The sequence below is a fragment of the Thunnus thynnus genome, chromosome 7 (genome assembly GCF_963924715.1).
Source record: "Thunnus thynnus chromosome 7, fThuThy2.1, whole genome shotgun sequence".
Classification (NCBI taxonomy): domain Eukaryota; kingdom Metazoa; phylum Chordata; class Actinopteri; order Scombriformes; family Scombridae; genus Thunnus; species Thunnus thynnus.
The window spans coordinates 16,950,935-17,062,688 of NC_089523.1; the positions used below are offsets into that span (position 1 = coordinate 16,950,935).

Below are 111,754 nucleotides of genomic sequence, written 5' to 3' on the forward strand. Positions count from 1 at the left end.
GTGAGACCACGTGATCTGCACTTTCTCTGATAACATGTTCCTTGCACATTTTGGCGAGGATCAGCAAAGGACAGGAAGCTCGTGGGATTTTAACATATAAACATATTTTAGAGGTCTGACAAGGTTTGGAATGATCACAAAAAATGAAAAGTTCACTTAAATGTTGATAGGGCTAGCATGACTGTAATTAATCTACAAACTTTTGTTCTTGCTTATATAACTTAATCTTAACAGTTTTCAGTCCTCTTTAGATAGGATGAACTAAGTAAGATGCTGAGGCGCTTGCCTAAGGGCACAAATTGTGAAACCGGTCTGAGTAACCAAAGAATAAAGGAAAGCTTTGTGTGACTTGAGCACATTACATGAGTCCTCAAGGGTTGAGATGTGTTATCCTCTTTACCCGCCTGATAGTGGAACCTTTATATTTCTGTCAAATAACACAAGGTAAAGTAGTCAATGCATTTTTTTTCTCACATTAATTGCACATATAGTCAGCATACTTTTACTATATTTTTTGAAGTACCAACAAAACATTCGATACACAAGACACTGATGTTCTTCAGATGCAACCAACCTTGAAATCTCGTCATGCAGAACATTTTGGATTGGATGTTGAGGGAAATTTGGTTCAGCTTACATTTTTGACAGTTCTCTTCTTCTCTTCCAACAGTAGTTAAACCCCTGGACCACACTGCTGCTGCATCTACTTTGTAAATCTTCAGTTTCCAATTGCAAAATTATGCCAGAAGCAGCTGATTTTGGGAGCGAGTTATTCAACACAGCCTTCATGTTTGGAGGCGATGGTGAGTGGTGATACATGCAACTGCTCTGAGGTCAGATTCTCATATGACTGCTTGACATTTTTACCACACACCCACTATAGTTACATGCATGCAGCTTCCCATGTAGTTGTGTTGAAATGATCTTTTGTGGTCATGTGTGAATGTCCAGTGACACTTGTATTTAAAACAGCTTCATGTTCAGTTTTCAGCCTCAGAAAATAACCTTGACATAGAGGTACATACGGATACTCTCCTGTTCAGAACTTTGAAACAGCTGCTCTCATAAGTGCTCTAAATCTTGACCTCTTCACGACCCTGAAAGACATCATGTCTATTGCCACAAATAAGTCCAAGACCTTGTGATGACTTTATCCTGACATGCACTAATTTCATTTGCCTTTCCTTTCCTCTCCAGAGACTAAAGTATGCTTTGCTTTGCTGAACTGCTTTTGCTTGATCTGAAGTCTCTTGTTTCTTGAGTGCCGCTCAGCCACCAGGAAAGAAAAAAAGCTGTTAGTGACAACAGTTCGGCATAGTCAACTCAGGCATTAGGAGTAAATGGCTTTCCACAGGCTATCAAAAACCGTCTGGCTAATTAAGTAGCATCTTGACTGTGGTTATCTACCCATTCTGTCTACACAGCTTTTTCCAATCTGACTCTAAATGTGTTTGCACCAGTACTCAAGTACAGTACTTCACTCATTTTACTTTACTTGAGTGTTTCAATTTTTTACAACTTAATATCTATACATTTCAGAGAGAAATGTTGTGCTTCACTCCACTGCATTTATCTGACTGCTAGTTACTCTGCAGATTAAGATTTTACATAAAAACATATACATTACAACATATTGTTAATTATTAAACCAATGGTTTCCAACCCTCTTAGCTTGTAACCCCTTGCGAAAAAATATCTTGCAGGTCCATAGAGTTTTCACCTCTAAATGACTCAGATGGTTTCATTTAAATAACTGTTCAAGGCCCAATGGGGTGAAGCAAAAAAGAGAGAGACAGAGAAAAGTTACAAAAAAAAAGCACATGCGTGACAGAACGTTTCTTTCTTTCTTTTTCGTCCATCCCATAAATCATCTCACGCTCAGATTTATTTTGTGACCTTTTCGAGGGGGCCAGATCCCTCGGTTGAGAACATTCTACTCAATAGTGTGTAAGGAAGTTAAAAATAACTCCACCTTGACCAGGCACAACAGTAAAATGCATTAGTGCATCAGTATTAACAATAACTAGAATGTGCATTTCCTGAAGAAAACGCATATGATTGCTGCTAGCTGATTAGACTTCCAGCTGCAGCTAGTGTTGCGTCGTTTGTGAACAATTCATTCAAAAGAACAAATCTTTTGGGTGAGCAAACTGAACTGAATCACTTCCTGAAATGATCCGTTCATTTCTCAGTTCAGTTGAGCTCTCAGTCAATGCAAGCAAACATGCAGGGAAACACTCACTCTTTCACACATAGTTCCCAGTAAATTACTGGGATAACCTTCCAAGCACTGCTTGTGATTTTCACTGTTCATATATGCAGCTACATTCAGGAACATTTCCGTCTTGCACCTTTTCACACATGCCATGGCCATGCCAGAATAGATGGGGCAAGGGACAGTCCAGCAGATGGCAGTCATGCAACACTCATGGATGCAAACAGAAAAAGAAGCTAGAGTAAGGCTGGATGTTCGTGTACGTGGCAGAAGGTGTCTCTTATTATTTTCAGGAATATGGTGGGCAAGGAGCTGTTTTTGTCCAGTGCCACTGTTCTTGTAATGTATTTAATATTCAACAATTTGCAAGACAAATCACCTGCGAATGCATCAGCAAGGCAACTGTAAAAAAGTTCCAGATTCAAATACGTCATGTGAAGTCTTGTGATTGGTTTGCTCACTCAACATAAAAACATCTTTCATCAGATGGACGTAACGCTTTACGTGCCCTTCCCTCCAATGTTACTGCTTTTATTCACAACACAGACGTACCAGCATTTTCCCTGAAATGTTACTAGGTCTTGAGGTGGGAAATTGGCAGTACAGATTTCTGAATTTCTGAATATTGCTCCCTGCTCCCATTCACACATGACCCCATGAGTTAAATGTTCCTGAACATTTCAGGGATGGACTGCATATGTGAAAGGGTCCTGATTGAGAGATGGAAGTCATTTGTTCGCAGGAGGAAGTCAGCTAAATAGTTTGGTTTTGGATATATATAGCTTGACTGAACCAGTAAATATTGAGCTGTGTTACTATTGTATGGTAAGTGCTTCACATATTTTAATTGAACTTATATCTGTTGTCATTCATCTTTCCTCTGCAGCTCAACTGGAATGAGCCTAACTGAGGTTCCCTGAGCTTCAAAGAAATATTGGCATGATGTATGCTGAAATAGTGTTGGTGCTTGAATGTTTAATTTTATTAGCCATGTACCTAAGGGTTCACCCAGCAGTACAACTCCAGTAATTGGTTACCTCATCTGAAGTGGCTACTGGCATTTAACTTGAAACTTTTTCATAGGGATTTCAGTTGTTGCAGGCAAACATTTTCAGAGAGCGCAACAGTGGTCGAGTGAGCTAGAGATAGAATGAGAAAGAGAGCGAGCAGTGGGAGTGAGAAAGCCAGTGAATGAGAGAAATAAAACGTTACTTTCTGATTGTTTCATGGCAGTTACAAATAAACACGCACACACCAACACCCTGCACCTCGGCACCGCATTGCCTGATTTGGTTTAAATACAGCCTTAGTCTTGTGTTGCTAAGCAGAGAGCTGCGCTAAAGTAATCATTTAGTGCTTCTCCTCAATTTTAGAATGTATGTTTTACACTGAACAAAGACTGTGAATTGTGTCCTTCAATCCAGGGAGACCCCACACATAAAGATAGCAAAGCAGGCATATCTCACATACCTGATGGAGACAAACACACCAGCTAGTATGGCAGCGGATCACCTCCGGCAGCCGCAACGTAGCTAAAACGCAACACCGGATGCTGTGGATATGGACAGAAGAATGATTACAGCCACCAGTAACTCTCAACATACATATTAGCATGCAATTATCAAGACAGACAGGAAAAAATACAAGCCTATCCTTTAAGTGTGTGGGGAGCACAGATAAGTGTATGACTTGCAACCTTGCTTCTGGAACTATCCTTATAATTGTATTGTTTGTATTTTGTAGCGGGAAGGCAAGCCAGATATGGCTGACAATCCTGTTGCTCTACTCACTGTGCCCACTAAGCAATTTGACGTTGAAAAGACGTTTAATAGATGTCTATTCTACGTCTATTTATCTGTAGATGTTTAGTTTAGATTAAGGTTATTCAAGGCTGAAAATCGAAAGTTTAGTAGACATCTAGTCTTAGCCTAAATGTTGTTTCAAAATCTTTTCAATGACTACATAACGATGTTTATCAGATGACTAACAAATGTCTATTTAATGAATTTAAACATTTACTAAACTTTTTTCAACTTATTTTCACCAGGGTTTAGCATAGCTGTTTAATCTACATCTTTTAGACATTGACTATATAACTATAAATGTAAAGCTTATAGTTAAGGCCGGCCAGGCTTGCTTGCAGGCCTACATGACTGGCCACAGCTGACCACAGCCGTCTGTATGAAATTTCTGCAATATATTGCAAGATTATGAGTGACGACACTGAGAGAGGAGTTACGGGAAAGGCTCCACAATAGGAGGAGTTGAATGGAGGGTATAAGTAAGTGTTCATGAGTTCATCACTTAGTGTCTGTGTCCATGGATTCAGCCTCGGTTTGCTGTATTCTGCTGAATAAATCTATGAAGTAAATCTGTTTTCACTTTGAACTCTGCTAGATTCAGTGTGTTTTTTTGCACTGTCGATTTTACTCTTCAGTTCTAATAATGTAACGCTGTGAAGACCTGAAGACTTTATTGGCCCAGCTGCAGGATTTTCCACCACACTGTGTGGAAATCTGTCATCTGTCAAAGAAAATGGTGCATTTACTCTTCAACATTCTCATTCAAGTGAATCAGGAAGTTTGACAGTGAGTTGGCAATTACACCAAGAATTTACTACCACCCACAATACATTTATTTTTTTAATTTTATGCAAAGCAACAAAAAGTATTAGTGCTTTTTCACTCACTTTTGTCTATGACTATTTAAAAACCACAATAACACAAACCAATATAAACTACACATAATGACTCCTCAGATCAAAATGAATATTGATCCAAAAGTCCATTACAGTGGAACACACTAGAAGATTTTGACCAAGGCTTAGTTACAACATTTCAAACAAAAGAACTAGCATGCTGAACTCAAATGTCTTCAGGGTATAATAGGTGCCGACCCAAAAATCACAAAAATAGCAAATGAAGTCGTCAGCACTCACAAATGAGTATGTACCATTTTTAATAACGCACAGCAGCAGAAGGAAACGGATGTGTTTCAGCCCTAGGCTTTCCTCAGCATTTCTGAGGCATTTGTGGGTGTGACCTCTATTAAACAACAGCTAGGGACCTACCGATGATTAACAAGCTGATACAAATCATCGGAAAAAAAAATCAAAAACCAAATACTAGTAAGAAAAATAGTGGAAGAAAAGTTACGTCATAAGAAGAAATATCACATTCTGTTATTGCAACAACCAGATACCAATTACTTTACACACTAACAATAAATAAATGCATGTATGTAGATACTGTATGTAAACTCATCATGTGCAGAACCTCCATAGAAAATACAAATACATATACATCAATAATACCCATCTGTATTCATAAAAAACAAGATAACAACAATTAATCATTTAAGCCCCCAGGATACTCAGTCTGTAAGTAGTGTATCCAATCCCTTCTCTTTGGAAGAATCACATGTAGGACCATATATGTAGTCTACCTAATGAAATGTCCTTGTGGGTTTTGCTATGTGGGCAAGACGAAAAGGGAATTGAGAATGAGGATTTGGGAGCATAGTAGAAGTATCAGAAATATGGATGAGAGGTCTCCTGAAGCCAGACACTTTAATTCTGCTGGCCATGGAGTTTGTAGGCTATGGTTCATGAGTACTGAGGCTGTTGAGGGGAGGAGATAGGGAGAGGAAACTTCTCCAAAGAGAGGCCTATTGGATACACTACTTACAGACTGAGTATCCTGGATGCTTAAATAATTAATTGTTGTGTTGTTTTTTAATTAATAGAGATGGATATTATTGATGTATATGTATTTTCTATGGAGATTATGCACATGATGAGTTTACATCAGTTGTAAATCAGTTGGTCACTCATCTGGTTGTTGCAGTAACAGAATGTGATGTATTTCTTCTTATGACATTATTTTTCATACTACTGTTTTTCTTACTAGTATTTGGTTTTGGATGATTTGTATCAGCTGGTTGTTAACCACTGGCAGGTCCCTGGCTGCTGTTTAATAGGGTTCACACCCACAAATGTCTCACGCTGAGGAAAGCCTAGGGCTGAAACACATTTGCGTCCTGCTGCTGCTGTGTTTTATCAAAAGTGTTACATACCTATTTCCGAGTGCTGACGACTTCATTTGCTATTTCATTTAGAACATTTCCCATGCAATGCATTCACCTTGAAAATTTGTTTTGAATGCCAACTTTCGTGCTTCAACAAATGTAGTAATAACTGGTTGTAGACTGTCTATTTCTCTAAGTGAAGGGGAATAACATACCGTTTTGCAATAAGGTAATCTATCTGTCAGCAATAAGCCATATGCTTGCCTTGAATAAAAATGTTTTGAGCTGATGATGTACGGCCAAATATCTATATTTTTTAAATACAATTTACAGTTTTCCTCATTGGGCGTTATGTAATAACATGTTGAACATCACAATAACATTCTTGGACATTTCTTGAGTCTTAGAGGATGTTCACTGCCATAAAGCTTATGTGCCACCTGCTTGTTATTGCAAACTGCAGCTCGTGTAACTGGTGGGATGACCAAATTACAAATAAATGGACAGACAATTATAAATTGTTCTTTCAGGTTTTGTGTAGACTAATGTTATTTTCTCTATAGGTGGTTTGAAAAATCACTTAGGCAACCCACCTGCGACATTCAATGCAGAAAAAACCCAGTGTACCCCAATTAACTTTCCCATGATGAACAACTGCGGTTGTCATTAGCTAACTTAGCTAGCTAGCCAGGCGACATGAGTAAGCATTCCAAACACCAAAAGAGCACATTGAAAATGCAACTTCATAATTGTCCAATAAAATGTATGTACTTACCAATTAAAATAAATTGCTCCTAGCCAAATTGTCACCGTCGGTACACTGCGATGTGTGGCGTGGCAGAGGCAGACAGAAAAAGGAAAATGGTGTGTCTCCACCAGCTCTAATACTCAATATTTCACACATGCACAATAACTTCCTTTGAGGAATTGATGTCAGCACAAATTCTCAATTCATTTGAATATATTTTCCAATTGTTACATACATCTTTCCAAACTATCCCAAAATTTTAAGTGTAAAACATTTTGTTTAAGATAAAATTTGTGTAAACACCTAATCCTATTAGAGATACAGTATATTAAACATGCATTCAACACAACATTGCATTGTGGGATATGAGTAAACAGAATCTGTGTATATGACAGTGCTTCTGTTAAACATCTACATGTTTTTATGCATTTTTAAAATATGTAATGATGTTTTTAAATTTTGGTCTAAAAATAAGGCTATATGAAGCCAAAAAATTCTGCTCTATATCAAAGCTAAAGCATAGAGGCAATGTTGAAATGATGACTATTGCTCAGTGGCTGGTAACTGACAACACTACTGGTGCAGTCAACTTCAGCCCTGAGAGCATCTGTTGTAGTCAAAGATGAAATTGTTGTGAGTGGTCTCCCTAGGCTGGTTGATGCATTTGTACTGTTGTTTGGCTTAATGTATGCATTGCATTTAGAATATCCTAAGAAACTCATTCACATGTTCACCTTTATCCAGAACTGATGTGTCTTGATTATAGTAAACCACTGGAACAGTTCCTACTGAAAATTACTTGTTGAAAGAGTGAACCAAGCGACAAGTTTAAATACACATGTACTAAAACGGTAGATGTATGGATCTGCTTCTATGAGTCTGTTATAATTTAGTTGGCAAAGAGACATTACAACAATTTAAAGGAATACTCTGGTGAAAACCTATGTTTTTGTATCCAAGACCTTGTAAGCTTGAAGGGTAATGGAAATGTTTGAAATTTGTTCCTATATAATGGATTTTTCTGTTACAGTGGATGTCAGTGGTTATCCAATTTCCATAGAAACTTTGAAAAGCATGATCCACCTCTGAATTGTCCATCATATGCGCAGTAGGTTTCCTACAAGTTTACACGGGTATTCAAAACATGGGATTTTGCTGAGTATCCCTTTTTATATTGTTTCATTGCCTCATTGACCTCACCTAACAATTGGCACAGTTTGTGGCTGTTTATTTCAACAATCAAATTATGCTTGGGAATTTTTATGTACTTTCAATTCCTTAAACTTTTCTTTTATTTCTTTATTTTTTCTTTATTGATTTTTTTCTCTTGTATTTGTTGCTTTTAAGGCACTTCGAGACTCTGAAAGTAATTGTGCTGCTAATGGAAATTCATGATTACTTTTTCCATAAACATACAGTGGTGGTAGTAAGGGCAAATAAGGGCGAGTAGTAAGTGTTGTCGTTCAGTTTTACAGGCGTTGCTGTTAACTAGAAGTTTAAGAAGTGTTTGGGGTTCTTTAATAATTGTTGCCTATGAAATAAATCAGGCCATTTCATTTTAGTTTTAATTTCTCATTTTAATGGCACTGCTCATGTGAGATTAGGGCTGCAACCAACAATTGTTTTGCGGTATTGATTAATCTGCAGGTGCAGCAATCACACAATAATAATCTAAAATATGCAGAACGAGTACTTTTTACCTTACTTTTATTCTTACATGGTTTTATTAGTAGTTTTACTTTAATAAATTATCTTACTTCTTCTGCCACTAGTTTAAACAGTTGGATATGCTGGCCGAACAGGGTGTTTGCATCAGAAACGTTTAAGTTATGCTTTTCAGTCATCTGTTTGTCAAACAGATATGCTTCCATTTTACATAACCATTGCAGCTGCCTACACAGCTGGCTTGTGCAGCCATTTTTTGTTGTAGCAAGGCCTATCAAATGCACTACCATCTTGACTTGATTTTACATCCCACTGTAATATCACAATGTGTTGTAACATTCCTACCGTGCACATACACACTGCTTGTCTGCGGTATAAGTTGTGACCCCAGAAGTGTCATGCAACATGATGTGTTTCCTCTGTGGGAGTGATTTATATCTGCCGCCTGACTGCTGCTCTGTCCTGCACTATAACACAATACGCTACAGCCACTCTTCAGTCTTCCTGCGCTCTTCCTCTCATAGCATTTTTCTCACCCCTTCTGTTTTCCACTCTCATCTTCCTTTACTCCTCCTTTACATTGCTGCACATTTCTACATCTATTAACGCAAGAAATTTCATCAAAAGCTTTTGAAACTTTGTCCTATGAGTCATGAATTCAATCATTTTCTTGCTCTCTCAATTATTAGTCTTTGCTTTCACTTAAAAATAAACCATTACAAAGACTCTTTAAGCCCAGAGGTACAATTAGGACTTCTTACACCTGATCACCTCATGTCTTGTTTTCCTTTTTCTTCTTCTGTTGATTTTCATCCCGAAAATAATATCCAGTCCTTTCTTTTCTCTCCTTATTTCTCCACTCCTAAACCCCCTCCTCGTTCGTTGATACTGTTATCATCTGTCATCTTCCCTCATTTTTCTCTTATGTCGCCATCCTTCATCTGTTCTTCTATGTAGTTCTTTCAACACTGTACTTCAAGCTATCTTATGAGTTCATTTCTCATTGGAAAAAAATCATAGCATTGTAATGCTTTAAAAACTAGGGATTATTGGAGCATGTGTGTGTGTGTTTGTGTGTTGCTCCTTATTCTTACAGTAGGGGGCACTGCTGCTCCTTAAATGGCAATGGGTGCTATAGCTCACTCAACCATGTTACTGTAATAGGAGGCCAGTTTATTGATACAGTAGATGTGATAAGATATAAAACTGTCACTGCTGAAAGGAGCAGGCATATTGTCAGTGGAAGCATGTTAAATGTCAGGACCAGACCCGGCCCGTGGCATAGGTGGTACAGGCGAATGCTAGGGGTGCCGTTCATTCATGGGGTGCCCCAAATGATGGAAGAAACTTTAAACTTTTACTACTTTTATTAATACTATTTTAATGCTATTTTTTCTAAATATTACAAAAAAGCCCACATAACTACATAGCATAGAGGTGAGACAGGTAATGTGTGATGAATGAATGGTCAATCTATTGCATAGTAGTTAGAGACCTTTGGCAGGCAGAGAGGGATCGTCACAGACCATGTGCATAGTGAGTTTCATCTTCTGTCTCATTTCTGATTGGTGCAATTTGAGATGTTACAGTTGGCCCTGGTCTACTCTTGCTGTTTGTGTTTAGAATGTTGTAGGCTATAATGGGGCTAATGTACTATTATAGGCTGGGTTTCACCATCAACAGCTTTTTTATTATATAATTTTATTTATATAATGTAATGCCCAGTGGTCACATATACTCCTCTCTTCAGATTCACTTTTGAAATATTTTAATCCCAACGCTGCAAATCCTGGGCCACCTTTTTCACCTCAGTACCTTCCAGAAATTCAGCATCAAGCGATCCTGTTCCCTCCACCTCAGACAAGCCCAGCAATGCAACATCAGGTTCTTTAATACTGTTTTTATTTTGTGAAGTTTTTTTGTTTCTAACTAAAGACATACAGCTATGCAGTTTCTTTGTGGGTTTATGAACATTGGTGGTGGAATTGGCTGCGATGCAAGGGGCACCAGCTAAAATCATGCCTTGGGCACCAAATTGGTCAGGGCCAGCTCTGGTCAGGACAGACCGTGAAGTATTAAGATGAGGATTGGCTAAGGGCCAAACAGAGCTATGCAGAGATTTAAAGACTTGTGGAAGGCATACAATGTGGGAAGAAGTTTTAAGACTGTGTAATTCTGAGAGGGGATTTTCATCACCTCATCTCATGCAGGTCTTCAGGGGTTAGAGGTGGAATGAAAAGTTAAAAGCGCATGTTTTGTAAGTGCACTTTAACTATCTATCTATCTATTATCTATCTATCTATCGACCCATATTTGATAGAATTTTCCTGAGTAATGCATGTATTTGTGTTTATGATTGTTTTTTAATAAAACACATAGACCTACTATCTACCTACAATCCAATATAAGAATAAGGCCAATCTAACATATTAGTTCTGTTCTGTTCTAATAATAGGGAGAAAGAATCTGACTCAGAGATTAAATTTGCATACACAGCGAAGGGGAAAAGACAGGATGAGTGTGAATTTAAACAATTAGTTAAATGCAGTTATGATTTTTGTTGTTTTTTTTTAAACCACTTTATTGAAACAAGTAGCCCATACAAGTGTACAGCACCTTGTATATACAATTTGAGTCTACAATCACAAACATGCCATGGGGCCTAAATGTTGTAAAAATAATTTTAAAAAAAGTTAAATAAATATCTTGTAACGCTTACAGTGGTTATACATTTTAACAGCTTTTTTTTTCTTTGTACATTCAGATATTGAAGAAATGTATTGTTTGATATGGACAGTCAGCTCTGAAAAGCTTTTTGCTTAAGAATATGGATTTGTGAATATAAAATTTGGTCAAAATAGTAAAAGCAAATTAATTAAATTGAACTTTCCTGTTATATTCAGTGAATCCAAACAATGCATTTTTCCAAAATAATGTAAATTGAGGGTAGATATGATCAGCAATAACTTGTGACAATTTACTCCACAGTTGTTTTGTATGTGGGAAAGACCAAACTAAATGTACCAGCATTTCTCTGAGCTCCTCACGAAAACTAAAATTACCCTTGAGTTTCTGCAAATAATGATTAGTTGAATAAAACCTGTGAAGCATTTTAAAAGATATCTCTTTGACTTTGTTAGTAAAAAGAAAAAAAAAAAAGCCAAACCCAACAAATGTGGACCAGTATGATAAGGCAGAGGGTGTACTTATGATCTGTCTTCTGTCTTGTTGAAAATGTTGACGGGTTGCCTTATTTTTATTCTTAGTTTGCCATGAAAAACTTCTTCCCAACAGTTGTTTCAGTTGCATCTAACAGTATAGGGTGATTGCCATTTCCCTTAAAACCTTTAAAAAGCAAAATTCCAGTTATGATGTCCATCAGGCAGTCGGGTAGGAGACGGAGGAAGTGGTGTTGATCAAGCAGGATTTTTGGTGGTTTTGGCATAATCTGGATTGTGACTGGATCAGAATGGCAAGTAGTAGTTTTGGATTTTCTGAGGATGAAGATATGGATCTTGAAAGGACAAGAACTTTGAGTAATAGGCAAGGAGGAGGAAGGAAGGAAAAAAACAGTAGTGACGCTGTCAGGCAAACAGGCACTCAAAGATGTTGAGGAAAGATGTGACGTTTGTAAAAAACTAATGATGGAAGAGTTTAAGATCATTCTTATATTTAAAGCAGGACATGAAATTTTGTCTGTAAACCAGATTGCCTTAACAAATGGATTGAGCAAAGCACCATATTGAAATGCCTGAGGTGTTAAGAGATGGCAGTTTGTTGGTGAAGTGCAAAAATGCTGTACAGAGAAATAAACTGCAAACAGTATGTAAGAAAGAAATAGCAGAAAGAAGAACAATTGGTGAGAGAAGCGGAGTAAAGGGAGTGATATCAGAAATTCCCTGAGGAGAAAACTTGGAAGAACTGAAAAAAATGTTAAAAGGAGGAACGATAACAGGAATTAAATGGCTGCAGGCATTTAGGAACAGAGAAAAAGTTCATTAGTATTGCTGGAATTCAAAGATGAAGAGTTCTTCCTGGAAAGATGATGGTTGGATATATGAGCTTTAATGTAAGAGCATATGTTCCTCCTCCCCTCAGATGCTATAAATGTCAATGGAAAGCAGAGATGTGGAAGATGTGGAGGAAAACATGCTCATGAAGAATGTGGGAGTAATAGTACAGTAAAATGTTGCAGCTGCGGAGGAAATCACACAGCAGCCTATGGAGGATGCATGATGAGAAAACAGGCGGTTGAAATTCAACAAGAACAGAGCAGAGAGAAGCGTATGCAGAGGCAGTGAAGATCGCGGATAATGGAATAAGAAATGAAAGTACTTCCAAAGGAAGGAAGAAAGCACAGTGCTACAATTGTTACATAACTACCAAACAGGACTCAAAATAGACAGATTAGTCCGGTTTCTAGCTTGTTATCAATTGCTCAGAGCAAGCAAAGACTAAAATAGAATAAATCAAAATTATAGTGAAAGCAGCAACAAAGTTCTTGAACATAAAAGACTTATGGTGGGAAAAAATACATGCAGATCTTAATCAAAGAGAGGGGACCTCAGAGGGAAGCCCTCAAATTATAACATATTGTTTATACTTCATTGAATTACTAGAAGTCTGATTGCAAATGGGCACAGGTTTAAAGGATATATCAATACATTAAAAACAAAACCAGATGTTATATGCATGCAGGAAACATGGCTAAAACCAGCTCTAGATTTTATTATTGAAGGTATTCTCGCATATGGAAAGATAGAACCAGTGGAAATGGCAGAGGGTGTGCAATATTTATCAGAGAAGGAGTAAAATATAGACAACCATGACGGTGTAAGAGTTAGATTTAATAGTTATTGAAGTATGGACCAAAGAACGAAGTATGAAAATAATACATTTCTATAACCCATGCAAACAATTAAGAGACAGAAAAATTTGAATCAATTTTGCAGCATTGGAGAGGGAAAGTAATCTGGTGTGGAGACTTCAATGCACACATTACAGTATGGGGGAACCAAGAAGATTCAAACTGAGATTATAGAAGACATAAAAGATGAAAAAGAGTTGGTGTGTTTAAATGATGGTTCAGGCACAAGGGAGAATTTGGTGAGGGGTACATAATCAGCACTTGATCTCACACTGGTATCACAATCTTTGGCTGGCATAAGTAGTTGGAAGGTACTGAGAGGAAGCACTGTAAGTAGTGATCACTATCCAATATCTGTTAATATAGGAATAGAAAGTGATATAGAACAGGATGGAGGAGAAGGGAGATGGAAACTTGAGGAAGCAGATTGAAGCAAGTTTGAAATATTAAATGGGGGGAAACTGAAAGTTGCCAATATAAATATAAAGTTAATGACTTGAATTCTGAAATCAGTAGAATTATATTAGGTGTGATGACCCCTGTCTTGTGGTTGCTGTGTGAGTCACCTGTCTATCTGCTCTCTGCAGGTGCTCAATAGCTTACCTGAAACTCCTGAGGGCCCTGGTGTGTTCTTGGGTTATTTAAGTCCTGACTGCAAGAACAGCTCACTCTCTCTGGCTGACTCTCCGCTGCTCCTGCTCCTCTCTGCTCCTCTCTGCTCCGGTTTGCTTAGTTATGCTGTTTTAGTTTATTCTAATGCTTTGCCTTGCACCTTACAACACACACACACACACACACACACACACACACACACACACACACACACACACACACACACACACACACACACACACACACATACATCTTCCAATCATGCACTTCACACTACTGACTTTGCTGGCATCCACACACTCCATACTTTAATTACTTAAGTTACTTTTAATTTGGCTTTCATTTGGTTAATTGGTTTAATAAACTTCTCTTTTGTTAAAGTTCAGCATGGTGTGTCTCCCTTTTGTTGTGGCCACTTGAGCCAGATCATGACATAGTAGCAGCAATAAAGTCTATCCCAAAAAGAACACTGTGTTTTCAAAATGTGATTAATTATAAGAGAAAGCAGGCAGCAGTGAGGATCATAATAAAGAGGACTAAAAGAGTATTGGAGGAAATATTGTGTTTCATTAGGTAGAAATACACCATTAGAGAGAGTATGGGGTATGATTAAAAGAATGTCTGGTAATAGGAAAGAATATCTATCCGATAATGAAAGATGATGGAAATGTGATAATAGATAATAAGAATAAAGCAGAATTATTGGCACGGACCTTTGTTAAAGTATGTAGTATATGAAATTCGAGTAATAAAGAAAAAAGAGGGAGAGAAGGAACAATAGCAAGAATCACAGAAGCACTGCATGATGACAAGGAGTACGGAAATACAATTCATATGATGTTTTCACTGACAGAATTGAATAATGTGTTTAAGAAATCTGGAACGACAACTCCAGGGAAAGATCAAATAAGCTATTGTATGTTAAATTATGATATGAGTATGAGTGATATGAGTAAAGAGGGGAGGTCGGATCCTCTCCTACTCAGTGGAAAGAATCCATAATTGTTCCTCTCTGTAAACCAGGTAAAGATCCAAGCTTGGCAGAGAGTTATAGATAGATAGCTCTCACATCTCATGTAGGCAAAATTATGGAAAAAATAATTAATGAAAGGTTAGTTTATTATTTAGAAATCAGGAGAATTAAAATGTTATCAAAGTTGAGTTAGGATAGGATCCTGCGATGTTGAAAAGGCATATGACATGATGTGGAAAGAGAGATTAATAGTCAAGTGGCATCAAATGGGAATAAGAGAAAAAATAGTACAAGTATAGATGAATTAAGAAATCAAAAAAATTTTGTAGAAATTATTCAAAAGAAAATGAAAGCCCTCAGGGTAGTATAGTAAGTCCAATATTGTTTTCAGTTATGATTAATGAAATATTTAGCAATGTAGATAGGTCTATTGGGGTCTCATTATTTGCAGACGATTGGGTTATGTGGAAAAGTAGGCTAAATATAGTGTTCATAGTTAAAGAGTTACAACAAGCAATAGATAAAGTAGAGGCATGGGCACAAGAATAGGGTTTTAGATTTTCAGATGTAAAGACAAGGAAGCTTTTCATGAAAAATAAAATAGATAATCAAATCAGTCTTAAACTATGGAGAAAACTTAGAAAGAGTAGATTGTTTCAAGTATTTGGGGATTTGGTTTGACAAGAAGCTCACTTGGAAAACGTTTGAGGGGCAGAGAGTGGGGAGAAAATAGGTCTGCTTTGAAAACTACATATTGGTCTAATCAGGTCAGTTCTTGATTATGGATGTATAATCTATGAATCAGCATCAAAGACATTATTAAAAAAAGTTGGACAATCCAGTATCAAGTTGAGACTGTGCTGTGGGGCCATAAAGACTAGTCCAGAGTTTTGGTTGGACAATAGAGAATGAGGTCAATGAGACAGGAATAGTTGATATAATGTTCAGCCCCACTGTGCCATTCTCTGTTGTCCCACATGGTATTCTAGAAGAAGAGTCGATTTAAACCTGTTAAAGAAGGAAATTACTCCAAATATGTTAAAGTAGATGCATCTAAAACATTGGACCAATAGAGTAGTGATAGCGTTTATCATTCCAGAATTAAGAGGAAGTCAAACAAATCAAAGTACAATCAAATCAGAGATGAAAAAGAAATGGCAAGAAGAGTGGGATAGAGGAAATAAGGGCTAAATAAGGATACTACTACAGCATTCAAAGAAAAGTAGGAGAAATGAGAGGAAGCAATAGAAATAGAGAGGAGGAGGACATTATATCAAGGATGAGGTTTGGTCAGACTGGTCTGAAAAGTACATTAAACATAATACATAAGCATGCTACAGGTAGATGTGAACATTACAGACTGCAGGAAATGGTGGAGCATGTATTGTTTTTGTTGTTTTATACTATCCTAGATATCAACAAGAGAGACAGACACTTAAAATTACACTCCAAAGGAAACACATGACACTAAGTATTAGAGAATTAGAGAGTTCATGTGATGTAGGGTACAACAACTGTAACTGTTCTGATCCACACTCCACTTCAGAAGGTGGCGATAATAAAAGCTGTTTGCCAACTGCCATTAATCAACAAAAGAAGAAGTACGAAGAAGAATATGTTCAAGTTGAGCCAGGCCTGCGCAGAATTGATCATCAGCAATCACTGCACAATGCATGCCGGTTAGATTTGTGTCCAACTTCATCCCAACCATTGACTGTATACAAAGATGGACATCATGACAGCTCCCCAAAAGTGAAGCCAAAATATCTCGATCGCCTTCCGGTGGCTGACTGCAGTATAGGTTATAAGTCCTGCCCCCACAATGTTAGCAGATGGGACAAGAGCCAAACTAAAAAAATCAAAGTACATGTCAAATAAATTTTTCCCACAGATGCTTTCTGTCGTTTTAGGTAATTCTTATAACACTGATGCTTGTTCAGGTTCTCATTTTTCTGATACGTGTCCCACAGGCTGTCATCTGTCATACTGCGCAGATGCTCCAGTAGGTCTGTCTGCGGACTCGCAGTATCTGCATGAGGTGAGTGTAGTAAAGTGGGTGTCATGTAGGTCTACAAGACTGCAGGTAGCCCCTCCAGATGCTGGCTCCAAATGACGTCACACAAGCAAGATGGCAGCTCCCGGAAAGGAGATATTTTGGCTTCACTTTCGCATAGTGGTAAGAAGTCGAGACGCATCATTCGTAATTATATACAATCAATGATCCCGACTTGCGAATCCGACGTCATGCATGCGCAGGCAACCATAAGTTCACAAGACCAAGGCGGCTGCAGTTTTTAGAGCCAGGCGCCGCAGCTGCTCTCCATCAACTGCAAGACCCAGGGCGTGATGGGAAACGTCTGGCTGTTGCCTGATCAAAGAGCTGATTGGCTCAGGTGTTGGATCAACAGCATGATGTGTTATAGAAACTCTTCATTTTTATTTCGATTGCAAAGATTTTGATTTTATTAGTCTGGTAGTGTAATAAGAATTCAGATGTGTTGATGACAACTTTCATCGGCCAAAGAGACAGAAAACATTCAGTATCCAAATATTACAGATAGCAACAATATAAACATTAGGTAATCATGTAATTCTTGTCAACACTCTGACTGAAATAACATAAAACTTTTGGTAACAGATGTGAAGCCCTGACAGTCTAAATATTTGATCGATAAATTATGTAATGTCTATTTCTGTCCCCTTGCATTTTGAGTATTGATTGGTGTTTTACTTTATTCCTTTATTTGTTTGCACATTATCAAGCACATTTTATTAAAATATTTAAAGATTTGGTACGTACACAGTAACAGTATGTTACAAAAACACACCTGCACCTGCATATACTCAGCTATACACTAATTTAAAGTAAATTAACATCTAAAAACTGTACCAAGACCTCTCCCAAATACTCAAGACAAGATAACTACATTGAATAAAAAGAATTTAATTTCATTTGAATTTCTTTATCTCTGGAATGAGATGTGAATGAGTTTGACAAGTCAGCTGATTTATGGTCATGATTTATGGGCATGTTGCCCACCAGGTAGTGGTCCACCTGGTTGGTTGAATTTCTATGTAAGATAATTTAACAATATTGTGTAGTGATTTCTTTATCTTTCCCTATAGGTATCGCCCTGTGTTCATAAACTTAATTCCCTAGTTTGATTTAGTTAACCCCTTATTCCTGTTTTTAGACTGTATTTTAATATTAATAACTAATAACTATTTCCTCCCTTATTTTTGTGGCTTCCCTGTGGTAACATTTATACCTAACAGAAATCACAGAACAACTATGTCCCCACAAATTAACTTAAAAATTATTAACTTAAAAATTATTAACTAAAGAGGAAAATAGTAATATCTGGAAAAAAAATAAAAGGTTCGCACTAAATAGAAATAACAGTAGACCAAGAAAAGAGCAGTCTACTGACCTTTCACGAAAACCAATTTGCACTCACCAAATTAATCACATCTGCGTCCCTTTAACCTTCTTGTGTTATAATATTTTATCTTTTAATGTACTTTTTGGTTATCCTTAAATACCATGAAGCAATGATAAAAAGTGAATTCTTATGGTACACTTTAACTGACACTTAATAACCTGGTGGGCCCGCACACACACACACACACACACACACACACACACACACATGCACTCACAGAAACCCACAACCTGAAAAAAAAGGAAATTAAATAAAACAACCCCCCATTGCAGGCCTGGTCGTTGCTGGAGAATGTGGTGGCTGAAGAAAGTTAAAGCCTTTTCACTCTAACTGAGCAGAAAATAAAATTTGAGTACTCACAATAGCAGTCTTTGAGTCACAGAGTCCTGATGTTACACAGCCAAGTGTGGTGGTGGAATAAACTGGTGGGCTAATGGTTAATTGTGGTGGACTGACAGAAGAAATCTTCTTTCTCTCTTGTCACCAGAGAAGTCACCAGGCTTTATCTTGAGCTACCTGGAGCGCTATCCAGGCAGCTCAAAGAGCAAGCTGGGCAGTTCAGAAGGTTCCTCGTTGGCAGCTAGCTAGGCTAACTAGCTAGGAAGGCTAACCACACAATATCGGCTACTGTGTCGACACGTTACTTCACTACTCACAGCACACACATTTGGTGTTCACTGGTTTGCCGTCTAATGCTCTAATTTCTACAGAGCTATAACTTGCAAACACACTTTGCACCATAAATCTTATTACATATCTCCCAGTCTTTTTCTTTCCTTCGCTTTCCCTCCAAGTTCCCTCGCCACTGCCACTCACTCACTCTGTTTTCTTTTTCCAAACCCTGCTCCTTGCTAGCTCCTGCCTCACAGCCAATCACAATACACGAAACGATATATATATAAAAAAAACTAAATTGTAGGTTGTACTCTATTTATGCCACAGGCTCACCCAGTATGCTGCAGACAATCTACCCAAAGTGGCAAAATATATTGTTTATATTGAAATTAACATGTAACTACTAATCAAAACAAATTTTCCCCAAATAGAACATATAGGAAACTAGTGGAGAAAATCAGTGATAATGATATTTAAGGGCAGATTAAATTGCCCTCGAATACAATTGGAGATTACAGAATAAATGCTGTTTTGATTATCACAAAGTTCCAGGTCATTTTAATTGGTTATAGGCCTACCCTATCATAGAGAACATCGTTAAAACTGTTAAAAAGCTTGAGTAGATTGATCTGATAATATTTTATTAAATCAGGATCAGATCTCACAGGATGTAACTATTTCTGTGACTTCCTGTATTCTTTGAAGGCTACTGGAAACTGTCCGACTTGACTGCAGCTTTTTGTAACCGCCTTCTGCTGCTGCTGCCACCCATGGATCCCGTCCACTTTCCAGGCGAGTCGCAGCTCATCTCGAGTGAGAACGCTGATTTCCGACAGCCTTGAAAGCAGCGTTTGTCACGTCACCGGCTATCCCAGAAGCCTTCTCATCAGGAAGTGGTATGCTCGACAGCTCCTAGGGTTTGTTTTGACAATGATGGAGGAAGAAGAATTTGAATTTGCGGAGGATTTGGAGGCTATTTTGCATCTCACCCCAGAGGTGCAACTAGCCATTGAACAGGTAGCTGATTGAGCTCGTTACTATTGTAGTTTTAGGAATATTGCTGCTGGTCTCGCTAACGTACACAGCCAGCTGTTAGCATTGAATGTGACGCTGCCCTGTTAGTTATCATTAACGCGAGCTCTACGCTTTTTTTAATCGAATTTCTCACGATATTATCAAGGCTGACTAACAGAAAAGCTTGTCGTTGAATTTAAAGTTGAGTCAACATGTTTAACGTTAGTTACAAAGCTTTTGTCTTGTTAGCTGTGACACACGACTCGTTTAACATGTATGTGTGCAGGTTGTCAGTAATGGTTAGCGACTTTAAAGGACGGGTTCACAATTTTTAAGTCTGTCTTAAAACAACAGTCAGGTGCCCAAATTGACACTGCAACAGGTTTTTCTTGCTATAATCATTCCTCCTGTTTATACTGGCCATTAGAAGATCCCTTCATAATGCACTAACAATGTAAGTCATGGGGGCCAAAATCCACAAGCCTCCTTCTGTGTAAAAATGTGTGTAAAAGTCTATCTGAAGCATATATGAAGTTTCAAGTTAGTCAAATCAAGTAGATATCTTTCAAAGTCACAGTCCTTTTAGAGCCAAAGTCCCTCTTTTTGTTACTACAGTTTCACCGCAGCTCAACAGGGAAACACTGTCCGAGGAAACACAAAGAGGGAATTTTATGCTAAAAAGACTGTAAATGTGGCAGATATCAACTTGATATGACTGACAGACTGTGCTGAAGCCTCATCAGTTATCTCTTAAATGCATTTTTTAAAAACAAAATGACTGTGTGGACACACTGTGGATTTTGGCCCCCATCACTTACATTGAAAGCACTTTGAAGAGGATCTTTTAATAGCTTGTATGAACTGGGGGTATGATTACAGCGAGGAAAACATCTTTCAGTGTCCAAGTGGACACCTCACTGTTGTTACAAGAAAGACTTGAAAAATTGTGAGCCTGTCCTGTAAGCTTTATTTTAGTGAAATGCCGACAGCCATGACTTTCTCACTAAACACCATTTGTCTGTTGTATTCAAGGTTTTCCCCAGCCAAGACCCACTGGACAGAGCAGACTTCAATGCAGTGGAATACATCAACACACTGTTCCCCACTGAGCAGGTACAGTGGAGTGTGAAACAGAAGCATCTAGATGTATACCTCTGACATGCATACTAAATATCTATTAAAGTGTAATTGTAGGAAAAGCACAGGTGTCACTAATAACATTAACGATGGCTATGTTCTATTTAAGTGTCACCGTGAGCCAGTATGCACAATACCAGGACACTAAAACCAAAACAGTTTAATGGCATTCAGCCACCATTAATTTTATTATTTACACCTGTGCTTTTCCCTCTGTGACATGTTGAAGTGTCTTCTGTGAAAAGGCAGATTGATCTTTAGTTCATGAAATACTTACTCTGGGTTTCCACTGGTCCTCGAAATTCTTGAAAGTTTGTGAATTTGAGAGAAAAAAATCAAGGTTTTGAAAGTTTTTGAAAGAATATTGTTTTGGCTGTGCTGTATCAATTAACCTTGATCCGTGTCTCAAACTATGCTGTGTTGGATCCTTGAATTTTAAGGAATTGGGCCTGTAAAGTCCTTGAAAAGTCCTTGAATTTAATGCTTAAGAAGGTGTGGGAACCCTCCTTACTGTACTTTGTAAACCAAAGAGGTCACATAAATTAGGCATTAATATCTGTGTGTGGGTTAACAGTTTTAGGGTACAATACAGGTAAACATTGCTACACAGGTAAAAGAAATGCAATAGATGTAATGTGTATATAGGGTGTCATGCTGGAGTTAATTTGTAAATCCTGACCCTGGATACATTTTTAAATTCAGGGTAAAACCACCCTGAAACACTATGGAACAGAAAAACAGACAGGCATGTGTATGCATTTGCCTTTTTATGCTCTATGTAAAGCACTTTGAATTGCCTTGTTGTTGAAATGTGCTATACAAATAAACTTGCCTTCCCTTGCCTTTGTGTGTATGTACATGTACACATACATGTGTATAGCCATGTGTGTGTGTGTTGTAAATGTGACTGTGTTGCACTTTATCTTAAAATATTAAGTATACTCCAATCATACATTGTACAACTGCATGTATACTCCATCTCCATGAGGGGTCACTGTAACCCAATAGTTATTGCTTATATATTGGAGAATGGCTTTTAATAGTGTGCATGCACTTTCACCCAATTGGGTTTTGTGTGTAATAATTTAATAGGTGAGGTTTTACACATGTCCTGCACGTGAAGTGTAAATGCAATGTAACTGATTTTCTATAATTTGAACTGCTTGTTTAAGCACAAACCCATTAAACACTGCATCATATGTATTGCTGTTCAGAGCAAAAAATGGGGTTAACAGTACAATCATGAAAATGCAGCATAATAAAGTACCGAAATTATGTACTGAAGGGTAGTACTACATCATAAAAAATTGCTTCATGTTTTCCTGATTTTCCTTTTTGTTGTTTCCCCTCAGTCTTTGGCTAATATTGATGATGTGGTAAACAAGATTCGTCTGAAGATTCGGTGAGTATATCAATGATGTAATTATATATATTTATTTGTTATTTCACATGCAATGTGACCAAGTGCCGTTTTGTCTGTCATTTGACAGGCGTCTGGATGACAATATCAGGACTGTGGTGAGAGGCCAGACCAATGTGGGCCAGGATGGCAGACAAGTGAGTATTTACACTGAACTGTGGAATTGCCCTCAAAGGTTCATTGATATGATTTCTGGTGTAAGAAAGAAAAACAAGTGTTTACAATTGTATTATTTCTCACACATCATTGTAGAAACACAGCGTGTAATGCATGCACTAATGAACTGAGATAAACAGTCCCATTTGCATGTTGTACCTATTCAGCTGTTGTAGTGTTCACAACAGCATCCTTCTCCTATAGTTACAATGAAGCCAGCAATTGCTCCCGACCCAGAAAAACACGTTCCTTCCCCTCGCCTGCTCTTTCCTCTCTCCACACTGCTTCCATGGAAAAGGACAGGATGACTCAGATCCATCCCTGCTGCTCAAACTGCCCCTCTTTACGGAAAACATGTCTGGGAAATAGATTCCCGTATGTAAATACTTTCTTTTAAACCGGTGCTTTTGCGTTTTTGCCGTTTTTCTTGTAGGAACACAACGGAAAAGAACAGCCCCTGCTGATTTAATCCAGGTCCTTGCTCTGTCAAGGAGTTGTGGTTTAAAGGGAACATGACACCTGATGGGTGAGCCGCGTATGTTCTGACCAGTTGACATGATTAGGTGTGCGTTGTCGTCAGGGTGTCTGGCCTGGTGGCCCCCGTCTTTCCTAGTTAGCTACCGTTTGGTAGCGGAAACCCTCTAAATCCCCTCCAGACCTATAACATTATACAGTCACACACAATAATTTTAGTTTGTTTTTCCAGCCCCACAGAGCCATTCCAACATTTCCAGAGGGAAAATCCTTTCTACAGACGGAAAGATGGAGAGGTGTTCATTTCAAGATGGCGAATGAGACATAAAGAAAGCAATAGAATAAAACAAGATCAGCAGCTTAGTCATTTCTGCTGTTGACTGAACTCATTCACTGAGCTAAATGCAACCTGCAGGTTGAAACTGAGGATGGTAACACTTGTGTAGAAGGATGGAGAGAGGAAGATAGGAGGAGAGAGAAAGTGGAGGAGTTCTGGGGATTGATTTCGCTTCTGTTATGACTGTAGGGAATCAGGAGTACACCAGTAATATGCTGCAGGAGTCAAACCCCAGTGGCTAGTGGAAGTGATACTTGGCGTATTGATGGCTGTCCTATAGTTGACATTCTATTGTTTTTCTCTCCCATGTTGTATTGAATTGATCCCATACACAGCACCAGTTTCAGTACCTGTTGTTAAAAATGGAAACAAAACAAATCTTTATATTTGTTTCGTTTGTAAACAAGAAGGCAAGGTAGCACATTTTCATAATGAATAAGTAATGTCAGTATTTGGCCAATTCAAATAACTAGGGCTGCAACTATTGATTATTGTCATTATCGATTAATCTGTCTTATCATTGTTTATTATCATAGAAGACTAAAGAAACCAGTAAATATTCATATTTAAGAAGCCACAATCAGAGCATTGTGGCATTTCTGTCTTAAAGAATGACCCAAAACTATTAATCGATTATTGATTAATCATCTAATCATTGCAGCTCTACAAATAACCTGAAGCTGCCATGAGTCTGTATAGCTTTTGAATGGGTGGTTCCTGTTAATGAATACCTACAAACACTGAATGGTTATTTCAACACATTAGGACATATGCATACACACGCACACATATCCCCACAAGCCAAATGGCTGACAGAATGGCTGTATTACATGTTGTCCAGTGGCACAGAGAGACGGACTCGATTATAATGATATGAACTCTGTAATTTACTCCTGGCCAATAAAGGTTATTATTATCTGGTTGTGTTGGCAAACACACACACACACACACACAGACAGTTACTTTATCTGGTTGTGGTCTGCCAGCCGAAAGTTTCCTACCACACACAGCTGCCATTGCACAATGATCTCGTCTGCCCACTGTCATAGCGATGTGAATACTGCATGCACACCTGCTCCGCAGTCAGCTGAGCTCGATATCATACTGCTAATGAAGAGGTTATTTTGCATTTATTTGGGTTTTTTTTTTTTTTTTGTAATCAAAAATTAAGGCCATAAAAACATTTTGTTTGGAATCCATTCAGGGAAGTCTTAAGTTGGAAAAGCTCATTAATGAGACCAAACATTTGTTATCAATTACTGCCTGCCATAAACATTCCTGTTATTTGATTGCTGTTCAGCTTTTTGCTATAGGGAGCTGCTGTGCGCAGGGGTACACACACACACACACACACACACACACACACACACACACACACACACACACACTCACACTACCTCTCGCAGGCTGTGCTTACTCCTTGCATGGTTGGCAACCTGGCATTTGCATCTTTTTTTTCTATCTTTTTGTACTTGTGTACACACTTTATATGTCCACTGTGGTATCAAAAGGACTCCATTAGAAAATACAATGTGGGGTGGTCTTCCTATAGAATCGTCTTAATGTAAATATTTTAGGTTAACTCAGAAAAGGCAGTTCAAAGCTTACTTTAGTTTCCATGCTTTCATCTTCTCAGCACTCTATCTTTGTCTGATCTGTTTCTTTTGTCTCTTCTGTTGTCTGATGTGCTTTTTGTAGTGTTTATAACATTCTGCTTCCTGCATTTGTATTTCTTTTTAAAAATCTGGGTCACACTCTGCATATACAATTATACACTTATGTGTAGCGACCTTTTCTGTACAGCCTATTAAATTTAAAAATTCCATCACCTGCAAACACCATTTGTGCTAAACACTGTATTGTTTTTTAGGAGTGAATATGAAGGGGAAGTTAAGCAATCAAGGGAAAGCGTAGCAGTGGCATAGCAGCATATATCTATTTTTAACAGAATGCATTAGAAAGCAGGGCTTTGAATTGCATTTGAACTTGAGGAGTGATTCTATACAAAGCATTTCTGCAGCTATTCTTCTTTCTGATGAGTGAAACACTCTACATTGTCTCCCTGAAAAAAAGTTGTTTAGATGAAGCGTAGTGCTGGGGCAATGTTCCAACTTTTAAAATAACGCCGCTGATTTATCTGATTTATTGTGTTTGGCTCTAGGCTCAGAAGTACCATTTTATATACCCTCCACTTTAGAAATCCAAATTGATGTCTGTGAGAAGGGGAGTGATATGCATCCCCCAGGCCTGTTCAAGCTTTGCAAAGAAGCTCCCCACTCCTTTTTTAAACTCCTCGATACAGAATATGAGTGCCATGGAACATGTGCTGCTTATTGCATGTTATAGGAGTACACTGGTGTGCGTGTGTACATGTGCGTGTTTGTGTGAGAGCAGATAACATCTCGGGCGTGGAGGCGCCTGCTGGGCAGTGGTCTCTCTCTACTTTTCTCAAGGCTAAATACAGGAAATGAGCACTAGGAAGCAAGCCAGATTGACTCAGCTGAGTCTGCATGAGCGACAATTGCAGCCTTGGAGGTTCTGGCCTCCTCTGGATGCACTTGGTTTGCTCAAGAAGATTCAGTGGCGCTCCCTTCCCCCTAACTCTCAGATAAAAGAGTAGCCACATATCCTGCCTTAATTTTTCCAAATCATTTATCCAATCACCTGACAACCAAAGGGTTGTGTAAAGCATAAAAGGAAAGAAGGATACATGCAAGCTAGAGACAGCTTGATTGAAGACTAGTCAGAACTTTACCCAAGAAGTTCCTCCGTGTTGCACATCCAGTACAGACAGCACCCATACTTTTAGCTTAAAATATGGAAGTTAAAGCTCCATTTGGTTTTGCTATGATTTTATGACTTGGTCATATAGTGCCTTCTTAACTTTGAGTGTAGCCAGGACACTGTCAATATGCATTGCTTTTTGACACTACCCACGCAGGAAAAATTAATCCTTTGCTGTCAGTGCAAGCTTTATTTATGTTTGTGTGTGTGCGCGTGCACAGTTATTTTGTATGTGTGTGTGTGTGTTTGCTCACTCGCTGTCCACTTGTTTCTTAGAGGTGCCTGTAAAAGTGGTAAATTCCTTGCACAGCTGGTGCCGGCTGTTAGCATTCCGTGTGTGTGTGTGTGTGTGTGTGTGTGTTTATGTGTGTGTGTGAGAGAGAGAGTCTGAGGAGAGTCAGAGTTGTGTCTGCAGTGCCGCCACAGCATCAGGCCAAGTGAAGCCAATTACCTTGGCATCAGATGTCAGAGCGAAATCTCTGCTTAGGACCATCAAAGAACAGCTGCCATGTTAGATGATGTGGAAATATTAGAATAGCACTTCAGCTATCTTACAATTGTAACTATCTGTTATCTAATCTGGTCTGTCTTTATAGGCTGTTAAAACTGCTAATGATCTCTTTAGCCTTTATAGTGACAGTCTTTATGCGGAACTTAGCCTTGTGGCCCTTGTGTCAACGTAAGACCTATCAATGTCAGATATCTAGATAGCTTGTCAATTAGATGGCCAATTAGTCTGAGTCTGACATTGCTCCCATTCTAGAGCTGGGAACAGGCATTAGCAGGATAATTTTTCACACGGACCTAAAGCCAGTTGTGAGACTGAATACAAAATATCCCTGGAAATTTGACCCAGACTGGCACACCACAACTCACAAAGATAGTCCACCCACTGCCCAGCTTCTAACAACAAAGTATTATTAGAAGTTAGGCCTTTTTTTTTTTTTTTTTTTCTTGGAAATCTTAAATGAAGTTGAAATTTTATATGTGGGATGATATAGTTTCATTCAAAGCACAATAAGAAATAAATCAATTTTACCACCAGCTGCTGACAGGGTTTCAAAATTCTCTTTTTTTGTGGATAAAAGAAAATCCAGACTTATCCCCTATTTTCCCCTGTCCCTCTCTTTTTTGTTTTTGATATTTTCAACAGACACCAAAAGACAGTTGTAATGTGTATTTTTTTAGGTTGACATGTATGAAGGTAGAATGTAAGCAAAGTAAACATACGTAAGTTTGGCACATCAAGGGCTGCTGTCTGCATTTCAGGTGTTACTTTTACATGATTTGGGCTGGCCTGTGCTAGGCTTTGGCCTTTTTTGGCCTGTTTTGTTTGTACCCAAATTTTCAGTCTGGCTCATTCCCCTGAATGGTAATTTTTCTCACTCCAAACAGACAGACAAATGCACACACTCACATTCTAAGTGGATTGAAAATGTGTTTTCTCTGTATATTTGATTTGTGCAGGCATTGGAAGAGGCCCAGATAGCAATCCAGCAGCTTTTTGGCAAAATCAAAGACATCAAGGACAAGGCAGAGAAGTCTGAACAAATGGTATGTACACACATGCACGCACACAAACGTGGCTTGAGGCTTATCAGGGATATGACCCTAGCACAGGGGAGATACAGTCTATATCATCCTCCTGTTACAATAGAAGACAGTGGAGAGAGTTATTTAAAGTCGGGGTAATGCACCTTCCATGTGTCTATCTGTTCTGAGCAGCAGTGTGTGTGTGTGTGTGAGTGAGTGAGAGTGTGTGAGTGAGAGTCAAAGGAAGGCCAGTAGGTTGAGTGAGTAAAGAAAGGATGAAGGGGGGAGATTGGCAAGCAGACCCTCCCTCAAGAGGCATGTCAGAGCAATTAGTTCTCAAGCCAGTGGGTGTGTCGCTCATCTTGCTCTATTTCTCTTTGTCCCATTGCTCCATCCAGTGAACCACTTTTCTTACTCTATTACATTTGTTTACCTTTTCTCGCTTCTTCCTCTCCCAGCTCAGTATGTTTACCTGCTCCTTTCTTCCATGCTTTCTCCTCCTTTGTCTTTTCTTCCATTGTCTGACTTATTCCTCTTCCTGCTCAGGTCAAGGAGATTACAAGGGACATAAAGCAGCTGGACCATGCCAAGCGCCACCTCACTACATCCATCACCACCCTAAATCACCTGCATATGTTGGCGGGAGGCGTGGACTCTTTAGAGTGGGTACAGTTACATACTGTATAACACATTATGACTATCCCATTTGACCCTTAAGCTTATTTGTTCAAAATAAAATGTTGGCAGTTGTGTGTAGACAAGGGCTGGACAATATGGTTGAAATCAGTATCATGGTATTAATTAGGAAATTTCCAATATTGATATACATAATAGATATATACAGCACTGTGCAAACGTTTTAGACGCTTTAGAGGCATCAGGGAGGACTCTGATCAGTCCCAATTCATGCTGCAGCATGACGGTGATCCCAAACATACAGCCAGAGTCATGACGAACTATCTCCATCGACAAAAAGAACAAGGAGCCCTGCAACAGATTGTATGGCCCCCACACGGAGCCCTGATCTTTACATCATGGAGTCAGTCTGAGATTAAATGAAGAGACAGAAGCAACTGAGACAGCCTAAATCCACAGAAGAACCATGGGAAGCTCTGCATCATGCTGGGAGCAGCCTACCTGCCAAGTACCTTAAAAAAACTGTGTACAGGTATACCAAGGAGAACTGGTGCTGTTTAAAAGGCAAAGCATGGTCACACCACATACTGATTTCATTTAGGTTTCTTCTGTTTACTGCACTTTGTCTAAAGTTAATGACACATAGTTTTTATTTATCAATTATTTTCAAAAGCATCCTCACTTTACCTTTAGTGCCAAAAACTTTTGCACAGTACTGTATATCGCGATATGGTAAAGGTATGTTAAGTCCCACGTAAAATAAATCAATATTTTCAAACATGAAAATATATAAACATTCTTTAGTTCTTTTGATTTACTTTTCGTTTTTATATACTCACCAAGCACTTTAGTAGGAACACCTGTGCAATTCAATGTAACAGCTTTGCCATAAATTCTACTTTTAGCTTATACATTGTCTTTTTTTTTTTTTTTTTTTTTTTTTTTTGGACAATGTCAAAATGATGATGATTCTAATGTTTTGTCAGGGGGACAAAATATTAGGAACACTTTTCAATACAATGCACTCCATTACAGCACCACCCACTACGACCTCAATAATAAACATAAGTAGAATCATCACCATTCTGAAAATGTCAACAAAAACTGAAAATGAATAAGCTGTAAAAGTAGAATTTATGGCAGTTTAGCTCATAGGACTTGATTTTGCAATCTGCTATTGTAATTGACAATCATTCCTTGAGTGGGGGTAGGGGATAAACACTCCATTGGGGTCTTCAGGTGGGCACCCTCTTTCCTTGGTGGTAAGTTGATAGGCCCACACAGCAACAGAGCTTCAAGAGGATCAGTCGAGTCCATGTTTCTTCTGTCAATCATTCAGTCCTGTTTATGGGGACTGTAAATCATAACTAGCCATGGGGGTAGGGGTAGAAGCTTCAATGGGGTCATCAGGTGGGCACCCTCCTTCCTTGGTGTTTCATTGATTGGGCCACAACATCTCCAGAGAGCTCAATGGTGACACCTGGCATCCCATGTGCATCCCCATCCGCTTCTATCCCTCCGGCTGGCTGATGGTCATTTTGCCGGCCAGTACTTGTCGTTTCTTTTCAGCCAGAGCCAGTTGCTGCTTTGCTCGGCAGCCTCTGCCAATGACTTGATATCCTGTTGGAGGGCCTGTCCACAGATTCCCATCTCTTTCAGCAGCCTGGTGGTTGACATAAACACAAAACCCCTGCAGCCGAACTCCCCAGGGAGCACCTGTGTTTTCCAGCCCTTTTGTTTCGCTTCAGTTGCTAAATCAGAGTACTTCAGCTTTTTGCGTTCATACACTTCGCCAACTGCATCCACCTCTTCCATGTTGCACTTGGCCCACAGTATCTTCATGCCTGATTGCAGAGTTTGCCTGCTGCACCTCGAATGGGTTCCATTTCCTGCCTGCTGTCACTCCGGGCACTGCCGGCCGTTATTGTGGCATCCAGAGTTTCTGTCAGGGTCATGTCCAGCCTTACCTTGGAGCATTTGTATTCTTTAGTAAGGTTAGTGATAGGCAGTTCCAGAGCCCCATCCCATTTTTTCAGATGCTTACTCTGGTCTGAGTCCTTAAGGCTTGCATTGTACTACTGCCCTAAGTTCCTTACTGGCATCTCTGATACTGTTGGTATGGGTGTTCCGTCAATGTGGAATCTCTGGTCTTTGTGCTTTCCTTAGATAGTGGAGATGACCCTGGACTTGCTGGGCTTAAACTTCATCCGTGCCCATGTTATGTTTGAATGGAAGTTTTTCCAGTTGCTTTGTACATGCGTAAACAGACTGGGCTAGATGTGGAGAGTTGAAATAGTGAATTGAGTTAATTTAAATTAATGCAGACCTGCCAGCCTTGGGAAAAAAATTAACTTTAATAACATTAGCCTAATGTTACGTAATATGCAAGCTAGCTTGCTTGTTCACCATGCACTTAAGTTGATAAAGTAACGTTAAGTTATATTGTCTGTGTGTCACAGGTTGTTTAACGTGGCTGTTGATAGTACTGTATTCATAATTATTATTGCAGCCAAACCCTTAACTGTAATGAGAAGAGCAGATCATGGCTTGATGAAAAAAGCGAGTGCACATGCTGCAGAAATAACGTTACTTAGAGAGTTACCGGGTGTGTGTGTTGGCACCGAAGTCCATAACTTTGCCTACTCTAGGAACATTTCAAGGAAAGGAAACACCCCTTATTGCAAAATAAGTACTATGTACTTACATGTATGTAATATGTAAGGAGGGATATGAATGCTTCTGCAGTTTCAACAGCCATGTTCATATTCAGCCTGTATTGTTATTAGGTCATCATACCATTAAGTAATAGCCTACCTATAATGGGAACAGTTGCATTAACCAGTTCTAAAATATTTATTTCACCATAGCCACAAACTATTATGTTTATCTTTTCAAATTAGCTGAAAATCATATTTTCAAAAATAGGTGTAAACAATAGAAACTATATAAATGAAGCAGTAGTAGTAGGTTAGTGTGTAGCCTAAGTGAAATTGTGTTCCTTGGTAAGACAAGGCAAGTTTATTTGTATAGCACATTTCAACAACAAGGCAATTCAAAGTGCTTTACATAGAGCATAAAATGCATCAAGACAGAATATAAAAGCAACACAAGGCAATGTAAAAAGACATTTAAAAACAATTTAAAAGTGTTAGATAGGAAATTAAAAGAAGCTAAAATAGAATAAGACAGATAAAACAGGAGAATAAAAGTTGAGTAAGATACTGTTATAAAAGGCAGTGGCAAACAGAAAAGTTTTCAGCTGTGAACTGAGAGTTGCAGCAGGCCTGCAGTTTCCTGGGAGTTTGTTCCAGATATGTGGCGCATAAAAGCTGAACGCTGCTTCTCTATGTTTAGTTTTTACTCTGGGGACAGAAAGCAGACCTGTCCTAGACGACATGAGAGGTCTGGATGGTTCATCACGTAGCAGCAGATCAGAAACGTGTTTTGGCCCTAAACCATTCAATACTTTATAAACCAACAGCAATATTTTAAAATCAATTCTTTGACAGACAGGAAGCCAGTGTGAAGATCTGAGAACTGGAGTCATGTGATCCACTCTCCTGGTCTTAGTGAGAACTCCAGCAGCGGCGTTCTGAATCAGCTGCAGCTGTCTGATTGATTTTTTTTATTTTTTTTATTGAGACCTGTGAAGAGAGTGTTACAGCCAAGCCTACTGAAGATAAATGCATGGACAAGTTTTTCCAAATCCTGCTGAGACATAAATCCTTTAATACTTGATATATTATTTAGGGGATAGTAGGCTGACTTTGTAATTGCTTAATGTGGAAAATGCAAGCAGAGGCGAGAGCAAGCAGCAAAGCCTTTGCACTGTAAGAAAGCAGCAGGTTAGCTATGTTTAGGCAGGTGAAAGACAAATGGAAAAACATAGGCATAAATTGCCAACTAACAGTATTGGCATATGCAGATAGTTTTGTAAACAATCTATTAATGGTATCAAGACTTTTCATATCAGTGCATCCCTGACTTTTTTGTCTGTTTGACTGCTGCATGTATGCAAATGATGTACAATAATTCATCGTGTAAACAGCAGTGATTTTCATCTGACACATCTAGGTCACCGGAGTAGTATTCAGAAAATTCGTCCAGGGTTGGCAGGTTGTCACCCATATAGGCGCAAATGGGAGGTAGTCGTTGTCTGGACTGCAGGCCGGACAACCCATTTGGATCCTCTGATGATCAGTTCCATGGCCATGGTAAAAGATAGTGGGGAGACAGTGCATCCTGCCATTATTCCTATTTCCAGGGATTGCCAAGATGTGGTGAACTCTGATACTGTGAGGCAAAACTACAGATTTCGAAATAGTTTCTGACCAGTCACAGTGAAGATGAGGGCACAGCAGTTTGTCATTTCTCTCCGGGAGGTCAGAAGCAGTCTTGGGTAGTCTAGTTTATTGTCGATGGAGCGGACATTGGTGAGGAAGATTGACGGGAGAACCGGTCGACTGGGCTTAGCCTTTAGCCTAGTTTGGATGCCGGGTCACTTGCTGTGTTTCTGCTTCCTTGCACACTGCTTTCAGTGCCTCCCTGGGCGGTCGTTCTCATGGTGCAATGCCGAGGTCTTGCGGCCTGAGGCTAGAAGTAAACCAAGACAACACAGATTCTCCAACATGTCACGTAGCCTCCTACAGCATATGTGCAAGCACATTAGACTACCGTATATGACAGTTGTGGTTGATTTTTTTTTTTTAATGTGGTGATGACGGTAATGAGCTCAACCCTATGGTAGGCATCACATGATCGTGGTAATGTGGTTATCATCACAGCCCAATGGTTAAATGTTCAAAGAATCCTGAGAAACCTGCTATGCCGGCTTTCTGTACCGAGGTGTCAATCAAGTTGTTGTATTTCAGGTAGGTTGCCAGCCTTTGTGCAAAAATGCTGAAGGAAATTTTCCCTTCATCAGAATTTTCCATTCAGAAGGTTTATTTGCCTAAATCGATTGATTTTCGAGGCATTCTTCTCTTTGGGAACTAATACTCCCCCTGCTCTTCACCATGCTTTTGGGATGTTTTTCCTCTTGCACACCACCTTCATTAGTCTCCACAGAAACCTCAGGACATCTGGGGCTTTCTTATACAGCCACTAGGGAACTCCACTTGGTCCTCGAGCTGACGCTGTCCTTACCTTCCTCAGTTTTCTCAACTTTGCTCCATTTTGGAGGGCTGTTGTCACACTGTTGTTCTGGTTGAGTAATGAGTGGCATGTAAGAGCTGATCTATTGGGTTGCATTAGATTGCACAGATGTTCCTATTAAAGTGCTTGTTGAGTGTATATGATTGTAAACTGAATATCTATGGATCTTGGACTGTTGAAGACATCACCTTGTGCTCTAGGAAATTGCAACTTGCAATTTGTTTTTCTATTTTGTGACATTGCATAGACTAAGCAATTCATTAATTGAAAAAATATCTTCAGATTAATCGAAATTCCTAAATTTTTTAAGTGGGAGGTTAACTCACCTGCAGTGTGTTTGGATTTTATTTACATTTGTGAGGGAGGTACGGCCAGATTGATGCCAGTCCAATGTGGGTGTCTTAACTACTTGACTCTTACAGTGATAGAAAATATGAAAATCAATAATTCATGTGTGTGTTTGTTTCCCAGGGCCATGACCAGAAAGAGGCAGTATGGTGAGGTAGCCAACCTACTGCAGGGAGTGGTCAACGTGCTTGAACATTTCCACAAATACATGGGCATACCCCAGATCAGACAGCTTTCAGAGAGGTAACTAATATGCACATAGTTACACACACATACTCACTCACCAATAATGTATGTGTTTATATAAGGTCATTTCTTTACATAGTTCCTTCAAGTACACTATCTTTGAGTATATCTGCTATAGTGCAGCAACCCTTGAATGCTTAAGGGACTTGCTCTAGCTCACTTGGGCTATTTTTTGAGCAACAGATTTATAAGAACAACTCATTTCCAGTAGCCAGTTCAAAGCTGGATCTCTCCCTACAGCTGAAATATTCCACAGCTCATCAGCTGAAATGCTGAAAAGTGGTAACAGTATTTGGCTGGAGGTATTTTGCGTATTACATCCTGTTTATGCACATATTTGCACACATACACGCACAATCCCACACATACAGGAACACACAGGAAGGAAACACAATGAATAGGGTCCTATTATGCCTGCATTTCTTCCATTGTGAGAGCTTCAGGGCATACTTTTCTAAGGGTGTGTTTGTATCTCCATGTATATGCTTTTACTCTTGTGTTTCATAGATGCATTTATTACAGTATGCACTTGAAATTCTTGTTCTTGCTTGCAACATGTCCATCAGTTTACCACAAGTATTGATCACAAATGAAATTTGATATGAGAGCTAAGAATGTTTGTTTTCTCCAGTGAGTCTCAAATATATTTAAATGTAATCTTTTGTTTCTTAGACACACTCACAAAGAACAAAGTGAATTGTTATGCTCGTTTCCCACAGTTCTGACTGATTATATTTCCATTTTTACAAATATTTTCCAAGAACACCAGACTCAACTTTAGGACCCACTGGCCAACTTGATGTTCAGGTTCGAAGTGGTGGTAATCCCCCAAAACAAGAAAGAATGACCTTCTATTCTGTTTTGATTGAGGTGCGGCAGACGTTGTTCATACCAAATAACAGCTGCATGGAAGAAGTGACTCTGCTGGAGAAACAGATGATAGGAGAGAGAGAGAGAGAGAGGGAGGATGGGAAGGGAAGGGAAAGATAAAGACAGGGTAGACAGCTGGACACAAACAGTTATAGAAATTGAATCAAGACTACATATAGCAGAAACAGACAAGAGACAGATCCATCAGCAAAATATAGGTGACAATGGACATACAGACAGGATAAAAGAAAGTAGCCAATGGATGTTTGCAGTGGCCAGGCAGAATGTTCACTTGCCATTAATACCTATTCAATTAAACTATTGTTTCTGAAGAATAGTAATACAGTTAAAACAGAGAATACACATTTTTATTGGGTTTGGATGAATTCAGACTTCTTTAACAGTAAGCTATAAACAAACTCATTTAAAATAAAAACAGAAGAAGGGAGAAGGGTTTAGGTAAAATTATCTCAGTCAATTTGAGAGTAAGAATAAGAATTAAATCTAGATTTTTGGTGGCATTTTATGTTAGCGTGACCATTAAAACATCAAATTAATCTGAATGCGGAGCCTATATCTTAAAAAAAGAAAAGGTAAACTTGAGGTAGTGCAATATATAACAGTATCATTTGGTAGGCTAACACAAAAGTGTTAACCTCTGTTTTCCCCATTGTTTCCCCATAAAGTTGTTACAAAATGTCCTGTCACAGTGAGACAATATCATATATATCCTTTATCAGCTTTTTCCAGCTCTTCGTTGAAGCTATATGACACTGAGTGAAATATTCAAACCCATGTTTTAATGGCTGCACCATCCATCAAATGGAAATAATGCATCATTTTAGACACATGTTCCCATATTCACCTGACATATTCAATATGTTTGGAAAGTGTGTGATCTTGAAATAATATTCTTAGGGTTTGAGTAATGTTTCACTGCGCAGCATGAATTCAGGATGACTGACCCAACATTGGGCTACTGTTTGATAAAGGTTTTAAAGCAAACCATTTCTCATTCTGAAATATAAAAGCTAAGTGCATGTTTTAGTCCTGTATTGACAATAATAAAGCACAGTGTGGTTAAAACTAATCTGAAAATTCGACAGGGTCATGGGCTAAATTTTATCACAATCCCGCCTCGACATTTCTCTATTCCTGCCTTTAATTCTCCAGTTCAGTGAGAGAAATTAACCTTTTTTGAACCGTGGCTGAATGGGGTCAGTGCAGCTGTCACATTTGAACAGGATCAGCTTTGATTATTTTTTAATAAGCCTTTTCCTCTTCATCACTTAATGCATTTCCCGCTGTTTCATCTATGCCGCGACTGTCACAACTCAACAAGATACAATGACTGGTTTTGTTGAGCTACGCCATGTACAGTATAAACAAAACACAACTGGACTAGATGTAGCAAAAGACTGACTTCAGTAGCTTGCTGCTGACAGCTTGGTCTCTGTCAGATAAAACATCTGTAGATTGTGTTTCAGAATCTGAAATTTTAATAAAACATTCTGGCATCAGCTTATTAGTGTGAGAAACAGAGCTGAAACAGGAGCTGCAAGAGTCTAAGTGTTAAGATTTGAGTCCACAGTCAGTCTCATGTTCATCAGCTTACCAGACCTAGGTGGATAGCTTAGTGTTAAGCTGGCAGCGGGTGCTTGAAATGAAGGCTGCAAGTTCAATTGGCATCCATCTATGATACTGTCTCTCCACCCTCTCCTGTTTATTCTAGACGATTGTCATAGCTTTGGGTGCTGTCCATGGTCAATCCAGCATGGATGCCATCGGGGTGAACACAGGCTCTTCAAGGACATGTCGGCCTTAGATAGTCTTAAGCAGGCCTCATTATATAAACGCTTCTCTGTCACGTCTTTGTGGTTGCTTCACTGACCAGGAGCCAGTTCATTCACATTCATGGAGACACATTTGTGCGCATAAAGACACAAACTTGTGTATTGTCATGAACTGGATTTGAAAAGCACCAAATTTGGGAAATAATTGACTGTGACAGGATAGAAAATTCCAAAAACTTGATAGAAAAAAATGTGCTTTTTGCAAAAAGAAAACAATCAAAAATATGGTGCACAAGTGCTACAGGAATTTGAACAGTGTGTTTAATAGTGAGCCAAAACATTCAAGCATTGGAGGATGCTGAAGACTTGTGTGTATTGGAGGCTTCCAGAAGAAAATGCCATTATTCCAGTATAATTCTTGACTGAGAAAACAATGAAGCATTCACTGTGTCATTGGTCTTTTTCTTATCCAGAGTAAAAGCAGCACAGAGTGAGTTGGGGACTCAGATTCTGGCAGATTTTGAAGAAGCCTTCCCCTCTCAGGGCTCCAAGGTAAATATGTATAAGAATCTGGTTTGGTTGTCATTTTCCTGGACAAACTTATCATATCTATTTCTATTAACACATTATTTTTTCTCTTAATCATCCCCTCTAAAAAACATCAACTTTTATGTCCCAATCCATTGATACAGAGACCAGGTGGTCCCAGTAACGTGCTAAGAGATGCCTGTCTGGTGGCAAATGTGCTGGACCCACGCATCAAACAGGAGATTATCAAAAAGTTCATCAGGCAGCACCTCTCCGAGTACCTGGTACTCTTCCAGGAAAACCAAGATGTGAGTAAAAATTGGATGGAAAAAAATGGCTCTAAATGTGTGTTCCATAGTGGAGAGTGTATTCATGAAAAATATACCCTGCCCTGTCATTTAGGTCGCATGGCTGGATAAGATCGATCGCCGCTATGCCTGGATCAAGCGGCAACTGGTCGACTACGAAGAGAAATATGGGCGCATGTTTCCTGAAGAGTGGTGCATGACAGAGCGGATTGCCGTGGAGTTCTGCCACATCACCAGGTAAACACACATACAACATATAATAGGAAACCCATCTAGGTAGGTAGGTAGGTAGAGATTGTAGGTGGCTGAGCTACACAAGAGGCAAAAGGAGTGGGCACTATTTGTGTGTCGTTCCCGGCTGCAGCTGTCAATAAAATAACATCTGTTATTGGTCAGCGAAGACTACAAATATGTCCTGAGGTAATGTGCTCATGATACTTTATCTATTTTTTGTGTATGTGCATGTGTATTCCTAAGGGTGGAGCTTGCCAAAGTCATGCGAACACGAGCTAAGGAGATTGAGGTGAAGCTGCTTCTGTTCGCCATTCAGAGGACCACAAACTTCGAAAGTCTGCTGGCCAAACGGTTCACCGGATGCACCTTGACTGACGTACCTGGAGTGAGAAACACACACACAGACACACACTGAAACACACATAACAATACACATGACATCTATAAAAAGAGATCAAGGCTTGCGTAATTACTACTTCAGAAATTAAGTGTAATAATAGAAAATTAGATCACATATTGCAATTGCTCTGCTCACTTTTACCGACAACTTCATTGTATACCCGAATGTTATCAAATTATGGTATTATTTCCCATCTAATCACTATTCTTTATCATTTACTTTACGTTATATTTTTTCTCAATCTAAGCAAAATGTCAGCATGCAAATTTGTCCTGTTGTAAGAATTTCCCATTGCAAATTTTTTTTCTGTTTTTCTATTGTTTACACTACAATAGTACTTACATTAAACTGCTGATTTGCAACTTGTGTTCTCCACTCTCTCTTACACACACACACACACACTGTACTCTTGGAGTCACAGCCTGAAGAAACATTTTTAATCCAGGTCATGTTGTCATGTGGAGGTGGAAGCGACACAGAAATGGACATATTACGAAGATCTCGATTAGTTTTGTTGTGCCACAACTAGGTCGAGCTTGTGCAGGACTGATAATATTTAGACAGAGGCCCTTTTGTCTTCAGTTCAGTTTACACCCGAGTGTTGGGTTCTGTAATTCACTCAGTGATTTGGCAGAGTGGAATTTTTTAATTGGAGGTCCAGTTTCATCCAAGTCTTCCAAGAAATGATCAATACAGACGTGGAAAAAAGTGACGAAACCTGGATTTTATTTTAAAGAATATGTGAGTCAAGAGTATTGTTAGCATGGATTTAGCAGAAAAAAAATACTAAAGTCATATCTGTGTTTGTACAGCAGAAGAGGCCAGAGAGCCCTCTAGAACCCAGTAACCCCTTCCTAGAGGATGAGCCAGGCGAGGATGTGGGCACAGAGAAGGATGAGGATCTGGCCAAGGTGAGTTGACCAGGTTTGACTCCCATCTGAGTTTTTCAGCAACATAAAGGTACCATCAGATATTTCTTCCTCTGGCTTAATTTTCCGTAAATAAACATGAAGTGCTCTTTCTAAAGGGAAAATTTGCTAATTTGCTCGTGACATTCCAATGGCAGACTGAAGATAGGACAGCCTCATTTTGAATAGTCTCCAATTTACTGCCCCAGCTTTAAAAACATCACAATCTTTCCTGATACACTCGCCTAAAGTAGTCAACAGATTGGTTAAGAACTGGGCAGCTTATTGCTGGAACAATGAAGAATAAGACCATCAATTTTGGACAAATTATTATTGGACAAAAATACTGTATAGATATTTTCTGGTTTTATTTGTTTGTTTGTTTAAATTTTTTTTTATCAAATATAGAATCTTCCTACATCACCTTATCTTTGGAAACTGTTTGTATGTTCATTGTTATGGCATTTACCTTTTGCCTACTGAATTGGAGGCAAAATAAACTCACTGATTGGAATTTGTAAGAGCTGCTACTAAAACCTGTTATTTCATTCATTCCTGCTTTTTCTTCCACTCTCGTAGCCCAGGAAACCCAAAGCTCCGGACAACCCTTTCCACGGCATTGTCTCCAAGTGTTTTGAACCTCATCTATATGTCTACATAGAATCCCAGGACAAGTGAGCAACACACTCGTACACACACACACAGACCAAATTGGGTCGTGGTACACAGACCCAGAATCAGGAGCAGGTTGCATGTAAAGTTGGCACAAGCATCTTTTTTCCATTGCACGTTCATCAATCAGATCCCCCACCTCCCATTCTACTTCACTGCCTCTTCTGTCTTTCCATCTCTTGTTCCTGTACATGTCTCTGTCTCCACTGTGGCAGAAATGTTTCCCATTAGCTGCACGACCACAGACGCTGTGAGAGAGAGAGGGGTTGAATAAGTGCTGCCGCAGCAGATCTGCCTATTTTCATTCCCACCTCTTTATTTTTTTCTTTTGGTGCCCCTTCTCCAGTCTTTCTCTTTCTCTGTATTTTACTTTTATATCATTCTTTCTTGTTCTCAATCTCTTGTTCTTTATTTTTTTATTTCTCTCCCCTTTTCCTCCAGCCTGCTTTTCTTTTTCTGTTTTCCTCCTGCCTGATTTTTTTTTTTCACCTCCCTTCCTCTGTCTCTCCACCATCCTTCAGTTCTCCCCCATCACTTTCTCCCCTCCCCCAGTAAATGTGCAAACACTCCAGAAACTAAACACAGTTTTGGGAGTGCTGTTCTTGCATGCAGCCCCCTGGCTTTTGGCTCTCTGGGGTGTTAAATGCTATTTGTCTGTTCAAAGGAACTGGGTTGACCTATTCTGCAGCTACAACCTCATTTCAGTTCAGTCCAAAGGCCTTGAGCATGCAATGGCCAGATCAGCTTGTCCCCAGTGGGACATAACAGGAGAGAACAGTGGCCTGCTTGTTTTGTCCTTGGCTGTAGTTCAGAGAGTCAGTAGGATTGGGCCACACCAACTGACTGTGGACCTGTTGACTGTAGCACTGAGGATTTTGATATGCTTGGGATATTTTTCTCCTTTTTATCCATCTGGCCTTTTGTCTGTCTGCCTGTTATTTTATCCTTTTATTTATTTACTGGGGTCAGGGACAAATCATTCATTCAATCATGTTTTCTTAATGTTTAGTTTTATTCATTTAATTCCTTTCATGTGCCCTTAATCCAACCACCAAATGCGTGTGTACATACGTGTGTGTGAACCTGTGTGGGTTTGGCTGAACATACTTGGTTATCTGCAGGAACCTGGGTGAACTGATTGACCGGTTTGTGGCTGACTTCCGAGCACAGGGCCCACCCAAGGCGGGCACGGAGGAGGGCGGAGCAGTACTGCCAAGCTGTGCTGACCTCTTTGTTTATTACAAGAAGTGCATGGTGCAGTGCTCCCAACTAAGCACTGGAGAGCCCATGATTGCCCTCACAACCATCTTCCAGAAGTTCCTGAGAGAGTACGCCTGGAAGATCCTCTCTGGCAACCTGCCTAAGTAAGACTGGTTCAGTTCTGGTCATTTTAAGGGTATTTTCCCCCATGTCACAAAAAAATAGATATATATTTTTTCTCATTTATCTTGAGTGATATCTAGCCATGCAGGTAGCTTTGGTTTTATTAGCCCAGGTTTTAGATATTGGATTGTAAGATTTCTGCCACACCAATACAGTGGAGGTGAATGGAATTTCAATTGTGCAATTCACAACATGGAAAAATTATATTTTTAAAAAGTCACCAGTAAAGTGTATTTCTGCAAACTAAGTCTCAGGTTATTATAGATAATCCAAAGACCTACTGTGGACAAAGTTGTGTTGACTTTCCTCTTCCAGGTAGAATTGTATTGCTAGCTGTAAACTGGCATCCTCAGTTTTCAGTGAATCATTTGAACATTAACTTGCTCAAATTTGGACCTGATTTTCTGGCTCCAGTAACTCACAAAGATGGCAGCGAGTGAATAACAAGCGAGTAAATCCAAAGTTCAACACGTCTCTCCAAATATTTACTGTTGACTCTACCTACACCCATGTTTTCTTACAGACTAAAACTTTGTAGATTGAAACTGGTATAAGAGGGATAATGGCAAGAGAATAAATAAGGCTTCTAGTTCCACAGAGCTCTCTCAAGAAAAAAAAGAATAAATAATCATTTGATAACAGCAGTAAATTTATATCAGAAACAATTGTGCATTACAAGTCTAAAGCAGTAGTATAGTATTTCAACAATTTCCATCCATGAGAATAATTACATTTTTTGGGCAGTAACACAAACACAGATTTATTTCGGATTAACTTTCACAAACAAGCATGTCACGCCCATATTTGTTCATTCTTCTGGCATGGTGATGGGGCTGTTTAGGAGTTTAGTTTAGAACTTAATGTCTTCAGTCCTCGCTGTGTTTGATGGATTGGGATGGCATGCTATGTGGGATCTGGAGTTGGTTATGTTGTGGCAAAGCCTAATACACTACCAGAAAAAACATCTCTGGCTCATTGGCCACATTAAAACTCATCACTGGCTGTGGTAGACACACACACACACAGGCGTGTTCTGTTTCTGTCTCAGATATGCATGCATGCTAATTACACACTTGCACTCGCTGACTAATGTGTACCATATTCTCAGCCGTATACAAACACTTAGTAAAAGATGCACTCAGACGCTTTGCAAGTGCGCACACTTACAGACACACGCAGTCACGCTCGTCCAGTGTGGTGTGCTGCGAATTGGTTTTGCAAGGTTTTGAAAGGGGCCCCTGAAAGGAGCTTGAACTATGTTGTGGTTTTGCCCACGTCTCTGTTATGACGTTTATTAATGACTGGGTCGCCGTTGCAGCATCCCCTTCCCGTCTGCTTGCAGTTATTCCCGTTGTCTCAGTTACTAAAATTTACTTTTTACCTGTGGTTTAAAAAGATATGTTCCACATGAGTACAAAGGGGGTACACGTCAGCGAATCTTAGGAAAAAGAATACACAACATCTTGGGCCTCATCTCAACCTTCTCCCCCTAATTCACCCCATATCTTAAAGGCATACACTAACCCCTAACCCAAATGTAAACAAAGAGAAGTTCCACCACAGACATTTAAAACACACAAGACCGAAAACAGCTCTCACTCCAAAATTGACAGATGTATTAATACAAGCACTATCAACATTATACAACAGCTAAATTTATCAGTTATAAGTAGGGTCATTAGTTATGATCGGTTGAAAAACACAAAGTGCTGATTTTATATCAACAATCAATGACTGATTGGGCCTTTTTAATCCTATTTTTTCCCTCTTTACGGGAACCACTCTTTCTCTGTTGATCTCTCCCACTCTGTTTTTTTCTCTCTGTTCTGTTTCTTCTATTTCCGTCTGTCTCTGTCTTTCTCTCTCTCTCCCCCTCTCCAGATCCAGCAGTAACAGTGGGGGTCTTACTATCAGCAGTCTGCTGAAGGAGAAAGAAGGTTCAGAAGCAGCAAAGTTCACCGTGGACGAGCTCTGCCTGATCTGTAGCATCCTCAGCACTGCCGAGTACTGCCTGGCTACCACACAACAGGCATGCGCACATACGCTCGCACACACACACACACGCACATCCATAGACCCAAAGTATCTGTTGATTCATGCCTTAAATTGATTTAACCTAGAAGTTTATATGCAGTGACAGCACACACACCAAAGATTTATCTGCAATACAATATATGCAAGGGAACATTTAGTTAGGTGTCATTGCACATAGAGAGATGCCAGTCATAGCAGCAGCTGCTTATCTGTGTTTCATTAGTGTTTTAAGGAACTGGCAGTGGCAGTTATGATTGCAACACACCCAGAAAGGTTTCATGCATGCTGTTTTTCTGCAACACACTCACCAGCTTCAGCAACATTTCAACATTTTTAAAAAGGCCTGACACATATTCGATGGATGTACCCCTGAATAACTCTGTAGTACCCCTACCTTTTGATGACAGTCAACCTGTGTTGCAGTATATATGCCTGAAATACAGTAATATAGGTTTTTTGTATGTTTAGGTGTGTGCATTCAGGTTTTTATTTGTATGTGTTGCAGCTGGAAGAGAAGCTGAAGGAGAAAGTAGATAAAGTCCTGGTGGAGAGAATTAATTTGACTGGGGAGATGGATACATTCAGCACGTAAGTGGCAAATGCAAACCAGAAATGCTATTTATTTTTCCTTTAAATGATATATGAATATATGAAGAGTATGTTTTAATGGTGTCCATTATTTACTTTCATGTTTTCCCAGTGTAATCTCAAACAGTATCCAGCTACTTGTTCAAGATCTTGATGCTGCGTGTGACCCTGCTCTCACTGCTATGAGCAAGGTTGGACAGACGCACACGTTCTTACATGTGCAGCCCACAATATTGAAGTCAATACCATTGCCATTCATTTAAAAAGTCAAATGCACATTATCAAGATGCCATAAAACAACATTTCTGGTGGCTTTGTGAAAGTGTCATCACCGCCATCATCAATCTTCCACCTTTTCTCTCTCTCCCTCTCTCTCCCTGTCAGATGCCGTGGCAGAGTGTGGAGCATGTAGGTGACCAGAGTCCATATGTGACTTCAATCATCATGCACATTAAGCAGAATGTGCCGATCATCAGAGACAATCTAGCCTCCACACGCAAATACTTCACACAATTCTGCATCAAATTTACAAAGTACAGTACACACACACACACTTGTACTTTGCTTTATCCATAATCCATAATCCAAGGTTCATATAATTAATATGTTTGTCACTTCTCTCTTTCCTTAGCTCCTTCATCCCCAAATTTATCAACCACTTATTCAGATGTAAGCCTATCAGCATGGTGGGAGCTGAACAAGTAAGTGCAATTTATGCTAATCTTTCCTAAAGCTTCTGTTGAGCTGCATTGTGAGTCATCATCTTCAGCATACATTAAGCCCCACATGTCTGTGCTCTGTTACATTGATATTGCATCACAAAATCTATAAATGACACATGCACTGGTTAAATCTTGAATAATGGTTCTGTATTGTGTATTCCATCCCACCAGCTCCTCCTGGACACCCACTCCCTGAAGACCGTCTTGCTGGATCTGCCCTCCATAGGCTCCCAGGTGCTCCGCAAGGCACCTGCCAGCTACACCAAGATCGTGGTGAAGGGCATGACCCGTGCAGAGATGATACTTAAGGTAAGGAGGATGGGCACTGCAATAGTACAAACCCAAGCTCTAGTGCAGCTGATGCTCTGTGTAGTGCAGCTTCAAGTTGTGAAGGGGCATCACAAGTATGCTCAGCCTACGTTCCAATGTTGGAAAAACACTCAACTTTGCTCTTAAGACCAGTAAAGATTAATTTAAACAATTTACTTTTCACATGTAAACTCAGAGTGAGTTTGCATCTTTAAGTGATAGAATTTAATAAAAACTTTAAGTAGAAAATAGTTGAACTTAAACATCTTATCAGAGCAGCTCAGTCTTTATGGGATACTTCAGATTTCATGACATTTAACATGTGTGTCTAGATTCATGCTGGCCATTTTAACAACCAAAGCTTCAGTTTCTGACCTTTAAAGGCTCGGAACTTTAGACCCTTTTGTGTAAGTGTGGTCTGAATGAGATCCATTTATCTCTTGTTTGCCATTTAACAGATTTAATGTTGAAACTCTGACATATCCAGTTAAACATGAAGCATGGTGTTGACGCTAACGCTTGACCAAGAATAGCCTGGCCCAACCTGCAGCTAACTGCTTTTTCCAGTGATTGAGGTTCCATCGTAAGAAGAAACAATAGACTGAACAAACATTTCTTCTTTGAGTGTTTGTGGTTTGACTGGCGAGCCGGTATTAAAATGTTTGTCTAGAGTCACTCGCGCAGATTATCTACTCAAAGTTTATTCTGAGCAGAATAGCCCTTTAATTGTGTCTTTAACCCCTCTCACAATAGCACTTTATGAGCATTTTTCCATAAAATAACCCACTTCACATAGGAGGTAGGGAGGGAATAGGAATGGATCTCATGCACCACTGGTTTAATGAGTGAGACGGGCCAACTCAAACCACGCACACACGTATTGTTTCACGCTGTATGTGGTTGACTTTGGGCCAGAGAAAAGGTGTGAGTGAGTAAATAAGTAAATGCATGCAACCATGCGTCTACTCACGAAAACACTCATCACGACAAACCCACAGATTGCAGTATAGCATGTTGTGTGTGTGTGTGTGTTAAATGTTGTTTTCACTGCACAGAGCAAACGCAGGAGTCAAACAGTTAGCCTTGCCTCACAATTACCTTATGAGACCCTAGAGGACACTGGTATGTGACTGCCATAGATTAACCCCACCCAAATTAACTGTCCCAGGAGTGTAGAGAAATGCACACACACACACACACATACACACACACACACACACACACACACACACACACACACACAGAGTGCATGCCTGCCTGTTCCTTGATTTCTCTTGGACTCCCGGGAGGCCTTCTTTCCTTCCTGAAGTTATCATAGTTGGGCTGCCTTGATGTTAATAGCAGTCAGTGTGACCTGCTCTAATCCTGCTATGCACAGTAGATCGATAGCAGTCAAGAAAATATTTTTGATTCATGGTATTCTATTTTAACCACGTTTACATTCTGCCTTAGACTTGAGCCTTCAGGCACATTAACTTTGTTTTGTCTCAGACATCAACTTGTCGAGCAAACCCTTCTCAGCACTTCATATTTGATTGTCTCTGTTTTCTACTGGGATGCACTCTGTTCCATATGGCCTGTGTAAGGCCTCCTTTTGTTCCCTGGAAAAATGCCTTGAATGTAAATACATGAATTTCCACTCATCTGCCACACATTAAAATGGGCTTTCACATTACAGAATTATAGAATGCATTCAGATCAGCCCACTACTGTCTAGTTTTTCTGAATTTGACTGCCAGCGGGCCCCTTCAGCTGGAATGTGATCTGTTTGGCTTCTGAAGGACTCTCACAGACGTAGCTGACACTGCATGAAGGCCTTCGATTGGTTCATACACACATTATTGTGACAGCAGAAGACAGCTTAATCATTATTGAGGATAGAAATCTGAAATATGAAAAGAAAAACACAGATAACAAACATCCTATAGAAGAAAATTTTTAGGAATACTAATTGCTAAATTATCTAGTCATAACAATTTTTAAGAGTTATAATGCTGCAAGAGATAGTACAGATAACATGCAATCAAGCATTACATTTTGGTCCTGGTAGCAAGAAGGAATAAAAAAGGTGGGGGTGGATCTCAGAGATTGCATCCTTCTAAAAAAAAAAAGTTAAAGGAACTGTACAATGATTTCTTATGTGAAGGCTTTTGACCTTGGAAAGAGAAATAGAGGCTTTTGTAGTGTGGCCAGCATTTTAGCCATCGACTTAATGCAACATCAAGGTTCTTCACAGGTAATTGCTTCCATCTTGGGCTGAGACTGAAGCTTCTGAAAGACAAACCCATAGAAAGAAGGTCAATGCAAGAATTCCTCTACATTGCCTCAACAATAGTTTTAAATTACATTCTGTGATGCCGTGACTTGAAATTAAATCTGGTTTACCCCCGCCAAGAAAATGCAGTTCAATGGGACAATTGACAGAGCACTTTAAGTTTTCAAAGGTCTCTTTGAGATTTAAGCAGATAACCCACTGCAGGATTCATTTTACATTTCCAAGCAGCAGAACAAGCTGTAAACACAACATTGGCATATTATAGCTTTTGTAAAGTTGTTATGGCTAACATGTCAGCAAACAGCTGCCTGCTTACACATCTAGCACACATGGACCAACGTAAGCATTTATTTGGAGTCATGTTTCTGTCGACGTGGCTAATATACGTCCAGTATTCAATTCTGGGTTTTGTCTCCACTGACTCCTGAGGGATATATCTGTTTCTGAAGCTGCCATATGTTCCATAGTGTTCACCAGCTAGTTGCTAACTTTGTCTCTCTCTGCTATTTGGTGTTGGACAGGTAGTGTCTGAGTTTGTTTGCTGAAAACAGCTGCTTGCCTGTGTCTGGAAATTGACGCAGAGGAAAGCGGTAAAACTGAGCCAAGACAGTAAAGTTGCGAGCCGTAAAAAACAAAATAATGAGCTGAAAGACGCTAAAACGCTCCGTAGAGCTGAGGGGAACTGCAGAGTCGGGTGGTAATTCTCTGTGGGTTTGTCACTACAAGTGATCCCTTTCACATTACACAGTCATTTGATCCGTTGTTGATATAAAAAATATTAATAAGTGCAGCTTTAAACTGATGCAATATTCCCTCCTCTTCAGTTCACAGAAAAGAATAATCAACTTCATTTTTTAAAATGTCTTCTTCAGTAAAAACCCATCCCATTAAATCTTTATGTAGTTGTCAAAGTATCCTCTTTTGAGTGTTGAAGTGAATGATGGTGATGAATAAATTTAGGCTGTTATGTGAGCCAGCGCACAGTTGTGTTCAAAGTACATAGGATTCTTTCTGTCTGTCTGAGACGGCCTCTCCTGGCCGGTACGATGCCTGTGAGACGTGGCTGTTTTCCATGCTCTTCCAGCCCAGCCCACCATACTGTAGCTCCAGCTCACTCTCTCCCACCTCTGAAGTTCTCTCCTGGGGAGTATTTAAAAGGCAACCCCCCTTCCCACCCTTGTTCAGCTTGAATGTCCCCCCTTCCTCCTCGCTCTGTTGCTCTCTCTCTCTCTCCCTTTTTATGCCCATTTCATTCTTAAACTCCCTCTCCCCCTTTCTCCCCCTTTTTTTACAAGGTCCCTACAGGCCTTTCCCTTGGCCTGGCTCCAGGACAGTTGCTAAGTAAATCACTCAGTCAGCAGGGCTAGTAAGAAAGCAAAGAATTCCACACGATCCTGAGCCTTTCATGCCTGCTCTCTCTCTCTCTCTCACACTCTCTCTCTTTCAGTCCTGCTTCTGATTCCTGCACACTCTCCCTCCCTGTGCAGCTCACCTTCTCATGCATTTCTGTACCTTGAGCAAAAATAAAGCAAAGCTTTAAAAGACAGACTGGACTTTTTTGAAGTGAAGGATAGAAGAAATATTTCAAGAGATTGCCCGTGTGTATGTGTGTGCATGAGATGGGAGATGGGGGTCTGTCAGCCATGTGTGGTTCTGCCTATTTTGTAGTGGCTGGAAGAAATACTACCCCATCCACGTTTTCCACACAGTTTCTATTGTTTGAAAAAACAACCAGGAGAATCCAATCCACAAGACTTGTGCCCCATTAAGCTTCTTTTGCCTGCTTTTGACTAATGCTGATTTTGCCCAGACTCATTATACCCCCAAAATAATTACCGGTGAAGCTAATTCTTGCCCACTCATGCATAGAGTAATTGGTGTGTAAAAGGAAAAAAAACGTGAGGAGTAGGCTACTAAATATAGAAACATAGTCTCAACTGCAGCTAGCAGCTACAACTATTGGTTCTGTCAGATGGAGCCCCCCCCTCCCCTCCCCTTTGCCTCATTTGGGCTATAGCTACTCCATGTGGGATCATTTAAAGATCTCTTGGGTCGTCCCATGATGGTTCACAGGAAAGAAGGGGGGGGGGGGGGGGGGTTGAAACCACATTAAACTCCACTTTTCCGCAGGTGGTGATGGCCCCACATGAACCACCAGTGGTGTTTGTTGATAACTACATCAAGCTCCTGGCTGATGGCAACCCTGAGACCTTCCAGAAGATTCTAGACATGAAGGTCAGTTGGTTTTACTCTACCAGTGATTAAAAGGAATAGTTTTGGGAAATTTGTTTTCTTGCTTGTATTTTCAATAGGAAGTTAGAGCTAGCAGGCAATTAGCTTAGCTTAGCATAAAGACTTGAAACAGGTTGAAACATCTATAACCTGGCTCAGTCTGAAGGTAACAAGATTTACCTGCCAGCACATCTACAACTCACTCATTGACATGTCATCTTGTTTGTTTACAGGGAGTTATCAGCAAAGAAATGGAAAATTTCTTTCTTAATGGGTTGTTCACACAAATGGACTCAAAAATTGGGTCCTTCAAAAATTTTGCACATTATTGTTTATACAACAAACAAGATAACTATGTTGTTTTTAGCAGAACAAGCAGAGTTTTTTACCTTTGGACAGAGCCAGGCTAGCTGTTTCCCCCCATTACAAGTCTTAATGTTAAGCTAAGCTAACAGCTGCTGACTCTAACTTGACATTGAACATACAGATATGAGTGTTGTCAATCTTGTGTTACTTCTGTGATCCCATCTGTTTTCATGTTTTCCTATAAACCTGTTTTTACATTTGTTTAACTTGTTGTTGTTCTTCCCCTTTTTCCCCTAGTTTAGCATACTAATATAGACTACTCTAACAGAATATTTTACATATTCAGTGAGACATTTATTGATGCGTTGTGATTATTCCTGCGTGTTTGTGCGTATTTCTGTGTGGATGTGTCTGTGTAGGGTTTGAAGCGCAGTGAACAGAGCAGCATGCTGGAGCTCTTCAGACAGAGGTTACCCACTCCACCCTCCGGGGCCGACGGTGGCCCCTCTCTGTCCTTCAGTGCCCCCACCCCTGAACAGGAGTCATCCCGCATACGCAAACTAGAGAAACTCATCAAGAAGAGACTGTGAACAAACACACGCTGAACTCACACAATAAAACTTAAAAATGCTGCATGCTGTGATGGTCTTAACCTCTGTTGCAGCTATTCATCTCAAAGACATCATTCAGTTATTGTGGAGAGTTACAGAAAGAACAAAAAGTTTACTGCATTTTCTGACTGACAGTAATATGAACCCAAGCTGACACTGGATTATGAAGAAACTTCCTCAACTGCTACTTGCTGTTGGTACATATGCCATTTATTTCTGTAATTTCCCACCTTTCTGTACATGACACTAATGTCTGAGTTTTGAAACATTAGTACATTGTTGCACAGTGTATTTGCACTCAGAGGGCCGAATGTAGTGCTGTTAACTAAATTCTGCTCAGAGGGCCACTGGCTGCCTCTCTGGGAGATGTCTAATCCAGGATGATTACAGGCAGGCCAATCTTAATTAAAGCTGATGTTTTCTGAATATAATGTGTTTCAAGGATAACCATGGCTTTCCGCAGCTATTTTAATTTCAAGTGGGGGATACCGGACTGAAATTTGTGTGATTCTCTGCCTTCCATTAAAGTTGACATGAGGCATAGGTGTTAGGTATTTGTGTAAACAGTAGCCTAAAATACAGCATTGACTTCATATTTAGAATCCCCAAGTCTGGGTTGGCTTTGTATTGGCAGTCTTTTAACTCGGGCCTTTGCTTAGGAGGGATGGAAAGACTGAGTATATCCCGTGTGTACATGCAGTACGTGCAGGTTAATGATCTGTCTTATCTTACAGGCCAAAATACTCTGTACAAGCTGTAATGACTAAATTATCTATATTATCTCATTTGTATTGACATGAACTCAAGGTTTTGTTTTGTTGGGTGTCAATTTACAGTATTCATCCATTCAACAGCACTATTGTAGCTACAGTATGTTATGTGTTCTGTCTGAACTCAAACATGTAATTTAGAAAACCAAATCTTTTCATCACAAAAATGTACCAAGACACGGATGGGTTTGTCTCAGCACTTAACCAATAATTTTCTGGGTCTCTCTGAAGCTGTTCCCTCACATATCCCTATGTATCTAATGCAGAATATGACAGTCATGGAAGAAAAAGAAAACTGGATATTTGTTCAAATTCTGTTCCCTGGTTAAGGTCATTGATATTGATGCCAGTGCCTCTCGGTTTAAAAGTCATTGCAGATCAAAAATAAATGCTTTCAGTAACACATTCCTGCCTTCAGGTACAAAATGTTACTTGTCTATTGTCTGAATTGTATACACAGGCAATTGTTGAACACTATTAAAACATTGCCACAGATTATCCCTTGTGTTTCAGTAAGTGAGTGTGTACTGCGTCAATTTGCTCATTTTGCACAATAGCAGGAAAAAATATCAATAAGTTCCAATGTTGAATGAGGAAAATGCTGGAAAAGTTCCTATGTGTGGATTAGTCTCTGGTTGCCGCTTATCCTCCATCCAATCAGCAGCGAGTAAATGCTTCAAAAGGCGTTTCCTTTCCTGTTTGTGGATCTGAAGGCCCCTTTGAGGGAAGAGAAGTTTTGAAGACGAGCCGCGGGCAGTGGGGGTCCTTCACATCCTTTCTCGTCTCTGCACAGCTCAGTAGTGAACAAACTTAGTCACATGTGCAACCTGGTGCTGGGTAATGCTCTGATATTTCTGGACGTCACAGTAAAGAACAGTTTTTAGTTTAATTGTTTTTAAGGTGGTTTGAGGCACCAGGGTTGGCAGTTTAATTACCGCCCGGTTGATGATATTCACCGCGGGCAGCTGTGCATGCTGTCCGGGAAGAGGTTAGCAGTATCACCGGAGGACGCAAAGAAGAAAAAAAATCCAACAGAGGAACTACAATCTGGAAGTATTTCTCATTTCGTAATCGGCGTCTTACTCGCTGGAGTTTTGCAACTTTTAACTAGAAATGGTTGGCAGGTTAAACTTGCCAAATGTATGTGAAGGGGATCCATTGGATATGAGCTGCAGGGCTGATAGAGGACTTGACAGCCCGGACTCTGGGTTACCCCCGAGCCCGAGCCCCAGCGCCTGGCTGCTGCCTGTGTGTGCGGATAAAGCCGGGGGCGTGAGCCCGGTGTCTGAAGACGAAGGAAGGGGCTCCCTGGTAGGTAACTCTGCTTAATGACTACATAATTTGACGAAGGCTAATTTAAGCAAAATATGATCTCTTTGGTGCAATAAGGTATGTCAGAGCATTGCTCAGTGCAATTTGATATGCAAGGCTGGGTATAGGAGTGGGAATGTAATATATGAGTAAATGCCTGATAGTTTTCACAAATGTATAAGAAAAGGTTGCACTGCATTGGAATAAATGTTGCTACTGCACGTAGGAGCTTCTCTTTAATCACAATGTGGTGCCCATTGTTTTCTCCATGAGCCAATTTTTGGTTAAATGAATCAAATGTCTGTCAGTATTCTTTGACAGTATGACTCTAGACATCCCTGCAAGAGCTTGGTGCATGTTCTGGCCAACTGGGGAAAGTGGGTCACTTCAGCCCTGAAATGGGCCAATGACATGTTGCTGAATTGCCTCCTAATGTATTGACTGTGGGGCTGATTTTTTTTTTTTTTTTTTCCCTCCGTCATTGCAGGTTCCAGTTTTGCCCACTGGATCTTTCCCACAGCTGCACCCATTGTCCTATGGAGAGGGTATAGCACTTGATCCATTACCGCCGAAAGAAATAAGGTGGGTAAACTATGATATGGCCAAGTTCTGTGACGAAATAGATGTATTGAAGACTAGGGATATTCATGCCTGTCAAAAAAACACCACAAGAATATGAATGTTGTGGCCAATACCTGGACAGTGGTCAGATACAGACCTTGGTTGGTTATAGTGTAAAGGGATAATGGGTGCAGTTGGGACACAGACTAGTTTCATTTTATCTCATGTTATTGTTTTGCACCAAATAACGTCATAATCCCTTCCCTCCTCCACAGATACACCTCATCTGTGCACTACGACTCAGACCGCCACTTCATCCAGGATGTGGACTTACAGCCGTGGGGCCAGGGCCTTGAGCACTGCAGGCAGACCATCATGGCCATCCCCGATAGCACCTGGCGCCACTACAAGACACAGCTGGAGTTCCAGCCTCGCCACCGGCCACAGCGCTTCAAGAGCACCACTATCATCTACCCCAAGAAAACCAGTACTGTGTATACCACAGAGCTGAGCTACGACTGCCACCGGCTAGCCAGGCGCTTCCTCTCCAGTGTAGAGCTGGAGGCTGCTGGCAGCAGAAAGCTACCTCAGTGAGGGGAGGGTGGGGGGACCTGTGGCAGGGGACAAGACTCCTATACTGTAGCTCCCCCGACACTGCCATAGACCTGCTGTGTTGTCTGTACAGCTGTGTAGTCTGCTATCTTTTTTTTTTTTTAAATATCCATCACAAGCTGTGGACAGGAAGCCTCTGTGCTGTGATGCTACAGATGGCAGAGATGAGAAGACATGGACTAAATAGATGAAATAACCATTCTGTCCATGCCTTGATATGTTGATATTCCCACCAGTGGATGATTCATACTTAGAATAGATATTTTATTGAATGCTTTGTTGTCGTTGTTGTTGTTTTTGATGAGGTAAAGACTTATTTTCCCTCAGCAAAGTCACTCTCCTCACATCAAGATGGACAACAGTGCAGAGTGAAGAAGAGGAGTGATTTTAGAACTGCTAACTTAGGTCATGGTTCAAGGCAAACGTAACAAACATAACGGTAAATGAGTGGAGGTGTAATTAAATGTGGTGCTGGAGTTTGGATGCATGCTAATTCACTAACTTAAAGTTATCCGCACTGTACAAAGGATGTGGTGTGTTTTGTTTCCTTACAGGATATTGTGTATTCCTGCACAACATTAGCACAAACTAAGGCTTTCCAAGCCTTCTTTCTGGCCACGATTCATAACACATTACGTAAAAGTTGGTAGATTAAAGGAACATTTGCTGTTTATTTTGATGTGTGAGCTTATACAAACTGATTAAGTAGGTCGTATAGATGGAACATGAATGTGGAATTTACTGAAAGGTGGATAGTATTGTTTTTGATATCACTCACTGGCTTACTAGTGAAAGTAACAAGCTGCATTCCACTGCTATCACTTTCTATGGCTTGATTTGGATTGAAAATGATATTTATTCTTTTTTTTTTTTTTTTTCTTTTTTTTGTTAAGTTTTTGAATCTGAGATTTTATCAGCTGATTAACGGGTCTTCTCAGTCTTGTCAAGGGATATTTTTGTGATGCTTTTTGTGCCTTATTGATGTACCTATTGATGCTTCTTTTTGATATCCGTCACTTATTTAGTGCCAGTTTGAAATAAAGTGGTCATTAGTTCAAATTGTGTCCTTTTTGATCAGGTAGACTGTCCTTTTTAAAGCAGGACAGCAGACAGTGTTAGTCACTATTTGAGCCTACTTTGAGCCTACCACAGGAATAGCATGTAGGATTTCTGAAAAATGAGTGACCATGGGTCACTGTCTGCCTTCACACTGAGGCAAAGGTGGGCATGTCTGCACAGGAAAGGGAAAAAAAAAAAACTTCAGATGGTTTGTGGATAATCAAACAACAGATACATTAGACTAAAAAGTAATTGAGGATCGCCTACTTTATGACTGTTATAGTTGTACTACACCAAATACAATCTCGATAGATGGCTGTGTTATATATCTGTTCAAGTGGGAGAATATGTACTTTGATTTTGGGTTAACTGTCCCTTTTTAAGAGACTTTTATCACAATTAGGACCTATATTTTTAGAATTGCGCTGCGTCTGTGCCCTCTAGTGGCCAAAGAGAGAAATTACAGTACAAAGAAATTTGAATTGAACAACAAGATTGCCTAATAAATAATACACACTTGGGTCATATTACACATGGGGCCTCATAGATTCTATCTGAGAGGATTTTGCCAGTGTTATTGTGAAAAGTAGACTGACTTAGTCATCTGACTTTTGGTAAATATTTTATTACGAGGTGTCCTTGAGCAAGACAATAAACCCCAATTTGCTCCATATGGGCAGACCAGCGTTTTGCTTGGCAGCTCCTCCACCACCAGTGTTTGACTATGTAAGAGTGTGTGTGTGTGTGTGTGAATGAGAGCCAAACTGTAAACCCTTTTTCCATTAAGGTGGAAAATTTCTATATAAATGCAGTCCGTTTAACATTTTGTATACCACATACAAGAAATAACCAGTTACCATTTTGTCCAGTGCATTATCTCTGTAATCCTATGACTATGATGTGTTAATATACTTTAGGGTGTTTCAGAAAATTACTGCTGCATCAATGTTTATTCCAGTTTGCTCAATGCTTCTTGAGCGTTTTTTGGGCCAGTAAAGGGAATTCTGCAGAATATGCCTCCACCACTATATGTCTGGACCTGCAGCGAGCTGAGATATAGTGAGTATCGCGTCACCCCTTGCACCATCGACTCAGTGTATTTCACTTTGTCTTTTCACTACAAATATCTCACCTGATCCAAAGCAAGCCTTTTGATAATGCAGCCCTGCAATGTTTCACTGATGGAGCGACTTTTTAAGTCAAAATTGGATTAATCCATTGGAAAAGCAGCTTAATATTGTAGATCCACTAACTTTGCACAGACTGCTTTCTATTTATGTTTCCTGCATATTTTGTAATTATAGTGCATTGTACAGTATATGACACACTTGCCTCACACACTTCCATAGTGACTTTCTTGATAGATCCTTTTCTGAAGTCAGCCAAAAATGTCCATACATGTATTCCACATTTAATTTAGGCTCATCTCTACAGCTTCCTTAGTAGCTCTTGGTAAGATGGTAGGGATAGGACGTGATTAATGAGACCTTTTTCAGCAAGTTATTGGTAAGTGTAGTAAAATAAATGTAGGGTGAATTGGAGTAATGTGAGACACATAAGCTCAAATGCATCTATCTCTTCTTCTAACTAATGCAAATGAATAAGACTGCTGTTAAATTAAACCCGGGGTCTGATGTAATTGAAATTACATGACTTCACACATGTGATGTTATGTCATAGATTGGGGCAGGGCAATTCAACAGAAAGTACTTGCTGTGAGGTCCAGTCAAAGGTCAGTGACAAAGGATTTAGTAATTAAATGTTAAGGATATAAATCTGTCATGAATGATCTGTCAATATCTTGAAAATAAACATATTTTTATTGTCCCACTTAAGTAAATTTGGTTTGAAATGTGGGACAGTCAGGTTCTTAAATTGGTGAAATATTTATTTAAGCACATTAGATATGCAATATGAATAGTTATTCAGGGGTCTTAGTCTTGTAATAGTAATTTCTTTGTTATTTTTAGGCAGATTGCAAATTATATCATTACTAATATTAATAAATGCATAATATAATACTTTGCTATACTATTTGTAACAGCAAAAACATTGTAACTACTGAAATGACCAAACATGGGCATGCCCTTTGGCCTTGAGTGTATTGAACAGAGAAGTTTTTATTGTATGAATTAAGGTGATTTAGACCTTTCAGTGAGTGTCTCAGATTTTAGCCTGAACTGTACCACATTAGGAAAGGCACATAAACTGAGACAATTTGGCATAGGGAACACTTATATTTGCCATTTCTTGTCCGAGTGTGGTATCTGCATTCTCTTTTCTGATATGAGCAGAAAACACTTTGGGGATTTCAGAGTGGTATTGGGTGCGGATATATAATGTACTACCTTCATATCGAAATGTATTGCTGAAGTCCCAATTGCAAAAATGTTCTAATTCACCTCAGCATTTTTGCATAGTAACATGAGAGTTCATGAAATACAATTTTTCCACAGGACATGAACGCAGCATTTGACTGGCACAATCTGATTGACTTCTTTTATATTCTGTTTTGTTTTTTTTTTGTTTTTTTTACAAAAACGTTGTATTATTTATATGGACTTGACTAATTTAGTCGGTGTATAATTGTTCGTGATTTTAAAAAAATAAAAAAATAAAAAAACAATACACGTTGCATTGGATGACGTAAGAGTTCACAGGTCTGAAACACGCCCACATTTCTTCCCCGCATGGTGGACTGAAAACATCGTTTTCCAAGAGTTGTTCCCAAGTAAACTCTGTGTGTCTGTATATATCTGGTTGTTATCTGTATAAATGAGACAGCGTGGGCAAATATCTAATCTGTCCTCGTCTGTGAGACAGTAAAATAAGAAGTAGGAGCGGCAGAACATATCTCTTTAAAGAAACTACTCTCCGATTGTGAGCTTGTTATGCTAACTGGCTAACTGGGAAGGATGAAGACTAACGGTACAAACGGTGATACCAGCGTCATGGAGATGTTTGAAAGGGGAAAAGTCCTGAAAATATGCGCTCCAATGGTTCGATATTCAAAGTAAGTTGAGTCTGTTGTATTCATATAATGTTAGCCGTTAATTTGCTGATTTTTGCAGAACTGAGCAACAATAATGAAGGGGACGAATCGTTTTTCACCTGCAACGCTATAAGTTTCACAAAGTGCCCCTTCTATGCAAACAGCTACCATTTACTGTGTGTGTGTGTCTATAATATAGGCTACTTTCAGGAACACATTTCAGACTTAAAACCAGAGTTAATTGGGGATGGTTTGTCCGTAAGTTTGATGGTTTGTTTGTAAGTCTCCAGGAAATTAATGTAAGTCTATGTAATGTCCCCAAAAGTGACCTAGGACAACATGTTTGTGTGTGTGTGTATGTTGCACACTGTGCTCAATTGTGTCTTATTATATTTTCTCCTTAGGCTGGCTTTCAGATCCTTGGTGAGGAAATACAACTGTGACATTTGCTTCACCCCAATGATCGTCGCTGCTGACTTCATGCGATCTGTCAAAGCCAGAGACAGTGAATTCACTACCAATGAGCGTGAGTAATAATACTGCTGTTTGAGTAGCAAAAGTGCACCACCATAATCTACCGTATGAGCTCTTCTACTGCAGCGCAGCTCATCACTCCTTTATACAAAGATGGCAATGCTTTCACATGAATAATGTGTTAATTGTGATATTCGTTCAAATTGCCATAGTGACATAACTTTTTCTATTTATTCCTCAGGTGACCGACCCTTGATAGTGCAGTTTGCTGCCCATGATGCCCAGACTCTGGCTGATGCAGCCTGTGTGGTAGCACCTTTCTCAGATGGAGTTGACCTCAACTGTGGCTGTCCCCAGAGGTGCAACTACTAACAGTAGGCCCTGATACATTTTGGCCCCCAGTCACTTATTATTAAGTGGTTATTTCACCATTTTAATTTCCAAAACTCACATTTTTTTACCTAATCATTTGTAGTCCAGAATCATATATTTTAGTTTTCAAACATTTATTTTTATAACTGAAGTTTTTTTTATTTACTTTTTCAATATAGATACAAAACATAATCAAACACAGAACCACCTATTGCAGTAAACCAATGAAAAAAAGTAACAGAATAAACAGAAGAAAAAATAAATCTGTGCAAACAGAATTAGCAACAACTACAGTAAGAAAAAACAGTGAACTGTGCAGACAAATGAAAAATAAGAATGGGACGGGGGGACATGTATCAATAAATGGGGTAGCACATTTTCCTTAAAAACAACAGAAAACAAATTGTAGAACTATTTACTTCCGGTTAGGTTCATTCCTTTTATATACATCAGAAAATTAGACCAAACTTCATAAAACTATCAAAGATAGATTCAAAATAGGTCATGTCTGTCATCAATTTTTAACATTCAACAAACTCTGGTTTTGTCTGGCTCTTCCAGTGACTGAGAACAATCCTTGCAGCAGTAATAAAGCCTGCTAGTGCCAGTCCAAATTTTTTTTTGGGATAGACCAGGTGGTTGGAGAGACTGGTCTCCTAATAAACACAGATGGTGATGGTCTACACTTCCACTCTCCAATACTTTTAATTACTTGTTTCCAAAAAGGAGAAACAAAAGAACATTCCCACATTAAATGGAGAAAAGTACCTGTTTCTTTTTTAAACTCTCAACAATAATTGATATCCATGAGTCCCATTTTTAGAAGTTTAACTGGTGTACAATAATACCTGTGGAGGATTTTTTAGTGTGTAAATTGGCCTCCTGTGTCTCTAACTGACCACCTGACATCTGCCACCATATTTTTCCATTTATCCACTTCTGTGGTTGAGTTCAGATCTCTTTTCAACCCCATTATTACAAAGAATTGCCCTAATTAAGTCTTATTTGGATGGGAAAATTGAAAAAAATGTTACAATCTGTGCCGCAGATTTTTTTTTGTGTAGGTTGTTTGATCAAATATGCTTTTATGTTTTCAGATGGGCCATGTCAGCAGGGTATGGTGCATGCCTAATCAACAAGCCTGAGTTGGTTAAAGACATGGTCAGACTTGTCAGGAACCAAGTGGACAATCCCAACTATACAGCATCCATCAAAATCAGGTAAAAAGCCTGTAACAGTTGACACTTGATAATGAAGTTTGTCCAGCAAAAAGACTCCATGTGTATATCAGCTCATGCAGAATACATGTATTTTTATTTTATATGGTGTATCTTTGACTTCCTGCATTAAAATAAGGGTCAGGGCATCTTAATGATAATAATAATAAAGAAGGAAAAACACTTAACCCACAGAATTCACAAGGACCTGAGACGGACAGTCGATCTGTGCCAGAAAGCTGAGTCAGCCGGCGTGTCATGGATAACAGTCCACGGTCGTACATCAGAGGAGCGTCACCAGCCAGTCCACTACGACGCCATAAAGACAATCAAAGACAGCGTATCCGTCCCTGTCATTGCCAATGGTGACATTAAGTACCTCCGTGATGTGGAGTCCACTCACCAGCTGACTGGTGTTGATGGTAGGTTTGTTTTCAACAAAATCACTTAGATGTATAAATAAGAATAATTTGTTAATTTCGTGTTTGTTTGGATTTGCTTTTAAGGTGTGATGGCTGCGCGAGGACTGCTTGCTAACCCTGCCATGTTCGCCGGCTATGAGGATACACCTTTGGAGTGTATATGGGACTGGGTGGACATCTCTATAGAGCAGGGCACTCCATTCACCTGCTTCCACCACCATCTTATCTATATGCTGGAGAGGGTTAGCTCCCAGCCTGAGAGAAAAGTCTTCAATTCTCTATCCAGTACCTCAGCTGTAATAGATTACCTCCAGAACACATATGGATCAGTTCATGACCTAGGTACATGAGCATGTTAACATGTGATGTTTTCAAGCATTTTTATTTTAATTTTTTTGTGCCAAATAAAACCACAAACTATAGTCGATTAACTGATGTCTGTCTTTATTGCTGTATTTTCTATCACAAGACACACTATACCTGCACATTCATTTACAAGAAGTTAAATCAATATTCAGAACATGAAAATGTCATGTTCTCAATACAATATTTAAAAAAGCATCCTCAAATAGAAGAACAGAAAAAAATGCAAAAAGTGACAATATTATACTGGTACAATGAGCATCTACCCTTCAGAAAAAACAGTATTAGTTTTATCTCTATCAATGATGGTTATTTTTTATGTTACATTTTGAGCAGCTCAATGAACACAAATGCTGATTTGAATAGAGCAAAATACACATTTGAATGTAAAGTCTGGTTTTGCCAATAAAGATATGTCAAAGAATCAGACCAGAAGTGAGGCCATTATGCCTTCAAAATAAAGAACATTTGTGTCCCACATGCCTGCATACCTATGCTGCATACTAGTAATGAGGTGCACTGTCACAAAAAATGTCATCAATTAATGATAGAGCACGAATTTTCACGAAAAGATGTTACATTACATTAAACATTTACATTACATCAACATTAAAAATCAACCAATCTTGATATGAGTTTTATTTTAAAGGGAATGAGCGGATGCTGCACGCAATGACGCAGTGTGGCTGGAACCCGGAAGAGCGTAGGGATTTTTCTTTATTTATAACTACAGCGCAAGCAGGAAGAGCGTCCGTTAGCAAGCAGAGCGCAAAGTTTCTGACTGCTTCTACAAGTTATCCAAATTTATTTTGTTTAAGTCAGTAACGTTAATTTGGTGGTTTGTCGGTAAGTTTTGTTTTATTTATGCCTCAATTGCTACATGACCTCAGTTCACAGCTTTATTAGCCATTTTAGAGTGATTAACGACTAACGGTAACTGTTTCTGAATCGCCTGCGTAGCTATGAACGTAGGATTTTGAACGGAAGATGAGTGAAAACACCTTAAACGCGTAATTATAGATTATGATTATTTGTCTCCAATATGAATTTAAGCATTCACTCTTTTTTGTTGTCACATCTTAACTAACTTGTGATGGCTCTGCAACGTTCACATTAGTAACGTTTACGTTGGGTTACAGTAACATGAGTTAAGGTGTGTGAACTGTGAACAGAGTAACTAAGGAGCTTAGTCTATTGCTTTTTTCACAGAGGCCGTATTGTTTTCCAAATACCAGGAAATCCATACAAATTACAGGAGTCACGCCTCCTATTGATACTGTAACACGCAGCTTTATGTTGTTTATACTGCAGGTGTTTTGTCAGAGAGGCTGGTCAGGACCAGTCAGTCCAGCCTAGCACTGTTTTACCTGCTACCTGTAAGGTTTCAAATCTATCTCTGTCAGGTGATCTTCACTAAAGATGACTCTGCAATGGACTGCTGTGGCCCTCTTTCTCTATGTGGAGATTGGTATTCTTGTCATCCTCTGTTTACCGTTCATCTCAGCTAGGAGGTAAGAAACAGTCACCCAGAATTATTTGTGTTTCAGGTTTGTTTTACCACAACATGGTCTTACTGCCAGTATAACCAAAAAAGAGCAGGGGGAGTGCTTTGCTATGACAAATATCCTGTGAGTTACATGCTGTTGTACAGTGCCCGTCAATAAGTATGTGTGTGTGTGTTTGTGTTTGTGTGTGTGCAGATGGCAGAGTATTTTCCAGATGAGGATCTGGGGCACTGTGGCGCGGTTCTGGAACAAAGTGTTTTTCTCAATGATCATAATACTTATTGTTCTCTTCCTTGGTAAGTGAAATGTCAGGTGTCTCAATTTTTTTTCATCACAAGACCTGTAGATAAGTCAAAGATGACTCAAAGTTACCACCTGAGATAGTGTGAAATAATGTTTCAAGACATCAACAGTAAGCTCAGGGGAAGTTTGAGGATTTGTGTTCACTCTTGGTTGCTGAGTATATTTTAAAAGCCTGATGTCAAAGCCACGTCAAAATCGTAAAAGTGAAATCTATATGTCAACAAGGTATATACAAACTTTTGGGTATAACTTATGGTCTGCTCCTTTTTCTTTAGATGCAGTGCGTGAAGTGAGGAAATATTCAGGTAAAGAAGTTGGAACAGATGCCAAGCTGCAACCTACCATGTTTGACCACTTGCACATGAAGCTTTTCAGAGCCCAGAGGAACCTCTACATCTCCGGTTTTGCTGTCTTCCTCTGGCTGTGAGTCTTTTCTCTCATTTACTGATACACAGAAGACAGCCCTTACGTTAAAGATTTACCAGATCCATCCCTTGAGCCAGACTTTCCTCTAACCCCTGTTACTTTCCAGGGTTATGAAGCGAGTGATCACTTTGATTAACCAACTGGCGTCAGTGGCTGGCACGACTGCTGCTCTTCAGGTGCAGGCTGACAACGCTAATCAGGCTGCCAAGAAATACATGGAGGACAATGAACTGCTGAAACAGGTAGACTCCACAGTGATTGGTTAAAAATGGAAAAGATACCACTGTTGTTGAATAGAACCACAACTTAGACAAATGGACTCAAATTGTGCTATTAAATAGCAAAATATTAAACATTTCACAGAACTACTTTATTAAGTATAATTTTTAGCTGTATTTTAACAGTTTTAACGTTCATTTAAACTCCAGTTGTATTTCTAGATCACATTAACATTACATTGATTACATTCAGTCTTAGGGAGACAGTTGAACAACCCTTCAGTGGATCTGATGTAAAGCTGCAACCTTTAGTTGATTAATCAATCGAGAGAGAATTAATCTGCAACTATTTTGTTGATCAAATAGCTGTTTTGAATAGTTTTTTAAAGTAGAAAAACCAAGAATGTGCTGCCTTTGGCTTTTTTTGTCATATATGATAGTAAACTGAATATCTTTCAGTTTTGGCCTGTCGATCAGCTAAAATAAGACATTTGAAGACACCGTCTTTGACTCTGGAAAATTATAACAGTAATCTTTCACTAATTTCTGACATTTTATAGACCAAATCATTAAGTGATTAATTGAGAAAATAAGCTGCAGATGAATCAATAATGAAAATAATTGTTAGTGTCTCTTTTGTTATGCCTGTGAATACCTGTGAAGCCCAGTGGACTGTTTTCTGTACATTTTTTGGGAGACACACCACCTATTCCACCCCTGTTTGATGCATTTATCTAACAAACCCTGCGATACATGCACGGAAGATGAATGGTTCTGAGTTACAGTAAGCTGATAAAGAGCTTTCATGTATTTAATGTCATATACTTCAGGCTCATGTCATTTGATGTATTTCAGACTCTGATGGAAGGGAAGGGTGATAAGGCTACCGCGGAGGGCATGGAGCTGTTGAGGAAGGAGGTGGAAAAACTGAAAGAGGAACTGAAGACCTTAGGAGACGGTTAGTATCCATTTACCTGCTCACATGGCCACCCTAAATACTTTGTATTTGTGTTGCTATTATATATGTGCTAGTGTTTTTTTTGTATTTTTCTTTTTGTACTCTGATGTCAGTAAAGTTGACATAAGAACTGTAGATTTTGAAGTCGTCACCACTAGTGGCCAAAGATAATAAGGATGCCATGTGTCTGTGTGATCGTGTCCAATCCAGCCCTTAAGAACTCCCAGTCAGAGGAGGATGTAATGAAGAAGCAGATGGAGGGCCTTGCCAGGGAGTACGACAGACTGTTGAAAGAACATCAGGAGCTCCAGGTGATGATTAGTCCTAAACACAGCACCATAATGACTTCTTGGGTAATCTCCTACCTAGACAGAGCAATTTCAGGGCAACATTAAAAACATTAGGCAGGCAGCCACAAGTTGGAAGCATGATTTGCACCTGCTGTGCCTTCCCCTATAATTCACGTCTTAAAAAGCCAGTCCATTTTTATCATCAACACAAAATCAGGTGAAAACATGTTACAGATGATACACTGAAGACAAACATCATTGACAGTGTTAGTAAAAGTAATTAATCTCAATGAGTTTCCATGATCTCAACAAACAAAGCGTTTTGGTTGGATTTAGTGAATTGAAATAGATTCATTAGGATTTGTTTAATCACACCAAGTCTTTTAAAGTGTAGTGATCTGCATTATGTGGCCCTTCATGTTGACATAATTTTTCTTTGCATTTCTTGTCTTTCCAGAATCGTCAAGATAGTGGAGACAAAAAGGACGACTAGTAATTGCACAATCAGGTTGAAGTGTTTACACAGCAGCTTAGTCCTGACGTGAGAGAGCCACTGCAGCACTTGCTTACATTTATATAACACCTTGTGTCAGAGCGCATATCACAAAACCAGGAATTGGCTCCTCTGAAGTACAGACAGTGGCTGATATCAGTAATGGTTTTAAAGCACAGAGTTAAATCTTTATTGGGGCACCTGACTGGCTTTAATAGAATTAGTATTTTTTTGATGGTTTCCTGTTTCTGCCTGGTGCAGTGTGACTAAGAGGATTGCTTTTCAAGTGCATACTCTATCAGGCAGATAAATTGTGCAAGTTAATCGGAGAGGATTCAGTCAGTAATCAACCCAGGTTTGATCACAGTTGACAATGCAACAGAGATGCTGTATTATGGTTTTGTATCATTTATTTTAGCCAGGCACACAGTGTAGAGTGCAAGATTTTATAGAATATAAACCGAAAGCTTAAGCACTCTATTACTGTGGTGAATGGCTATGAATGTATTTTAATACTAAAGGTTTGTTTCTTTATTTCTGTTTGTTGTAGAAACTCCCTCTGAGCTTATCAACAGTATGTAAATTCAGTCTGTTTGCATGGCTTTGCAAAGATTTGCATGTACTGTACAGTTGCACTTTGACAAATGATCATCACATGTTTTTGTTGCATTCCAGCTGATGTTCTGTATTTTTTTTTTTTTTTTTTACCTAAATGGTGGTGACTAATATTGGTTGGAGGTTACAAACATCCAGCGCATTTTCCTTTTGGTTTCCACCTTCATTTAAACATGTAAATGTCAAAGGCAATCTGCCACAACAAATCAGTAGACATATAAATGAGGATATCTGTGGATGCAACCACTTATTTTCTTATTTTAGACTTAAAACAGAGCAGGTTAAATTAATTGCGTATATTTCTGAGCCACAGAAGGTCTACATTCTTGTTAAATTTGCTACAGTTTGTGTTTCAAGCATTCTTTTCTGGGTTAGACAGTCCTGCAGTTGTACGGGGAGTTGTAGTGTATGTATGATGAAAAGTGGCTTTTTGTTATATTTCCGTTATCTTGACAAAGCCTTGTCAGTGTGAAAGAGGAGCTGAGATCATTATCACCAAATGTTTCAGTGCTTCCCCCTTTTTTTATGATAAATATATTCTTCATATTGTGTTTTTACATTTCTGTTGAAGACACAAATCATATCGAAGTGCCTTTCAGGTGAATGTAGTATGTTTTGTTTAATAAAGATACGTTTCTTTATACTGTGTTGTTTTGAATATTTACATGTATTACATTTAGCACCTTGAATAAATGAGTAACACCAACACATAATTTGATTGGATATTAAAAGTTTTATTTTAGTATTACATTAAAGATATTCTTTGAAATTTTACAAAAATAATCCAAGAAAATTATGTACATTCTGATTTCTTTAATGCAAGTAAATGCCTTACATTATTGAGATAATGACTTCCTTCCTCTATACCTCTCGCTGCTTCTCTCTGAGTCTGTACTTGGCCACTTGTGCCTGAAACTGAACCTGAATTCAAAAGACAATAAAGTCACAACATACTGCAATTTGCCAAAATGGCACATATCCACTTTGGAAATAAAATTTTACAAAACAGTAATATGCTATACATTTATAAAGACAAAAGTATTGTTTTTTTTTAAAACAATTGTCTTGAAATACAGTAGCTAATCAATGTATTTTACTTTCAGAAATTATTTTTGTCAGATTTCAAGGAGATGGGGTTCTGATTTTGGGATGGAGCTGTTCATAAGAATAAAACTTGATAATGAACACCTGAGAAAAGACCATGATGTTTCTGTTAATGGATTTTGGCACACGAGTCCATGTACGCACGAAAATACACACAAAAAAACTCAACACAACATAAAAGCAGACTGACCAGTGAAACCGATAGCAATGTCTGGAGATGTGAAAGCAGAGCTTATACACATCAGCAACATAAACACACTCTTCCTGTGGTGACACTTCACACACAGCGGGGTTGCTTGCCTAAAAACTGGGACAATGTACAATATCATTTATCAATGCAACAGTACAAATTCTGCCTCATCCAAGGCGCAACACATGGCAACCAGCGGACATGAGAAAGCGTTCAGCTCAACCTTTTGTTTCAAACAAAAATGGCTGTTCAATACTGAAGAGGCCCATTTGGATACCTTTGCACAAAGTCAGTTTAATCTTCATTTTCAGTGTCATAACAACGTTTAGTGTACTGTATATTTATGATGAAACATTTTCCTCCTTCAGAACACTAGATCAGGATATGAGTTCACTAGGGATGATGCTAATTTTTAGTATAAATATGGTACTGCCACCTTGTTGATATCAATATTGAAATCAGAGCAGCCTCCACTCAACAAACAGGTTATCAGATCTCATTAAAATATCATTTCCATTTTTTTGTGTGAATAACAAAGGACAGAGTTTACATCTTGAAAGAGCACAACACAAAATACAATCAGACCTAAGTGTGGACTTACAGAAAAAAAAGTTTAAGTTAGTCAAAAATAAAACATGTTTCTATATGAGTGCAAAGACTTACATTCAGTCTGAAATGTAAAAAGTGTAAAATGAAATAGTTTGATATGCATCTGTTCAAAATGTGCCAAAACTCTATCAGTGAGACAGATGACACGCAGATGATTTAAAGGTAACTGTTGAGTGAATGAGGCACATATGTCAAACCGACCGCTGCCGAGCCCTCTGAAGGTTTCTGAAATATATATTTCCAAAAGAACCTGCTTATCTTTTCTATGTAAAATCCTGAAAAAATTCACTCCCTGTCTATCTGAAGGCCTTTTCCTCCTGTTTTTCTTTTCTTTTGTTTAAATTTAGTGTCACGTATGTAAGGCCACTTCTCTTCTTCTATATAAGAACAGAGCAGTGATGTCAGGAAGAAAATCTTCATTTGAAAGAAAAACCCTTAAAGAGGCAGCTTCATAGGTGCTGGTGTTCAGAATTACACTGTTTTTGCAGTAGTCTGTACAAGTCACATTTCCCATCGAAATAGTGTTATACTTTTCTTTATGAGGAAAATTAACAGCATGTACATTCAAGAGAAATATTTCAGTTATATCAAATTTGTCAATTTCACAAAGCCTTCAAAGGTCCAGTAGTACAAATATAGAATTTATGCTTTGTATGAGATGATCATATATAATATGTGATTCCCTGCAAATCTCATTTGTATATATATGTGTGTGTGTGTATATATATAGGTATGTGTGTATGTTTGCATTTGTTCATCTATGGTGTGTGTGTGATGGAGACGGGGGGGGGCAGTATTGTCAGTTCTGCTGAATCTGTCACAGCCGTGTCTCCCTGTCTGTGCTGTTGTCTGCCGTTCGTTGTGACTGGTCAGAATTAGAGATCACAAACTCTTCCTTCCTGAGTGCCTCCAGCTCTGTTCCGCCATTGGCCAGGGCTCCGTGGATGGCGTTTCTTTCCTCCTTCTTCAGCTGTCTGCTGAGTAGAATGAAGCCCGGGATGCAAATAACAAACGAGATAGTCCGCAGGCTCAGAGTCAAGCCCAGGTATGCTATCCTGAGCAAGCAAGGATGTAAAAAATATTAACTGATTTGGTAATGAAAGCCCTGATGGTTCAACACTAAACACCCAAAATGTCTAATACTGAGGGGTTCTGAAACTTTTACATCAGACAAGACAAGAGAAGGAAAAAACTTGTCGACAAATTGAGGAGTGATTGATGCTGCAATGACTTCTACACTAAAAAAATGGCTAAACAAGTTACTGAATCATGAGAACTAGTAGCAAATAATGGCCGGTTGCCTTGCCAGCCTACTCTTATCGTGTTTTAGCAATACTTGCAAAATTAAATTTATTAGTCTCTCTATTTATTGCTTTATTTATCAGTTTCTAGAAACAAAACATGACCTAGAATGTTAAATATCCAAATAAAACTACAAAATCAGGCCAAAAGAAATCTTGGCTCTGTTACGCAACTTTAAAAAATACATGCACAGTTTGGTACAGCTACATCGACGGCAAAGAGAAGACGTGCATGAATGCAACATGAAGATCTAACAATGTAAACGCTTCATGAAGACTTAAAGTATAAGTTACATGAAAGTAAATCACTACAAAGTTGGCTCATATAGCGCGAGTGCCAATGAACATCTGATAGACGAAAGAGGTCTGAAAATCTTTCAAAGCAACATGAGATACTTAACAGAGCTCCAAAAGTTGCACTTCTGTGTCTAAATTGCACACTGCCAAAAAATAAAATGCAAAAAAATACTTTATATGTCAAAAGGGACAGTCATAATTATCATGAAAACATCTGGCACACACAGACAAACTGCATCAGCAAATAGGAACACTGGTTACAAGTAAAAGCTACTGTGCCCAAATAAAACACTTGAAAGTGAGTTCTACCTGTATGCAGTAGTGTTGTAGATTCTGCAGGCTCCTATGCCTCCGCACCTCTTCTGGCCCCATTTTAGACATGTGGTGTCAATGATTGCTCCAAAGTAAATAGGCGCCGGGATCCCCGCTGTAGAACCACAAACATATTTTCTAAATCACATCATGCAGAGCTGAAACACAACATCCTATTACTGATTCTGCAAGCACAGAGTAGTGAGAGGAGTAAGGATCAACCACTTAGATTTTTGCAAACACAAGCATTTTGGAGTGTATCTGGTAGTTCCAAGTTACAGAGGCTAGGAGGTTCAGAGGAAAGATAACACTCAATACACCCAATAAAAGTTGGCTTTAGAAGGATACTTACCGAGTGTACGTGTTGCCAGAGCATGGAAACCCAAGGCCAAAGATTTCAGCTGTGGTTTGATGCACCTGCAGGAAGAAAATTCAAAGACATTTTTCATGATATTCAGCAGAAACTGCTGTCAGCGATGTGTACAGCCCCAAACAGAACACATTCAAGGTCAGACAACTCAAGTTCCTTTCTAAGTAAAAATGGAGCTTAAGTAATCTCAGTAGTAATGTGAAGTGCAGTCAAACCAGTGTACACACTATGTGTAAACAGTGTAAGTTCCAGGACACAAAAAGGGTCTTTGCAAGTCTTTTATGTGGAAAAACAAAAACAAAAAAACATGATACTTAATGTAGAGTTATTAAGGCACTTCCCTGTCCAAACAGCGCATGCAGTCATATACTGGTGCTTAAAATACCCTGTGACCTCTTTCCGGTCTTATCAGACTTTACACTAATCTCTGAAAATCAATGGAGGAATTTAAAAAAGACTATAGAGTAATTACAAGAGACAGTACAATAAAGACACAGAAATACACAGCATGTAAACTAATTTCATGAGGCTGATGCATTCCAGCTGGATCAGCTGACATGGCTTCAGGAGATCTTGTATGTGTGTTTGTTGTGTGTAAGCGAGAGTGTGTGTATGTGTGTGTGTGTCACGTGGAGTAATTTCTTTAACGCTCTCTCAATAAAACCTATTTATTTGAAAAGAAATATATAGAGAGATAAATTGAGGACAATAATTATGTATAGAATGCTAACTTGTATCTGTCGGTTTCTGTGTTAGGTGCAGTGTCAACCACCAGAAGGCGCTGTGGCGCAGAAGAATCTAAAGTGAGTTCATAATGATGTGTATACATTTTATTGCAATAACCATTGCAAAATCCTAAAATTATTATATTTCATTAACACACATATATTGTCTGTTTTTTCATCTATTTTCTGTAAAACATAGCCTGTGTACATGACACTGGTGTGCAGCAGTTGCAATGAGCAACTCCAGTATGCATGTTCTCTACTTATGCAACTGTCAGGAAAACACTGAATCCAAGAGGACTTAAAATGCATTTGCAGTTTCAGCCAACAAGGTTAAATTTCTCATTCGCCCATTCAGGTTATTTGCTGCTTCAAACTATGAGTCATAGATTATTAGACTTTTCTTTACTGCTTTATATTACTGCTCCATTTGACAATGTTCCTTTTAAGAAATCAATGTACAACATGTACAGTGATATAATATTATTTAATTAGAACCACATAACACAGAACAGCCAGTCTCTGGCCAGGTGGCCACAATGTTCCTCCATCATATTTGCTGATCATCAATTTCTCAGTGTTTTAAAAGCTTTAGCACTCGCTAATACATACAACATAACATATGTACTGCGCACAAATGCGTGGGAGAAATACAGCAGTGTCATGACCCATTTCCTTCTGTATCTAAAGGGCTAGTAATTATAGTGTATTAATGAAGGATCCGTTCACTGTTTTTCCACCCAGACCATCACTTCTTGTTGTTCATAATGCACCATCACTGATTCACTTTTGAGAAATGTAGCATTCTGCAGCTACCTCAGCATCATGATTTATGACGAAAAGTCCTCATCTACTTTTGCACAGGAGATGTGTAGAATACCTGCTGCTAACCTTAATGAACTGTAGCTTTTTGTTTAACTCAACAGGCTGTGCTTTGTTGAACTTACGCCTATTACTGCAGCTAAGATTAGCAGTGTGCTCAGGAGCTTATCATAGTGGTCAATTACTGTTAGGAAATGTCAATAAGTCAACAAGACAAAGGTAGCTTTTTCCACTCAACAATTTGCTTACAGTCTCCCTGACCTCATTTGTGAGCATTAGGTCACAAATTGGCCCTCACAGATTTAAGCAAAATCATGTGATAGGAAACAGACTATTTTTAAACTGTTTGTATGACTGTTTATGTGTGAAACACAGACACAAAAACACAATATAAACATGTTGCCATTGCCAATAACAGTAGTCAGCTATATATGGCTCAGATCATTGTTTCTGAATGCTTTGATCCCCAAGAAAGCAAGCAAGAAAGAAAAGCAAGAAAATATCCCCTTCCCATGATTCCTGGATATAAACTAGATCAGGCAGATCTGTCTGTGAAAACTAATTAGAAGTCAACAATGTAGTGCTAACTCAAATGTTATGAAAATCAAATAAATGTGATTTTTTTTCTCTTTCAAACTAACTGAATCAAAGCAATAAATCATATGAAAATGTGTCTTAAGGGCTGCTAACTTAAAGGTGCAATGTACGACATTTATTCAATAAAGTTGGGGGGAAAAAAGAAAGTGGCCCCTGAACCGACAGCACATGGAACTCAGATCAAACTTTCAAACCAGGCAGTGTTGATCAATATGGATCAAGATCCAGTTACTGCATTGCCTATTTCTCTGATGTTTTCAGAAACATATTTTAATGTACTGTTTAGCTGTATGAGAAACTTTGTGACTCGGTTGCCATGTTGAAAACAGACATGGGAGGACATGGAGGGATTCACACACACTAACATGCATGCCCAGCTGGAGCTGCTATCAAAACAGAGAACCGAGAAGCTCAGATAACAACACCCAGAGGGAGTGTGACTTCATTCTCTGCTCAGGACACCATTACTTCACTATATCTTTACTTAGCAAATAGTTGTTTGCTAACATCTAGTGGGGCTGAATGTCATATACTGAACCTTTAATAAACATTGTAAACACTGCTACAAATGTAGGTCATATTATGTTGAATGCCATTTAACAAATATGTTGGCTATAAAAGAGCTCCAAAAGGTTAAAATCATCTATGCCTAAATTAAAGGTGCATCATTAAAAAAAAAATTTAAAAAGTAAAGTTATTTAATATATAAAGGTGAAGATTCTGGGGGGAAAAAATCATAATATCATATGCAAAACAGACAAAAAATGAAATAATGGAGATGATGGTATTAAAGCCAATATGATCCTTTTTGCAGTGTGTACAATGGTAATACGGTTACTTCAAAGTCTTTTTTCATTGTATTTTTTTGGCATATATCTGACCTGATGAGAAGCATGTAGCCTGGTGTTCCCCCGAGGGAGATGATAAAGGAAGTGATGACAGAGAGAGCCAGGAAGTACGGGAACATCCTGTCACAGTCGTCCTTGTGAAGGCACTGTCCTGTACTGGCTGTAAAGTTACCGGCCACACCGACACAGCTACAGTTAGAGAAGACCTGGAGAGACATATATAGGCACACACATGACCATGGATAGCAGGACACAGACACACACATAAACACATTGATACATACTTTATACTGTGTATAGGCACAAACACTCGTGTGCTAGTGGAAATCAGTGCGTATTGTCAGAATTTTAACTTAAAGTGTTAAATGTCTTCACTGTCTTTCAGTTCAAAGATGAAACATCTTTAAATTCCAGATCCACGAAGATCCCCATATCCTTAAGATTTTCATAATTTTACCCTCTTTTAGGTGAGAAACAAAAATGACCAACAATGCTTATTTCCATCATTCATAGTATACGTGACAGTTTAAATAAAGGCACCAGCAGATACCCTCTATGGTTTGAGCTCCTGCCAGGACATCAGAGTTGTCATCATTTTCATTAACTATACATTAGATACCCTCTATAGTCCAGTCAATCTGGGGTTTGACCCAGGGAAAATTGCAATAGCATTAATTCCTAGGGACATCCAAATAACATATTCAAAGCCATCGTATAATTTATAATGTAATGTAGATAGCCATTTCGCTGTCATTCACCTTAGTATGGAAATGTTTCAGCCTGAGGTCAATGAGAGAATCTGTTTCTCCACCTTTGTAGATTAGTATCATTGCCCTTTCCCCTCTAGCAGAAATTTCATCCTTGGTAGCAGATTGTTTTTGAAAAATGCTGGCCTGTACTCTTAACGAGTCGCTTTCTCAAATCAGCCACAGCTCCAAACACTCTGGATGTTGTATCACAGCCAAACATGGCATGGGGAATAAGGTGTTGTTACTAACACCCTCACCCAACACACCACTTGCATGCCCAATGTTCAAAAACATGCAACTTGACAAAGACGACTTCTTGGGTACAGACATGAAGTACCTCTCTCCTTGCTGATAGAGGTGTAACAGAAGAATGAGGAGGTCAGTGTCATCCCCAATAAGGACAGTCTTTGTTTAAATGCTGCTGTCACTGCCGTTGTTTGAACTATGAGCGCATCTGCATCTCCCTGAGCGTTGTGATTGCCAAACCCTGCAAATTTTAGTCCCTCCCCCAACAGGTTTAAAGTTTGTTGTCATCATTTGACAGAAAGTCCTGCTTTTTCAACCTCAGTGTCATGGTTGATGTGAATGAAATCTTCAAGCCATTCTTTGTATTCATCCTTTTATGGGCACCATCCTTTGTAGATAGCTGGCTTCTGTACCCATCAAACACGATCACCACTGATTGCCCATAATGTTTACCAACATAACAATGCAAGTTTCCACTATTGCCGCGAATGTCTTTTCTATCTCCCAGGGTAGTCGTTGGAGGAGGGCCCCTCTATCTAAGACATACAGGATATGTCTTTCTGGCACATCATCATGAGGCACATTTCTATATTGCTTTTGCAATTTGGGGTTTGTTTGCTGGGAGAAGCACCATTTTCATTTTGAAGAGGGCAGGTGGATACCCCCAGAGTTCGTATTTGAAGGCTTCAGCTAACTCATCTGCCTGTGTCCCAGCAATCACTAGTCTCTGAAACAAGAGCTGTGGATCGATACGGACTTCTTCATTGTACCATTTGACTGTGGATTTGGAGTCCATGGTGACTGCATGTGCTTTCTTCTTGAATGTATTTTCTGTCACCTTTTTCCCTACCCTGTCTTTTAAGACCCCTCTACTAACCTCTTTTGAATGGTCCACACTCACTCATGGGCTGTCACACTGGTGATTAAGTGTTTAAGGTGTTCATACCCGGCAAATGGATTTTGCAACTCTAACAGACTAAGAATTTTTATAGTGTTGGCACTGTCTCTTGCCTATCTTGATGCAGAAAGGTCCTTGTGCTGTTCACTTGTTTCATAATTTACCCCTGCCAGTTCCTGCGTGGCATTGTTGATTTCAGATGTCTCCATGTCCGTCCTCCAGTCATTTTCATACTTTGCATAAGGGCTTGCTCTATTAAAAGTTCGGGGAAGAGTCCAGCCTGGTATTCATCTGACCTATGGACAACTTGCAGATCATCTTCCTGAAATCTTTCATAAACTCTGGGATGCGTTTTTTCTAGTTGGCACATTTTCTGGAGGTATATGTTCAACGGTTTTATATACAAGTTATGTCCAGAAGCGGCTATGAATGGCATCATGTCTGTCAGGGTATCAAGGTGCCGATCTCAATTTCCAGTTCTCTCCAATCTGATGAATGCACGGACTAGATCGATCATCTCCATCTACTGTAGCAAGAGTGCTGCTGTTTCGTGATCTACCATGGTTGTCTTCTCTGCCTCCAAATGCTGGGCTATGATCTGGAGTAGTTCACTTGCATTTGTCCTGGTTGCAGTGGCAGCCATAACATTGTCATACAGATCTGAGACTTCAGCTCGTTCCTCTGGTAAGTCTTTGGCATGGTTTCCTCGCTGTCATCAGCAATGGTCTCATCTTCAGTCAACTCTGACATATCCTCCGAGTCTACAGCATAGCTTGCTAAGACGGGCAGTTTGACTTGAAAAGTTTTCACTGCCACTGGGGTGTTCAGCACTCCATCAACTAGGAAATGACTTAGGAAAAGACACCAAGTATGTTGAATAGGTATACACAGACTCTCCAATATAAACACCATTTTACCTACTCTAAAATATTGAAACTTTGCTTTTGACCTTGAAAAAAGTATGTTCCACTAAATCCATAAAGGTATACTTTTAATGTATGATGCAGGAGGTATTAGGACCAATAAAAACTATAACATTACTTTTGCAATTTCTTCTTGGTTGGGCCCTTTTTGAGTTAGATTGACTGGACTACTATATCTACTTCAACTCCTTATTTTTCAAGTTCAAAAATGTGCCATTGTCATAATCCAAAAGATTATGCTATCAAACCAATCAGACAATTAAATAATTCATAAAGGTAATTTATTAAAGGTGTACAGTTACACTTTCCTGTGTTAAAGCCTTTATTTTTCATGTTAACGAGATTATAGTTGAGACAGATTAATAATTTAGACTGGAAATATCACACACAATAAATAAATGCACAAACATAAACAACAGTGTGATATATATACAATTTAAGCACTATTTAAGCATAACATTCAGCTGTAGGGATATATCAATTTTGTGAACCTGCCAGAGCTGTGCAGACTGATATTGACTTCTTAACATTACCACAGCCTGCACACTACTAAGGTATTTACCACCATAAATTATTTTTCTGTGTGTAATAATTTTTTTAATAATTTGAGTACCTTGCCAACTTACAGTGTTTTTCCCTGAGCCAGCAGAGCTGCTGCAGCCAGCAAGGCAGGGAGAAACATACGTGATGCCATTCTCTCCACAGACTGGGTCCCAGTCACTCGCTGAACAAAAACAGTCTGAGTTGCAGGCGGTGAACACGGGGTGTTTATCATAAGATACCCCTTCCATGCTGGAAGGAAGATAGCAAGATAGAAGTACAAATGAAAGGAAAATATTTGTTTTTAATATGCTGTGTTTAGTGAGCATTACACTTATACTGTATGTGTAGATTTTGTTTTATCATCAATTAACAGTAAAACAGGGTTGTGACAGGAAAACAGTTACAATGCTTATTAACTTTTGGATTATACCATGATACTTGTAAAGCATTAGGAAAATAAATACCATTGTAGACCAAAGTGCACATTACATTACCAGCAGATATTGTTACACACATTTGGTGGGAAAAAAAGGAAAGTGGACTTTTTAAGAGAAATACAGTAGCTTTTGGCTGATATTTTACCTCAGAGTCAAACAGTATAGAGCTATAGTGACTGAATGAATAAAGAAATTAATGCAGGTCATAATTTTACGTTAACGTAGCTTTCTCTCCTAAATGCCACATCTCAACAATAAATAAATGATGTAGGATAAGTCAATATTACAATTATTATTTATTATTATTATTTTTATTTCCTGTGAGGGGGGGCGTCATAGAGTTCTGTGCTGTGAACTATGTATCGTAAAAATGTAAAGTGAACTGATAGCTGCTCGCTCATTTATGAAAGTACAGGCTTAACATGCATTAGGAATTGGAAAATGTTATTTACCACAAGCAGTGTTGGCACATCGCACCCGTCTGGCAGCTTTTAGTGTTTTGTCAGCAGTGTCACTTCAGCTGTGTCTGGTGTTGAAACTCAGTTTTAAGACACAGCTGTGCATTGGGCACCCACAGGGGATGATTTCTTTCTTTGTTGGTCTGTAATGCCTGGCTGGGTGATTGTGCTTGGTGCTTGTGATTGCCTACTGGCATGTTCTTGCTTGTTCTGTTGGCAATTCTCAGGCTGTTCTTTCATGAGTGCCCCCCCATGGAAACAAAATGTTTACCAATTTTGTGCCAATTCTGCCTAGATACCAGTCTACATCTTCTCTCTTAGTTTAACTTAACTGTCACATTAATCATGAATGATCACCAAAAAAAAGTATGAGTTGCATTTTGTTGTTTGCATACCAGATGTACTTACATAATCCTAGAAGTAGAAACTGACAAGGTGCAGCTATCGCACTATGTTTTGAATTTGGAATAATATATTCCTTACCAACATTTTAATTTAAAAAGGAGGTATTTAGGTATTTGAACAGTAGCCCAGACACAGCATGTAATTTGTGACTAACCTGTTGTATGAAAGTGTTACCCCGGCTACCTTGGCGTTCTCGCAGCTCATGGCAAAGAAGAACAACGACAGGATATAACCAATCAGAGATGTGCCAAAGGCAAACCTGGCTGCTCCCATGATGTTCAGCTTAAGTCTCTTCATCAGCAGACCACCAGAAAACATCCCCAGTGCTACAGCCGGGATATTGATCACGCCTGAAATGAACGTAAACAGCAAAACACTGGATCAATATTAAATGAAAATGCATGCTGCATTAAAGGCTAAATCTGGATTTGAAGGAAGACGGACAATACAAATTAATATTGTATTAAAGCTTGGCTTAATACTGCATGCAAGTTAACTTCTGAGACTATTTCAGAGGAAAAATTTAATTTAACATCAATGTGAAGAAGGTCTTTTATCTACACCCATGTCATTAGCACTGGTCAGTAATATTGCATTCTCTTTCATATGCAGCCAGCCTGGTCAATGCAGGCATCTCCCTTGATGAGACCACATGTACGTAGATACTTTCATCTTATGTTATCAACTTCATTAGAAATTTCATTTAATATGCAAAGCACTCTTCATATTCACAAAGCCCCAGTCTCTGCAGCTGTGACCATTAATCAGCTGAAGTAGAGCATAACCAACCCAGTGCTCCTTTCTTTAACAATATCCTCTCTCCAAAAGACTTTCCCTGCTTCATTCAGCAAATGCAAAATACCATAAATTAACTGGAAACTAAATGCTGACCAGTGGACACATTAGAGATGATTACAAAAGCACTCAGATCAAAAGCAAACATTATTTCAGAATAATAAGCATGTTAAATGTGTAATCTTTACAGCACAAAAGCCTTTCCTGGGTCTATCATGTGCTGATTTTCCAGGTTGTAATACACAAATAATTAATGTGACATAGTGAAATATTCATAGCACATGTACCATACCCATCAGGAAGTTGGCCTTTGACGCAGACTGCCTGAAGTGCTGCTCAATGTACTTCGGCTTATACGTGACCATGCCAATAAGAGAGTTCAGCTGGATGATTGTCACACACAGGTAGATCAAATACACAGGGTGTCCCAGCAGAGTTCGCAGGGTTGGAATAAAGTCTGCGGAGGGAAAATAATCTGAATAAAAAACACATCTGTCCAGAAATGTTAAATATAGGGTACAGGTTATCAATATAAGAGTGATGGCTGACTGTAACATAATCTCTAATTACTGTTATGATATGACATTTCCCCTTCTGTGTGTATGAGGTGGCATAAGGAGTACTGACTTGTGACACTAAGACAAAATTAAAGCCAAAGTGTAGAATTTGAAAAAGGCACTCACCCAGTACATAGTGGCTTTAAAAGCCCTGAAAATGTATTTTCTAAATAAGCAACTTACTATCAGTGGTGGTGTCCTACATGAACACAACATTTTCTGCCAAAGTTAGGACAGTTGTGAGACATTTCTGCACTTCTGTTTTTGTCATCAATCAAGAGTCATCAATTAAGTTGAACAACATTTGAATCAAAATATGGTAACAGTAGTGGGGTTGTTGCTTATGTTGCTCAGTCGCTGTCACTTAAATCTGATCAAACCACATCCACAAGTCCTGATGAAGCAGATAAGCTGAGTTTTTTTAACTTTTAAACTCTTAATGAATAATAACTAGGGATGTTTCTCCAAACTTAACTTTGATTGTTGCTTATTTAGTAATTAATATTTAATATTACAAAGAAAACTTTGGTGGCTAACGTGGCTAATGTTAGCTATCTTAAGTAATATCTCTGTTGCTGACTTTATGATTCTAATGTGTTACTGTTATAGTGGCTTAGCACTTTAAATAAAGTCTAAGCTACTGTTTCGCAGTAGTTTAAGAATGTAGAACAATGACACATTTCAGAGGAAAATGAATGCAGTCTGTGTTGCTTTTAATACACAGACTGGATTTCCAGAGAACATAATTTTCCAGCTCTAGCAAGTTTAAAAATCATATGTCTGAGCCTCTACATCCATCCTTACCTTTGGCCATTTCTAGGAAACTAGTATGTTCGTCTGCTGGGTACTTGTGCTTCATAAGGGGAGAGTCTTTGATGAAACTTGTCTGCTCTGGTCTTTCTGGGCCCCGGGGCCCTGACATGGGCAGGGAGCGGGGCAGAAACCAGAATGGGATGGCAGAGAGTAGGGTGATGACCCCAGCTATGAGGTAGCCCAGCCACCAGGCCCCAACCCAGCGAGCGTCTGCTGGGGTGATTGTGATGGTTTCTGTGTTGGGGGTACAGAGGGTGAGAGTTAATCAGTGTTCATGTAAGTAAAATTAAAATAGGGTGCACATATTAGTGGCTTATGGTTTAACACAGATCCTATATGGTTTAGTGGGACAACTTCATAGTGAGATATCAGTTTTCTTTCAAACAAATACATAGTTCAACAGGTTTTCTACAGCCCATTCAACTCTCTCTCTCCACTGTAATTTGATAACCAGATGAAATGATGCAAAGATGAAGCACTGAGTACAGGTTTCTGAAATGAAAAGTCTCACAGAACTAAATCAATTCTGACCCTTGTCAGGTCATGGAGATTTTACGTAGGTACTCATCTGTTTCATTTTAGCCTTATTTTCAATCAATCAGTAGATGTTTTTTCATTCTTATTTATAGATTTGTCAGTCCAATACGTTCACTCCATTGCTAATAATATATAAATATATTTATATATATATATATATATATATACACACACAGTACTGTGCAAAATTTTTAGGCACTTTGCATTTAGGCATTTTGATTCTTATCCATAATGCAATACCATCAAGGAGGCATCTGATCAGTCCCAAATTGATTTTGCAGCATGACAATGACTCTAAATACACAGCCAGAGTCATAAAGCACTATTTTCAGTGACAAGAAGAACAAGGAGTCCTGCATTCTATTTTAGTTTATTTTTATTTCCAATTGCATTTATATGTCTTTTTATATTGCCTAGTGTTGCTTTAATATTCTGTCTTGATGCTCTCTATGTTTTATGTAAAGCGCTTTGAATTGCCTTGTTATTGAAATGTGCTGTACAAATAAACTTGCCTTGCCTTGCAACAGAGGATATGGCCCCACAGAGCCCTATTCCCAACATCATGGAGTCAGTCTGGGATTACGTGAAGAGATAGGAGCAAGATGTGGTGGGAAGATGCTTGGAACAACCTACCTGCCAAGTACCTTGAAAAACTGTGTGCAAGTGTACTAAGGAGAATTTGTGCTGTTTTAAAGGCAAAGCGATCTTACACTAAATATTGCTTTAATTTAGGTTTCTTCTGTTTAGTGAACTTTGTATGAAGTTAAGTGATAAATAAAAACTATTCATGGCATTATTTTTGAAAGCATCGTCACTTTACTTTTAGTGCCTAAAAGCTTTGCACAGTACTGTATCTATTGGGAAAAAGAAACACATTGAAGTTATTTTTATCCAACTGAGATTTAGTACAGGAGAAGCACACTTGTGTCTCCTTACGTTTTTTAATAAGTCAGTTTTCACCCTGACCTCAATTTCTCTCCAGTTTCTCTTTTGACTGTTTTGTTGCCAGCTACTTTCCTTCCCATCCCACTTTCTCTCTCTGTCATTTGTTCCATTACCTTTCTTTTGTCTTCTATTTTTTCTCCTTCTCCCTCTGCAGCACTCTACTTGATTGTAACCTATCACAGGGCTTTATTCTTCCTCTCCCTCGCCTGCCCTTGTTCATTAGCTAATTGATGGTAATCCTGTACACCTGTTCTGACTCGTTGAGATGTGCATGAATCACATGTAATGTACTTGCTGTTGTATCTGATAACATCGTGCCTCAGTTTTATGAAAGAACTATGTATTTATGTCCTTGAGAGAATGCTCATTTTAATGATATCAGAATTTTTATGTTTAAGTGTTTGGGCTATGACCCACTGTAGGTCACAAATTAATATATATTTTTAGGGTATTACGCATGTTCATTGTCACAGCACTGGTTGCTTTACTGCTCCAACAGAGTAGAGTTATTACATTGTTTTTCACATGTAAATAAAAAACAAATTGACAGTTGCACTTAATATTTATGTTATCTCTTCACTTAACTAAGCATTTCCAGCAAGTAGCATTAACACAACATGTAAATGTAAGGACATGAACAAATGTTTCCTAATAAATGTTTTCCAAATCCAGTAACAAGAGCTCTTTGTGAGTCATGGATGAAGGTTTCATGACATCAAATGTGTCTAGACAGTCTGCAAATTTACATCATGATCTGGCCCTAGAATGCTTAGAAATGTAGTCATATGTTAACTCACCCATTTTCACAAATCCAATGTCCACATAGATTTTGGCACAAAGTGAGCCTAGTAGATAGCCAAACACAGGTCCAACCACCGAAATGGTCTGGACACAGCCTAGGATATGATAAACAAATCCAAAGACACACACACAACAGACACAGAGGTTAGTACTTGAGACATCTGAATTGAGAACTGAGATACTGTAGATAATGCACAGTGCAAATAAGTAACATCCACCTTGTTTATTTACAGTATAATGGAGCAATTGGAAAATGTAATTAGATCTAATTAGATTGTTCCTTTTAATCAGCCTCAATGTCAAAATTTAGCACAGAGGAAAATAAAGGCTCTGCCCTCTTCAGTGTGCAATTATCCTTCAGTTTTATAGTTGAGTCCTTTTAACCTTTCATCAACAGCTTATTTTCAACATACAACAAGTGCCTCACTGAAAACCTCACAGGGCCCCTTCCCAGCATTGAATAAGTCCATAAGTCTGTTAACCAAAAACAAAGCTACATAAAATCACAAAAGTATATACAAATAATACAAGCAGAGATAGATTAATATATGTGGGCCACATGGACAATTCTAAAACAATGGTTAACATGGAGACCTTTTAGACCATATACAATACCTGTTGTTATGACTATAAAAGTTGAGACCTTACCTGCAATATCTACTGAACAGTTAACAGTGGTAAACTTCACTGATTTGACCTTAGTAAAAATTATATAATTAAGTGTGTGAGACAGTCTGACATAGAACGATAACCTCTTGTTACCCCATGTAGAAATATAAACTGAAAAATGTGCAGCATAGTTGGGAAACATGCTGTGTTTATGGTACTATTGTGAATTTTCTTATGATGTCAAGGGAGCCCTTTTTAGAAATGTAAATACAGAGCCTTAATATCATCAATTATACACTGGTTACTTTTTTCAGTGCATCTCTACTTCTAAGTGATGTTTTTCTTACCAACATATAGAGCAGCATTCTCCTCGCTTGCAAAATCATCTATATAAGAGATCCCAAGAGGCTGAACAGGCGTCTCTCCAATCCCCCGCAGGACATTTCCCAGGAGCACATAGATCCACATAGACAGGTTGGAATCTCCCTCACAACCTGGACGAAAAGGTGAGTAAACATACTTGTCTACATTAGTGTGTGTGTGTATTTATCTGTGTTGGCACACACCTTTAGCTGGAACGTCAGGCATTTTACCATCTTGGGTGAGGTCAGCTGGTGAGCCCACCGGACATGGAGAGGGGTTAAGGGTTGAGTTCACTACCCACCGCACCGATGTTTCAAATTCATAGCTGTACACAAAACACAAATACAACTGTTAAAAAAATCATCATTTTACTTGGTTGTAGGCTACAAAATGTTCATAAATAACGTGTCAGTGAAGGAATCCCTGTTGGAAAAGTGACCATCCTGAAGCATCTACAAAACTCATTGGAACAGCAAAGTAATGGGCTGTTTGACCTGGTATAGGCTGGATGTTGTATTAGGTAAAGTAATATATCATATCATGGCCCTTAGAACATTCATTGTCATGCATCATATGTATTTCATGTTCATGTTGTATCAATATGACTTCCTCTACTGGTAACTGTTACAATGTATGATAATTCTATTTCCTGTGGATTTGATTTGGTTTATTATTGTTTGGAATGAGATGCACATGGATAGATGGGAAAACAGCTTCACTACAAAATTTCTGAAAAAAAAAAAAAAAATTCATGGTTGTCAAATCAACTGACGCAGCTTAGGGTTAGGGTTATGAATGTGTCGGAAACTCCTGTATTCAATTATAATGAAACGTCAAATAACAGTGAGGCCCACTGGCTCTTTTTACGCACCGTCCAATGATGAAGTGAGGCAGAGCAATGATGAAGGTGCCAATGGACATCAGTACACAACCTACTGCAATGATCTTTGGCCTATGGAGCTTAGCACCAAAGTAACTGACGAAAGCTATCACCAACAGGTTACCTGGAATGGAGAAAAGGACAGAAACATTAGTGACTTTATGCAGACTGCTACGCTTGAGAACATTGTCTTATTTACTTTGTTTTATCTTTTGACACTGTACGTAATCCAGATGTGTCAAGCTGCAGATCTACAACAGTAAAGCTAAAAACACCTGCAAAACCATTACACCAAACAATTATTTTCCATATGTGCCAATATATATGCAGTATATAACCATTATATACATACAGTACATATCATTACAATAGTATACCCAAACAATGATGTTCTGAAAACTGAGCATGAGACTGTTGTTTATAGTTTGAATGACAGATGAGGTTGTGCTTTCACACCTGACACATTATCTTCATCCTCCAAAAGATTATTTATTATCTACCGCATGTAGCAGCAAATGCATAAGATGGCATAAAAATTAAACAATCATGGGTGGGACCCTCCTGTATTGTCACCTTGTAGTGTATTTTGTATACGACCAGTGACTCCATTGTAAAGAAGGTGGCCTAGAAAGATAATCTTATGCCATGTTGCCTGACCTTTTACTATTGAAAAGGTTCATTTAATGGGATGACGTCAAACCCTCCAACAATTCTTCAACTGCCATGCGTGTATGTGGTGGGGGGAGTAACCTTTTTAAGCAGTAACAAGAAATTCTTAGAAGTATTTATATCTTTCATAGTATTCTACAATGTAATTACAGTGTTTGTGACAGCCAGAGCACAGTAAGCCACAAGTACAGTGACTGTACGTCAGGAGAAGTGAATTAGATTTTTGATCCTTTAGAAAAACTTCTATTTGATTCTGATATACAGTATGTGTGATGATCAAGATCAAATACAGCAATTAAGGTCTGGAACATGCTAGGAATGATTTCATGCAGCACATAGTACGTACAAGCATGTGTATACAGCTTTGGGCCAATCAGCTGAGCTCATTCATAATTATCAACCTCCTTTAGTCTTCTTTGTTCTCCTTTCTGTATTTCCCTCCTCTCCTGCTTCTCTTCTCCCCTCTTGTTTTCCCCCTGCTCTGTTCTCCTCTCTTGTTTCTTGCACTGCCCTTTCCTCTTTTCTTTCATGCTGCCCTGCTCTGCCTCTATGTTGCCCCGGCAACGGTCCTATAGGAAAATCTTGTTGCCTAGGCCACATGAGAGAAGCAGCTTTCATAGGAGATGGAGAGATGGAGGGATGGAAAGGAAGAGATCTGGGGTATTTGGCTCAGACGGTGTTAAAGGTGTCATCCTTTTTTGCTGTCAGATACAACCCCACTTATATCAGAGTATCAACAGGTCGCACACTTATTGAAGAAAAATGTTAATTATTCTTCACTATCAAACTTCCCACCTGACAGCAAAAGAGCTGAAGTAGATTGCCTGATAGTGGATGACAACTTTTATCTTGTTTGAATCATGTCTCTTTGGGTCTCATCTCATTCTGCAAGCTATGTATGATTTATAACCTACAAGAGACACTTCAGTTGAATGGACTCGCTTTACATAACTGACCTAGAAACTGGTGAAGGGACAATCTAGCCAGCGGTTACTTAAAATATGTATTTGTTGCATGTGTACAGTAGAGATTCAAGCCAGATCTACTAACTAGCTGCATGTTTAATAATTTAAGCTTTTATCCTATATGATATCCTGCTACCAGCTCTATGATTTCAACTCGCTAAAGCTAACAGTACTACAGGTCTAACAAGTGGTGCCAGTAATGTTAATGTTTATTATTAGTGATTAATCAGGTGAAACAGCACCTATATTCTTCCTCACAAAACCATTTCAAAGTGTATGTCCATGATTGTATTTCCTGTGGCATTGACAGGCCAGTTTTTTTCAGCATTGATTCAGCGTTTTACAGGTGTAGTGGACATGCAGGCCTTTATGTTTTCAATATGTTTTGTTTATTTTGTTCAATTTAAACAAGGTGGTTTCTAAAATGTGTTAGGATTTAATTTACAGTAAAAATCATGTAAAATTCAAAAGTGAAAACTTCAGCTTTTGTTAGGGGGCTGAATATTTTTGCTGGAGGGCTGGGTTTCTACTGTGGGCCACCATTTGCCCACCACTGATAAAGTAATGTGTATATATACAGATGGGTGACAAATTAAAGGAAAAACCAACATGAAGAGTCTTAGTGAGGTGTTGGGCTACCACGTGCTGCCAGAACAGCTTCAGTGTGCCTTGGCACTAACTCTACAATCTCTGAACTCATATGGAGGGATGAACACTATTCTTCATAAAGATATTCCCTCATTTGGTGTTTTGATGATGATGGTGGAGAGCGCTGTCTAACATGTCAGTCCAGAATCTCCCATAGGTGTTCAATTGGGTTGAGATCTGGTGATTGTGAAGGCCATAGCATATGATTCACATCATTTCCATACTTATCAAACTTATCAGTGACTGTTTGTGCCCATGGGGGTATTGTCATCCTGGAAGAGGCCGCTCCCATCAGAAATGTACCAGTTTTTCCTTTAATTTGTCACCTGTCTGTATTTACTTAAGGATGGATCTGTTTAAGCAGTGTAATTACATCAACACTAAAATTGTCTGGGAATCTGTCCAGGCATAGCTCATCTCTCACCCAATGTGAGTGGGGATAAATGTGTTGAAAATCATGGCTGGATGGAAACTTTCAATTCTTTCCCACCTTTAGGTTGAGATATAAACATGGTAACATGGGTGGCAGACTGGCTCATAACATATAAGTCCTAGTGTGAATCCACTGGTTTGAATCTTGGTGTTGGTCCTTTTCACTGTGACTGTGACTTTTGTCCAGTTGTGATTCCTCCCACATTCCAAACACATATAGTTACATTAACTGTAAGTGCTAAATGAGCAGCATGTATAAAGTATGTAAGAATGAATGTGTCTGTCTGTGTGCTAGCTCTGTGTTAAAATGGCAGTTTTTCAAAAGTGTTTCCCAGCTTTTACTAAAAACATGCGTAGATAGCCAAGCCCCTCATGACCAAAACAAGAATAGATACAGCATAGATAAATGTTTTGATTTTCTGGTAGCTTTAAAAGCAGTTGTTTCATAAATCAGTTCTGTTCCATGGTTTCCAAACATCATTCAATTTTCAGCTGACCTGGGATTATAGCACCCTAAAAAACTGTTTCTAAATCACATATATTTGGCATTTCTGTGCTGCAATTTCTTGTTGTCTATCAGTCAACGTATATGCCTACTGAATCTGTGATATTTTATACATTTCTGCACAAAGCTTGGAAGTTTGTGTTGCACTTACACAACAAATTATTTTTGGTTTCGCCTGAAGGCTTCATCTGCTTTGAGCTGATTCACATGTTAGATAAAAGCTGGTAAATGCCAGTCGATTCCCATGTATATAACTAGGAAATACAATGAGATTAAATTAATACTACAGAGATGTTAATGCATGACAAAAGCTTACAAATTGTGGTCTGGCTGTCCACAGCAAGAAGAAAGCTTACAGCCTGTTATGTCCCTGCTCGACACTGTGACTCACCACGCACATATGCGCACACATACACGCACACACTCCTCTGTCCTCTTCTTGGAAGCCTGATGAATCCTTTATCTGCAGCCTGAATACCTCTGTGACCCATTCATATTTCCATCCCAAAGACAGAAAGAGTGAAGGGAGGGTAGCCCATGACAGAGAGGCTGCAAACAGAACAACAAAATAACAGCAGTGACTGGCAGGCCTACTCACCTATCTCGAAGCTCCCGTCAATGACACCTATTAGGTAACTGGGGATGTCAAAGCGCCTCTCCAGCTGAGTTATTGTGCTCTTCATGTAGCTCCCCGACAGAGCTTTTGCAAAATAGGCAAAGGACAAAGCCACCAGAAACATCTGGGAGAAGAGAGTGAGATGAGAAAGAGGAAACAGAAAGAAACAAAGACAGGGTTTTTACATAAATATGCACAGGAGCTTTTCTCTACAAATGAGCAAATACAAGTGCCAGCATCGCAGGAACAATAGGGTTCAGATGAGTGAAGGGTTGGAGGGAGGGAGGGAGGGAGGGAGAAATGTAAACAACAATTAGAGAATAACTGGTTAGCATTTCAGTGATGACAGCCAGATCCATAAAAGGATGAAATGACTGGTAGTAAAGATAAGGTATAATAAAATAAGGTAAAACCATGCATAAGAAAATAGAAAAAAAAGTAAAACTTAGGGTTGTACAAACTGCCACAAGCACATACTGACACACAGAAGGACTCCCCATGGTTCACTTTTACATCTTGATTGTTTTAATTACTGCTATAACGGGACTGAAGAACGATGAGCATGTAGCAGATGGGCCCAGATCACGCGTTCTCAAAGCGACCACAGGCAATTTAATACAGACTCATTGATGGCAGAGGTCCAGAACGCCAGACAAATTCAGTTTCCTTATTAACATAGAAGTTGAGAGCCTGTGAGAAGGTTTCAGGCCTTTGACACTGAGCAGGAAATAAGGCTGGGCAATATGACCAAAATCTCATGTCCCGATATAGGTCATTTCATATGCTGATAATGATATCCAACCCGATATAGCACATTTTAATTCAATGAATAAATAGTTAGTCCATGCGCCCCCCTCCAAACCCTCTGCCCCACCGTTGTCTGTCCATCCTTTGCATGGATTAAATTTAATTACTCTCATATTGAGCTGAAATTAAATAAATAAAGACAGTCTTTACTGCGTTTTGCTGTCATTTATGGTCACTGTCTCACTGCTTTCTGCTCTTTCTCAGCACGGGCGGTCTTGAGCCCTCCGTGTGTGTGCAGCGCAGCAGAGGAGAGACAGACAGTGGTGGAGAGTTGGTGACAACTAAACTTGTTACGTAACTGTAAGTGCAATAAAAGCTTCACGTGTAAAAAGCCAAGAAGAGTAATTTATCAATGTAATCTGCACAAAAGATGGACAGAATGATGAAAAACATTGTCATAAAGAGTGTGATTTGTGTCACCATGAAATAAACAATAGAGTATGATATAAAACGATAGACATTTTTCTATCTTCACACAATATATATCATCATATCGCACAGCCCTAGCAGGAAATGTCATCACAGAAGAAGCAGACTACAATCTCAAGCCATATTCTGTGACAAACACACAGTAGTCCAAAGTTGTTTAGTTGTCCTACAAATTATTTTGATCCTTTCAAATTTAATACGTTTTTTAAAGTTTACTAGACGTTTATGATGATGTCCTTGAACCTAAATGATGTAATGACCAAATGTCCACTCATTTCAAATTGTACTTAGTAAGGTAGTAATCTACTGATTCTATAGCTCAGATCAGTGGTTCCCAACCTGTTGGTTAGAACCCACAAAGGTATCCCCAGATAAACTCACAGGCCATAACCTGTGATTGGCGGGTGACAGTTAGGCAATGCTTTATATTAAGGGGTCATGAGCTTGTGAAAAATCAATTTTGAGCCACCCCATTCATCCTCTGTTGTTTGGCTTATCAAAAATTCATAAATCAGTTGGAACCCCTTGTTTATGCTACACAGCATCAATAATGTGAGGGAACATACCCCACTTCTTCATTAAGAAATTTCATACTACTCTGCTGACTGATCTAAGTGATGTCCCTCATGTACTTAGAACCACTGAGTCAGTTAAACGCTGGATATATTTGCATTTACTACACATGGTCAATACCTCTAACAATGGAGGTGAGCTTATTTGGTCCAACTTAGACCCATGCCTTCCTACAGTCCCTACAACAATCCATTCCACGGCATCACAAGATGTCAACAATTCTTTGTCAACTTCACTATACCATGAATATCTACCCAAACACTGTAGCTAACTACTCTCAGGGCAAATAGCAATCATCCAAAACATTGAAAAATGTTTTTTTAAATACCTATTTGGAGTTTAAAAAATGCAACAATAATATGAATATGGACTGTGCAAATGCTGGGCATTGTGCCAAGTCCAACCACAGCTCCCCCACTTTGTTGAGATTTTGTGAAATTAAGTAAATTATGATCTTGCCTTGAGGAGGTGATGTTGTAAAGATATGAAGCATTTTGGATTTAAGAGTATAATACACTAGAGCTCTCTGGAGTCAGGATAAGATGAGGAAATAAATCTCCATTGCCATTATGTTTACATTCAGATAATTTGTGTGCAATGTGTGCAATACGCTACTGCTTTGTGTAGTTTCCTGTGAAATATGTCTGAAACAAAGACAAATGTGTGCTCAGGAATGGTTGAGTGGTTAAATCTTATCTGAAGCCACATGTTTGCCTTTGCTTGCCTATGAGATCAAATCCTCCTACATGTATTTTTTTATCTGCTGTCTTCCTGTGAGCTTTCCACTTGTCTAATGAAACAAAGAATATATAATATATACAATGTGCTTTCCATTCAACGTTTTACAGAAATACTGAGGAGAAAGCTGCAAATTTTGTTGCCTTCCTTCTATGTTTTGCTTCCTGTCTTGTTGCTTATTTTTTTGTTTTTTGATTTCGTTACTGTTTGATGTAAAGCATACATTATTATCTGTGTCATATAACAAAGGGACACAGAGGTCATGGATTCATTTCTTAAAGAATGAAGGTACAGGACTTTTAATTTTAGATGTTCAATTTCCAGTCGAAAGAAAATGTTTACTGTATTAATATGTTTAATTATGCGACAAGATGCTCCATAAGGATCAACACACACTGACAGAGACACACAGTAGCTACTATATCCTGCACTTGGGACATCCCAATCCAAATTATTCAATTATGTTAATCACTGCATGTTTGTTTTGTCCCCCGTGAGCTATCAATGCTAACAAACTGTAGCTAGGCATCAATAATGCAAATTGAGACCAATTATTTTGTAGCTGGGTGAATGGTTTGTAGGCTAATATTAAATAAGTGACTAGTTTAATATTTAGCATGAATGAACATAAACCTATGTGGTGTAAATGGTTCATTTTCTAAAGCATAGCTGACTTGGAACCAACAAAATGTGAATTTGTAAAAGTGAAATGATTATTTCAATATTTAAACACTATGTACAACACACACAATTGTAATGTGTTACTTTGGCCTGTACAGGTTTGTGTGTAGAGAGATCCACTTCTCTACACATGGTCACATGAACTGCCTTTTCTTAACTTGTTCTCTTTTCCTTATGCTTCTCTATTTCCCTAACTCCCTCTAATTGACTCAGAACATCCACTTCACATCACTGCTTGCTTCTTCTTTGCCAACTTGCCTAGCGAAAAGATGACAGTGGTTTCACTCCATGAATTTCTCAGAGCAGAGTTTAGAAGAAGACTAAGACCCTTGTGTTGTCTATAGACTAAGTGTCTGTAATCTCTTTGTCTCTTTGAGTGCTTGTAAATAAGTAATGGTTTGTGGCCTTGGTCATGGTTCTTGTGCTGCATCCTGCCCCCCTACTGGGTATCCAGCACTGACGTGACACAAGCAGTGCACATGAGAGTCACATTACACAAATAATCATGCAAAAGACAGGCCATGGTCATAGATAGATCAAAGCTGGGAGTATTATTTACCTATAGCATAAACTGACTGTATATTTCACAACAAAAATATCCATAAAATGCGAATAAATTCTCTACTAAGGATACAATTTGACCTCCTGACCCTTTAGCGGTAATTGAATTAGAAGCATCTGACTAAGGCTGGACTGACGCGTCAACATAATAGATTACATCGATTACGTAAATACATTGATTTATGTGGAATGCATCGATGCGTCGCACTGTTCACATTCATCCTCAATTATGGTGGTTCCTGCTCCTGGGTGTGTTGAAAATGAGACTTTATCCAAAAAAGCCTGAACCCCATTGTCAAAAATGTGGGAATTATTTAAAGAGACCTAATAAAATGGTGCTCTGCATGCTTCGTAAAACTGAAATTACTACCACAGCATCACAACTGCTATGCACGAGCATCTCAAAGGAAAACATCCTGGGGCTCTCCAACCTCAAAAGACAGCAGTGAAAGTATTTGGACTATTACAGTGAGTTTTGTCTGATTGTTGGTTGGTAGCCAGTGCCTGGGAGTCATCGTTGCATCTGTTGTGTTTCAGGCAAGAACTCAATGAAGACTCCCTAGAGCAGATGCTAATAGCTAGTATAGCAATGTTGATTTCCAGCACATATGCACATATAGACCTGTAAAACTAAACTACGTAGATTTCTATTAACATAAGCCTGTAAATCAGCGTAAGCAACCTTTTGCAGATGAATAATACAAGTGCATTTCCAATTACAGTCGGCACTACCCATTGGAGTAAATCATACTCAACACTATCTATGATAATTAATGGCAGAATATAGTAAAAAACACCTTTCCTAATTAGGCCTACACTGCATTAATCTGAACTTTCATGATGAATAGTATAATTACGTAAAAGTTAAAGTCTGAAGTGGTTCCTTCATTCATAGATTTCATGTTGAAATATTTCATTTTGTGTGTCTTTTTGTGTCTCAGGAAGAGGCACAGCTGTGTGCAAGTTTGTTTTTTTTTTTCCATAAAAAGGATGTCACTGTATCCATGCCCCACGTTTTTAAATTTTTATTTGTATGCCTTTTTATGAGAAAATGCTTAAATAAAAGGTTGAAAGAATAATTATAGAAGTTATGGTTATTATTTATTGGTAAGTTAACCAGTGGATTAATCGACTAACCAGAAAATAATCGATAGAATAATTGAAAAAATAATCGTTAGATTAATCAACTAATCAAAAAAATAATGGTAAGATTAACCGATAAAAAAATAATTGTTAGTTGCAGCCTTACATCTGACTATACTACCACTACTTGTAAAACCACATTAACAAAGTTAGAGAGATTTCTGAGCAGAAGTCTATTGAACAACAGATGGGAGATAATCAGGAATTTGAGATACTTCAAGATAGAGATACTTTGTCTTATTCCTGCAGTTCTCCTTGTACAGAATGACCATTTATTGTAGATGATACTGTATGATGAAAGTGGGGCCATCAGTGCAAACAGACCTCCGTTGAGATCATGCTGACCACCAGTACTAGCTGTGGGGCATTAATGAAAGTAGCTCATCACATGTGCATTTCCTGGGGGGATTAACTTGCAAGCAAGCATGCATACTAGGGGTCGGTTTGATTTGGACTCCAGTTTGAGTTGTTAAGCTCCAATGTGATCAAATCTTTTATTCTCCCTCACTCAAAGAGGAATTAAAAACATATGTAGCACACTTCTCATTTTTAGCCAACTGTCACTGCTGCTGGTTAAAATGACAGACAGCAGCTGATTAAATCATCTGGAGCTAATTAACATTAATTCTGTAATGGCTAAAATAAAACATTTGGCTGTTCTTTGGTTAATGTGCGCTCTGCAACTGGTGCATATTCAGAAAAGACTGTGAGTGAAGAGACATCACTCTGTAACACTGAGTGGACTGTGTGTTTTTGTAGTTCAAAAGGGACAAACAGAGTAGCGACTCTTCTCTAGAGAAATGATCTAGCTGATCACGTCACATCAATTTAAGAGTCTACCAGTTAAAGTTTGCTTCATATCGTATCAGCATCAACTTAATAGTTCTCAGGATCTAGAGTAAGTCAGATAGAAGAATACAGATACAGAACAAGTCAGATACATTTACTGAACATGTCATATATTATCCTGCTCATCTCAGTTTCGGGTTGTAAGTACATGTTGTGAACATTAATTAGTCTGCCACTAAAACTAGTTTGTCCTCTTTTGAGTTGTAGTTATTTTAGCCTTTAGTTACTTGCAAATGTTGAAAGGTAAACCTAATAAGGTAATAATAATACTGGATGTGAATTTGATAAAATGTTATGGAACATCACCCCTAAGGTATATACTTATGTTTCCCTCCACAGCAAGAAAAAATACCTTTTTGATTTACTATTTCCTCTCAACTCTCACAAATTTTCTTGGAGAAAAGCCTGTTTTCTGAGCAATTCAAAATTGTCTTGATTAGAAGTTTATATGAAACAAATAAACTATGATCTAATTTATACTCAATGGAAGTGATTGAGTCAGAAAATCCAGTGCTAGCTTTTCTCCAAACGGACGTGGATATATTTTTATCAGCACTGGCCTAATTAGGAATTTAAGCCAACAACATTCACATTCTCAATTATACAATTTAACATTTAAAGCTGAATAAGTCAGTGCAGTGTGTTAGAGCCAACTCATTCTTCATACTGACAAATTGTCAGTTTTGTTGGCCACAACTACATCTGTTCCCACTGGTGCCTGTTCAGTCATTTATCAGCTCACAAAGACATTACTTGTACCAGAGTGGATGACAGAGTGCAATCATTGTGATATTAAAAATACTTTCTCAGGTGACTGCTTATCTGGAGTCAGTCTCAACCATTGCAACTTTTCAATGTGCCATGTCCAGAAGGCCTATGCTGATTTCCAAGGGAAATGACAACTTAACGGCTGATGCATGCCAGCCCCGCACACATCTATGATTCATACATTTTTGTAAATTATTTGCAGTGGCATTTTGCCTGTAAAGAGTGATGGAAAACATGAGACAGAAATAACATTTGATAAAAGGTTACTGGCTGAAATCAGATTAACATTTGTTCCTCCTGTTTAAATATTTTATAGCTGCATCCAGGTGCATCATGCAAGGGCAGACTTTACCGTAAGGCAAGGCGGGCAACTGCCTGGGGCCCCCACCCAGCCTTACGCTGTTTAGATATGAAATATATAAAATTATGTTACTATTCTAACTAACTTATTTTATTTTGTCAAACAAATATAAATATGATAATATGAGAAAAGGCCAACAGGTTGCAGTATATCAGGCTGCAGGGCTGCTTGTCAAATGTGGTGATGAGCAACACTGGCACACCCCAAGGAACTGTACTGTCACTGTTTTTTGTGCGCGCTCTACACCTCTGACTTCTGCTTCGACTCAGGAACGTGCGACTCACAGAAGTTCTCAGATGACTCCTCCATTGACGACTGTATCACAGACGATACGGAGGAGGAGTACAGAAAACTAGTTGAAAACTTGAAAATCAAGAAGCTGATGGTAAGCTTACCTACACGGTAAGGAGTGGAGATGGTGGAAACCTCCAAGTTCCTAGAGGTGCAACTCAACAACAACAACTGGACTGGTCAGACAACACTGAGGCCTTCTGCAGGAAATGACAGAGCAGGCTTTTTCTGAGGAGGCTCGGGTCCTTCAATGTGTGCACTAGGCCAGGGAGGTGGCATCAGGACTTGTGGTACCAAACAATCTGGGCAAGCTGGTGAGGAAGGCCAGCTCTGTGGTGGGGATGGAACTGGACAGTGTGGAGGCAGTGACAGAGAAGAGGATGAGAGGGAAGCTGAAAGCTATCATGGACAGCTGCTCTCATCCTCTCTATGCTGAGCTGAGATGGCTCAGGAGCACATTCAGCCACAGACTCTTCGAGCTACATGCCTCAAAGCGCTTAGGGGGCTCTTTTAGCCATAAGCCATCAGTGCTTTATCAGCAGAAAACCCCACAAGCAACCTCTCAAAGAAAACAAGCCTTCATCCAATCTGAGGGAAATAACCACCTCCTATTACAGATAATGGTAAGAATGAAGGCAATATAGATAAAGAAATCAAGAAAATCATTTTGGAAAGTGGTATGACTTTTAGTGAGTAATATAATGTCAGGAGTAATAACCGAGTAAGAAATAAATCATCTCTTTATAATAAAAGCAATAAATTGGTAATGAATTACTTTTTCTAAATGTCATGTTTTGGGATTTGCAACAATGGCATGCATTGTGACATGTTCATTCTGTGCTTTTAATTGGGTCTCCAATAGGTGCCAAATGTGCTGTGGCCTCAGTGTGAACTAGAAAGTGATTCACATTCAGACTGTGTGAAAATTTTAACAAAGACTCCTCGTGACCTGTGACTTGCTTTTGTTCTTAGCTAGTTGATGTCACCCATGTAATACGCTTAAGCCGAGCTCAGACTACAGGAGTTTTAAAATCCTAACCGATTTTCAAATTGGGTTGCATCACGCACATAAGGAGAAACTTCACAGATGTTTTTCTCTCTAATCTCAAAAACCTAAACAAAATGAATTGAAGAAAAAGCAAAAGCAGAAGGCTAAACGAGTATGGATGGAAAAATGGTTGGAGAGACGCGGTCAACATGAGTTGTCTGTTCTTCAGCAAGAACCGGAGGTGAGATTTCAACTCAGTTTTAAAATCTGTCAACAGTAGTATCCTAGCTATCGTTAGCCTCAAGAGCAACACTGTTTACCGTTGCTTGGCGACACCTTCAGCTTGTAGACTTGTCTTTCTCATCAGCTATTGTGGCCCCGCTCAGAAAGTAGTGACGTAATCATTCAGATTTTAAATCCTACATATCAAACATGTTTGAAATTATCGGGGCAGCCCTGATGAGCCTGTGATCAGTTCTGGAGGTTTAGGATTGGATCTGTAAACCCCTCTTATTACCAGATAATCTGGGCCGAACATCGGTACCGACCAAGGTCCCAGGTCAGGGTGAATCGGGGATAAATCAGCCCAAAACTCCTGTCGTCTGTGCCCAGCTTTAGACTAACACAGAAGACTGCCACACACACGCACACACACACGCAGAGTTTTCTATTACTTGCATAGAATCAAGTAGAAGGATAGAATACATTATACATAAAAATCATTAGACTGTATTTAGGGAGTTATGGGATGGTCTCTGAAGCAAAAAGTCAATGAGAAATGAACAAACACTGGGACATTGTACCACCTAAGTTCTAGTTTTATTGGTGGAATTAACAAAAAGTAGAGAATAACACACAGGATTAGAGTCGAAACGGGCTGTGCCACGTCCCACCCAGCCGGTCGGGGAACCAAACAATTCTGAGAAGAAATACAAGTCTGTCTTGCTCCTTCAGTCTGTATTATGATAAGCTGCTTGAACACCATTGTCTCACATCACTTTCATGTGGGAAAAAGCAACAAGAGTGTCTGATCCTATTTAGGGCTTTACAAACTTTCATGTTGTTGGCAGAAGACTTTCAGCCAATTGGATCTTTTTAAAGGTTGTTTGAGGTGGAAGAAAGAAAAGAGAAAGATGGAAAAGCCTGGGGTGGTCTATTAATAACAACATGACATTCACATTATGTTCTGCATTATTTTCTTGATCTTTCCTCGGAAAGAAATGTTGATAACCATTATGACATTTTCACTACAGACCCCAGGTTATCATTACTGTAAAAATAAGCATGTAGTTGCTATAGTAGGAAGTCATTTACAGGGATTAAAGCAAGAAAAGATTTGTGAGCCTGAGGAGGAAATGTGTACAATGTAGTGAAATAAGTATTATAAGAATTTGAAACTGCTCTATGCCTGAAATCAGGCATGGTGCTGAGAAATATAATCCCTGCATTTAGCCTAAGTGTGCTTGATTTGAGGGTCTTTATCTCTAAATGACTTCTACTCATTACTTACACATTCAAGAACACAAAGAAATCAGCCTTGTTCTTTTACTCCAGTGTTTAAATGATTATGTTAAGATGCATTAGCTGCGAGGTGTTGCCTATTGAAGAAATAAGATCTGTTTTCTCATATGAGGAAATCTGTGACAGATTTGTTAATTCCACCAATAAAACTAGAACTTAGGTGGTACAATGTCCCAGTGTTTGTTCATTTCTCATTGACTTTTTGCTTCAAAGACCACCCCATAACTCCCTAAATACATTTTAATGATTTTTTTCATATTGAAATAAGTCTATCTTCAATTTTCACAGTTATACATAATATACTGAGGCTGTAGATGGATATTTATGGCCCTCACAAATGACTGACACACTTCATGAGGTAAAACTGGTTATTGTAGTTGATTGTAAAGAGTCATATAAAAAGGTTAATTTGAATAATGTTCATTTAAACTGAGCACCTGACAGCCAAAGGTTTTCTCAGCCTTGCCCAAACTTCAAGGATACGTTTACAATTTTTCAAGTCTGTCACGTTCCCATATGGATATTGAAAGGGGATTTGCTCACTGCGGTCATTTCTCCTCATAACAATGAATGGATCCCTTTCAAGTGTGTTAACAATGTAAGTTATGGGGGACAAAATCCACAGTCCTCATTTTGTTGAAAAATGTACTTTAAAGTTTATCTGAAGCTAATATGAAGCTTCAAACCAAGTGGATATCTTCCAGTGTTATTTTCTTTTTAGAATCAAATTACCTCTTTTTGTTTCCCCAGACAGTGTTTCCCTGTTGAGCTGCAGTGGAAGGATGGTAACAAAAAAGATTTGGCACTAAAAAGACAGTAACTTTGAAAAATATCAACTTGATTTGAGAAATTTGGATTGCTGAAGCTTCATATTAGCCTTGAATAAACTTTTAAATACCTTTTTTCACTGGAATGAGGGCTGTGGATTTTGTGTCCCATCACTTACACTGAAATGTACATTAAGAAGGGATCTCTTAATGTCCAGTATGAAAAGTAGGAATGATTACAGCAAGAAAACCCTGTTTCAATGTTAATTTGGGCACATGAATATTGTTTAAAGGTGCACTGTATAGGATTTAGTGGCATCTAGGGGAACAGACTCGGCAAAAATGGAATATAATATCCATAAGTATATTTTAGTTAGTGTATAATCCCATGAAAATAAGAATTGTTGTGTTTTCATTAGATTAGACTGAGCCCTTTATATCTACATAGGAAGCACGTCCTCTTCCACAGAGCCCACCATGTTTCTACAGTAGCCCAGAATGTACAAGCCAAACACTGGGTCTAGAGAGGGCTTTCGATGTTTTTCGTGAGTTTCACTGCCACCATAGGTTCTCCTACATGCTTGGAAAGGGAGGGGTGGGGGGTATTCAGTTGTTTGCAACCTCACCACTAGATGCCACTAAATTCTACACACTGGTCCTTCAAGACAAACATGAAAAATTGTCCTTTGAAGGTATAATGTGTAAGATTTGGCCAGAATTTTAGTTTAAAACATTCCCAAATTAACTAAAATTATTAACAGAATGTGAAGAAATAAGTTTTGACGTTATGTCAAAGACCTATATGTATTGTGTTGTAGAGATATCCACTGAAGTTAGCATGCTAACCAGCTAGCTCCGGCCCCATCTGGCCGTACTGTCTCGTAATACCCATTTACACCTCAGGAGCGATAATGAGTCACTGTAGCATCCAGTCTGCCCTCAGTCCAATATGAGAGGAAGACGTAGCACTGCCCAGAGTTACCAGGCTTTCAGGCGAGAAGGTAACCATGTAGACTCCCAATATGTGGTCAGTTTATCCAAATAACACCTTTTTGGAAAATTACAGCGACAGATGCTGGCTGGGTGAGACATCAACTGTTCATGTCAGCTGATCCGACGAACTGCACTGAGTTGCACCAGCTATGTGTAAGCTGGCATGAGTCATTTGGATTCGTGGCACATCGTAGTAAGCTGGATCGTTATTGAAATATCATATAAATAAATTAGGTCTCTACTGGATTACTGTGTTGTAAAATGGCAGCAATTAATGAAAAAATGATGCTGTGTGGCAGAAAAGTGCTGTTTTACCATTAGTGAGTTCTGTGACATTTTATGATTTACACCTACCCTGGGGGCATGTGTGTAACTAGTTGTTACTTAGAGCTATGTTGTAACTTATCTCTGTGGTGCAACCGCTTTCTGATCTGTGCAGCTCATTTGTAATTCCCGTTGGCTCTAATGTCTCCATGGAATTTTGATATCCTGGCAACGCCATGGCGCAGATTCACTGTAAACAGTAAGCTTCAGGCTATATCGAGTGAGTGATAATGGTGGTGGGGTGTGTGTGTGTGTGTGTGTGTGGGTGGGGGATACATGAGATAAGAAAGAATCAGCTGTGAGGAGGTGATGGAGTGTTTCCACTGACTTGAAAACGTTTATCTCAACATAAATGTATTTTATGTTTTGCAGTTTTTGTTGTCAAGTTGATTTTAAAATTTGGCAAGGATACAAGACATTACATTAACTCCATCTGCTGATGAAGATCATGTGATATGATCGAGAGCCTCAGAACAGCAGGTGAGATTGTTCTGTCAACTGTTGTTTCCAAGATCAAAAACGAACACTAAACTCACCGCCATGAAATTCCATGACAACTGAGCAAACTCCATCTTCTGTTGACAATCATGTGATACAATTGAAAGCTTCAGAACAGCAGCTAAATGGACCTTGAGGTGAGACTGTCTTGTCGGCTGCTTTTTTCAAGGTCAAGAATGAACTTTGACACTGTGATTTTATTACATCTGTGAATCGTGATAAAGGGAGAAGGGATTGGTTCCGTTTTGGTTTGTGAGCAAAAGGAAGGAAAGAAGCTAACTGCCACATGAATGCTGGGAAAAGGCAAGAATTTACATAATAGGATTATACCAATTAGATGACTCACTGGCTACAATACCTGATACTATCTCCTGCTATTGGACGGCAAGTCATCCACCACTGACACCCAAGGGAGGGGAGGAAACTACTGTATATGGTGCTGTGAAGGTTTCTTCAAACCTCACACTGGTGGGAATGCCAGTACAGTGTATGGATGAATAAAAGATCAGAAGCATGATTTAATTTCCTCTGACATTCTTTAAATATCTTTACATTAAGCCAGTAAAGTTAGGTCATTATGTGCAGTATCCCTCAAACACATCAGCCTTGTGGAAGTGACTTGTTGGACTGTTGCTGTAATTTGGTTATTTAGTTAGTACTTGTCTCTCTCCACACACACATGTGCAAGCATACATACTAAGGAAGCATGTGACCCCTCCCAAGCACACACACATGCACGCACACACACACTACTATAAGAGAAAATGGTGTCAGCTGGAGCTCTTTCATCCTTCATAAAGACATGTTAGTTCACCTACCTTCAGGCTGGAGCATGGAGAGGAGCGCGGTTCTTTGGCTGCGGTGTCACTGCGTCCATTCTCCTGCGCGCGGCCTTGCTCAGCCCCCACCTCCATCCTCCAGAAATGTCTCTGTGTCTTCTTAGCAGAAGTCTACCACGTAATGCAATTTCTTGGCACTGATGCATGCAACCCTGCAAATGGATAATTCAAACATGTGACCCACTTCTCATCCTCAGCACAAAAACAGAAACATGTCTACAGCAGCCAGCAGAGGAGAGACTGACACACACAAACAATAGCGCCTGTATTTGTTCCTAAGATCTTAAGACTTAAAATCACAACTACAAAGTCAACATTGTAACGACACAGCTGATGTGTGCACTTTTTCATGATGATCGACAAAAGAATTAACTAGAGATACTGGCTCGCGGGTGTAGGCCTCTGCCAACCAGTCAAGTTACAGTTTACATCCATGTCTGTCCAGACTTACATAAAATTTGTAGTGAAGGCTTTGAAGGAATTTAATAAAAGATATTAAGCGTATATTTTGGCGAAATGGAAGTTATCAACATATTGACATGTATGATTCCAGTGAATAATTTCCAGTGAGAAACATGCTGTCTTCACTTAGAGACTGTGAAACTTTGTCATATTTAGCGTATGAATTCTCAAGTTATGGCCAAAGGTCACAGTGACCATGACCTTTGACCACCGAAATCTCATCAGTTCATCCTTGAGTCCAAGTGGATGTTTGTGTCAAATTTGAAGAAATTCCCTCAAGGCGTTCCTGAGATATCGCGTTCACGAGAATGGGACGGATGGACAACCCAAAAACATAATGCCTCCGGCCATGACTGTCGCTGGAGCAGAGGCATAAAAAGAACAAAAGGTTTCTGTTTCAAGTTAACTATTTTAAACCTTCACATACCACAACTATGTAACACTTTGTTTTATTGTTCAGTCAATAACTGACATCATGTGACTAAATACAATGAAACATATGTAAGGGAAGTGTGAAATACACTTTTTTGACTTGTACATGTTACCTATAAATATTAAGGTATAGTATAAAGAAATATTTACATAAAACATACACATAGAGAGAAAGATTTCCATTGTTTGCCACACAGTTTATATATATATATATATATATATATATATATATATATATATATATATATACACACACACACATTGATTATAAACCCATATAAACCCATAACCACTAGAAAGGCTTTTAGCAGCTGCAAGAAGTGTTCAGTTAGTCACTGAGGTCTGCCACCAATGGTTAACTTGCTGCTCAATATAAATTGGGATTCATTTGTTATTGATCAGTTTGAGCCAAGCAGCAACTATGATGGCTTGAGGCTGAACGCAACGCAGAGGTACCTTGAAGCGCAATGCACAATGTCACCGACAGCCACTAGATGCTGGCTCCAAAAAATCCCTGGCCCCAATTGACTCCTATTCAAAAAGCAAAACTTCTCTCAAAAAATATGAAGTCAATAATCTTTTTCAACAAGTCATTATGGTTTCAATTGCTAAATTCGGGCCCTCTGATAAGTGTGCTGGTGGTCATTTTGGAAATTATTACTCTGTTAATAAGATTTGAGGACTTATAGTAGGCTTTGATGTCTGCCGTGTGGCCGTTGATTGACAGCTGGCTCACCTGCTGCTCTCGGGCTATTGTCAAAATGTGTCAGTAAGTTTAATGTTATTTGATCACAATAGCTGCCCTGTTAGCAATATTTAGCTAAAGTACACTGCTCAGTATTCCCAGTAAGCTAGCGTTTGCTTTGGTCGTGAAAGGCAACACCCTGGTTTCAAACTAAAGGGTGACATCACATCTCCCTACGTCCATCTTTCTATACAGTCCATGGGTTGAATACAGTCTGACAAAGCATGATACAGGAAAGTGGATCAAGTATTCATCTATTCTATTGTATATTTAGGGAAACTCATATGTACAATAGGAGGAAATACATTAAAAGCATCGACTGATTTTACCTCCTACTTTACAGTTCCTTTCACCTCCTCTTTCATTTCTTCCTTACTGACCCCTTTCTCTCCTTCTCTATGAATTCTTTCTTTCTAACTCCTCACATTCGTCTCGCTTATTTCACGTATTGCCCTCTCTTCCCCCACTCAGTCCATTTCCAGGAGTCATGTGAAACAGTGAATGTAATTGCCCCAGGGGGTTGAGTTGGTGATTGCTATGAAGCACAGAACACAAACACAATACTGTCACCATTGCTGTCACTGAGACTGCCACGAGTGCCACATGAAACAAGTTTGTATTTCTTCTCACTGAAAGATTTTTCTGTCTTGAAGAGGCTGGCTAATCGCAACAGGTTTGACCTACATTCAAGGTATTAGACTCAACAGCAGCTTTGAGTAGGCAAATATGAAGCAGTACTCCACAGAAGCAGCAGGTTTTGAAAAAAATACTTTTTCTTGTGTACCACCACTGTTTATACTCACTTGAGCCTCTTTTTCTCATTTCCGTAAACACTGTGCTGTAATCCATATCCGATATAAAAACATCATCGGTCTGTGAGTGAATATAACATTCAACAAGTCCAGAATCATGTCTATGAATGAGGCTGAATGACAAAATATAAAATAAACACACAAACTTTTATCATTCATACACTGCTGGTTTTGCTTAGCACCTACACGTGTCATGCTGTTGCGACTAGATGTGTTTGTTATGGAATTATTGTTCCTAGAATTGAGTTCTTGAAAATAAATCAACGTTTCTACAGATGATGAAAGGTTTGGTGTATAGACTGATGCACTGAAGAGAGCCAATAAGCTACATTAGCAGCCCACTCCATCACAGGTGAAATCACTAAATACCTCATTAGTCTGGCAGAATGAGCACACTTTGTCTTGTGCTGTCGATATTTTGCCTCTCATTTAATGTCATGGTCAAAAAACAAGTGTACCCAACAAGACTAAAGAAAAACAAATTGATTTTTTTTTTTCCAATCTCATGTAAGCCCAGAGAGAGTGGCAAAAAATCAACTCGGGTGGGGGGGGGGGGACAATATGGTGCCATTAGTCTGCTCATCTCTAATACTAGATTTGTTTTTCAAGGGCCTTTAAGGCAGCTTGTAATCAGTTAAGATAGAAATACTGTACTGTATCTGTTTTTCTAGGTAATATATAGTCACCACATTGGTTTCTAATTCATCCCTGTGGTTTCTACTTACTACAAACCGCCACTATCTGGTTGTGCTATCAACTGCCCCCCACCAAACCTGCGACCAGCCTCCTCCTCCATCTGTGGTACATTATTAAGTAATATACAAAATATGAATATTTATGAAATGGTATGTGTCTTCTGTCTCATACTCATACATGGGGTGATTGATTGCACTCCCTGCTGAATCACTGGTGTGCTAGGCAGCACCCTAAAGAGAAAGAAGCTGTGGTTTTACATTCATCAAGTCAGTGTTACCAACTGAATTTATTGAAAATTATAGAGTGCAAAGCAGGACTGTAGAATTAAAATACTGTACCAGCGATATTGACAACACCAATACCTCTAGGGTCGGTCCATGTTCACCTTGCACACAATATTCCTTGATGACAGACAGTGTGTATATGAAAAATGTAAATTTTTCATTCAAATAATGGAAATTCTGTGTTATTAAAAATACCCAAAGTTATTTTCACTTGCTTTACTGCCCAAATATCAGGAAACTCACTCACATCAGCACATTGGCCAGAAAATGTCACTGTGATTATAGAGTAGCCTATTAGTGGAAACAGAAATGCATTTAACCAATGAAAACCAGTTAAAGGCCCTCTCCTCTTCAGAAGGTCTCACCACTGATCTGACGAGGTTAAACACACACACATGCAGAAACACACCTCTAAACATGAAGGCTGGGCTTAGGTTTTAAGATTTGTGGATGGAAAGGGTAAGGAAAAGGTTTGGTTACAGTTTGGGTGAGTTTGTGGGATCTAGAAGAACACACATGCTTCCAAGTCCTGTATTTCAAACATCATTTCAATCACCTATTAACACTAGAGATAGCTGATTCCTACAAATTTAATTAGATGATGATGATAGACCGCGATGAATGTGGCACTAAGTTCTCGTAATAGGTGGAGCTAAATCCTAACAGTATGTGCTGCTACTAGGGATGTGCCGAGAGTTCAGTAGTTCTATTTGTATCTATATTTGTTGAGGCAGCAAAGTTATTTGGTTTTGTATTTGTATTTGAATAAAAGTGGAAAGAGGCTTAAAAATCCTGTTTTTGTTTTTATTAATGTGAAAGAAGACTGAATAGTAGGTTATCATTTGATGTATTTCTTGAATATATCATACATGTTACAGATAGTGTTTTAAGTTCAGTTTAGTGTTAGTTTGTGTTTCACATCTGTTCTAAATTCCTCTGTGCTGTGTCTATTCTAAACTTAGTTCTTTGCTGTGTAAGATGAGGCAGTTGTGTGTTCAACAGTTAGTTTATTCTGTTGTACTTTTATCTGAGCCAGTGATAAGATAAACTATAGTTATGTAGATGTTTATGTGTTAATCTGATAAGCTTTTAGAGGATAGTGTGGTTTGTCCTTAATTTAATATGGAACTAATGTTATTTTGTGATGTTACTTGGTGCATGCTTGAGTGCTGTCATATATGGTTGTGAAGAAAGACTGTTCCTAGGTTAGCTGAACTTTTGACTTGTGTTTCTATCTGAGGGTTGTTTGCTGACCTGTACGGTTAGTAAACAGATGTTTTAAATTCTGTACAAGTAGTATTTAAGGGACTGGTTAAGTGCCAACCTTTCAGACAAAGAAAAGATAGCTAGGTGGTATGTATCTTTGTCTCTAGAACTATGATGCATTATACTTCTGGTTGTATTATTTGATTACATTATTTCACAACCTGACAATGCTCTCTTTGTGTGTTTATTGAGTGATCAGCAATTCCCATTATATTACGCTTTTAATTTTAGAAAATTAAAGTGTTACAATAAGTGTTCATGAATAAACTACTTTACGAAGGAGGTCCCCACACCGGATCTCAAACTGGAGTCTCCCAGATCATAGACGACTGCGCTGACTACTGAGCTAAAACTGTACTCATCACCTCAATGCAGACAGACCTCTGCCTATTTATACACCAATAACACAGAGACAGCACAGCGTGTAACGTGTAGGGAAGAACTTCAAAGGTGATTCTTGCTTTGCACTTTTCATTTACTGCCTATTTTTTTAAAACCTAACTTTGTGGAAAGGAGAATGGGAGCAACAGGTTAAGGAGAGTCTCTTGGGAGCAATTTGCATGTGTCAGTAGCTCAGCTTTATCTCTGGGGAACACCCCCAACTCTGGGAGTGATGTCCAAATTAGGAAATGTGCATCATGTAGCAGGTGGATGTGACTCCCCTAGTTGAGACCTGCTGATAGACGTAACAGCGGAGTAGAGGAGAGAGACTTAGATAGCGATGCAACCGACCTGCATGCTGGCATTTAACATGTTTGTTTTTTTTCCTTCCCGGAAACAAATAATTTTTAAAATATTTGTATGAAATAAATATTCGTAAAAAAAACACTATTTGAGCTTTTCCAAATAATGTATTTGTATCCGGGCACACCCCTAGCTGCTACAGAGGACTTATTGACTCTAAGTTCAAATATATGAGACCTCAGTAACCATTTTTGGTTGTTTTACACAACTATCTGTGTACCTGAGACTTGGGTCTGTTATCATCAAGAATGGAGGGGTAAAGACAAGCATTAGCAAATATACGACACCTATTGGTATGGAGATAGAGCCAAAGAGCTGTTTATTTTTATCGTACTCTTGGTAAATGTGATTGCTCCTAAATTTTCACTGAAATCGCCTTTAGAAAATTGTACCTGTTTATGCATCATAAGTTGATTTTTGTCCTTGATCTTGTATTGCATATTAATTGGATATTGTGTGACAGTTGTATTTGTCTGTTTGTATTGTTTGTATTTATTGTTGTAACAATGTTTGTGCTGCTCTCTTGGCCAGGTGACTCTCGGAAAAGCGATTTTAGTCTCAATGACACTTTTACCTGGTTAAATAAAGTGACCTGTGACCTTTTAGATAAGTCTATTATCTAAAAGCAAACTTCCCCATCAAGCAGGTTTAGCATATAGTCATTAAAGGCATATTTTCAAGAATGTGACATGGGAACATGCTGCAGTTTGGCTCCTGAGTCAGGATGCTCTGCCTGCAGGTACAGCAGGTGCCGTAGTGCAGAATTTCTCTCCAGCACATCTTACAGTCACTCTCTAACACTATTATTCACCACAAACAATTATAATTTCAGACACTGAGTATTGCTTTAAATAAAATTTGTATTAGTTAAACACAACTATCCGATGAATGCCCCTTGTAAATATTATCATAGGATTACAAAATAAGTTCGATAAGGTCAGATTGTGAGTATTATTGCTGGAGTATTACCCCAAACGCACCAGGAAAAAACAACCTATTGCCATTTTTCATTGGAAAAAACAGACACACCTTGCTATGCAGCTGGGATATCCAGCAGGAGCATCAGGTTTCCTCAGTGTCCTGTCAAACAGTCGTCCAGTTGATTGAGCTTTAGAGATTCAACAGCCGATCGGAAACACAGGTAGCCAGCTCCCTTCAGCCAGCTCCGGTCAAACTTCTCATGTGGATGGCAGAAGAGGAGACGCGCCGACTCTTATCATTAATACTCAGAGACCGACGTGTATCTTCAGAGTTCATTTCCAGCCGACTTCACGGTAACTCTCGGGCAGACTGATCGAAATCAAATAGGGATTTTTATCTCCTGCAACATGTCTTCACCGGTCCATGCCACTGAAAATGCTGTTTGGAGATATGGTGCGTTAGATGCGCTCGGAAAAGTAGGTGGCCCCCGCTGCCTCCTTTTTCTTGGACTGACTCCGCAATTCTGGAGGGTTCAGAACAGGCTTTCACAGGAAAATGAAAAAAAAATGATCTGTAGGCCTACTTCTCTCTCCCTCCCTGCCTCCCTCTCTTTCTTTCTCTCTCTCTCTCTCCCTCCCTCTCCCTGACTCTCTTCCTCCCTCCCTCTCTTTCTTTCTGTCTCCCGCCCCTGCCTCTCTCTCTCCCTCTACCTCTCCCTCTCTCTCTCTCTTTCTCTCTTCTCCTCCCTCTCTCTCTGTCTCCCTCCCTCCTTCTCTCATTTTCTTTAGGCTACAATTCAACTGAGCTTTATTGGAATCATATAGCATTTACAGTGTCATGCATTAGTCACTAGGCCGCTGTGATAACATAATGTCCTCTCAAGTCTAATTTGGACCAGGCACATGATGGGGTTATATCATTAAGTTCTAAATCAGACAAGGATGCTCAAGTTTATTTCATAATATGTTCATTTCCTTGATGTGATATCAAGTACCTTCAGACAGCTGGGTTTGTTCTTTATTGATTATTTTGCAATAATTACAGAAGGTATCCCAGTCGCTTTTAATGTCTGAAACATACCTGAGTTTGTTCTTGTTTTATTACATTGTAATCCCCTTTTCAGATCAATAATATAGAGGAACCCTGTGAGTAAAGCTGGGTGCCACAACTTGATTGGGTTGGGGTGGGGTGGCTTAGCTTGTACAGTATTTGGGGGTCCATCATTAGAGACAGTATGTCATGGAAGCAAGCAGGAACAGGGATTGAATGAGAAAGGGCAATCATATGATGGTGTTTTGGTCCAAATATTTTGTCAAACGTAGTTCATTCAAACTGATATACCATTCAGCTAATTATGTCACACCCCAGCTTTTTCTTCATTGGGTGATACATGACAGGAAAAACCTGCATCTTAGAAAAGTGTTGAGTCACTATGAGCTGCTAGAACAGCTTCAGTGCTCTGGTATAGATAAGTCTGTCCTGGAGGGATACCATTCTTTGTTGTTTTGTTGATGGGGTAGATTGGTCCAATATCTCTCATAGGTGGAGTGAGATAGAGTTTATTTTACTTATTTATACTTATTACTTATTTACTATTTACTATTTACTTTTTTTTGGTTTTTCCTTGAATTTACCACCCATATAAAATTTCCTGTTTTAGTTTGCTGTCCATAGAGCTTACACTTCACAGATATATAATTGGCCTTGCAATGCATATTTTGAGGAGATATATAAGGTTTCAGATGTGGAATGTGCAACATGAGGATTGTTGATGGTTGTTGACCTTCAGATGGATTTTGTGAGTATGTTGGAGTTCAGTTGCTTTCCTCGAGGACAGCTTTGAATTGTAATAAATTTCTCCTGCCCCTGACCCCTCTCTGATCAATCTGCTTGATCATACCTTGTGTGATTTGTTGTGTATGTTTCTTTTATTGTGTATGTTACGTGTTGTACACACACTGCAAACCAGTTTCTCACTGACATACAGTTAATCTTAATCTTGTGTACCTCATGTATGTGTTGTTGTGTATGTGTTTTAAAGTGGACAGATTTTTCCATTCAACAACAGCGTGTACCTTCACCTCCTTCTCCAGATCTCCAGTTACTGCTGGAGGACAAATAAATAGCATGTGGATGCAGAAGGTGACTGGTAGCATATTTCCATCATGCTCCTGTAGCACCTGTCCTGCCACACTGTATCTGATTGCATTGGCACTCACAACTGTCAGATGGCAAACACATACAGACTCACACTGCCATGTCATTGAATTTTCTGAATTGTCTGTCCTCAAAACTTGCTGACCTGGTTCCAAGTCATTAATTGGTTGCACTACAGTTATAGCATGGTAATACAACAGGTAGCTGACCCTTTCAACTTCTTAACATTCTGGGTTGTGTGCAGTTTCTGGATGGCGCTGATCTCCTCTTGGTCGGGTAATGCTGTCGCTGACTCACTGCTCTCAGGCTGCAGAGACATTTATTCCCAGTCTGGCTTCAGTTAGAAAGCTTTGATGTCTTTAAACACTTCTTCAAGTCTGCTGTTGTGCTGCTCTTGAGAATTTCTATAAACTGAGATGCTGCCCCAATTAGCGGCTGCACATGGGAGTTCATTAACTTTGTTTGACCCAAATGTTTTAATAACATAGTCAAGAAAGCTATTTGAACTATTAAGAATCAGAATGTTGAATATAGCTAGTCCGGATCAGATTAGGAAAATTGATAGGTATTTATATTGGCTTCATATGCCAACACATTGCATAACATAAAGCTCAGGGCAGATGGAGACTACAAAGTATATTTTGCCTGGCTTTTTTTTTCTTTTTAAGTTAATTCTTAATCTCAGCGATAAAAACAAAATGATAGTTTTAAAAAATGATTCTATGGAGTTCCCCTTTCAGAGAGGAGTAATAATATAGGTAAACATAGTGCTCTTTATTTACAGCTGGACCTGTGAGGACACATAATAGACAAATTCTTGCATGTTTCCCTGTTGCTATGGTGACATGTGATCTATGAAATATGAGAGGTTTGGTTAACGCCAGTCTGGAGTAGGTAGCACTGTATATTACTGTATTATAGTCATACAGTGTTGCACAAATGGAGAATCCTCACCTGTAAAATCTGTCGCTGTCACTGATTTTACACATATAGAGTGAAAATTTGAACTTTATTTAATGCTGAACTACATTGTTAAAGCATAATAGTGATCTCAGTATTCCAATCTGCAATGTATTAAGGGAGCATTTTACAGTGTTGTGAAGCCTCTAGGAAGCAGGGTTAATCTGGCATGTATTTGCATTAATTACACAGTTGAAATTGAGGTTATTCCTTATTGCACAATAAATCTAAACAAAGCTAATTAACAGAAATGTTTAATGAAGAGGTGACACACAACATCACCTCCAGTGAGCAGATTAGTATCAATAAGTAGCAATGTCATGCGATTAGATATGGATTACAACTAATTTGCAATATCATATGACAAACAGAATGCCAGTTTATAGTACATTCATGTAAATAGGCATTGTCCTGCACTGCGGGGATAATGACTACACTGTATGCTGCCGTTTCAACATGTTTTCATGAGCTGAACACACTGAGTGTCTGAAGAATTAATTCTGATGGAAGCATGCAGGCCACAGGGCTCACATGGCAAACAAGTGATATGACCCATGTCCACTAAATACACTGATGTTCACATCAGTGATAACCAGTCAAGGATACCATGTCTCTACAACATAAAACAAAGCTTCAGTAATCAAAAATGTTGGATAGGAGCACTTCCTGGATTCAAATTGAGTTTGTTTGAGGTGCTCTTTGGATAGGGATACATGTAGAAATAAAAATACAAAAAAAACCCCTCCAATGCACTCTCTTTTAAAACAATTTAAATGCCTTTATTGTCATGGCATGGTCATATTAGACCTTTAAAACAAATTCCGATGCGTTTTGGCATCAAGCCTTCGTCAGGAAGTCAAACAGATCACCTGGCTCTTTTCTAGTGGTTTTCCACCAATAGGAATCTCCTACTTGGATTATAGTGTTGTGGCCTTGAGAGGGTGTAGACATATACAAACTCCAGCAGATGGTGTGGTTTTTGCGCACAATATTCATCAAAGCTGAATTAAAGAGCAAAATAGTAAATACAAACAATGCCAATGGTAACAAAAAAACAAAAAGATGTTCACATGTTTTACAAAAAAGCAGTAAAATCTAGGTTGGCCTGAGTGTTTAGTAGCCTGTAGTTTGTCGATCCAAAAGGTTTCCCTCCTGTTGGTTAAGTTTCCTTTGTCTGTCATCTTTTCATATGGAAGATGTGATGTGGTCAATGCCAAAGGTTTGTAATGTCAATGGGTTACTGTTAGTCCAGATAAGTCCAGATAGTGTCTAGCCATACGGTAGTTTATGTTCTCTGTACAAATAGCATGTTTGTGTTCTGCTAGCCTGTCCGGTAAACGTCTTTTTGTTCTTCCAATGTAAAACACTTTGTAACTGGGACATTCTGGCCTATAGATAACAAACAAGGTTCTAGAGTTAATGAAATGATTAATGGTGAACTCCTTCTGAGATGTAAAATCCACAAATGGCTTGGTCTTTATTTATTATTATCATTTGTGCAGTGGTTACAATGCAACCATGTTTGTTGGGTGTTTGGTTGAAGATGGCTGTGTGCCAGTTCATCTAGTAGGGCATCTCCTAAAACTGATGAAAAACCTACTGAAAGCCTCAGCAGTGTGTGTGTGTGTGTGTGTGTGT

At 39.0% G+C, this 111,754-nt stretch overlaps 3 protein-coding genes and 1 pseudogene across 5 annotated transcripts; 3 read left to right on the forward strand and 1 right to left on the reverse strand.

Moving 5' to 3' along the window:
- The first annotated feature begins 20,023 nt into the window (after positions 1-20,023).
- Positions 20,024-51,844, forward strand: vps53 (VPS53 subunit of GARP complex). Of its 2 annotated transcripts, none has more exons than XM_067594615.1 (22): positions 20,024-20,181; positions 21,211-21,291; positions 22,668-22,717; positions 22,806-22,872; positions 27,954-28,040; positions 28,566-28,681; positions 34,281-34,400; positions 37,540-37,618; positions 37,759-37,902; positions 37,997-38,139; positions 38,380-38,521; positions 39,349-39,447; positions 40,024-40,118; positions 41,238-41,480; positions 43,381-43,528; positions 44,039-44,121; positions 44,234-44,312; positions 44,506-44,654; positions 44,753-44,822; positions 45,015-45,152; positions 49,558-49,662; positions 50,385-51,844. In XM_067594615.1, exons 1-22 carry the CDS (start codon positions 20,095-20,097, stop codon positions 50,553-50,555), a joined length of 2,496 nt encoding a protein of 831 aa, XP_067450716.1. In that variant the 5' UTR covers positions 20,024-20,094; the 3' UTR covers positions 50,556-51,844. The 2 variants fall into 2 exon arrangements, with proteins under 2 accessions (XP_067450716.1, XP_067450717.1); XM_067594616.1 differs by having other exon boundaries at positions 39,352-39,447.
- Positions 51,845-52,039: 195 nt separating this feature from the next.
- rflnb (refilin B) lies at positions 52,040-54,889 on the forward strand. Its single transcript, XM_067594617.1, has 3 exons — positions 52,040-52,657; positions 53,145-53,239; positions 53,494-54,889. Exons 1-3 carry the CDS (start codon positions 52,460-52,462, stop codon positions 53,810-53,812), a joined length of 612 nt encoding a protein of 203 aa, XP_067450718.1. The 5' UTR covers positions 52,040-52,459; the 3' UTR covers positions 53,813-54,889.
- Positions 54,890-57,539: 2,650 nt separating this feature from the next.
- On the forward strand, positions 57,540-66,178 carry LOC137186017 (uncharacterized; annotated as a pseudogene).
- Positions 66,179-66,257: 79 nt separating this feature from the next.
- Positions 66,258-108,187, reverse strand: LOC137186016 (solute carrier organic anion transporter family member 1C1-like). Of its 2 annotated transcripts, none has more exons than XM_067594619.1 (15): positions 107,108-108,187; positions 100,617-100,789; positions 87,489-87,630; positions 83,663-83,795; positions 83,022-83,116; positions 82,776-82,922; positions 81,816-81,914; positions 79,528-79,770; positions 78,459-78,623; positions 77,526-77,721; positions 76,155-76,320; positions 72,746-72,918; positions 69,703-69,767; positions 69,348-69,465; positions 66,258-68,495 (listed from the first exon to the last, which is right to left on the reverse strand). In XM_067594619.1, exons 2-15 carry the CDS (start codon positions 100,710-100,712, stop codon positions 68,258-68,260), a joined length of 2,076 nt encoding a protein of 691 aa, XP_067450720.1. In that variant the 5' UTR covers positions 100,713-100,789; positions 107,108-108,187; the 3' UTR covers positions 66,258-68,257. The 2 variants fall into 2 exon arrangements, with proteins under 2 accessions (XP_067450720.1, XP_067450719.1); XM_067594618.1 differs by having other exon boundaries at positions 82,995-83,116.
- Positions 108,188-111,754: the final 3,567 nt, after the last annotated feature.

What these genes read in the sequence shown, in the direction of transcription:
- vps53 (XM_067594615.1), top strand. Translation starts at nt 20,095, where the DNA reads ATGATGGAGGAAGAAGAATTTGAATTTGCGGAGGATTTGGAGGCTATT. An exon ending in CCTTGACTGACGTACCTGGA is followed by an intron (nt 38,522 to 39,348) that starts GTGAGAAACACA and finishes GTGTTTGTACAG; the next exon opens with CAGAAGAGGCCAGAGAGCCC. An exon ending in GAGATGGATACATTCAGCAC is followed by an intron (nt 44,122 to 44,233) that starts GTAAGTGGCAAA and finishes ATGTTTTCCCAG; the next exon opens with TGTAATCTCAAACAGTATCC.
- rflnb (XM_067594617.1), top strand. Translation starts at nt 52,460, where the DNA reads ATGGTTGGCAGGTTAAACTTGCCAAATGTATGTGAAGGGGATCCATTG. An exon ending in ACGAAGGAAGGGGCTCCCTG is followed by an intron (nt 52,658 to 53,144) that starts GTAGGTAACTCT and finishes CCGTCATTGCAG; the next exon opens with GTTCCAGTTTTGCCCACTGG. An exon ending in TTACCGCCGAAAGAAATAAG is followed by an intron (nt 53,240 to 53,493) that starts GTGGGTAAACTA and finishes CCTCCTCCACAG; the next exon opens with ATACACCTCATCTGTGCACT.
- LOC137186016 (XM_067594618.1), bottom strand. Translation starts at nt 100,712, where the DNA reads ATGGAGGTGGGGGCTGAGCAAGGCCGCGCGCAGGAGAATGGACGCAGT. An exon ending in TGACGGGAGCTTCGAGATAG is followed by an intron (nt 83,796 to 87,488) that starts GTGAGTAGGCCT and finishes TCTCCATTCCAG; the next exon opens with GTAACCTGTTGGTGATAGCT. An exon ending in CTGGCTCAGGGAAAAACACT is followed by an intron (nt 72,919 to 76,154) that starts GTAAGTTGGCAA and finishes ATGTCTCTCCAG; the next exon opens with GTCTTCTCTAACTGTAGCTG.